Raw genomic sequence first — 112,505 nt, forward strand, 5'->3', positions numbered from 1 at the left:
GAAAATAGAAAAATTATAATTTTTTTTTTTTTTTTTTGAAAGGGAGTAAAAAATTAGAGGAATGGAAAAAATGAGATTATATAAAATTACGCATATATTTTTATTAAAAAATGATGTCCAATTAAAACCAAAAAAAGTGATAAATAACCAAAAAAAATCAACCACCTAAATTTATTAAAAATAAATAAAAAAAATCATGTCCAGGAAAAAAATCACATCTAAACCAAAAAATATAAATAAATAAAACAAACAAACAATATGAGCACTAGTCAAGCTACCCAGTTACGTCTCCGTCTCACAGTCACGGCTCACCCGGCTTTTCCTTCACCATCTATCCTTTTCTTCTTATGTCTTTGTCACTTTCCTCACCTTCATCAAAATTCAGTCTAATCAATTGCAGTTTTTACAAAGTAGTTTGGCAGTGTCAGTCAAGGTACTACTATATTTTTATTTATGTTCTTATGGTATTAATTAATTTTATTGGTTTGGCGTTTGGAAATATCTGGGAGTTTGGAAATATCTGGCATGCTAGCTGTTGCTATATATTTGAACGGGACGCCTTACTTTTATCTTCTTCTTTTTTCTTTTTTTTTGAGAAGGACCTCACTTTTATCTATTATCACACATTTGACACTTTTTATTGACCAATTGCTTTTAATGGCTTGCTAAACTTGCTATAAACATCCTTTTCATAATATCAAATGCAATCATCAAACCAACTAGGCAAATAATATGGTATAAAGCTAGGCAAAATTGTAATCTGATTCAATATTCAATATTCTTGAATATATATATATATATATATATATATATTAGCTCTCTCTCTCTCTCTCTCTCCATATATGCATATACATGAAGAGAAAAAAGAAAAAACTCAGGTTGATTGTGTTTAAACTTTAATTATCAATTAATTTTTATGTACTACCTCCACAAACTCAATCAACTTAAGTAATCTCTTTTTTGTTAATCTCACATTAAAAAAATGAGTGAGTTAAATATGTTTAAATCATATGTTGTGTATCCAAGAGTTACCTTTTTGGATATATACCACTGTCAGTTTTTTTAAAACTTTCTCTCATCTCCTAACGTGTGTGTATTAAAATACTTAGTATTAAAAAAAAAAAAAAAATAAAAAGTAATCTCTTTTTGTCTCATTCTCTTTCATATTTGGTGTATATTCATCTTTTTTTATTAAAAAACTTTCCAAAATCCTTACTTGAAGGCTTGAAGCTAAAAATGGTGAGTCTTTGTGAAAAATGTTGAATCTTTTGTGAGTTTTGGTGAGGACTCATCTTTCTTGACAAAGACCTCTCCAAAATCCTTCCTTGAAGACGAAAAGTGAGAGACAAATATAATTAGTTCGAGTATTCTCTTTTTCTCTCATTCTTTCTAGCATTTGCTCTTTTTCTCTCTCATATTTCTTTCATATGATTTGTAATATATTTATACACGCACACACTTGGAAAACAAAAAAAATACTTATGAAAAATTAAGTACATGTTTCCATGTTCATTGTTAACGTATGAAAAAAAAAAACTCCATTAGCCTTGATAGTATTAAACACACAATATTTGTAACCTACAATTAATATATATATAATTAGATAATTAGATTTTTTTTGTAATTTTCTCTTGTGAAAAATCAATTAATGGACATTGAAAGCTATAAAAAAGATAATATTTTATCTTTCTTGTATGCATTGAAAAAGAGATATTTGTCATCATTTTGTGCATCAACAAGTTTTAGAATACAATTTTTATAATATACTAGTTAATAACCTGCACTTTACATGGTATATTGTTAACAAAATATATGTTTAATTGTTACATGTAAAAATTTTTATATAACTATTTATCCATTATTTACTATTTGAATTAGAAGAAGAACAAAGGGACATATATTAACTAAATATTTACTAAGCTACACATATTCACTTGTAAAGAAAGAAATAGTTCATTGGACAATAATTATATCATAAACCCAATTTATTGTAAAAGTAACACATAACTATAAGTATAAGTGTTTGTGAGGTGTAGGAGACAAAGACCGGGGTTCAAGTCTCCAGGAAAAAGTTTCACACACATACACTTAGATTAGGCTAGAATAGAATTCTATCTCAGTACAAAATAATAATAATAATAATATACATATACATAAACACACATATGTATGTATATACATATATATATATATAAATATATATATATATATATAATAAAGAAATAATACACACACACACACACACACACATATATATATATATATGAAAATTGGAAAACCTCACCCCCCAAAATATTGAAATAATATTTCATCTAAAAAACCTCGGAAAATCATATGGAAATATCAAAATTTTAAAATTTTTATTACATTAAAAAAATTTCACAACCCCAAATACAAAAGGAAAAAAATTTCACAAGAATTAAATAAGAAAACTTGGAAAAAAAAAAGGAACATAAGTAGAAAACTAAAAACTTTTTAAAATTAGAGAATTAGATATTTTTTGTAATTTTCTTTTGTGAAAAATCAATTAATGGACATTGAAAGCAATAAAAAAGATAATATTTTATCATTCTTGTATGCATTGAAAAAGAGATATTTGTCATCATTTTGTGCATCAACAAGTTTTGGAATACAATTTTTATAATATACTAGTTAATAACCTGCACTTTACATGGTATATTGTTAACAAAATATATGTTTAATTGTTACATGTAAAAAATTTTATATAACTATTTATCCATTATTTACTATTTGAATTAGAAGAAGAACAAAGGGACATATATTAACTAAATATTTACTAAGCTACACATATTCACTTGTAAAGAAAGAAATAGTTCATTGGACAATAATTATATCATAAACCCAATTTATTGTAAAAGTAACACATAATTATAAGTTTTTGTGAGGTGTAGGGGGCAAGGACCGAGGTTCAAGTCTTCAGGAAGGAGTTTCACACACATACACTTAGATTAGGCTAGAGTAGAATTCTATCTCAATATAAAATAATAATAATATACATATACATATACATATACACACATATGTATGTATATACATATATATATATATATATATTGTGGGGGGTAAAAAACCAATAGGCCCACGTCGATGTCTACACTAGGCCAGGGGCCCAGCCCAAGAAAAAATCCCTCCCCATGGCATATATATATGTGTGTGTGTATATATATATATATATATATATATATAAATATTGTGGGGGGTAAAAGACCAATAGGCCCACGTCGATGTCTACACTGGGCCAGGGGCCCAACCGAAGAAAAAATCCCTCCTCGGCCATAGGAATAATCCTCCTCGGCATGGATATAGCTGAGGATGAGAGAGGCAACCTGCCATCTGTAGTAACACTCCATATCGTTCCACAGAGCAGGAAAAGCACTAAAGCAGAAAAGGACAACGAAGAAAACGGAAGTGTCTAAGGGAAAGACTGTCATTATTGCATTCAGTGCTTTGTCCCTGACACGGCCATACTTCTCTGTCCTTACAACCACTCCCAACAACTGGAGGGAAGGGTTGATGGGACAAGCACCTACCCTAGGGACCCCATTAAGGAAGAAGGAAACTACTATAAAAAGGAAAGAAAGAGAGACAGAATGGCGGGGGCTGAGACCCCCCATCCCACTAAAGGCACCAGAAAAAACTCCCTGGATTGCGCCGAGGAGCAATCCTCTCTGGTAGACTCGATCCATGAAGAACGCCACGATTATCGTTGTTCATAAACCAAAAGCCTAGCTCTTTGGCCCACTCTCTACAAATTTATTATATCGGGCTCACAGGTCTAAGGTCCCAAGCATCTTGGGCGGGGCCTGAAAAATGTGACCCTACAATTGGCGCCGTCTATGGGAAGAGCTTGTGCATTAGCAAATGCAACGACTAATCACGGTGGGATCAAGCTCCTACCAGTAGGAGTCCATCAGGAAAACCGTTGTGGCGGTGGTACAAGCTACATGAAAGCCTCCCCATTATTTTCTAAAACACACCGTCATTGTCGTAACTCAGCTTCCACTCAGGTCTGCACTTCGAAGCGTTGACTACGCGGGAAGGGTTGCTAAGTGAAGCGTGGCCCTAGGGGCTTCTGACGTCAGATGTGTGCCCCGTGCACTTGACAAGGGGCTAATTCTCGAGGGCCTAGTAGTCCAGTCCGCTGAATCCCCTCTGGAGAAAGAAGCTGATGGCCAAACCAAGAGCCTAAATGCTAGACAGGACCAAGGTCTTGCATGGTCCTCGGACTCAAACCTATGGGGAAACTAGTCACTCCAAGAGCTTAAGTGCTAGACAGAACCAAGGTCTTGGATGGTCCTCAAACTCAAACCTATGGGGAAACTAGTCACTGCAAGAGCCTAAGTGCTAGACAGAACCAAGGTCTTGCATGGTCCTTGGACTCAAACCTATGGGGAAACTAGTCACTCCAAAAACCTAAGTGCTAGACAGAACCAAGGTCTTGCATGGTCCTCAGATTCAAACCTAGGGGGAAACTAGTCACTCCAAGAGCTTAAGTGCTAGACAGAACCAAGATCTTGCATAGTTCTCGGACTCAAACCTATGGGGAAACTAGTCACTCCAACAGCCTAAGTGCTAGACAAAACCAAGATCTTGTATAGTCCTCGGACTCAAACCTATGGGGAAACTAGTCACTCCAAGAGCCTAAATGCTAGACAGAACTAAGGTCTTGCATGGTACTCGGACTCAAACTATGGGGAAACTAGTCACTCCGAAAGCCTAAGTGCTAGACAGAACCAAAGTCTCGCATGGTCCTCAAACTCAAACCTATGGGGAAACTAGTCACTCTAAGAGCCTAAGTGCTAGACAGAACCAAGGTCTTGCTTGGTCCTCAGACTCAAACCTATGGGGAAACTAGTCACTCCAAAAGCCTAAGTGCTAGACAAAACCAAGATCTTGTATGGTCCCCGGACTCAAACCTATGGGGAAACTAGTCACTCCAAGAGCCTAAATGCTAGACAGAACTAAGGTCTTGCATGGTACTCGGACTCAAACCTATGGGGAAACTAGTCACTTCGAAAGCCTAAGTGCTAGACAGAACTAAGGTCTTGCATGGTCCTCAAACTCAAACCTATGGGGAAACTAGTCACTCCAAGAGCCTAAGTGCTAGACAGAACCAAGGTTTTGTATGGTCCTCGGACTCAAACCTATGGGGAAAATAGTCACTCCAAGAGCTTAAGTGCTAGACAAAACCAAGGCCTTGCATGGTCCTCGGACTCAAACCTATGGGGAAACTAGTCACTTTAAAAGCCTAAGTGCTAGACAAAACTAAGGTCTTGCATGGTCCTCGGACTCAAACCTATGGGGAAACTAGTCATTCCAAGAGCCTAAGGGCTAGACAGAACCAAGGCCTTGCATGGTCCTCGGACTCAAACCTATGGGGAAACTAGTCACTCCAAGAGTCTAAGTGCTAGACAGAACCAAGGTCTTGCATGGTCTTGCATGGTCCTCGGACTCAAACCTATGGGGAAACTAGTCACTCCAATAGCTTAAATGCTAGACAGAACCAAGGTCTTGCATGGTCCTCGATCAAACCTACGGGAAACTAGATACTTCAAGAAAGGTCTAAGTCCTAAGCGGAATGGAGGTCCTGCGTGGTCCTCGGACCTCTGGCTTTATGGAAACTAGCACACAATGGCACCTTTCTAAGTGTTTTAAACTAGGTACAGTCATACCTCGGCCCTCGGACCAAACGCCTAAAGCAAGTTAAAACTATGAATATCATCGGAAACGTGGAGAAGAACCCTAGCACCCGTCGACCCCTTCGGACAGTTGATTTTAGATTACACATCCTTGGACGGTCACCCTGCTCGCAGTACAAAACATGTGGCTATCATCCCAGTTAGTCTTATATAGTTAACCTACTTAAAGTCACCATTATTGTGCCCGTCAGTTTTGATAAGTTCAAAGTGATAACTCTTTGCTGACAAGGGCATCGATAAAAGTACTGTTCGAAAGAAAAGATACCAGCACATCCATTCCCAAAATAATTATTGCAGAAAATAAAGGATACACAAAATGAGATAAAATCATCTTTTATTAGATAAAGAAGTAGTACAATATACATAAAAGGGCTTAGACAAGCCTATATCAGAAACTAACTATATATATATATAAAAAAAAAAAAAAAAAAAAAAAAAAAAAAGGGCACACGGGAACATTGAATCCTCAATTTAGCTCCAACAGCAATAGTGCAAGTAGGGATGGCACCGGTAGTGGAAGAGAAGAAGAAGCGGAGGCGCCCGATCCACGACCTTGCTCTAGCAACAACCAAGTAAGTCTGGACGGGACCGGCGGGGGAAGAGAAGAAGAGGCAGGGACGCCAAAATCTCCATACTTGCTCTAGCAGCAATCGAGCAAGTATTGCTCTAGCAGCAAATGAGCAAGTATGGATGGTACCGAAAATGGGAAGCCCAAACCCTCACATGCGTGGCACATGGCACCGGATGAAAATCCCAATGTTGTCGCACCAAAAATCTAATGCGACCTCCTCCTGCTTCGGATTTTGGCTGAAGGAAGAAGAGACTCATTTCTTGTCCTATCGAGGGGAAGAGATATCTTTAGCCTTTGTCTCCCTTGCCCTGATTGGGCCATTCTGAATCTCGAAGATACCCAAGGCTTTTGAAGAGGGTCTGGTTCCTTCACCCTAACCATGACCATTTCACTCCCTAAATCTTAGTCACACTCATAATGGGGACTTTGGGAACCGTTGGAGAGTTAGGAACCCGAAAAGCTCAAGGGTCTGCAAATAAAAGGGAGTGACCTCCCACCGTGCGTCTTATATAGGAGGCAAACCTGGTGGCAATCAATTCACCCAAATCTCCAAGAAGGAATTACAAGCGAAATAAATCTAGCTCAATTTCCAAAGTAGTCTCCAACCGCTGGATTTATGTCGCCTCGTGAAGAGACCCTCATTAAAGCGCGCCTCGTGTATCGAAACGACAGGGACGCGGCTTGGATAGACCAAAAGAATGTCTCACAGAAAGGAATGCGTCTCAGGCAAATGAAGAGGCTCTGGCATTAATGGAGGGCAAGACTTGGCAAGCTGTGACAGAGGCCCGACGTTACCAAAAACCTCCTCTCCGTCCGAGAAGACGGACAGCAGGATTTTGAGGGGCTATTGTGGGGGTAAAAGACCAATAGGCCTACGTCGATGTCTACACTGGGCCAAGGGCCCAACCCAAGAAAAAATCCCTCCTTAGCCATGGGGAAAATCCTCCTCAGCATGGATATAGCCAAGGATGAGAGAGGCAACCTGCCATCGGTAGTAACACTCCATATAGTTCCACAGAGCAGGAAAAGCACTAAAGCAAAAAAGGACAACGGAGAAAACGAAAGTGTCTAAGGAAAAGGCTGTCATTATTGCATTCAGTATCTTGTGCCTGACACGGCCATTCTTCTCTGTCCTTACAACCACTTCCAACAACTGAAGGGAAGGGTTGATGGGACAAGCACCTACCCTAGGGACCCCATTAGGAAGAAGGATACTTCTATAAAAAGGGAAGAAAGAGAGACAGAATGGCGGGGGCTGAGACCCCCCATCCCACCAGAGGCACCGAAAAAAGCTCCCTAGACCGTGCCGAGGAGCAATCCTCTCTAGTAGACTCGATCCATAAAGAATGCCGCGATTATCGTTGTTCATAAACCAAAAGCCTAGCTCTTTGGCCCACTCTCTACAAATTCATTGTACCGGGCTCACAGGTTTAAGGTCCCAAGCATCTTGGGCCGGGCCTGAAAAACGTGACCCTACATATATATATATATATATATATATAAAATAAAGAAATAATACACACACAAACACACACACACACACACACATATATATAGGACCAGAGAATTTGTGATCCCGGCCTACTTTCTATTAGGGCCCAAGGCCCGTGTCAAGGAGAGTTGTTACCGAAAACATGCAGCGAAAGTCCAAATGGCCTAGAGATGCAATCGAGGATGACCCTGTCCTTGGCATCCCAAGGCCTAGAAGGGAAGAACGACACGTCATCAAAGGCAGCCCCCAAAGCGCTCCTAGAAGAAAAGGCGAGTAGAATAGGACTCGCACGTGGGTACAGTGAGGCAGCGGTTCAAGGAAAAAACGTCACCTTCGCATTAAATGCGCCAACAAACGTTCTGGTCACATTGATGGGAAAAGACCCCTAAATAGTGTGACTTCGGTTATTCCAACTAACAGAAAGTGGGGGAAGGCGACTGATGGGACAAGTACTCGAGTAGTCACCTGCCTGATCAACACATGGAAGGTCAGGATCAACTGAAAGGGGCTATATAATGTAAGAATTCATGCGCCAAAAAGAGAGGGCATTACGGATCAACTCTTGAACCATGGTAACCGAAGGTAAAGGGAATAATAAGAACATTAAGCTTATCGGACGAGGTCCAATGACCGGAGCCGCTCAGACCGTGCCAAAGAGAAAGTCTTATTGGACAAACTCAGTTCACCTCTGTGCGATTACCATAAACACCATGACTGACTACTGTCCAATAACCAAGACCTAGTCTTTTATCCCACTCTCTACAAATTTTATTGTTTGGGTCTTTAACGTTCGAACCCAATACCAGTTTGGGATTGTTACAAATTGAGTCCTTACAATATATATATATATATATATATATATATATGAAAATTGGAAAACCCCACCCCCCAAAATATTGAAATAATATTTCACCTAAAAAACCTCGGAAAATCATATGGAAATATCAAACTTTTAAAAATTTTATTACATTAAAAAAATTTCACAACCCCAAATACAAAAGGAAAAAAATTTCACAAGAATTAAATAAGAAAACTTGGAAAAAAAAGGAACATAAGTAGAAAACTAAAAAAATTTTAAAATAATAATAACAAATAAAATAGATACTAATATTATTATTCCATTCCACCAATCTTAACTGAGAAAATAGATTTATTATTCAAGAATTTAGAGAGAGTATTATTCCACCATCTCCTTGAATTGTAGAATTCTCCCAAAAGTTTGAGAGCAATGGAAAAGTGTGGGACATCGCTCAAATACACGTTATATAACATTTAAGTGAGAAGACTATAAACAAGCATTAGATTTGCCAACTTGAACTTGCAAGCTAAAAATATATTAGGCGAAAATACATTTTTAGTCCCTACATTTTGGGCAATTTTTCACTTTGGTCCAAAAAAAATTTGAGCTCTTATTTTGGTTCTTAAAATTCGAAAATGGGGCCATGGATTTAGAGAGAGAATTGGGTTTTAGGCCATGGATTTAGAGAGATAAAGAGTTGGGTTCTCAACCATGGGTTTAGAGAGAGAGAGAGAGAGAGAGAGAGAGAGAGAGTCTAAACCAACCACTCGGTTTGGTTGATTGCAAGAGGGGTTGCAAAAGACAGAGTCACTACTGCTAGCGGTGGTGGCATGATCTTTGAGCCTGGTGCTTAGAGATGATATCATATGTGATTAGATGAATTTATGTTTTAGTAATATAATGATGTATTATGTCCTTATTGGAGGGTGTAAACCAAAATCTTTCTCTCTCTCCATGTCTATATATATATATTATTGTAGATAATTAGATTAGATGGTGCACTGATACTCATATTTGTGATTTAATATTTGTAACTACTTCATTTCAGTTGTACTAATTACAATCAAAATTTCCCACTTTAATTGTATATAAATGTAGATTTAATTATCAATTTGATAATTATATGTGTGTGTATATATATATATATATAAAATATAAAAGCGAAATGTTTGACTTTTTGTTGATCATCTTTATTGCTCCACATGGCTAATAAATTACTGCCACATTTACATTTGAAAACATTGAGCAATTGTGCCTTTTCAGTTTGCCCGTACATAACCTCCAAAACAGCGTAAAGTTGTAAATAGATTTAAACCCAGCATACATTTTTCAAAAGTCATTCAATTCTGGATGTTAGGCGATCTCAAACTCACATGCATGTTCGATTCTCATATTTTCACCTAAATAAACTAAAATAATAAAATTTATACGTGTAACCTCTCCGTTTGGTTCTAGAAACCCAAAAAGAAAGGGCAAGCAGAAAAAAATCATAGAGAAACATTCCCTAGTTTTTTTTTTGGAGAAACCAAACACAAAGCCTAAATACATTTCATTGAGTAATATTTAGGTACTCCCGGAGCACAAAAAATGGTGCTCACTTTTCTCACATTTATGGTGGAGTCCACTCATTAAATTCATGGTGGGGTCCATTATGAATATGAGAAGAAGGAGCACCATTTATTCATGCTCCGGGAGTATCTAAGAATTTTCCCATTTCATAATTCAATTCACTAGATTTATTCCCGTGGAACCAAGAACCTTGTAGAACCCGAAAATAGAAAACAAACTTGAAAACCGTTTTTTTTTTTCTTTTTTTCTTTTTAGGAGAGAATGTAATACCCGGAAAAAATTAAATAAATAAAAGGAGGGATATTTAAGTAAATTTGTTTATGGGGTCAACTTTTATAATTAATATTACTAAGGGGTTTTTTAGAAAATAAGGTTGAAACCCTAGTTTATATAGTCTAATTTTAAGTCAACATATACTGACGGATGCTTTGAGAGAAAAGACTTCTCAAAGGACTGAAGTAGAGAAGACTTGACTACATTCTTGAGGTGATATCTAAGGATTTTAGAAGAAGTGTTAGGGAAAAGTTTCTTTTGGAGATAAGTAACCTTATCCTAATTGGTTTTATCTCTGCGTAATTTAACTACTGAAAATTGTTTATAGTTGTTACTATTTATTTCCATTGTATTACTATTTCAAGTAAAGAATAGAGAAATTCCACAAATAAATATGAGCATTGAATATAAGATTTATTTTATTTAATTGTTTCTTAGCTATATTGATTTAAAGTAAAGAATATAGAAATATCACAAATACATTTGAATACTGAATATATGATTATATATGTATATATATGTACTTGAATAAGATATATTTTTTTTAGAAACGATGATTTCATATATATGATTATGGACAAATTGACTATGAATTGATTCTGATACCCAAACCAATGGGGGTTATTCGTTGGTACTCTAATACCCAGCCAATGGGGGTTATTCATTGGTACTCTGATACCCAGCCAATGGGGGTCGTTCATTGGTACATAATCATAAGATTGTTAATAAATTACGTTTGAATATTTAACTATTTTGAGTCATTAAAACTGCTTATGTATTTTTGGAACCTATTGTAAGTTATAGCTTTTGATAAATGGAAAACTTACTACTTTCTAAACCATCTATGATATAATTGTAAGATTAAAGTATGTGATCTATTTGCAAAGTATTATTTTAAGATCATAAAACTTCTTTAGCTATTTTTGAAATCCCATAGCATATTATAACTTTTGAAGATTCATATTACATCTTATTACTTTATAGATCTATTGTTGGATAGAACTTATTCGGATTTTGGTTACTTATTGAGTTGTCAACTCACCCCCCTCTTTCTCCTTTCAGATTTTGATCAGGAAGAGTAGCATATGTTTGGGCTCTCATTGGGATGTGCGCATGAGTGAAGTTTAGGAAATCAATGGAATAAGATTTGAACTTTTATGTTTTAAGATTACCATTTCTATAATCCTTTAGACTTAAAGGATTTAGATTATTTTTCTTTGATGTTGGAAGATTATTATTTGGAGATCTTTTGAGAATTGCTTTATTGAGGATATTTTTAAATTATTGATGAAATTTTCTTGAGGATAATTCTTTAATTGTTTAAGAGGGCCTTTCACACTTGTGAGGTGTAACTTTATAAGTGTGTGGCTGTTGTCACGTGCCTAGCTCTTACTTGGGTTCGGGGCATGACAATATTTATGGTATCAGAGCTCTAGGTTGGATCCTTAGGCATTGATTTATGAAACTAAATGGTGAGAGGGGTAGAAATTAGGCATTTGGGGATACATTGTATGATATATACTAGATGAGTTTTTGATCTTTTTTTTTTAAGTTTGATAACATGTTAGTTTGTTATGTGCATAATGAACAGAGGTTAGGATGCCACCTCGCAGTAAAAACACTAAGAACACTCCCAACAACTCTGGTAATGATAGGAATCAGCAAGATGGGAACTGAGACTATAGGCACAACCAAGGCCAACCCCCAGAGATGATCCAGATGATGCAGACCTTGGTTGGAGTGGTCCAACAACAGGTCACTACTGGAGATAACTTGGCTAGGATGATGGAGCAACGTCGAGGTCATCATGGTGGGATGATCGAATTCAAGAGGTTGTCTCCTCCAACTTTTGAGGGGACTACTAAGCCTATGAAAGCAGAAAAATGGATCATTGAGATGGAGAAAGTATTTAGAGTTCTTGAATGCTCTAAGGGTGAGAAAGTGGCTTATGCAGCTTATATGTTGTGTGGAGATGCTTATGACTGGTGCCAGCTGGAAGAAGAAAAACGTGGCCAAGAGACTGAGCCTTGGACTTGGGAGCTATTTAAGTCTGTATTCTATGAGAAATATTTTCCTAAAAGCATTCGCTTTCAGAAGGAAAAAGAGTTCATCAAGCTGACACAAGGTAACATGACAGTTGCTCAGTATGAAGCAGAATATTCTAGGTTAGCCAAATTTGCTCCGACAATGGTGGTGGATGAAGAAACTAAGGCTCGAAGGTTTGAAGATGGATTAAGGTTCCGAATTAAGCAAGGAATTGTGCCCTTTGAGTTGACTACCTTTAGGGCAGTGGTGAGTAAGGCTTTACTAGTGGAGATGGGGCTTAATAAGGCTCAAGCAGATAGAGATAATAACCAGAAGAAGAGGCCTAGACAAGGAGAGCAAAGCTCTAGCTTCCAAGCCAAGAAACAAGGAACACAACGTGTTAATACCAAGGCACTGCCAAAGTGCTCTCGATGTGGTAGGCCTCATGCAGATAAGGATTGCCACTGGAATACTAAAGAATGTTTCTCATGTGGACAAAGGGGTCACAGGATTGCTGAGTGTCCTTAACGGAAGGAGGTTCAAACCATCCCAAGACCAACCACAGGACAGAATCAGGGAACAAGCCAAAAACCCAAGATCCAAGGAAGTGTTTATGCACTCACTCAACAGGATGCTAATACTTCTAATGTTGTGGTAACAGGTATTATCCCGGTTTCCACAACTTATGCTTATGCATTGTTTGATCCTAGTTTCACTCACTCTTTCATATCTTCTAATTTTGCAAAGAAACATAATTTTAAATTTAAGCCTATGGAGTCTGAATTATGTGTGGATACCCCAGTTGGGGGTGTAGTAGTTACTGATAGTGTTTGCAAGTCTTGTGTTGTCAAAATAGCAGATAGAGAGTTACTAGCAGATCTAACATTGTTGGAGATGCGGGATTTTGACATAATCTTTGGGATGGATTGGTTGGCTGCCCATTATGCCATAGTTGATTGTCATAGGAAGAAGGTAATTTTCCAAGTACTTGGTGAGATTGAGTTCTGTTTTGTGGGAAGTGGGGCATGTACTTCTCCACAGGTGATTTCAGCTTTACAAGCTAGATGTATGATGAAGAAAGGGTGTAAAGGATATCTGGCCACTGTGAGAGACACACAACAAGGTGAATTGAAGCTGGAGGACATTCCTATAGTGAGAGAGTTTCCAGATGTGTTTCCAGAAGACTTGTCAGGGTTACCACCAGATAGGGAGATAGAGTTTTCTATTAACCTATGGTTCTAGCCCAATTTCTAAAGCCCCATACCGAATGGCACCTGCTGAGTTAAGGGAATTAAAAGCACAGTTGCAAGAGCTACTTGACAAGGGCTTCATCAAGCCTAGTGTTTCCCCTTGGGGTGCACCTGTGTTGTTTGTAAAGAAAAAGGATGGGAGCATGCAACTTTGCATTGATTATAGGGAGCTGAATAGGGTGACAGTACAAACTAAATACCCTTTACGAAGGATAGAGGATTTGTTTGATCAACTCCAAGGAGCACAGGTTTTCTCTAAGATTGATCTTCGTTCCAGTTACCATCAATTGAAGATTAAGACTGCTGATGTGCCCAAGACAGCCTTCCGTACAAGATATGGTCATTATGAATTTTTTGTGATGCCTTTTGGCTTAACCAATGCACCGGCAGCCTTTATGGACTTGATGAATAGGGTGTTTAAACCCTTCTTAGATAAATTTGTTGTGGTTTTTATTGATGATATCTTGATATATTCCAAGAGTGTGGAGGAGCATGAGAATCACTTGAGGCTTGTACTACAACTATTGCAGGAGAAGAAGTTGTATGCAAAGCTTAAAAAAATGTGAATTGACAGTGTTGCATTCCTTGGGCATGTTGTATCTAAAGATGGGATTACTGTTGACCCTAAGAAAGTGGAAGTAGTAGTAGAATGGAATAGACTGAACAGTGTGACAGAGGTTCGTAGCTTTTTGGGACTGGCTGGTTATTACAGGAGGTTTGTTGAAGGATTTTCTCACTTAGCCATGTCTTTGACTTGCTTGACCTAAAAGGGAGCTAAGTTTGAGTGGACCGGAAAGTGAAAAGAAAGCTTCCAGGAATTGAAGAGAAGGTTGGTGTCAGCACCCATCCTCACCATACCTTCAGGCAGTGGAGGTTTCACCATTTATAGTGATGCCTCTAGGAAAGGCTTGCGGTGTGTTCTTATGCAGCATGGGAAGGTAGTGGCTTATGCCTCTAGACAATTGAAGCCTTATGAGCAAAATTATCCCACACATGAATTGGAGTTAGCTGCGGTGGTTTTTGCTCTAAAAATTTGGAGGCACTATTTGTATGGAGAACAGTGTGAGATATTCACTAACCACAAGAGCCTCAAGTACCTCTTTACTCAAAAAGAGTTGAATATGAGACAAAGAAGATGGTTGGAGCTATTAAAGGACTGTGACCTGACCATTAGTTACCATCCTGGAAAAGCCAACGTGGTAGCTGATGCCTTAAGTAGGAAGTCTGCAGGAAATTTGGCAGCATTGTTGACTACACAAAAACACATCCTGGAAGATTTGAGGAAAATGAGGATAGAAGTACGGATTCATGAAGCAGAGGCACATCTAGCAAACCTTAGAGTCCAGCCTACCTTGATTGAAAGGATAAAGATTGCACAAAGTAATGATCCACAGTTGCAGAAAATAAGAGATTTGATAAATCTAGGCTCTCAATCTGAGTTTTGCATTCATGAGGATGGATCCTTGAGGTTTGGTAATCGGCTTTGTGTACCAAATGATGCAGACCTTAAGGCAGAAATTCTAAAGGAGGCTTATAATACGAGTTACACGATACACCTAGGAGGCACTAAGATGTATCGGGATTTAAGGGAGACTTTCTGGTGGAACAACATGAAGAGGGAGATTGCTTAATATGTTGCTCAATGTCTAGTGTGTCAACAAGTCAAGATGGAGCATCAAAGACCAGTTGGATTTTTGCAACCTCTTCCTATTCCAGAACAGAAGTGGGAAGACATTACTATGGACTTTGTGACGGGCTTGCCTAGAACCTCTACTGGTAAAGATGCAATTTGGGTGATTATGGATCGGTTGACAAGATCTGCACACTTTTTGGCCATTAGGGTGGATTTCTCACTCGAAAGGTTAGCTAGATTGTATATTAATGAAATAGTGAGATTGCATGGTGCACCTGCATCCATTATGTCTGATAGAGACCGGAGATTTGTGTCTCAATTTTGGGAGAGCGTGCATAAGGCAATGGGTACTAACTTGAAGTTTAGCACAGCCTTTCACCCTCAAACAGATGGACTTTTAGAAAGAACTATACAAACATTGGAAGATATGCTGAGAGCTTGTGTAATTGATTTCAAAGGTTCATGGGATGAACATCTACCTTTGGTGGAGTTTGCATATAACAATAGCTACCAAGCAAGTATTAAAGCAGCACCATATGAGGCCTTGTATGGTAGGAAGTGTAGGTCTCCTATATGTTGGGATGATGTTGGAGAAAGAAGATTGTTGGGTCTTGAGATTGTACAGCAACCAGTAGATAAAATTCAAGTGATTAAAGAACGGCTCCAAACAGCTCAAAATAGGCAGAAGAGTTATGCAAACGTTAGAAGAAGGAAATTAGAGTTCCAGGTGGGTGATCATGTGTTCTTGAGGATTTCACCTACCAAAGGAATTATGAGATTTGGTTTTCGAGGTAAGTTGAGCCCTCGTTTTGTAGGACCTTTTGAAGTCTTGGAGAGGATGGGTAAAGTTGCTTATAGGCTCGCCTTACCACCTTCTTTATCAGGGGTACATAATGTTTTCCATGTCTCAATGTTAAGGAAATATATTCCAGACCCCAGTCATGTAGTGGATTATGAGCCTCTAAAATTAAGAGATGATTTAACTTATGAAGAGCAACCAGTTAAAATTGTGGACAAGAAGGAGCAAGAGTTGAAGCGTCGTACCATACATTATGTCAAGGTTCAATGGAGGAGCCAATTTGTGAGAGAGGCTACATGGGAGTTAGAAGATGAAATGAAGGAGAAATACCCATATCTTTTTTAGGACTCAGGTATTTCAAGTTTAGAGGACTAAATTTCTTTTAAGAGGGGGAGAATGTAATACCCGGAAAAAAAATTAAATAAATAAAAGGATGGGTATTTAAGTAAATTTGTTTATGGGGTTAACTTTTATAATTAATATTACTAAGGGGTTTTTTTAGAAAATAAGGTTGAAACCCTAGTTTATATAGTCTAATTTTAAGTCAGCGTATACTGACAGATGTTTTGAGAGAGAAGACTTCTCAAAGGACTGAAGTAGAGAAGACTTGACTACACTCTTGAGGTGATATCTAAGGATTTTAGAGGAAGTGTTAGGGAAAAGTTTCTTTTGGAGGTAAGTAACCTTATCCTAATTGGTTTTATCTCTGCGTAATTTAACTACTGAAAATTGTTTATAGTTGTTACTATTTATTTCCATTGTATTACTATTTCAAGTAAAGAATAGAGAAATTCCACAAATAAATATGAGCATTGAATATAGGATTTATTTTATTTAATTGTTTCTTAGCTATATTGATTTAAAGTAAAGAATTTAGAAATATCACCAATATATTTGAATACTGAATATATGATTATATATGTATATATATGTACTTGAATAAGATATTTTTTTTTTAGAAACGATGATTTCATATATATGATTATGGACAAATTGACTACGAATTGATTCTGATACCCAAACCAATGGGGGTTATTCGTTGGTACTCTGATAACCAGCCAATGGGGGTTATTCATTGGTACTCTGATACCTAGTCAATGAGGGTTGTTCATTGGTACTCTGATACGCAAACCAATGGGGGTTGTTCATTGGTACTTTGATGCCCAGTCATGGGGATATAGCGTCACCATAGTCATAAGATTGTTAATAATATGAATTACGTTTAAATATTTAACTATTTTGAGTCATTAAAACTGCTTATGTATTTTTGGAACTTATTGTAAGTTATAACTTTTGATATATGGAAAACTGACTACTTTCTAAACCATCTATGATATAATTGTAAGATTAAAGTATGTGATCTATTTGCAAAGTATTATTTTAAGATCATGAAACTTCTTTAGCTATTTTTGAAATCCCATAGCATATTATAACTTTTGAAGATTCATATTACATCTTATTACTTTACAGATCTATTGTTGGATAGAACTTATTCGGATTTTGGTTACTTATTGAGTTGTCAACTCACCCCCCTCTTTCTCCTTTCAGATTTTGATCAAGAAGAGTAGCATATGTTTAGGCTTTCGCTGGGATGTGCGCATGAGTGAAGTTTAGGAAATCAATGGAATAAGATTTGAACTTTTATGTTTTAAGATTACCATTTCTATAATCCTTTAGACTTAAAGGATTTAGATTATTTTTATTTGATGTTGGAAGATTATTATTTGGAGATCTTTTGAGAATTGCTTTATTGAGGATATTTTTAAATTATTGATGAAATTTTCTTGAGGATAATTCTTTAATTGTTTAAGAGGGCCTTACACACTTGTGGGGTGTAACTTTATAAGTGTGTGGCTGTTGTCACGTGGCTAGCTCTTACTTGGGTTCGGGGCGTGACAGGTAGATTAAATACAAATAGATTAAACAATAAAAACACGTACCAAAAAAAAAAGGCAAAGGCAAGGCAGAAACAAAAGTGATAAGGATGAGAGTTTGGATCTGTGAGAGAGAAAACACTTCAAAAATGGGATTCTTTCATTCAAGTTAGGACTTAGGAGAGAGAGAGAGAGAGAGAGAGAGAGAGAGAGAGAGAGAGAAATTTTGGAGAAGACCCATAAGTTTCTTGTGTTTCTAAGAAAGATGAAAGAGAAGAAGTTACCAATTAATGAATATGAACTATTATTTATACCCAAAGGATTATGACCCTTCAATAGGCATATTTTTGGTTAATAGGTACCATTTTCATTCAATAGTCACATTTCCGGTCAATAGGTATTTTTCATTCAATAGGCATCTTTCCGATCAATAGGCATCATTAATAGATATCCAATATGAAGGGTTATGACCTTTCAATAGTCATCTTTTAGTATATCTAAAATGAAAGGTTATGATATTTCAATAGGCATCTTTTGATATATTCAATTTGAAGGGTTATGACCTTTCAATAGGCAAATTTTGTGTTATTTCTTTCAATATCGTTTTTTTTTTTTTTTTTTTTTTTTTTTTTTTTTATTTTTAATTTCATGCATTTTTGCTTACTATTGCAACTAAAAGATAATCTTGAAACTCATCTAGTAGCTATTCATGTGCATTGCATGGGTTGACGACTAGTTAGTATATATAATTATATACGTGTGTGTAGATTTTTATGTATGACATGACATAAATATGATTTGAAAAATATTATTTGATCACAACAAAATATAAAATAAAAATGACTTAAAAGGCTATTACCTAAAAGAATTAATTAGGAAGAAAATGAATAGACCTTTGTTTTTGGTTGGGAAAATGAAGGACTTAGGCTGTGTTTGGTAAGATGTAAATTATTTTTCGAGTGTAAAATAATTTCAGTTGAAAGTATTTTATGAAAAGGAAAATATTTTCAGATGTTTGTTTTGGGTTCTAGGAAATACACTGGAAAAGTATATTCAGTGTTTGGTCGTGCATGTAAAAGCATTTTTCCAGAAAATATTTTCCTACGTTTGGGCCCCCAATGTAAAACATTTTAGGAAAATGCCAAAAAAATATACCTATAATACAATTGGGCATCTCAAAATACCTATACACATCATACATGCACATCCATTAATTCTAATCACAAAAAAAATGAACATTATACACATCCAAGTTTTACATAACAATGACAGAGGTACCCACATACAAAAATAAACAACCTTAACACAACTTCCATGGTCATTCACCCAAGTTTAGATGTGTCATTTTATTGAGCTCATCATCGGGCAAGACTTGAGATGCCACTGTGTTTAGCATTCTTGCATTTAACTTTGCAATCTTCATTGCATGGTGGCGTTGCTCAATTGCGATATCTAATTGATATTTCAATAAATCATATTTAACATTTTCTATGCTGGAACTCTTTTCAGTTAAAGGAGTTGAAGGAGTACTAGATGAAGAACCTTGTTGCACATTCCCACCATTAATCTGCCAAAACTTCATTAAAGAAATTTATGTATCCAATTTATGCTTAAACGCCTTGTGGTTTGCCCCAGAATATTGATGGACTTGGGCACGAGCTTCTTCCCATGTGTTGTACACTCTAGGCACACGACCAACAAACACGACGTATGTCTTACCCTTTAGGTGGTCAATAGGATAAATTGTTTTAAAACTCAATTTGGCATTATGACATACATATTTTTAGCATACCAAATTATTTGACATACCATTCAATCAAATGTGCAAGCAAGAAGATGATATTTATCAAAACACAACCTGCAATACAAGACAATGTAGACCTATTCAACATCATCTCAGCAAAGTATTGTAACAAGCCCAATTCAAGAACAATGCTAATTTCAGTTTACCAAAATACACAGAAGCTGCCATATACCTTCACAAACACTATTGTAGATAACATTATGCACATATATTTTTTTATACACAAATAAAATCTATAAATACCTATAAATATATATATATATATATATATCAATATCTAAATAAATAAATACAGATATTCATATATATATATATTAATTAAAATACCTTCGGGTTTGGGATGGGTTTGAGGGATCAGAAAAGAAAAGCCTTCGGGTTTGAGGGGTGGGTTTGCGCAAGATGTGTGAGGTCACGTTGTGGATAGAGGGACAGATCAGTGGCTGGGATGGTCAAATCAAGGTGGGTTTAGCTGGGTTCATTGGGGACAGATCGGCGGCTGGGTTCATCGGGGAAATGTAGTTCTCGAAGATGGGTTTGAGCATGACGGAGGAGCTGAGGCGATGTGATTAGGAGAAGAAAAGCCAAGGAAGATAAGGAAATAGTACTTACCGGTGTGTGGAGGGGATTGAACGGCACGATTTGACCGACGATGGGTTTGGGTGGATCGGAGACTAGACTAATCTTACCGCTTCTCTCTCTCTCTTTCTCTATTTTCAGTCCGTAAAATTTTGTTTGAAGGTAATTAGAATGTGTAAAATATTTTACACTTGAGGGGCTCTTATTTTACGATCAAAGGATTTGATTTTCCCTTTGACCGAGTTTTACATGTGCTTCCAAATACACATGAGGGTGTAAAATGTTTTCCAATTTCTATTTTCACCCGAAACAAACATAGTCTTAGATATGAGTTATCACTTTGATAATATTGTATGTATATAAGTATATGTGTGTCTATATATGTATGTATGTATGTATGTATGTATGTATAGATTTTTATGTATGACATGACATAAATATGATTTGGAAAATATTAATTGACCATAACAAATGTGAAATAAAACGGCTTAAAGGCTATTATCTAAAATAATTTTTATTTTAGAAACATCACTTAAAAGAATTAATTAGAAAGAAAATGAAATAGTTTTATTTTTCTTTGCTTGGGAAATGAAGGGATTTTTTTTTTTTTTTTCAATGAGAGAAAAATGATAGGACTTAATGGTACATGAATTATCATTTTAATCAAATTTTATTTATGAATTTTTATATTAATTCAATAAGAAATGACATGTTGTCATCGTAGAATATATTAAGAATGTGTCATTGTTGTATGTATTTACCTGCCAAATAAAATGGGAAATGAGATGAATGATTTGGACAAGTTAGAAGTTCACATAATTTTTGCTAACTTGTCATCTCCATTTTTTGCCATGTGTAAGCTTGGGTCACCCAAGCTAAGGATGGCAAGTGCCATTATTTTGGGTGCATACCTTTCTTTCATTTATGTGCTAAACGTATACTTGCTCTTTAAGCTAAAGCCCCAACCATTAAAATGATTAACTGTGATAGGAGGGAAAAAATTTGTAAATTCATGTGAAAGTGATACAAAATTGCTCACAGTCTATTATATGAAAGTTATGGTACAAAAATTGTTGTCCAAGAAGAACTCGAGATTATTTTGACTTATCCTCAATTTCAAAAGGTGCAGCTGTCGCTTAAGCTTAAGCTTTGTGCACACTCTCTGCCCCATGCAAAGAAAGTATCCTATCACATATCATTAGCAGCATGCACCATCTACCTATTCTCTCTCCTTTCCTAACCTATCCCCCTCTGGCCCTTTGTGTTTTACTTTTAAGCTTTAGAGTTTACAGTGCTAAACTGCTAATCTTATTTTAATATAGGTCTATGTTCGTTAACAATAAAATATGAAAAATTTCCACAATTGAATAAGAAAGTTCCCTACTGCCGAATGAGGAAGATTCCTACCGATAATTAGGACAAAAAGGCCTTATGCCCTTTTCACCCAAATTATATAGCCTTATGCCTTACTTCCCAAACTAATTAGGGAAATGTCCCTTTTTTATAACTCGAATTTCTCAAAATCGAGTTTAAAAAAAAAAAAAAAATTTATAGAGCCCTATAGTGACATTTTTAAGAACCTATAGTGACGTTTTAAGGACCTATATAGTGACGTTTTGTAACTCGATCTCTATAAAATCGAGTTATAGGGAGATCAAGTTATAAAACGCCTCTATATAGGTCCTTAAAACGTCACTATAGGTCTTTAAAAATGTCACTATAGGGCTTAACTCAATTTTGAGAAAGTTGAGTTCAAAAGAGGGGTATTTCCCTAATTAGTTTGGGAAAGAAGGCATAAGGCTATATAATTTGGGTGAAAAGGGCATAAGGCAATTTTGTCCTCGATAATTATATGAAACATTCCTCTTATTGGCTACTAATTTTCCCGTGCTTTACTCACTAACCTTTTTTTTTTTTTAATTATAAGTTTTAATCACTCTTGTTTGTCGACAAATTTAATCTTAAGTGCAATAATTAGGCCAAGAACACCGATAGCAACTTAACTGAGAAGTGTGGACTTGAGTCCCCATCTTGCAATCGGGTGAAAGGCCATTGTCACCAGTGTTTAGGTAAAGAAAACAACCACACATATATAATTATCTGTATTAATTAAATATTAGGAGATAGTCTTCTCTATTCCTTTCAATCACTCTCATAGAAGATCTGTTTGAGATTCGCTTATTTTGTTGAAACTAAAAACTTTTTGTTAAAAGTACTATAGATAAAGGTAAAAATAATCTTTGTCAAACAGACACATAGTATCAAAAAAATTTGACCTCAAGTTTTTAATTTTATCTCAGACCTCAAGTTCTTTCTTAAATGCTAAGAACTTTCACTAATTAATCAATTTACACTATTATTCCATAAAATGATCAATAGTTAAAGCGAGACAAATCAATACAACTATTCTTAAAGGAAAAAAGAGAGAAGAAATCAAGATTACCATATACAAAAATAATGCTCTTTGAGGTGAATATTATGTGTATACCCAAATATGCCTTGCTTAACTCCCAACACGCAAATAAGCATGTCCAAAGCCCAAACCAATGGGCTACATGCATTTTGTTGGTATAGAATGAGAAATAAATAAATAAATAAATAAATAAATAAATAAATAAATAAATAAATAAATAATTAATTAATTAATTAATTTAAGTATTAAATCTATTAAAAAATTAAATGACACGTCATGATTTGATCTCGGTTAAAACTTCGATCCGATCTTAAAAACTTTTTTCTTTTTTAATTCTTTGAATGATTTGAGTTTCAAAGTCAAAACTATGGTTTTGGCTTGTAGCCACACCATGTGCGGACTGTCAGTTTTGTTGAGAAAAGAAAAATTAAATGACATGTAATAATTTGATCTCAGTTAAACTTCGATTCGATCTTAAATATATTTTTTTTAAAATTCTTTAAACGTTTTGAGTTTCAAAACTATGGTTTTGGCTTGTAGCCACACCATGTGCGGACTGTCAATTTTGTTGAGAAAAGTTGAACTAATTATGCCATGAGTTCAGCAAACCTACCCCAACTATCACCTTTTGTTCTATTCGTTATGTAAATAGTGGAAACTGGAAAGTCATACAATTAGCCACTGTTAAATGAGTTGAGTTTACCAAACATGCCGTCGTATGACTTTCTGTTCTACTCGTTATGTAAAAAATTGTGGAAACTGGAAAGTCATTCGATTAGCCACTAGTTATTCGTGTTTGTGGCACTACAGTTTGCATATTGTACAAAGCATTCCTACGTGGTTAAAATTTTCTCTTTTGACTAACTTAATTGACTCACCTCTAAAATGTTTCGCACGTTTTTCTTGAATTCAATATGTCTAAGAAAGATTTACTCAAAAAAAAAAAAAAGTCTAAGAAAGAAATATATATGTTATTTTGGGTAACATCTGAGAGAGAGTTTGCTGTTCTCTATAGTAATTCAGCACCTTTTTTTTTTTTTTGCCTTGTTTGTTAGTATTTGAATCCATGGCATATGTATTTTATTTTATGATCACATTTTATTATAAGGTGAATACATCAATATGTTTGTGGTGTAGCCGTGTAGGGACGATTTGAACTTAAGTCTTTTTAGTGATGATGATAAATTCTATTAGTTAAACTAATTAAAACTGACTAATAATTAATAATTTTGATTAATGCATTCAACTCAATTCTACACTTTAAAGATGTGGGACTGATTTAATACAATTTGAAGTCTAAAGTGACTACTTTAAATGAACATATTTATATTTAAAAATCACTTAAATAATATTTAATCAGTTAATGTTATATATTATAGATTTTTAATAAAATTTTATTAATCTTACTTTCTACTCGTGACTAATTCACTTAATAGTAATTAGGTTTGATTCCTATTAATCCATAATTTTTTTGGGGTCTTTTTAAGATAAACGTAAAAGGTGTATAAATCACATATATTTTTTTAATTAAACAAAATACTTATTCCTTCACATTTAGGGGCATTTCTCAAATGAGAAAGTTTAAAGACACAACTTTTACCACAATTATGATATATGCAATCGTGAGTGGTAGAGAGAAAGTAATGAGTTCATGTAAAAGTGGTTCACAAACTACAATTGCATATTTCATTAAGTTGGGGCAAAATTTGTGAAAAATGATATGATCATTGTTTTAAAAACCAGACCAGAGTTCAACTTGGAATCAAACTTGAAATCAGTTTGGTCAAAACCTAGAAAATCGGAAAAGGGGTCAAAATCGGGAAAAATCGATCAATAACCAGTAAAAACCGAGAACCAGTCTCTTTTTTGGTTTTTTAACAGTTTTAATTTTTAAAACCATGGATATGATCCTACAAAAACTGCTATATTTTAAGAAGCCTATGCCATGGCCTAGGCATAAGGCCGGTGATGTGAAGATGGACTACTCCTTGTGTCACATATAATTTTTAACAAAATTCCAAAATTTAAAGAATTATTTTAGGACCATGTTTTTGGCATATTCTTTTTTCACAACTTGCTTAAATGTCAATTGATGATTGGATTACATAATTTACACAATTTTTTTTGAGGAGAATCCACATCGACTAACTTTTATTAACCTCTAGAAAAATTAGAAACAACAAAATTAGAAATGTTTGGAGGAATATACTCCATATCTAAACTAAGAGCATCCACAGCATGGAATCAAATTTTTAGCTTTTTAGCATCATAAAAAGTCACTTTATCTACTTTACATTCTCACATCTAACAACAGTGGTTTTATTTTAGATTTTAACACTATAAAATAATATAAACACTACAATAAAACAATATTTCATTCAACCACCAAAACACAACCACAACCAAAAGTAGTGTGAACACATGATGGCCATTGGGAGATACATGGAGAGGTAGTGAGGAGAGAGGCAAAAGCAGTGTGAACGCAAAATAAATTTTTTATTTTATTTTTATTTTACCTTTTAGCTACTGTACACAGCCAAAAGTAACCATGCACTGTAGCTATGGAGATAAAAAATATAGTTTTGGCTTCACTATTGCAAAGTACATTTTGATATTTAGTGGTACTAAAAAATAGCTATATAGCTATTTAGCACCACTATTACTAGTACTCTAATAAAAGAAAAGAATGTCTAGCTCTCCTAAATAAAATATGAGTTACAACATTGACCCGTTGCCTAATACAAGAGAAGGAAAAGCCCACTAAAGAGCCAATTATAGACAAAGTGTCTTTTACTAAATGTCCAACGAACGAGAGAGAAGAACCAACATGGTTTAAGTTAATAACAACCTCCGAATCACCATAAAATATAGAGTTATTCAACCCAAGTTCACGAATGAAAGTCACAGCCCTTTGAGCAACCAACATTTCCAGCAAGACAACAGATGCAGGCAAAGAAATGTTTTTTGATAGCGCTGCCATGACCTCATCCCTGCAATTCCAAACCACCACCCCAATCCCAGCTTCATTAGTTTCTGCGAAAACAGCACCATTAAAATTTGTTTTAAAACAATTAATCAGCAGCCAGGGCTTTCCACTTAACCATTCTTGAGCGTTGTCGAGGTACTGTGGGAGGCTTTTTTTTATTTTTTCGCCGAAACTCTTGTAACAAAAGACTAGCTGACTTGACTATTCTTTGAACCGGAAGGCATGACTTGACTTGACTTTTCAACCCAGGTCTTGACACTTTTATTGAATTAATCCAACATGATTTACGCATAGATCAACCACTTAAAAGTTTTTCAATCACTAATTTACACTCAAGTAAATTGTAATATAATTCTGTCTATAGATTTTTTTTTTTTTTGGAAATTTAAATTAGATATATATTATATTTTAATAGTAAACTGCCAAATGTCTCGGTATTGTGAAGAGAAGAAAACAGGAGTATTACTAATTAAGACACATATTAATAAACTATTTTAAAATTTTTTTATATAAAAATGAAAAATTACTGTTGTAACTTTTTTGAAATTTTTTTTAATTTTTTATAAATTATTTTTAAAAATAGATGATTAATATGAATCCGAATTAAAAAAAAAAAAAAAAACAAATATACTGATATTTCCGCAAAACATGTTCCACGTTTTGTATGTAGTCGTTAAAATATTCAGCTCACCACAATAACCCTGTCCACGCAAACTTGGACTGAGGTGGGGATTCTACGGCTAAGTGAAATACCCATAATGCCGTACGGAGTCAAAAGTCTTTCTAAATTCATTATAGTGAACTACCAAATATACCCTTGGGCTTATCCTGCTTTCGTCTCCGCACCGGACACTAATGAACGTTGGATAGAATTTTGCACATGATGATGTGTCAATAATCCAAAAGTCTCAGGGACTCCGTAGTCCGTACCAAGAAGTCAGCAATACAGCTCTGATTAGTAATTATACCTTGACAGGGTTACTCTAGTAATTTCATATAATACGATAAGATTACAAAAGTAGTTCCCTTTTGGAAATTGCAAAAGAGAAATATTCCGCTGCGACAAAGTATTAAAAGTTTCTCTTTCAGAAAAATTTGTGACCAATACTACCTAACCACGTCACATAAATATAAAATGTTATTTTTATCGAAGTAGCAGAGAATTTGCGCACCTTTTCTTTATGCACTAGCACCGCAATTTCGTCGTCGGTCATTTTTGTCTCTACAGTCTCAAACTCAAACTGTACAGTACCGTAATCAAATCTATATATCTCTCTTTCACGCACTCTCTCTTTCTCAGTGTCCGTTGAGTTGGGGACAAAATGACAAATCTCGCAGCTTCTCTTGGAGTTCTGTAGTGAATTGAACTGTGGATGAGACGCTCTCTCTGCAATTCGTCCCCGTAAAATTTCACCATGATGCAATCAGGTATGCTTCATGTGATTTCTTCTTCTATGTCACCCACTCTCTGAATTTTTTTTTTTGGTGAATATTTCTTCCTCCTTTATGTGACGCCTTTGATTCTGAATGTTAAACAAGAAAGAAAATTTTGTAAAAACTCGTAGTGTTTTTTATTTTATTTTTAGATGTTAATGGTTGATTAGGTTCGGTTTGGATCTCGAAAATTTGTGGGATATGACAATATGATTGAGAAGAGAGAAGTTACCATTGAAGGAGAGTTTTTCTTGGAAAACATTTTATACTCTTTAAATAAAACAAAATAAAAGTTTTCCACTCTATTGGGCTTTTTTCTTTGTTGACCAGAAAAAAATTTCCATTGACTTACGTTTTCCGCCATACCAAACACTAGAAATTGCTGGGAAAATCTCTTACGTCAAAACTAATGAAGCTTAACATTGAAAATTTGACTATGGATCAAGGTTACAAACATTTTTTTTAATAGGTATATACAATTCAAACCATGCACCCATATGAAATTAACTGAGACCTCACCTTGGTCACACCATCCACCCTTTTTTTTTTTTTTTTTTTTTTTTTTTTTTTTATGTGGGGAGGAGATGACATTTGGTTTGCCAATTTGTACTCACTCAGTCTGTTTTTACAAGTGTAAATTCCATATTGAAAATTTGGGTTAATCATGTAGTTTGCAATTGTGCATAATACTAGAAAATTCATATTGAAATGTTGAGTCAGATGCACCTATGCTCCTTGTGGTTTAGTGTAGTTTTACTGACATCCCCTGGTTTTATGTTTCTAATTTTCCAATCACACTCTGACTGGTATACAATTGGTCTAATTAATTACTTCCCTCCATTTTCAGTTAACTTTATTTACAGAAATAATTTAGTGACATGAGATTCACCAACTTCATACAGTTAACCATATTACACTCTCTGTAATCACACTTCCTTTGCTATCCAATTATTTTAATGTGACTAATTTTCATTAATGATTTTTGCAATAAGCGGATGAAAATAGTTTATTAGAACAATTGGATAGCACAAGATGTGTGATTGGAATAAACACAATCCAAGGCTATCAATGGAAATACTTCAAGCTACAAAATGAGTATGTCTATTAAATCTTTTTATTTTTCCTATAAATTAAAATTGGAGATTTGACACTTATTAAACATATTATTAAAAGAAGTAATGATTTTTGTTATGAGTTCCTTGCTGAAATTCATATGCTTATATGTTTAAGTTTATTAAAAAAATGTGACAATACAGATCATTATGTATTAGCTCATATTATCAAATGAGCTCTAGCTCAAATGACACCTTGAGAGTAACGTTTTAGACCCCAAATTGATTATGAGGAAAATTTATCAATTTATGTCCAATTAAACTAATTATGTGATCACAATTATATGGATGTAATCAATGAAACCAGCAAGTCACCAAATCTGTAAATCAAGTAGTAAAAGCATTAAAAACAATAAATAGATGACACGGTGATATGGTGACAAAGTGGAAAACTAATGGAGAACTTCTCCAAAGGAAAATCCACTATCAAGCAAGGCAATCCACTATATGAGAAGGAATTTACAATCTTGGACAAACATTTGTAACCTAGACTCTAGAATCCTAGTAGATGAACTCACTATTGAGATTGACAGCAGCTTTAAAACATCTGAATTTATCATACATGGATCTCTTCATGAACGACACACCTGTGTAAATGACCAAAACCTCTGACCAACTCCAAGCACCTCCTCTAAGATTTGATGCCACAGTGAATGTCACTAAGTTGTGGTTTCAAGCTTCGATCACACCAACTCAAAAGAATTTAGCTTTGTGAACTCATGGGTAGACTGGGATGGAAGTTATATTTTCTTCTCTATGTAGAACAGGGTTTTTGCCTCTTTTTACCACTGTCACTGAAATCGTGTTATGAAGGGCCTTATATAGGCAATGCAAGTAGGGTTAAAAACAAATGCATCGACTTCTTTAAAACAGGTGACTGAACAAAGTCTGCGATTTTCTATCATTGATCTAATGATAATTGAAATCTTGACAAAATGTCGTCTTGAGCTGCCTCTTCACAGATTTTTCTTGAAGACCTCAATGTTTGTTGCAGACGCAACAAATATTACATTGTCATGGAACTTGTCAATTTAAAATCTTAACACCTCCTACCCGTCAAAGAGTAAGGTGGAAAGGTTGAGGTTGGAGGTTCAAGGCCCACATGTTCTGTGTAACTAACAATACTATATATTTGTTTTAGGTATTTTATTAATAAAACTAGGGATGCATTAGACACTGTTTCTGCTTTTCTGTAGCTTTTCAAATAGATGATCAATATTAATATATTTCCTTTACATATATTAATATTGAAAATCTATTCGAACCACAGCCACAAAAGTTCCACTTATACACGTCTGACTGCTGTTCTTCGAATAAACACAGGATATGATATCAATGATCTATTTCGAGAAGCTCTAACCCGTTGGCTGAAGCCTGCAGAAGTACTCTTCATTTTACAGAATCATGACAAATACCAGCTCACGGAGGAGCCCCCTCAACAGCCAACTAGTAATGTTTATGCCTATTTAGACATTTTGTCAGGATTCTGACATCTTACTGGCTGTACATATTACTGACTACTGATTCTTTAACAGGTGGATCTTTGTTTCTATTTAACAAGAGGGTGCTTCGGTTCTTTCGTAGGGATGGTCATAATTGGCGTAAAAAGAAGGATGGAAGAACTGTTGGAGAAGCACATGAACGACTTAAGGTATGCCTATGCATTTATGGTTACCGGCCATCCTTTACTAGGAGGAACTCTTCCCTTTATTACTCCGATGCATCATATCTTTTTCTTGCTAATTTTCTGGGGAAGAAATCAATCTGAAATTTTTTTGGTTTACTTTTCGATTTTTGGCATATCACTTGCTAATTCCAATGCATCTTCAAATTTCTCAGTGTGTTTATTTTTGGAGATCAATATTTTTATTTCTTAACATGGTTTTTATGTTCCAGTTTATCATAATTCCATATTTATTCAAGAATACATGTGGCTGACCAGATTAGTTTGTTGAGGATTCATAGTTGACCCCAAGATTTTGGAACTAAGTCTTGGTAGTAGTTGTATTTAATAATACTGTATTTGCATGAAAGAGTGGTCCCCAAACAATTCTAGACAAATCATGGAAAAGACTGGGACACTAGTGTTGTGTTTGGGTGAAGCATTTGTAGGCAGCATTTGGGCACATGAAAAAAATTTAAAATTCTTTCAAATAAAATTCTTGTTTGGGTGCGTCATAAGAAGAAATTCAAATATCGTGGGGGAAATTTTTTCCAGAATTTTGGGGACTTGAAATTCTGTATTCAAATTTCACCTCTAGAGGTGGAATTTCTAAAATTCTTTATATATTCTCTTTTTCTTCATTCAATGAAAAAACCTTTAAGAGCAGTTAGGCAAATGAGTGTTGTTGTGAACAACACCAGTGAACTTAAACGACCCAGTGTAGAACCCAGTTCATTGAGACTGAGTCCATATTTGGAACCAGCCGCTCTGTTAAGCCTAGATTAAACTCTTCACAAGTCTCCCTCCTGGCATCTTGAAATTCTCAACTCGATGCCATTTTGCTTAGCTCCTCACCACATTTTAGCATTTTCACCCAGCTCCCAACCTTTCTGATCTTGCTCCACCTTCATTGCCATCTCTGCCACCATATTCTACTTCATATTTAGATCTCAATTGCACAACTTCTCTGTTGGTGACATTGCCATCAGCAACTTCAATCTAATGATGTTGACGTCGTCTTCATTGGCCCCAATTATGTTGCTAGATAACGTCACTTCAGAACCAAGCATGGGGTTTACTACCAACAATAAAACTTTGTTGGTGGAGGTTTGGGAGTCTTGGCCTTCGTTAGCGTCATCTAGGAGATCATCTCTGAGTGAGGTGCTAAGGAATTTCTTGGTTGGGTTGGATGAAAAGTCCATAAATCCCTCCCCTTCTCAAACAAATAAGATATATAATTACTGGGGTTATAAAAAATGGAATTGTAAATCACGTCATTTGAGATTTTATCTTCAAAACTCAATTTCTTCATCCAAATACAGTGTAGATGTTTTGCTTATAAATTTCAAATATTAGTTTGCACCTAAAATGGTTTAGCTAGAATGTTATGATCCTAACTTCCCACATGGATAAGTGTAAGCTTAACCATGTGTTTATAAGTTTTTGGGCACCCTCCCCTTGCAAGCCGGTTTTCAAGGGTGAGTCTAACGTGGAATAAGTAAAAGTTGTTCAAACGTGTAGCTGGACTAAGTTGTGTGTGGTTGTGTTATGTTCCTCTGTTATCATTATCATACGTAATTTTTGTGTTTACCATTTGTTCTGGCATTAATGGATTTCTATATATTGATTTTTTCTTCAGTTTTGAGTATGACAGTTTATCTGCATGGCTAGGTCGGAAATGTTGAAGCGTTAAATTGCTATTATGCACATGGAGAGCAAAACCCAAGTTTTCAGAGACGTAGTTATTGGATGCTGGATCCGTGAGTGGAATTTTATTTATTAGCAGACTGTATATAATCTTATACCTTTAAGTTTCATGCTATGACCTATGAGTTATGGTTTTACCAGTGAAAAATTGTTTAGACAGATTTATGTTAGGCAGAGTTTAGATGGGCCTTGGAGTTTCAGCATGTGTGCTTGTTCATATTATATTTATAGTGTCATTTTGCAGTTGCTATGTCAATGGATATATATTTCTGAATGTATTGAGTATCATATTTACATGCATGTTATTTTGGTTGGCAGGGCATATGAGCACATCGTTCTTGTACATTACAGAGAGACTAATGAGGTGAGTTTGTAGATCCTGATTATAAGCAAGGCTGATCTCACTGTACTTTTACTTGATTATTATAACCTCTTTGTTGGCCTCTCTTGACCTATTTATAATGGCTTAGACCAATCACATTTCCCAGTTATATGTTCTTAATTTTGTCTGCATAGTTTTTCAATTCTTTTCAGCCACAGGTCGCTTTATCCTATCCTGGTGGGCCTAATTACCTTTGAATGTTTTGTTGACCATTTCTACTAGACCATCAATATCATAGAACTAGTATGAGTTAATAATGCTTTAAAGTTTCTCATTTGTCAGGTGCTTCTGTATCAAGGGTCAACCATGACTATTTACTAGTTATGATCCAAGTGTCCCAAATATGTCCCCTCCTCCCCCCCACCCCACCAAACACTCGTGGGAACTTTTCACTTGCCCATGTAATTTGAAGATTGCATGGATCCTAGATGTAGTTGTTTCTGTAAAACATAATCTGCTACTTCTCTGTTTGTGTGCTATTTAACTTTTTCATTGTTTTCAATAGTGAGATTGATCTTAAAATAAAAATAAAATGGTTGTGTTATTGGTTTCAGGGAAAGGCCACTTCTGCATCTGTTACACTCTTATCTCCAGGATCCTCTTCTACCTTCAGTCAGAGTCCTAGCTCTTATACTAAAAATCCAGGCTCTAACTCCATAATTAGTGATTTCTTTGATCCTTACCAGAGTTTATCTAGTCCAGAAGTGAGTTCTGAGATAGCCATCAAGGATAATGGGATGGATCACCTGGACAGGGTAGATAGAAGAGAACAGAGAGAGAGTTCTCCTGAGCTTGAGGTTACTCAAGCTTTACCTCAAGCTTTACGAAGGCTTGAGGAGCAATTAAGTTTAAATGAAGACAGCGTCAAATATATTAGTACATTCTATAGTCAAGATGAAAATTCTAATGATTCAGATATCCTGCAATACGAAAGGGAGAATGCAAAGCAGGATCAATCTGCAGCTTTACTGCATGGACCAGAACATATTGATCAGTTTTATGGGGGACATGTTGTCATTCAGGACTCAAACAACCTTGAGTTTCTTTCTGCTGCAGGTTCTTTTTTTCCCCCCGTCATCCGGTGCATAGAATTGTTATAATGAACTTGTGTGTCTTTAACAGATCTGGTATATTGTTGAAACTACATTCTTCTTGGCTGTGTTTGGTTTCAGTTTAAATTAGTTCTATATTTTTTGACATCTTGCTCATTATTGATGATATTTGTTGTGGAATCTAATATGATTTTCTATCTTCTTATGTTGTGTTTTATAGTTTCGTCAGCTTGTACAAGTCCTTGGTCATGAATGAGCGGTAGTGTTAATTTTTGATATGATAGTTATCATAACTACTTTGACTCTTTTTTAGATCCATCACAAATCCACATCATGTCATCTGCATCTGGTGTAATGTATCAAAGCCAAAAAAGAAAATACAGATAGGATGTGCCATTGTTTGTGCAAAGAAACCCCAAATTCATACTCAAGCATTAAAAGGGATTTTTTTTTTTTTTTTTTTTTTTTTTTTTTTTTTTTTTTTTTTTCAATATCAGTTTTTGAAACATATGACGTGCTTACTGTGAGTGAAGTTACCACATGAAAGAAGGTTGAAGGTTAAAAAACATCTGTGAGAAAAATGCCTACCTTCCTAGGTACCTAGCTAGGGGTGTCAGCACAAGCTTTAGAAATATGACAAGTACTGCCTGTAGAATTATGTTTTATATAAAAGAACATGTAATTGCAATGCGCTATCAAAGAGTACTTTGGGGGTAGGCTGTAAATGAACGGGGCTATTCAGCTCAGGCTCTACTTGGGAAAAGCTTGTTATGTTCATTTATTTAATAAATGAGCCATGCTCAAGCCAAACGTTAGACTTGACTAAACATGCTGAGCTCAAAGAAAATAATGTGCTCATGAACAAGCTTGTGAATATGAGGCTTAATTTAAGTAATATTATATTATATGTTTATATGCATATATGTATAAATTGATGTTTATGTTTTGAAATGTTGTAAGATATGTTCACCTTTAAAAGGCTGTATTCATTGTACAATGCTCCCCCTTTTATGGGGTTTGGGAAAGGTGGTTGGTAGCTAGCCTTGCCCCCAACTTTGGAGTGTTTGATTTCCAGAACCCACGACACATTGCTTGTGTGAAAGGCACTTGCTATTGCCCAAAGGTTTGACCTCAGGTGTTCACCTTTAAATTTGTTTTTAAATTTAAGAATAGAGAACCTAAATCCTTTAGACGATAAGGCTATTCATTTTCCTTAAATTACTGTAGAAACATGGAGGAAAAAGCAGTCAAAATTGTATGCCTCTGTCCTGTTTAAAAGAAAGTAAACTCTGATACATCAACTTTCAAGAGTTGCTAGGTCAGTCCTTTAGATTTTCTTCAGTTTGATCACTCAAAACATTGATTTGCCTACCTGCTTTCTTTCTCACTTCTTTTGCCTGAGATTTTCTGTGCATCCAATAGTTTCCAGTTTGTAAAATGTTAAATGTCATAATGATCTCAAATTTTCAAGTCTTAAGCTTCTGCTTCGTTTGCTTTCCCTATTACTTCTTTTCTTTGTTATTGTAAAAATAATTACATGGGAAAAGAAAACAAGAAAGAGCTGATGGAGTCATTTTTGTAGGTGACACTGGTAAAAATCACAATCAATCGTTTGGGCATGATTTTACTGATGGAAGTAAAGGATCTTTATCTTGGACAGAGATGTTTGAGTCATATAACACTTCATCAGGTGTTGAGTCCCAGAGTGAAAACTTGTACATATTGGATGGAAATGTGAGTATCACAAAGAATCTCATGGCGTCTTTTATTTCACATCTATGATCTCTCTCATGTTTGATCCAGACTCTGATTTATTCCTGGTAGTATCTGTAATTTTTTATTAAGGGACTCAAAACTTTTTCTACTTATTCTTTACAATACGCCTTAATTCTGTCTGTCCACTGTATGGGTTTTTTTGTGTGTGTGTGAGTCTCTATATAGTATTTGTTAAATAATCCTTTTGAATACCAAAAAAAAAAAAAAGTGTTATTTTTAATTCAGTTTCATCTGTCCAACAGGGAAAACCTCCTTCTTCAGGGAAGGCACCTAAGGAAGAGCAGGAACATGGTCATTGGCTAAATTTCGATGTAGATAATTTTGAAAACAGTATGATTTCCTCTGCTTCTGATAGTAACTAGCTTGTAACTCCCTATTTATGCACATACTCATTTTAAAACAAACACCATTAGATACATATAAAACGTTTCTATCTTAGTTTAACTTTGTTGGTATTCATTTTAGGACTTTTTTTCAATTCTTGAAAAAACTTTGTAAGGATAATGTTTGGTAGAGTATGCTAAGTGGAGGGTGAGGTCATGGGTTCAAAACTCATTGGATGCATGTGTAACTTACCAATAAATAAATAAAAAAGATAATATTTGGTAGAGTATGCAAATTGTTCATTATTAATTGTTTCATTTTACTTCAAGGAAAAAATGGTAGTTTACTAAGCTATTTGTATACTTAGTTTTTACTTCTTAATGTAATTTTTGTTCTTGTAATGTAATAAATTTATTTAGTACTTACATTTTTACAAATAATTTTCATAACTGAGTTTTTATGAAAATATATTGAGAAGGAACAGCAAATTTTTTAGAACTTAAACTTTCTTGAATTAATAATAATTTTTGTAATGCTTTTTATCAATATATCTTATTACTTATCCAAAAAAAAAAAAAAATTTGTAATGAAAAATTGGATTAGTTTAAAATGAGTTGAAAGTAGTTTTAAATAAGCCTCAAGTACAATTAGATAGAAGTGGTTTTAACTGGGCTTGAATAGTAATGGGTTAGAAGTAATTTTAATTGGAGGGACATGGCACAAAATTAGAGCGCGATTAAAATCTAATTTTGATGAAGTAGAAAGCTAAATAAATAGAATTCCCTTTCCTTTTCAAAAAATGTGCCACTTGATGGAATCTTAGACAACTATATATATATATATATATATATTTTTTTTTTCTTTTTCTTTTTTTGATGCTGTTTTAGCCTTAGTGAAATTTTATGAAGTATTGACAACCATCTTGTATTACCAGCTTCTATGTCTCTGGCTGAGGAAGCTGACAGGTTTAAATTTCCTGCGTATTCTTCAGAGATAGAATCTCATGAAACCAATTCCAACTACTACATGACGTTTTTTGACCAAGGCCAAACAGGAATTCCTCTTGAAGCAGACTCAAGTTTGACTCTCGCACAGAAACAGAAATTTACCATTCAGGAAATATCCCCAGAATGGGGTTATGCCAACGAGGCCACAAAGGTATGTATCATGTAAGTCCATGTCTTGGGTGCTATTTCCTAAGATGTATTATGCTTCCTTCGCTGAGATGGCAACATTGTTTCATTGACTGAATACTTGGTTTGTTTACTGGATCTCCTATTGCTCTAGAGCATCTAAAAATCAGGCTGCATATGTTGAGTGATTAACTAAATCCTTATCTGACAACATCATATTCCTGTTTCATGAAAGATAGGTTTATCAACTTTAACTAAATGGTTAGGTACAGCATGATTGGTTTGATTCTTTTACTAGACATGGTTTTATTATAGAAGAAAAACCAGAGTATCTTTATAAAATTCCACTGCTTGTCAACCCAGCTTTGAATGATGTACCTCTTCATGACTGGATGAATTTCAGAATTCATATTTGGAAAACTACTAGTGGTGTGGACATTAGATATAGGCCTCCAATTAAGCTTACTTATGGACACAGATGCCAGAAGACATCCCATTAGGGCTTATGGATGGGGCCTACTATTAGTTGGGCCTAAGGGCTAATCACTTAATGTCTAAGATTAATTTTAGTTACGTAATTTAGTTATTTCTTTTCCTACTTGGTATAGGAATTTTATTCCATTTCTTAAGGTTGGTAGAGTTATTTTCTTTTCGTACTAAATAAGTTTGGAACTGTATGTAAGAACACAATGTTTAACATTCTTTTATAGCTTTCTTTAGGAATAAAATTATTTATAGTTTTCCTTCATAGCATCATGCTAATTCTGGGCAACTCTAGTACTGGATTCCTAGGTTTTGCTTTCTTGCTTGGTACCGATTCCACGTAAGTCTAGGTGTTAATTCTTGGGTTATTTATATTTATATTTTTATCTTCTTTAATTTCAGGGTTGCATCAGTTTTGGTTTTGTCATGCATCTAATTTTGGTATTAGAGCAAACTCTAATCCACACAATTAACTGAGAGCCAAGACTAAAATAATTGGTCAATGTCACACATGTTAATTTACCAAACATCGCAAGCAAAACATTGGTCTTTATACCCCTATTTATGCCAGACTGCCCTTGGCAATATTTGAGCATGGACTTTATGTTAGGACTGTCATATACCTTTAGGAAGCATGATTCAATTCTAGTAATTGTAGACCGTTTCTTTAAGATAGCCAATTTCATCTCATGCTCCAAAACCTTGATGCATCCACAGTTGTAAAGCTTTACTTTGATGAAATTATCAAGTTGTTTGGTCTTCCTAAAACCATAGCGCATGAAAAGGAATTTTGGTTCATGAGTTGCTTTTGGGAAACCCTGTGGCATATGGTAGGCACAAATTAGAAGTTTTTCACAGCATTTCATCTTCAGGTTGGGCAAATTGAGGTTGTTAATAAGAGTCTTGGAATTTCTTGAGTCCTAGGGATGCAAAAATGCCCTGCTTGGCCTGTGTTGCCCCACTTAGGCTTTCCCTGCCCAGAAGAGGTGATGGGATGAGGATGGGCCTTGCTTGCCCCACTCTGTCTTGCTCTGCCCTGTGTACATATATTATTTAATGTAAAATAAATTATTTATGTATATAATATAATCTTCTACATACATATCCAAATTATAATTTGTTTTTTTTTATACATATATTATTACCATCCCAAAACACTTGTCTCTCATTCTCTCTTTGTACTTTCAGAGCCACCCTTCCCCTTTCTATTTTATCTTTTTTTCATTAATGTTGGAGCCAAATCATTAGGGATATTAAAATACCTCTACCTGCCCCATCCATGATCTGTCCTGCTCCTAACCATGCAGGTTCTCCCTGTCCTGCCATATCTTTGGTTTTATTTGCTTGAATTTAATAAAATTCTTTTTTTTTTTTTTTTGAGAATCTTGAATTTAATAAAATTGATTACAAGTTTCTTCCTTTCCTTGGTTAAAAAGTTATTTCCTTTTCTAACTTGGTTTAGAAGTTATTTCCTTTCCTTTTGCAATGTAACCTGGGAAATCTATTTAGATGCCCAAATGTTTAGTATTGTTACATTGACTTGATTATCAAACTTAATATTGAAATTTTTGCCAGTGACTTGGTGTTGACTCAAAGCAACTAGGTGTTGACTCTTAGGTTTTACTTTGTTTTTTGCACTTGGTTTTGATTCCAAGCAACCCTAGATTCTGATTTCTAGGTTTATATTTAAAATTTTTTTTTTTTCTGTTTTATTTGTTTCCCACAAATTCATTGAGAATTTGCTGCTTCATCAACTTCAGTATCAGAACAAATTTTGTGACATTTTTATTTTCCATAATATAGTTGGTTTTCTCTTGAACTAGATAGCATAAGGTTCATGGACTTAGGTTAGGTCCACTTCAGTGAATTCCTGAATGAATGTCCTCTTTAACTTTTTCAAAATGGTAGAATCTCTCTCTGAAACTGAAGATCTACTGGTCATGCCATGTTAAATGGATTTTGATCCACTGGGTCATTAGCCCTGCCCTATTATTTCTTTAATGGGGTTCGTCATTTAATGACAGATAATTGAGGATTTATCTTTTTTAGAATTGGATGAAAAAGATTAAAATGACCGTTCAAGTTTCACCTTCATGCTATATAAGGGTTGGTCCTGATCTAATAATTCAACATGCATTCCCTGGATGGATATGCTGACTTCTGCCATAAATTAATTTGTTGGTGCAGCTGTTATTTTGTGGAGTGTTAAATTACTGATTGTCCCAAACTCTCCCTTTAGTCCCAACACATGGGATTTTTAACATTTTAAATGGGAGGTAGATTGGGGACAAAAATCAATCTCAGGATCTCCCGCTTGATACCATGTCAAAATCAAAATGAAATAGAGAAAATTGGATTGAAGATGGACGCAAGAGAGAGAACACATGAGAGTTATGTGGTTCGGCCTTGTGGCCTACATCCATGGGACAAGAGCCCAAAGGGCTACAGATTTACATACATCTTTCTTGAATATACATTACAATGGGATCCATATTTGTAATGGGATTTACATACACAAGTCTATGATAATTTGAATTTGAACTGCATATTTGTTGCCTCAATCCCACGATTTTATCTAACAATTATTCCCATAATTTTCTCTCAAAATCAATGTCTTGATTTGGTCTTCAATGACATGGAAAGTAAATTATACTTTCCAACATGGAGTTTAAGTTCAAATAATTCTAATTGCAGGTCTTCATTATTGGATCTTTCCTCTGTGATCCATTGGAATCTGCCTGGACTTGTATGTTTGGTGATCTTGAAGCTCCTGTTCAGATCATTCAGGAAGGTGTCATCTGCTGCAAAGCTCCTCCTCACCTTCCTGGAAAGGTGACTCTCTGCATCACTTCTGGCAATCGGGAATCCTGCAGTGAAGTCAGGGAGTTTGAGTATCGGATTAAGACTAGTGCTTGTGCTCACTGTAATTTGCCTAATACAGAAGCTGCCAAAAGTCGTGAAGAGTTGCTGTTACTTGTTAGATTCGTGCAGATGCTTCTTTCTGAATCATTGATGCAGAAAGGAGACACTGTAGAATCTGAAATTCAACTACTTAGAAGATCTAAAGCTGATGAGGATTCATGGGATCATGTCATAGAGGCTCTCTTAGTTGGCAGTGGAACTTCATCCAGCATGATTGATTGGATTCTTCAAGAGCTTCTAAAAGACAAGCTGTGCCAGTGGCTTTCATCCATATCCCAGGAAGGACCTGACCAGACAGGCTGTTCCTTGTCCAAGAAAGAGCAAGGGATAATACACATGGTTGCAGGGTTGGGCTTTGAATGGGCCTTAAACCCAATTCTCAATTATGGTGTCAATATAAACTTTCGTGACATTAATGGGTGGACTGCTCTTCATTGGGCTGCACGCTTTGGAAGGTAATTGAAACTGCTGATATTGCAGCAGAAAAATAAGGATTTTAGCTCTTATATGAAGAAGCATTTGTGTTCCCAAAGTTTTTGGAACTGAGAAATTGGGGTTTTAGGTGGTTTTGACCTTGGGTTATTTGAGAGAGAGAAAGGGGGGGGGGGGTAATTTCTTTTATCACTTATTGAGTCACATGGTGCACTAAAATCTGAACTAATATGTTATTCAAATAATTCTTTATATCAAATTATATTTCAAACTCCATGTTTCAGAAAAGCGTAGAAATATACACCGCTAAACTTCATGTGTAATCTTCTCCCCAGTTTGAAGTTTGAAATCCAATATACATATATTGAAATCAACTATTATATGTTTTAACTTCCTCACTTGTTCATGAAATATTGTTCAAAAGATTATGTTAGACATTTCATAGACTTCCACCCAAAGGGCAGAAAAATACTTGTTTGCAACAACAGTTGAACACATCTATGAATTTCTAGATCATTTTTGATACCTAGCTAAATGTTCCATAGCTCATGTAGCTATGAGAAAGGAATTACAGCTGTGCGTCACTGGTCTATCAGTTCTTTGTATTGCATACCTATGGCCAAAGGGAAGAAAAGATGCAGGATGACTACTAGTGAAGTAGATACAATGCAAAATAGTATGGGTTAAACGTTACCCTCAAAATGTTCTTGGATGTGCTGCACATGATTGAACAGCACCAATTTGTTTATTGTGCTGTGGCTCAGGAGCTGTGGTCTATGATATTTTTTCTGTTTGGTGTTTCTTGGGCGATGCCAAAATTGGTGCAGGAGATGTTTGCGTGCTGGAATGAGTGTTTCAGAAGAAGAGGCAATGGGTGGATATGGCAGGCAGTTCCATTATGTCTCATGTGCTGTCTTTGGAGAGTGGAATGATAGGTGCTTTGAGGGACATGACCTAAATGCAGCAAAGTTGAAGTATCTATTACCAAAGTCATTATTTGATTGGATCTGTCGCAGGGTTCTTGCATTTCCTGGATTCCTTGAGTTTCCACTAGCTCTATATGTTTACTTTTTTTCATCTTGCTTTCTTTTGTTTTCATGTTGTACTATCATTACACATCTCATGTACTTGGATTGAACCTTTATATTTTTCTTCAATAAAATTTTACTTATATAAATAAATAAAAAAGAAGCAAATTCGTATATCACTAAGGTTGGTTTGGTTAGTAGTAAGCCATAGCATATTATTATCATTAAGGTTCATCACTAAGTCAATTTTTCATATGCAATTAATCTTATCTACAAAATTTTTAAGGTTGTTGATCTCTATGCCAAAATTCTTTATCCGCTGAATCTGCTATATTATTTAATGCCTACATGTTATTTGATTAGTTTACCATTTACATATTGCTCTTCTGTAACAGGGAAAAAATGGTCGCTGCACTTATTGCTTCTGGTGCATCAGCTGGGGCAGTGACAGATCCCAATTCACAAGATCCAAGAGGTAAAACGCCAGCATCTATTGCAGCTACAAATGGGCACAAAGGACTGGCTGGCTACCTTTCAGAGGTGGCATTAACTAGCCATCTGTCATCCCTCACACTGGAAGAAAGTGAGCTTTCCAAAGGCTCTGCTGAGGTTGAAGCAGAAATAACTGTGAATAGCATTTCAAAAGGAAGTCTTGCGTCAAGTGAGGATCAAATTTCCCTTAAAGACACCTTAGCTGCTGTCCGGAATGCAGCCCAGGCTGCTGCACGTATACAATCTGCTTTCCGTGCACATTCGTTCCGACAACGACTACATAGACAAGCTTCCTCTGTTGCTAGTATAGATGAATATGGTATCAATTCAGATGACATTTCAGCACTGTCAAGGCTAGCCTTTCGTAACCCGCGTGTTTACAATTCTGCTGCATTATCTATTCAGAAGAAGTATCGAGGTTGGAAAAGTCGCAAGGATTTCCTAGCATTTCGTCAGAAAATTGTTAAGATACAGGTATCACCTTTTTCAATCTGATGACACACTGACTCAAGGAGTATATAAATTTATCCCCTTTCTTTTTTCTATAATAACAAACTCACATCCATATTAAATTAGTTAGTTTAAAAGATTGTTAACTTTTCTTGCTTGGCAGGCTCATGTGAGAGGTTATCAGGTAAGAAAGCATTACAAGGAAATCTGTTGGGCTGTTGGAATTCTAGATAAGGTTGTACTTCGATGGAGACGGAAAGGAGTTGGTTTGCGAGGTTTTCGGAATGACACACAGATCATTGATGAAACTGGAGATGAAGACATTCTCAAGGTGTTTCGCAAACAAAAAGTGGATGTGGCTATTGAAGAGGCTGTCTCACGGGTGCTGTCCATGGTTGACTCTCCAGAGGCCCGTCAACAATATCATCGTGTGCTGGAGATATACCGCCAAGCTAAGGTTAGTAGGCAAGAGATCTTGAATTGATGTTCAACTATAGCTATGTTTGTTGATGATGATCCAACAAGTTAATATGTGATTTCAAATCATTGAATCTCAACCTCAAGTTCATCTTTAAACATTTCTTTAATTTTGCAATTGACAACATATAGGATTAGAAACAACTATATGGAAGGGGGAAGGAACTTAAGAGTTCTGATTTTATTTTTGCTTCTAATTAATGAGAATAAGAATCAGCATTATACTGCATGATATGAAGCAACAGCATCCAAATTTGTGCCTAAGATCAACCCATAGTCATCTATAACCAAGTGTTTTTTTAGTCCCTTCCCTGATCCCAACACCTTTCATTGCAAAATGCTTGGCAATCCTTGCTAGAGCTTATTTATGATGTCATGCCAAACCTGTTAAACAAACAAATTCATGTCTTTTTTTGAAATAGTAAAAGTTTTACCTTACATCTTAGTCACTAGTACCTTTTCATTCTAAGAAGCACAAACACAGTGACACGACAGGGAAACAGCAATTAAGTTATATTATATATATAGGCATAATTTATGATCATCTTAGGTTTAAATTGCAATATATTTTATGTGTCGATATATATTTATTTATCATTCTTTAGTAAATGTAATTTCTCCTTAGAAAAAAAGGGAACCCTATATCATATTATTTTTGTCTGCTTCAATAGAAAAGGCCCTTGTTTAAAAATAAATAAATAAACAAAAATCATCCAAAGGTCCAGTATCTTATGGAGCCAATTGGCCCAATCTGTCTGCTAGTACTCTTTCTCATTTACTCTATTCCTTAATTCCTTCTCACTTTCCTCACTTTTGACCCAAAACAAAAAGAAAAATCTCCTTTTCCTTGAGAGTCATGACACAATATAAGAGAGAGACAGACAGACAGAGACGCAGAGGCAAGATGCCACCAAAGCTCTAAGATTTATGGCCTCCTCGCTAACACTAGATACAAGCTCCTCTGAACTCTGCTGTGTTGCCCTGTGTCTTGAACATGTTGAGACCGCTCCTCTGACCACCACCATGGTCTCTACAACCTCCTCTCCACTGTAGACTCCCTCTTCAAATTGGACCAAGCCACATCTCTTAGTAGGCCATCAAGCATCAATCTCCTCAATTTTAGCCCTTTTTTAACCGTTCAACTTTAAGCTGGAGTGCCTAACAAAAAACCTTTAAGATTGACTGCGTCTTGGACTATGTCCCAGACATATTCAAACTGTCCTTGGGATGTTCGTGCATTTTAGGTTTCATTATCTTGTAATTCCCAAGGTATGATACCTTGCAACTTCATAGTTACAAGTCATTTTCTCGGTACTTTGGGTCTCTCATTTTATGTACTTGTTAGCATTACTATAGTGGGATTTCAAAGAAATGGGCTTCAATTTTTTAAGCTTCTCGTTACCCCCCAGGAGTCCCACTACCAAGTCTGGCTAAAAGTTGTTAACTCCTTAATTGAGCTTTACAAGTTCAGTCAGTTGCAAGTCATGATTTTTTTTATTAATATTTATATATATATATATATATATTTTAATATGGTCAGGATAGACTGGTTCTCTTGATGTTTTGTTTTGTTTTCAGAGTAAATGCACTCTCTCTTGAGAACACTAATTTCTTTTTCTGTCGAAATTTATGAGACAGTTTGCGTGTAGATTTCCAACCATACATTTCATTAGGTTAAATGATGGTTCACATATGTTATATTGGATGCAAATCATATTTTGGAACATTTACAATTTAAGATGTTATTCAAGTTCAATCATGAAGGGTGATTACTTTTGGAGGGTCCCTATTCTATATATTTGGAAGCCAGGTGTATGACTTCTTTGGCCAAACATCCTTAAATTAACCATAAGAATTAAAAAAAGATAACATGGCTCCAATATCCTATATTATTTAGTAGTAGTATTTTTTAAGTTTATCCTAATGGCTGTGGTCTCTCTATGTTGGCATTTTATTCGCCTATATGTATAAGTTACTGAATTTATTCAAACATTCATGCAGGCTGAACTTGTTGGCATGGATAGTGAAGGTGTGGGATCAACTTCTCTAGGTGATGTGTTCGGAATGGAAGACGAAGATTTGTATCAATTCCCATAGCATCTGTTAATCAGTCTAACTAATCATAGGTTGGCCATTTTTTAATCTCTCTAGATGGTTTCTGGATTTAGTTTGTGCATAATGGGTTGGATTTCACTAAATTGTATAGTGATAGATAAGCTCTTGCTCTAATATATTGATTATGTAAATGCTTCATGTAATTGTTGTAAATGGTTTTTTTAGGGGTTTGAATGGGTTTAAGTAGAGAGAGACTCCCTTGCCCTTCCTCTCTTTTAGATATCCTTCTCTTTGCACCAGGTAGGCCAGTAAAAGCCTCAGAATTAAATCAAGTCAAGGAATCCAGATCCTTCTTACAAAGCAATTTTCCCATCTGGCTACGCTGCTGAAACGATTCTGGGGCTTTGGGGGGTTCTATTATTGAAAAGATCTCCATTTGGTGAGAGTCTGAGCCTTAGATAAATCCCTTTATTCTCTGACCAATGGTCCCACGATTACGGAGCCTTTGTGTACCTATTAGTATCCTAGTTTTACCCTAGTGTGCTGCAAGATGGGAGTGAAGAATTTATTATGCTTAGAAGTTGGTTCATGCGCCCAAGACTTGTACCTTATCTTCCTAACGTATTCAACGGAGACATAGAGATAGAGAGAGAGAGAGATTAAAACTATGTTCGATTCAATTGAACATGTTTTTAAGATTAGAGAGATTTTTTTATTGAAGATAAATTTCGGAAGAAGAAAAAAAAGCTGTATTTTGAAAAGGCAAACAGTTTGAAAATGTTATTTCTGATTTGGTGTTTGGTGCAAAATTGGACCATGTTTATTATTATTTAAAAAAAAAAAAAAACATTTTCCCAAGTTTCTAAAAATAATCCGAAAGAAGTGAAAAGCTTAAAACATTTTTTGAAACACTTGTGTCCTCAAACCAACCTTTATTCCGTTATGTAACCAGTCTTTTCCCATCATCACGATTGCTATATCTGCGCCATATCTTCGTTGTCATTGTAACCTCAACACTTACAACATTCTCATTGTAGTTGTTATCATGTATATTGTACAAGTAAAATACTTTGTTTGCACATCAAATATGATTGGGCTTCCCATCGAATATATATATATATATATATATATATAGGATTGGGCTTGGGCCTTAACTTTGATTAAGCTTGTTATCTTTTAACATCTCCTTTCAAATAAAGTGGAAACTTGAAGACAACTTAAGTTTGTAATGTAAACTTGTGAAAATGCTTTCACTATACCTCAAAGATGCCTTCAAGATATTTTGAAGATGCTTTCGAGATGGTGATGAAGAATGGACAATGCATAATGTAAAATGAACAGGTAGTGGAGGAATGTCGGAAAATGGCTACAAGGGCCTAAAAATGGTTACATCAATAACCTAGGGAGCTGTTATGGTCAATGGACTACTATACTAAGTTTGAGGAACATTGGCAAAGTCATGATGATGTATGTACAATGAGTCGACAAATTTTGCATAGGTTGAACGAAAAAAAGAAAAATGAGAAAAGAGTCAATTGGTGTGATTTGGGTGTCTCACATAGAAAAGTATACTCCAAAATCAAAATGTACGTGAAAAACATAATGAAGTACATCTAATTAGAAAAAGTCAACTTAGGTCAATAATCTAGGGAGAGTTTGGTTCAGTTTTTTGAAACTGGACTTTTTGAAAAAGTGAGGTTTTTAAAAAATGCGGTATGAAATTAGGCTGTGGGGTCAGAGAGTTTATGACCCCGGTCCACTTTACATTAGGGTCCAAGGTCCGAGCCGATGACATACAATGAAAGTCCAAATGGCCTAGGGATATAGCCAAGGACGATTTTGTCCTCGGCATCCCAGAGCGCTCCTAAAAGAAAGGGCGAGCACAGTGTAGGAGTGGCCCAAGTAAAAAGCTGCCAGTACTCTGCGCCTGACAGGTCCATGCTCTTCACCATACTCTTCAGCTTTTACAACCACCCCCAACCACTTTGGGTATGGGCTGAAAAGACAAGTACCAACCCTAAAAAGCAAAACCTACACGTGGAAGCATAAGAGAGGGGAAAGGCTAGTATAAAAGAAGGGGGAAGCAACCAAGAAAAAGGGGGGGGCAGATCGTCTCCCAAACCATTGAGCCCTAAAAAAGGAGAATAATAAGAACACAAAACTCTTCGGACGAGGTCTAAGGACCGGAGCCACTCAGGTCGTGTTGGAAAAAAGTCTTATTAGATACGCCAGATTCACCCTCGTGCAACTACCATGAACACCATGACCAACCACTGTTCGGTGACCAAGGCCTAACTTTTCAGCCCACGCTCTACAAATTTTATTGTTTGGGTCTTTAACGTACGAACCCAATACTAGTTTGGGATTGTTACAAATTGAGTCCTTACATGGGCTTTTTGAAAAAGTTGAGTGTTTGGTAAAAACTGTTAAAAAATACTTTTTGAAAAAGCTGAGTGTTTGGCTAGCACTTATAAAAGTGGTGGTTTGTGTGGTAAATTACCACAAAGAACACATGTATATATAAGAGAGTTTATTTCATTTTTAAATCAACTACTTCATAATATTTACTCAAAAAAAAAAAGCTACTTATTAATAATAATAATAATAATAAATATATTATTTTCATAATTATTTGTTATTACTATTACTATTATTGGTATTTGTAAGGTCACAGTTCTTTTGCGGACCAATGATGATGTTGGGCTCGCGCATGAAAGATTCCTCACAATATGATTTGTAGAGAGTGGGCTTGAAAAACTAGCCGTTGGGTACGGGGCGATGTTCCGGTCTTGTTTTTAGAGGAATTCATATAGAAAGAGGAGTAGGGTTTGAACATTTAAGCCCTACAGTGTCGCATCCTATGGGGTTGGACTCCTCGGACTTGATCCGAGGATCATTAAGGTCTTACCCCGATTACCCGACGGTGAGTTTTTCTGTGATGTGCAGGTGTTCTCCTGATGTTTTCCCCCATGGAGTCCCTTTTTTTTTTGAAGGTGGAATGGGCCTCCTCTCCAGATTCACCTACTTTTTCTTTTATAATAGCCTGCGTTAGCTGTCCTTCGTTCACGTGTAGGGTCAATCTTTACAAGACTGATATTTATCCCATCAGTCTAATCCCAGAATTGTTGGGGATGGTTGATAAAGCTGGAGAATACGGCTCTGTTAGGTGCAGAGTCTTATCTGGGAAGGGTAGTAAGGATAACTCTCCCAAGATATTTTAGATCTCCTTCCACATTTGTTCCTTTATCTCTTTTTTACCCCTCCCCTCAATGAAGCTTTGGGTCTGCCGAGGACGAAACTGTCCTCGGCTGCATCTCCGGGCCATTACCTTTTTCGGCTTGGGCCTTTGGACTCCCCATGAGCAAGTGGGCCTGGCCCATAAATTATTGGGCCTCACAGTATTATTTTAATAATGTTAGTTTTTTTTAGCATTAATTATTTGTTATTCTAAAAATTTTGAACCAAGTATTTTATCTGTCTTACTTTAATAATGTTATCTATTTTTAATAATATCAATATCACTATTTTAATAATGTTTTTGTCTTATTGAATATGATGTTATCTGTTCTGGCATGATGGTTTGAAGGGGTTTCAAAAGGTAAAATTGGTGTTGTAATAAAACAAGTGGGCAATTTGGTAATTGAACCAAAAATTTCTGAAAGTTGAAATGGCTTTTCTGAAAAAGTTGGCCGAAGGTCCTTTGGCTTTTAGGAGTCTTGCACTTTTTGAAAAAGCAACTTTCTTGCTAAAGCAGCTTTTTAATATCCACCAAACACCTAGCATTTTGAACTTTGAAGTAAAATGTGTTTTTTGTTATCTAAAAGTGCAAACAAACGGGCACCTAGTTTAATTTAGGCAGTGATTATTGCAAATCCAAGTCAAGATGACTCAGGTAAAACACTTACATGGTAAGTAGGCTAACGTGACAGCTAATGTGGCACATGGGGTGTTGTCATGGTAGAGATGACATGGCACAAAGGTTAAGAATAAATCTAGCGTCACAAATTTTTTACAACTTTACCACAACTTTGTTACGTGGTGACTCATGATTGGTGTAAATAAAATAGATCCATGTGGATCGATGATTTCACCACTCACGAGTCGTCACGTAGCAAAGTTGTGGTAAAGTTGTGAAAAAATTTGTGGTACTACATTTGCTCCAAAGGTTAATGTGACAAAATAGCTAGGCTGACGTGTATTGTTGGTGTGGCCTTAGAGCTGGCGAGGTGCAATATTGTGTTGACATTTGGTGGCATTTTAAGAGGTAGTCTTGTGGCATGTATGGATCGAGGCTTGGCTAGGTGTGTAAGGCACATGGGTCAACAGTCAAATCTTTAGGCAGTGTGTGAAGCACATTTGATCAATGCTAGAAAATTTTAATAGCATGTGTGTTTACTTGGAAGCTTTGATTGACTCGAATTCTTTTGCCGTTGAGAAGATTGGAAGAAGATCTTTTGAATGGTAATGGCGGTTAAGTTGAATGGAGGCTTTCATATGGTTGTTTTGAGGAAGGTAATGGTTTTGTGGCAGTGGGGCGACACTAGAAACTTCTTACGATGATAGAGGGATACTAGAGAATTTGGAAGGTTGAAGAAGTTGAGAGAGACTGGGAGAGAGAGAGAGAACCGAGGACATTTACATCTAAGAAGAAAATAATTTAGTGGCTACATCTTCACAGTACCAAATTGTTCAGTTACAATGAACCCAATTTGAAGTATTAATGACTTTTGTTAATGGATACTGTGGGGGTGATAAACCGGGAAGCCCATACCAATGTATATGTTGGGCCAGGGGCCCAGCCCAAGGAAGAACTCCTCCTCGGACAGGCCAGACCGAGGAGAAAGGGGACAGTTAGCCATCTGAAAGTGATGCATCGGACCACTCCACGAAAGAGGATAAGTATTAAGAAAGAAAAGGACAAAGAGAGGCATGAAAATATCTAAGAGAAAACTACTGCCAATGCATTAAGTGTTATGCAACTAACTAAAGCTTTCCAGCCTTTACAACCACTCCCAACAACTTTGGGGAGGGGCTGATGGGACAAGTATCAGCACCATAAATCTAAATCTACACGTGGACGGTGGAGATTGGAGGAAAATAGTATAAAATAAAGGAGAGGGCGAGAACAAGGGGGCGGACCGGATTGGTAACAAAAGAAGACGAACAACATATTAAGAATCAACCCCCTCCTTGGATTTAATCCGAGGACGACTCTGCCTAGTAAACTGATGTTATCTTTCTTTTTTTATCACTTAGACATGTTGGTCACTCGTCTGATTCGCTAAGGCCCGAGTTTCCAACACATTCTCTACAAATTAATTGTATTGGGCTCATTGGACCAAAACTCCATACATTTTGGACTTGAATCCCAAATTATGACCCTACAAATACATTTCACACTCCTATTAAGGTGGAATTTAATTGGCAATTGGCCCTTATCACATTGGAAAACAGCAAAAACAAATAAACAGATACTTCTTTAACTAATCGATGTGTAATTATACTCAGAAAAACCGATCGATTATTATTAAGAAAGGTTACCTTTAGTACTTTTTTAACTGGATAAAGAGAATTTCAATTAAAAAAAGAACTAAAAGTAAGCCAAATTCTATAAAGAAGTCAATCTTAACCATTGCCTCCAAATACTTGTTAATCCAACCCACCAAAATTTATAGGAGGTTAAACCCTAAATTAATTATATACTTATATTTGTACAAGCAGAATACTATACTTACACAAGTTGGAACAATTAACACTTTCGTTTAAAACAAGAAGCCGTGCAAGTTAGAATGGCAAAGAAGAAATAGCAAAGACAGAAGAGTATCGTAATGAAATGGGACCTTACCGTCACTCTCTTATCATGAATCTTTTGAAAAATGGCTGTGGATAGGTCTCATCTTCGTGCCATTACTACTATGATCAGCAGCAAGATGAAATTGGCCGCAATTAGTACATTTAGCATTCTTTTCCCCTCAATTATTTGGCGTGTTAGGCAGGCCTTCACATCCCTGTCAAATTTGAAAGACCGACCACCCTTACACTCTATACAGGTAAGTGCCCAATTGATGTGGACAACCTCGTCACTTCAGCCGCACAAATAAAGTAATCAGTGCAGTATGGGCCACGATACAGGTTCAAAATGCTACGTGTCTTCCAAATATGGTAAGCTTTATTGGACAGTTGGAAGTTTTGACTTGGTTCTCGAACTCTCAATCACAGTCTTAGTTTTCTCATCAAAGTTGCATTGCATCTCTCAAAAGTCATCGGTGATGGAGTCAAATCAGAAGGTGGAGCTAGAACTCATTAACATGGCAATCCAGAGACTTGTTGAGGAGAAGAAAATCAAAGAAGCCTCTAGTACTGATTGCCTCGATGACCAGCTTCTCCTCTCCAAATTGCTCTCTCAGGTTTATTTGATTACTTCACCTACTTTCTTTATTTCTCTCATTCTCTCTTTTTACTGTCAAATTCATTTAAAAAAAAAAACTTATAATTTCCTCAGTTTCATGTTGGAATTATTATTATTATTATTTTATTTGTGTTAAAAAAAAAAGATCTATATATGTTGTCAGCTCCTCTGTCATCTTTGACTATGTTTACTGCTTTTTTTTTTTGGGATAAATCTAAAAGATCCTTAATTTACCGTTGGATATATGTTTCTTGTAAGGAGAGGCTGGAAATGCACACCGTGGAAATAATATCTTCTTTCATTTTTACTCCTGACTTTGTCCACCTTATTCTTTTTCATATTCTCCCAAATGTTTTCAGTTTCTTCCTGGGCCAATGTCTGTTTGATGCCCCCAGATAATGTCACTGGGAGTCTAGGACTTTTTATCCCAGATAATGTCATTGCTAATTACTAGGCTTTGAGTAGCACGAACAACTACAAAACATTCTTGTTTTATGTAAAATATACTGTACAATTTTGCAAGAAATACTGAATACATGCAATTGACTTAGCAGTACTAATATATCCTTGCTGGAGTTCACTAGATTGCATTCATTGATGTTCAGGAAATTAGCCTTATTTTCTTTTATTACAATGGTAAATAGAAAATTTAAAATCATAGCTTCAAAATCCCAAAAGATACAACAAACTTATGTACCTTTACGCATGTTTAACACAGTTGGAATCATTGAAAGAAGATGGCACAATTAAGGAACCCGAAGCTTCAACTGAAGCTTCAACTGAGATAGACGAGGTATCTCCTACAGCAGTCTGTAATGTTGATAACAAGATGGAGAATGCTGGTCAGCTGAATGGGGGTAGCAACGAAACTGAGAGCGAGATTGTTAAAGAGCTTAAGAAGGTGAAGAGACAGAATTTTGTAACCCACTGTCTTCTTTCTGTCTTGATTGTATTGACTGCTGCTTGGCAAGTATCTGAGGTAAAACTAATTTTGAAAGTCAAAGAGGGATTTAACCACCCATTTCAATCCTTCGGAAGTTTACTCACTGGAATGCTGAAAGGCCCCAATAAAAATGGTGAAGATGCAGAAAAACAGTCCTCACATGCCAAACAACAAATCGAAGCCCCTCCACTCCCGGATCTCAAAATTCCAGAACTCCCCCGTGTGGATTTACCAGATTTGCGTTTGAATGGTGAAAATAAATGAGTGCCGTTTGATATGAAGCAATAGCATGTTTCAAGCAGAACAAATCTGCAATGTTCGAGACTAAATTATCTTTAGCCTAATTTCATTTGTTGATATGTTTGAAAGACATGATGCAATATATTTTGCTTATAGTCTATGAGCTGGTATATTAAAACGAAATATATCCTCAAATTTCATTTCTTTTAACTAATAACATCAAGAGACCGCACATGCAGGCAGACAGTAGTGCTGCTAGTGCTTGTGCACATTTCTGGTTCTTCCTTTTCTCCTTTGGCTGGGCACAATGCTAAATCCTAAGCAGGTACAATCACATAATTCTTGGCATGCGGTTGCCTAATGCCTATTATATTGCTCAAAAGAGCATTAGAGCAGACTTGATTTCAAAGTGCCATGCTGGTCAGGGACAGCCATGGCAGTGCCTGACCTTTCGAAATGGAGAACAAAAGGGCAAGGTTCCAAACAGAAATTCCATCCATCTGAGCAAATGTAAGTCCACATTTGAAATAAGCTGCTAATTTGGGAGGAACCCTATCCTGTAAGATGGACTACAAAGTAGTAAAAATTATTAGGTACAGACTGGATAAGTCAAGTTAATTATTGGCCAGCTTTCAGTGATACTGTGGCATGCTTGGTTGAGATTATTCACCCAAAGTATCAGAAACACTGGCAACCATGCACAAGGGGTAGTTAGACCTTTTGTCTTAGTTGGAAGAGAGGATAAGAAACAAGAAGTAGAGGGCAGGGAAGAAAAGGAGGTGGACTATGGATTGCTGCAGGGGCATATTGTTCACATACCATTCTTCCTTGCCAACAGATTGGGGTCCCTAACCATATTGTTCAGATTGATTTTTTTTTTTTTTTTTTTGATAAGTAAAGTCGATATTTATTAATGTAAATAGGTATTAACAAATAACCAAAAGTAGAGCTGATTGCCCATATGTGGGACTCATCCAAGACTAAAATTATACTTATTTGGTATTAGCCAAACTTTCAGAGCCGATGTAGTAAACCCATTTCATTCAAACAGATATCCATGATAGTATCTTTCATTTAAACAATCACAACTGAGAAACCTCTGAAATATGGGGACAAAAGCATAATGAAACCTTAAACACAACCATTCAAAGAAAACCTTCTTTCCATTTGATATGTCTATAATTAAACAATGATAAACAAACATACAATCCGGGACATTTTGGATGAATACAACTTCCATTTGTTGAATTTGAGTGGTTATCTTGTCTTCATGCATAGTTCAAACGGAATATGTCATTAAACACGTAAAAGCTTCCCTGCGGTGTTGGTATCAAATGGAACATCTGAGTGCAGAAAGCGTGACAAGAAATTACAGTTAGAACAAAGAAACACAAGAATAAAAGAACTATTTCTTTTATTGTTAATTTACACACACAATAAGTGAAGAACCTACAATGTACCATTTGAACTAGAGATCATTCATCAGCACAAGAATAAGTTAATACATGAATACATATAATCATAAAACACGCACAAAGAATCAAAGATACAACATGTCAATTTAGGTTTATAATTATTTCAAGCAATGATTCTTAACCACATCATTCGTATAGTCGGCTCGCACTTCATGCAAACCATTAACTATCAAAACATATAGGTCTAGAGGCCGCAGACATTTAAATGCCATGATTCCTATATAAGAACAGAAATTGAATAAATAAAAGCAAAAGGTTTAAGAATCCAATAATAAGTACACCAAAAAATTCATAAAGGCTAGCATAAATACAAGCATAATCAGAAAATCAAATGAACTCAGACATTGAATGCTCGTCTGCCTATAAAGGAGACCGAGTAATGCTATCGCCATAAACTATTTTACAACATTTTTACAAACCATTGATATGATCAACTTCTTACTCATCTAGGCCCACCAATAACGTCACTTCTTCATTTACCGATAACAAAAAAGTAAGTTTATATCTCTGGCATTACTCTAAAAGACTAGATAGCTTTCATACCAAGAATCTCATTTTTTTTTTTTTTTTTACTTCACCATTAGCGAGTAACACAATCATTCCAATTCCGAAATCTAGAATGTGAACAATTGAGGGAGAAAAACATTGAAATCGGTACATTCAAAAGCAATATATTCATCCAAAAAGCAGACGATAAACCCTAGATTCGACAAAAAAAACCAAAAAAAAAAAAAAAAAAAATTCAAAGCAGATCTGAGGGATCTGGAATCCGATCGATTCGAAATTGTTACCTGGCTGAATTTGAGGGCGTGTTGTTCGCCGGCGAGCTGGAGGTTACCGCTGACGAAGACGAGCATGCCGCCGGCGGGACCAGAAGGCTGGCAATCGACGGTGGTGATGCTGTGTTGGCACTGCTGGAAAGGGAGGCTGGTGAGCTTGGCGACGATGTTTGGGGAGCCTTGGATCTTCTGACCCTCGAAAGTAAGCATGGACTCCTCTTGGTATAGGCTAGCCAATCCGGCACGATTCGCATCGAACGTTGTGTAGTAGTGCTCCACGAATGCTCTAGCCAACTGGTCTGGATCCATCTCTCCGCCGCACCAGATCACTGCCCCTCCTCTGCTTATACCTCACGCTACCAACAGAGAGCTAAGAGACAGAGAAAGAGAGAGAGAGAGAGAGAGAGAGGAAAGTATCCGCGTTTTCTAGAATGGTTGGAAAAATCAAATTTTAATTGTGATAGAGAACGACTTTTTTATATGTGCGTTTACTGTACGCTCGTCGTTAGAGAATTCTCGAGTCTAAACAAACTGTACTTATATTTTAGCTTAATTTTTGTCTATTTTAATGGGCGTAATTTTTAGATATAAATACACGTCTAAATTTTAGTTTACTATTTTAATCATGCTTATCAAGATTGAGATCTTACACAAGATTGATGAAAGGATTCAGGAATCAGTTCGTAAGATCGACATCCTCATAATATATATTAAAGAAACATTGAACAAAAGTAATTTTTAACACAAATTACTAATAAAATGCAAAGTATCAAACTACAAATATATAAACAAAGTTCTAAGATTTAACACCACAAACATACATAATGTCTCACATAAACAAGTCAAAGCAAACAAAAATACCAAGTGTCTCTCACATAATGTCAATGTCAGTGGTCTCTCTCATAGCAGTGCCACCATCAAATTTCTCAGCTTCTCACACTCGTCCTCTATTCTCTAGTTTCTTTTCTTCTCTTATCTTTATGTGATTTTGTTGATTAGGTTAAAGTGATGTCAAACTTAGATTTTTATTTTTGCATTTTGTTGGGTTAAAATGAATTGACCCCTTACAAATTAATTAATTATCCAAGTTAATTAATTAAGTTCAATTACATGCAATGGCGTGGAAGCAAAAACAAATCACTAATTATACTAAATGCAGCGGAAAATAAATTTGACACAGGTGATTTGTTTACGAATGGGGAAAACCATTGAGGCAAAACCTCATCGGGTGAATTTCAGGTCACCACTCCCAAGAATTCACTATTATCAATCACAGACAGTTACAAATATAAGGAATTTTACCAAACCCTTTGGCCTATTCCGAAATATCAACCTACAGTTGAACCCTTACTCCAATACCTAATTGGACTTAGATTGTAGTGGCAATCTTTCAGTTTAATGCATGAATCCCAGTACGTGACTAACCAATGATGCACGGATCCAAGTACGTGACTAACACCAGCAACTTGAAGAAGATGTTGACTGCAAAATTCTTCACTTCATCAATAATAAAGATCAGGAAGCTCCTTGGTCACAAAACCCTTGGCATAAAAACGCAGTAGCTTCTTCAAAGAAAATGATGAACTAGGTCACTTTTTGCATTTGGTCATTCAAAAGATGTGTGACGGCCTTTAAAATAATCTTTATATATATCTAGGGTTGTGAGAAAAGAAACCCTACACAAATATGTAGGAATATGCGTGTAATCAGATCTGAAAAGTTTGATTTCGTAATTCTCGACAGATACAGCTTGTGTTAAGCTTGTGTCGAGCTTCAATATTAAATCTCAATAGAAAGGATTCTGTCGAGACATATGTCGAGCTTTAATGAACAGCACTTCCTTCACTTGTTTTTTGGTTAGATTTGCATGGTTTCAATACTTAACTTAATCACTTGTTTCTTGAAGTACTAAATCCATCCTAAATCTACCAAATTACAAATAAAATGGGTTTAGCTAAAGGATTAGCCAATTTACATAAAATATGTCTCTAACACATTTTTATATTATTTTTATTTATCAATTTGGGCCGGGGCCACTAGGATGATCTTTTTACTACGTTTTTTAATAGTTTAGGGTCTTTGGGCTCCACTTAGAGGCTCAAAATAAGAATTTTTTTTCTTCTTTTAATTTTCCTTCATAGCACAAGATCTTTGATATCACTATGGGATTAGGATCCTATTAAATCCCAATATCCAAATCAGGATCCCATGTAGATTCTACTTTGGTACATATCCTAGTAAGATCAATGATATTGTAGGATCTTAAGATCTGGAGGATCCAGATCGGGATACTAATAACCATGTGTTGAGGACCAAAATTTGACAAGAAAGCCCGTTCCATGAAAAGTAAGGAAAGACCATAGGCCTTAACAAAAGAAAGTTCAATTCATGAAGTTAAGAAGGACCATGAAAGCTCAAAGTCCCAAAAAGAAGGAAAAAGAAAGAAATAATAATAATAATAATAATAATAATAATAAAGAGGACCCCGACTTGGTCAGGCTAGAGGACATGCAGTAGGAAGAAGGATCTCAGTCAAGCCAAAGAACATGCAGTAAGAAGAATCAACATTAAGGCCCTAGGACCTTGATGTGTCCTTTTGAAGCCTTGAAAAGAGAACCTTGGCTGACACATGGGAAAGCCAAGGTGTATATTCAGATTTCCAGCAAAAGCCATTAAAAAATCCAGCAAAACTAGGAATTATCTGTGTAACCCATGGTCCAAGCCCATGGGATCCCAAGTTGGTAGTAAGAGAGAAGTGTTTTGGTCAGTAGGGGATTGATTGCTGGTGAAAGGAGGATCCCAAAAGTTTCCCTTGGTTCATATATTTTCTTGGAATGCATGAACTAATGGAAAACTCTGTTCCTCCATATGCATGACATCTCCCCACAATTTCATCTTAATTGTCATTTTCAATCAAAATTGTCATCCATTGCATTGAGCAGCCCATCCACTCCTTTAACTTTCCAAGAAGAAATCTTCCATTTGTTGCTAAAGCCAAACACCCCTTTTGAGTTATAATTGCCTAATTAAGTTAAACATCTGCCTAATGCACTTTTTTAGGCTCTAGATGACATGATTGTACCTAGCAGGCAAAGGAAGTCCTTGCCCGGGGTACCAGACCATGTCTACTATAAAAGGAATACTAAAGCATAGCAGAAGGGGGGGGGGGGGGGAGGGAAATGGGGATTCAGATGGAGGAAAAATGGGAGAGTTCAAAAGTTAAAAAAGATAATTCTTTGAGCTTTAAGAGCTCAGCAAGGGAGAGAAGAGAGCCAAGGGGGAGGAATTCACCCCACATCCTTGAGATCATTCAAAATATCACTTAGCCTCCAAAGAAACATAGGCCAAAACATGCACACATCAGATATAACTCTCTCTCACAAAATCCTCCTCACTTGACTATCTTGGAAGACAATGCCCAAGCAAAGCTACTTGGACTTGAGTTCCAAATCTCATAACTCTTGTGCAAATGCACTAAGTTTGTGAGAATCAGGGCCAGGATCCTCGTGGCTGACTCATTCTTTTGAAATTTATTTACATACATGTATATGTATCAGAATGTATATCCTAATTTGAAAAAGACTAACAATTATTTGAAGATATGTGTATTGTATAGTTATTCTTGTGTAGGACCTATAGAGGTAAAGAGAATGGACAAAACTCCATTGCATATTAAGCTTGGAGAAAGATCCTATAGTTCAAGGAACCAGAGATTCTAGGTTCCATGGATTACAGTACCCTTGGGAGCCATGACATCATGTTCGGGGTACCACGACATCATGTTCGGGGTACCACGACATCACGCTCGGGGAACCAAGTGAAGGAACTCTTTTAAATGTTCACACAATAAAAGATAAGTCTTAAATATTCTATTTCAATCTCCTTCTCATTGTGAATATTATGAATAATTATTTTACTTATTTCGTAATTGTAAATGGTCATTTTATGACATTAAAACACTTATAATGATATTTTATTACTTAGGAGGAAATTACATTTTTGCCTTGAGGAGTTTTATGTAACTTGTGCACAAATCGGTTCATATAATGACCCCAATAGGTGGTGGAGAACTAGACCCGGTTCAACCATTCATCCTTGGAGACCTAAGATCCCTTGTCATTAATGGACTTGGGTACTTTCCAAGAAAGGAACCACACCATATGTTTAAGAGTATTCACATCAGCGTTTCTTAAAAAATCCCCATTTTACACTTGGAAAAACAATTTTATCCATTTTAGCATATCATTTCACAACTCACCTTACATCTCATCTCTTATTTTTCACATCACATCCAACACTATTTATTTCTCTCTCTCTCTCTCAAACCCACATCAACCAAGAATAAACCAAACCTATTGTGACCAAACCCATATTAACCCATCATGCTGACCATGACCCACCCACAACCCACCACAACAACCCATTGGTGTCGATCAACCCAACAACACACCAAATCAAACCACCCAAAATCATTAACGCACAAAAAACCTTATTGGCGTCAATCCAAAAAGCCAATTCAAACCACTCGTAGGCAAATTGATGTTCCCAACAACACATTGAAGCAACCCAGCAAGTTTGAACTAGAAATTTTGAACTAGCAAGTTTGAATCGGAGGTTAGAGAGAGAGAGAGAATAAAAAAGCAATAGAAGCTACAGTTCATTGTATTTGACTTCTAAATTCTTTTAGGTATAGAGCCTTGAATGTAGAGGATTTTTTTTATTTTTATTTGGTTTATATAGATTATAGGGTTTGGGACTCAAAAGTTAAACTTTGAGACTTGGTTGGTGTCATGCTACTATTTGGCTTTACCTAAACAATTCATTTTGATTTATCTTGCTGATATCTGTCAAAACTATTTGGGTAAGATCACACATGTTTGAATTGGAAAACGAAATAAAATGAGATCCTCATTGTTCTGAAGCTAAAATGGCTCTTCTTGCTATTAACGGTGCTTTGTTTGCTAGTATGGATTACATCATCATTAAGGGTGACTCTCTTAATGTTATTGACCCCATTCAAAATTCTACCATTGCTCCTCATTGGACAATATCAAACATCATAAAGGACATTAATGCAGTTTGCTAAATCATGTTCTTGTATTTCTTTTTTGCATGTTATTAGATCTTCAAACTGCTTAACTCATTCCCTTGCTGCTTAGGCCCTCTTTTGTAGTTGTCATAGTGCTAATGCCATCTCCTCTCTCCCCTCCGTCGTTATGCAGGCAAAGAAGGTAGATGGCTGCAGCCTTGGATCTTTTCCTTAATAAAATTGTATTACTTAGCAAAAAGAAGAAAAAGAAAAACTTAGATTATATAGTTTCGAACTTTTGTGTGCGTTTAAGAGGTTTTTTTTAGTTAATAAGACCAACTATATTTTTGTTAAATGGATTTTTGACCTCTCTCTCTCTCTCTCTCTCTCTCTATATATATATATATACACTATATATATAAGAGGATTCCCCTCTTTCAATTGGACTTTTGTGATTTAAAAATGCCCTCATTAATGAAGGGTAATTTCATTTAGAAATACAGTCATAAATGTCAAATAATAAATTTCATTTTAAATTCAAAAAAAGAATTCCTAAAATTTAGGATTTTTTTCCCTTCACATTTAAAAAGAAATTATAGTTACTACTTATCTTTAAAATTTATCCTTTTTATTTGTTTGAAATTTTTTTTTTTTTAAATTATAATAGATACAAATTATTAACCTTTATTCAAAAAAATAGAAAGAGCCTTTGAGCATGCGCATGAGTGTGTGCTCAGAGGCTAGTATATATATATATATATATATATATATATTATTTTGATACAAACCTTGATATTATATAAACAACAAACAATCAAACACTGCATATAAAACTCAGGTATAATATTTTACTATTTTAATCATGATTCATGAATATCATTCTCTTTTTTTTTTTTTTTTTTTTTTTTTTTGAGAGAATTTCAATTTATGGCGTTTGTTCCTGATGATAGCTCTTTATCATTAAACCAATACACCAATCAGTTTTTGGTATAGGTGGGGATTAAACCTTATATCTCTTATATATCATTCTCATATATATGTTATTGTCCCAGGACCACCTTGACTTGGGAAAAAGAAATAGTATATATAAATTTCAAAAAATCTATGATTTTTTATCTTAAAAAAATTTGTGACCACCCTAAATTCTTTTGGGCTTAACATAATTAAATTTTGAACAAAATTTGGCAACAAACTTGATTATAGTCTTGTAGACTAAGTTTACAACTTCAATCAACATTTTTTTTTATTGAATGTGAATTTTGACAAATTCATTATTGGATTACATTTTTTTTCTTACATCCTCCATAATTGCAAGATTTCAAAAAGATCAAAAATCAATAGCTATGTCATCAATCAAATTTTTAAATTTTGAGTTTTTGTAGTATAAAATTATACATAAAAAATAAGTTTATGAACTAAATAATAAGTAATATCTGATTGACATCAAATTTGACATGTGTTTTAAGATCATAAAGAACATGCAATTCAATGGTTAGATTTTCAAAATATATAGTCATATTAATTTTTTTAATGAGAGTTGTAGCATTAGCTTGCAACTAAATTTGTAGCCAAATTTTGTCCTTAAACCTTAGTCCCTTTAACAATATATAAGGTCTTTACAAACAAAAAGAAAAGGCCAAAGAAAATTTTTATTTAACTAAAATTTTGAAAGAGATTTAGCTTGCAGTATGGATAATGAGACTATCATACAACGATTTTAAAATAAGAAAATTCGTAGAAGGAAATTGTAAAACTTTATGTATTTGCGTGTTTTTTTTTTTTTGGTCAATATATGAAGTTCTCTTTTTATAAGATTTTTTTATAATTTAAGTTTCTTAATCGCCATCCTTAAAAAAATTCCTAAAGCCGCCACTAGAACTAATAACAACTTTCTACATTGGTTTTGTTGTGAAACTGTTGTACTCGCAATACTACTCTTTTATACATGGTTTGTATAGTAAAAGGGAAATTGTTATAAAATTTAATTTAGTGTAAATCATAGATGATTTTCAAGATTAAAAAAATGTTGACATCAAATTACAAGATTTCAAAAAGATAAAAAAAACCAATAGCTATGCCATCAATCAAATGTTTAAATTTTGAGTTTTTATAGTCTAAAAATATACATAAAAAATAAGTTTATGGATCAAATAATGAATAACATTTGATTGACATCAAATTTGACATGTGTTTTAAGAACATAAAGAACATGCAATTTAATAATATGTAGTCATATTAATTTGTTTAATGAAAGTTGTAGCCTTAGTCTACAATTAAATTTGTAGCCAAAGTTTGTTCTTAAACTTTGGTCCCTTTAACAATATATAAGGTCACAAACAAAAATAAAAGGCCAAAGAACAATCATTGAGTTATTGGTTGTAGGGAAGTCTAGACGGACCATGCATTTGATCTTATCTCCTTCTAGGCTATGGAGAATTACGCCAGCTCTGCCTGCTTGCTTATTAGAGGATCCGTCTGTGTGGATGCTCCATTGTGGGACCTCTTTTGACCCCTGGCCTTCTTCGTTAGTGAATTCCGCAATGAAGTTGGCGACTGCCTGTCCCTTAATGGCCGTACGTGGGCAATACTAAACGTCAAACTCACTCAGTTCTATTGCCCATAGTGTCATTCGTCCAGCAGCTTCGGGACTGTTCATTGCTCGTCATAGAGGCTTGTTAGTTAATATGATGATAGTGTGGGCTTAGAAATATGGCTTTAGTTTATGGGCTGCTATAACCAAAGCGAAGGCAAGTTTCTTTATTGGTGCGTATCTTTCTTTCGCACCTCTGAGCGCTCGACTTGTGTAATATACGGGCTTCTGTACCCTGTCTTCTTTCCTGACTAAGGCTGCGTTGACGGCTGCCGAGGATACTGCCAAGTAGAGAAATAGTTCTTCCTCGGGCTGGGAAGGACTTAGCAGCGAAGGGGACATAAGGTAGGTCTTTAGATCCTCGAATGCCTATTGACACTCGGCCGTCCATTCAAAAGATTTCTTTAGCGCGTGGAAGAAAGGTAGGCATTTATCCCTTGCCCTTGGCACAAATCTGTTCAGCGCTGCTACTTTACCGTTGAGGCTTTGTATTTCTTTTACGTTCCTTGGGGGTGTCATCTCTATTATGGCCTAGATTTTGCCTGAATTGGCCTCGATACCCCTCTGAGACACCATGAACCCTAGGAATTTTATTGCCATCACTCCGGAGGCACACTTGCCTAGGTTGAGCTTCATGTTGTAAGAATGAAGGGTGTTGAATGTTTCCCTAAGGTCGTGCAAGTTATCTTCCTCTCTTTGGCTTTTCACTAGCATGTCGTCAACATAGACCTGGACATTTCTCCCAATCTATTGTGCAATTATCTTATTCATGAGCCTCTGATATGTCGTGCCTACATTTTTTAGGCCAAATGGCATTACTTTATAACAGAAGAGGCCTTGGCTAGTAATGAACGAAGTCTTCTCCTAATCTGCTTCGTCCATCCTGATCTGGTTGTAGCCCGAAAAAGCATCCATGAATCTTAATAACTAATGTTGAGCCGTAGAGTCAACCAGAACGTCAATCCGTGGGAGGGGGTAACTATTTTTCGGGCATGCCTTATTCAAGTTGGTGAAGTCTACGCACATCCTCCATTTATTGCTGGCTTTTTTGACCATCACCATGTTTGCCAGCAAGTTGGGATAGTAAACCTCCCTAATGAAATTCGCCTCTTGTAGCTTGTGAACTTCTTCCGCTATAGCTTGATCTCATTTCGGGGCGAATACCCGCTTCTTCTAACGGATGGGTGTAAAGAAGGGTGACACGTTCAGTTTGTGCACCATGACCGAAGGGTTTATTCCCAACATGTCTTTATGGCTCCAAGCAAATACATCCCAATTATCCTTTAGAAAAGTTGTTAGTGCTTGGCGGACCGTTGGGCTGGCGAGGGTACCAATCCTTGTTATTCGATCATTCCTGGAGTCGCAGAGAAATATCTCTTCAAACCTTTCAACAGGCTCTGTCACTGTTTGATGTTCTTCTATGTTCATGGCCTGGAGGTGGTCGTCCATCTCCATTATAGCTATGTAGCATTTGCGCGCAACTACCTGATTTACGCGTAGCTCTCCTACTCCATAATCTGTAGGGAACTTGATCATTAAGTGGTAGGTTAAGGTTACGGCCTTCCATGAATTGAGGGTAGGTCATCCCAAGATGGCATTATAAGCAAACGAGCAGTCGACCACAAGGAATGTTACGTTCTTAGTGATCTGCTGGGGATAGTCGCCCACCGTTATAGATAATGTGACTGCATCAAGAGGGAACACCCTCGTTCTTCCAAAACTAACGAACAGAGTGTTCGTCGGAACTAGTCGGCTCTTTGTTAATCCTCATCTGTTGGAATGCTGGGTAGTAAAGGATGTTCGCCAAGTTGCCATTGTCAACCAGAACCCGGTGCGTGTTGTAATCCCCTACTCGTATGCTAACGACAAGTGCATTGTCATGTGGGTGGTGAAGACGCCGGACTTCTTCTTTCGAGAATCTGATGATGGGGTTATCTATCTGCGCCATTTTAGGTACAGAACTCGTCAGCTGGATATTCTGAACAATCCTGAGATAAGTTTTACGGGCCTTTTTGAAGGACCCGGTAATCATCGTGCCCCCTACAATCATTCTTATATCTCCTATGGGTGGCCTAGGGTGCTCATTCTCCCGTCAAGGAGCCTGCTCTTAAGGTGGGCTCGTCCTATCTTTGTTGATGAACCTCTGCAGCTTTCCTTGTCTGATAAGGGTTTCAATTTGTTGTTTTAAGTCGTAACAGTCAGCTGTGTCATGGCTGTGATCATGGTGGAAGCAGCAACACTTGTCTCTAGACCTCTTATTTGGATCTCCTTTTAGCTTGCCGAGGAAGGTCAAGGCTCTTTCGTCCTTAATTTGCATCAAGACTTGGTCGATCGAGGCAGTCAGCGGTGTGAAACTTACAAATTTTCCCGTAGGGGGCTTGGAACTCCTGTCCTCTCGCCGTTCTTCGGTCCTAGCCATCATCCAACATAGTTTTTGGGTTGTTTTTGTATAGGGAGAACAGGAACTTACTCTTCTGTAGTCTGTTCATGAAGGCAGCCACGAGTATCGTATCGTCTGCTTCATCGATCAAGAAAGCCTCTTTGTTAAAGCGGGTGATGTAGGACCTCAGTATCTTGTCCTCCCGCTGCTTAATGTTCATCAGGCATGCAGTTGACTTCTTATACCTATGCCCCTTGATGAAGTGTGAGTCGAATTGGGCATTTAACTCCTTGAAAGTACTAATGGAGTTAAGCATCAGCCTGCTGAACCAGATCCTTGCAGATCCCTTCAACGTGGTGGGGAAGGCTCAGTACATGATCTCATCTGGCACCCCTTGAAGGTGCATTAGGGTCTTAAAAGACTCCAAGTGAACTAAGGGGCTCTTGGATCCGTCATAATTTTCCACCTGTGGCATATGAAACTTTGATGGGAGGGGGATGTAGTGATAGACGCTGTGAATGGTGAGTCAGTCCAATGGACCAAATCATTAAGGTCACTAGACACCCGTCCTCTAAGTGCATTCATCATAAAGTCCATCCGTTCCTTCATCATTTGCATCTTGGCGACTATATGAGGTGGAACCGTATTTGTGACGGATGGATGACTCATGTCCTGTCACTCTGGCCTGCTCGGGGCATTGCTTCCTTCCGACCCTTCTTGGTTCCTTCTCTTAACGCTGGTACCTTCTTTTGTCTTCCTTTTAGGTATCCATCGCTATGTTCTTCTGGCACAGTTGTTCCTCTAGGTCATGATTTTTCTTGATGAGATGTTCCATTGTTGTTGTGAGGGTTTGGACTTGCCTCTCCAGGGCAGTGGGTCGCAGTTTGTCGCCCTGATTGTTGGTTGTGGTTGCCATCGAACGAGTAAGTATCATGCAACTTTTTGTCCGGGAAGCGATGAATGTAGCTTATTTCCCGATCACCGGTTCCCACAGACGGCGCCAACTGATGATACTAGAAATTGTTAGTAAGCCACACGATACTCACGTGCTTGAAATGATGCCTCCAAAACAACATTAGAGAAAACCCTAAAAAAGTACCGGTGTAGTACCGGCCAAAGACTCTCTAAAGATTAAGTCAGAAAACCTTTCTACAACTCTAAAGTGCCAGAGCTGGGGTGAATTATGTGTATCTTATTTTCTAAGAGTCTTTGGGTTTTTATAGTAGTGTAAAACCGACCTTCCTTTCTTGCGTGGGAAGGCTTTTCCTTATGGAGAAGATCATCATTAATGGGCGTATATTGCGGGATCCTTCCTATACTAAGATTCTATTCATATTGGGACTCTATTGACTAAGTTCAATCGTAGGACGCAAGTTATTTCCATCTAGGGTTACTTGGAGGTTACTTAAACCATGCCATGTGGCCTTGAGATCCATCCACCTTGAGATCCGTCCACCTCACATCCGTTCATCCTGGGCCCGTACGCTATTGGACCATTGGTCTAGCATCGTCAGGTTTATTTAAACGGACCCGTCGACTACTATTTTACCCTCTTCACTTCTATTACACCATGTAAATTTTGGAGCATTAAAACCCAAGTCTAATAGAGAACAATCATCCACCGCTCTAGTAAACTCAGCAATCTGGTTTGGAAGCTTAAAACCATTAACCCAATATTGATCAGGGTGTAGTAGTTCACTCAAGTCACCAAGGAGAAGTCATGGAAGAGTGTAGGAAGCTTGTAAATGACGTAATAACTCCCAAGATTCACCTATCTTCAAAGTTTCCAGATGCCCATAGAAACCAATAAGGCGCCAAATGACACCCTAACCTCTTGATTTACAAAAGCATCAATGTGATGTGGAAAAGAGGTTCCAACATCCCTTTTGTCAAATCTAATTTCCTTTTTAATCCGGCAAAACCATTCATATCCAGCTAAGTTTCAGAAAGAAATAAGACCCTAGGACCTTCTTCATTAGCCAAACAGCAAAATTCCTGCACTATCTTTGAGATCCCAAGCCCTTGGCAATTAAGGCTTAAGATTTTCATTTTGGAAGAGAGGGCTGAAGGTTAACCCCAGCAATGGGATGAGGAGTTAAACTTGCTTGTTTTGTATGGATTGGAATATCCAAAGGTGAAAAGATATTATCAACAAAGGATCAGTAATAAAATCCAAAATATCTATGGAAATATTATCCGATAGAGAAACTTTTTAATTTGAATGCAAGATAGAGTTATTGAATAGATTGGATATTTGAGGAATAGCATCTCACCCAAGAAGAGTAACCTATTGAGGGAAGGAAAATTTGAATTTTCTCGCTTAAATTAATTACCAACCTGAGGAAGAGTTTCCAATGGATGGTGGGTTTGAGATGACTCACCACCTTCTTCCTTAGAGGCATGAACTTCAACATCCTCTACTTCTCTTTCCCTAGAATAAGAATTGTTCTTCTTCTAACCAAACTTTTGGGCCATAGCACGTAGCTATGGATCTAATTGAAAATCCCCATCATCTGTTGAATAATACCCCTTTTTATTATTATTGATTTTTGACATTCACAATCTTGATGGCCAAGTATACCACATCAATAATAGAATATAGGTAGCCTCTCATATTTGAAGAAAACCCACCCTTTCTCTACATTAGCTTTATGTACCTTTTTCCCTCTCTTTAAAAGTTTTGTGATATCGATGTCTACCTTAATCTGAAGAAAGGGACTCCAAGCCAAACCACTCTTAGGAGCATCAACTATAAGGGAATTACCAATTGCATTAGCTATACGAGTACTAACAATCTTGTTCATACTTTTGAGAGGAATACTAAAAACACGAATCCAAAAAGGAGAGTGTTGAAAAGTAACATTACCAAGGCTAAGATGTTTATTGAAATGCTTCAATAAAATAAGTCTTTTATCAAAAGACAAAGGGCTTTTGTCTTAAACTTCAACCATGTTCTCCTCCTTGACAAAGATAGCCAAGAATAAATTATTCCCCACTTTTTTTATGGTCACACCATGAGAGCAACACCAAAGTTGTTGAATAGTAGATTTAAAAGTCTCCTTATTGAAATCTTTATTGGTTTGTAACTTGAACAAGAGATTGAATTGGGCTTCTTGTTTAGAGAGAGCCACTTCTTGAGAACTAACAACCATCACACCTTTTTCTTCATTAGATAAGTGAAATTTTTTCCATAATTCCTCCATAGAAGCATCATGATGGAGTAGGAAAAAATTAGTACAGGGTAGAGAGGAACAAAGAAAAGACAAAGAGGATAGGAATGGGAAAAAAAATTTGGGAGAAGGATAAATAGATTAAGAGAAGACTAAGAAAAAACTAAATCCCCTACTAAATCTGAGATAGATTAGAGAGGTTTGAAGCTCACTTAGGCAACATATGACTTGGTTTCTTTTACTTTTCGAAGACTACAGAGATCTGTAGAGAGAAAAGTATCGCCTTGCGTGACATGTCTAATATCAGGACACATTAGTCAGAATATGTCTAAAAAACTTAAATAATTGGTTAAAATAAGTAAAATAATAGATTCAAATACTTAAAATTTAGAGAGGTAGTATGTCCACAATATTTTCACAACAAATCATATGTGATTAGTTGTTATTAGTTCTAATTTGAACCTACTCCTAAAATTACTTTTCTACACCACCAATAACAAATGGTAACAACTTGCCACATAAAATTTGTTGTGAAAATATTGTGGACATCAAATTTCTCTAAAATTTATGTCACATTTAAAGTTTAAAATAGATTCTCCATGTTCCCCACTTTTGAGGCTAAGATAACTACTTATTAGTACAAAGGAAAAAAAAAATACTGATTCGAGTAGTCTACCACGATACACATTAATCATAATAAGTCTAAAAAACTTAAATAATTGGTTAAAATAAGTAAAATAATAATTAAAAAAAAAAAAAAAGACTATGTCATGAGTAATACTACAGGCATAAACTATTGATATCACAGATTCTTATTAGTCACTAGCATCACTTTTTTACTTGCTAATAAACACCCACCACAACAGCGGTTTGTGAAAAAAGTTTGCAAAATAGTTTGTACCTTTAGCAATTTACTTATATTACATTTAAAATTTAAAATAGTTTCTCCATATTCTTAACATTTATGTCACATTTAAAATTTAAAATAGATTCTTCATATTCCCTACTTTTGGGGCTAAGAATCCTAAGATAACTACTTATTCTTATTACTACAGAGGTAAAAAAAAAAAATTACTGATTTTGAGTTGTCTTCCGCAATACCCGGGGAAAAAAATAAACGTCGACAGCAGGGTTCGAACCTGCGCGGGCGAAGCCCAACAGATTTCAAGTCTGTCTCCTTAACCACTCGGACATATCGACGAACTTGAAAGTGTGATATTAACTATTTAATATAATTACGCAAATAAAGAATATGCAGCATCATCCATGAACCATGATCGACGCCCTGTAGTATGTATTTTTATTTTTATTTTTTTTCGTTTCCATATATAAAGTTAACAGCATGGACCCAAAAAAAAAAAAAAAAATCCCATTTCATATAATTAATGTTGGAGATTATAAGTTAGAAATTAGAAAAAGCTTGTCACTTACTAGCATTATCCGGTTCCTATAGTATAAATATAGAACCTGGGCATTGAATCTCCCTCCAATTTTTGTAAGTTAAAAAGAAAAAAAAGGGGGAAGAATAAGAAGAAAAAAGAAAGAAAGGAAATTATAGATTACAACATCAAAGGAAAGAGTTGATTTCGCAAGAACATCATAGGAGATTACATGCAAAAACGTTCACACACACACACCCAAGGGCCCAGATACAAACCTTTTACGAATATAATCAGTTGAGCTAGCAGGTAATTTATCAAAATAAAAGGTCATTTTTCGTAAATAAAATGGAGAGCTGGAAGGGCCAATTTGCAGTTATCAAGCATGGTGGTACCAGTAACAATTTGCTGTCAAGTTTGTTTAGCCTGTTCTATTAAATTCCTGTTTTGAAGTGCCTATTTTGATCAATAAAATCCATTTCCAATATCGAAAGAAAATTTTCTGAACTTGCTTCTAGAACAAATAAAGATAAGTATTACTACTTGTATTCAATTACTTAGGGAAATGATTTAGATTTCCAGTAAATACAATAATTTACACACGACACTCAACAGTATAACTTGGTTGTATGCCAAGGGTTTCAAGAAGTATGTTTGCATTGATACCATACTGAAAATCATAATCAGCCGAAGTGGTTCAAGAAATGTACAAATCAGGCAAGAATGGTGATATTACTCAAATGTCTAGTGTCTTAGTTACATCAATTCTCTGTTGGACAAACTTTTCGCATTGTTAGGAAAAAAAAAAGGGGGTTACTATATAAGTACACATCAAACTTCTTTATAGAAGTTGTAGGTAATATGCACAATGCATTCTCTCCTGTTGCCGAGAAGTTATATTTCATTCCTTCAACTGAATCAATGACTATAATACAAAAATTGACATTCAGAGAAAGGGTGAGATCTCTTCAAGGAGTGCAATCTTTATTATTGCACTGTGAGAAGGATGCAACCTCAGAGCTTCTATGATACATCCAAGTCCAGGGATTTTTCTTGGCCCAGTTAAGGTCCCATCAAAGAACCTTTACTTGCAGAGATACCTCAAATAACTAACCCCTGGTGAAAGGCTTGGAAATTAGATGAACTTTACACGTGAAAAAATGAACTGTCTTCTACATCTGGCTCATCAGAAAAATCAACAAAAACTCAATCCGAACCAATCATGCATGGCTATTATATACACTGCCACAATCAGCAAATATCTTCCTGTATATATAACAAGTACAAAATAAGTCAACAGACTAGCAGTTTTAACTATACCAATTTTAATTCAGAAGAATGATTAAGAAACAAGTTTTTGATGTGAGCTCTTGACACCATTCAAATGAATTAAGTAAACTTTCGAAAGAACATAGTCACCCCTTAGCAACTATAAAATCACAAATCAAGTTTTGGTTCAGAAGAACTTACTCTTGGAAAGAATTTGAACCCATTTAAGCATTCCTAAGCATCCACGAGAACAGCTAGTCATGCTTGTATCATTGGCAAACCATTAGAACAGAAGTCGTCTCTATAGAATCCCATTTGGAACTGATTGGAAAAACCGTGAAACCTCCCTATAAAGTTGTTCAGCTTCAAATGGTTTTGAAACATATCCATCCATTCCACATTTTAGGCATTCCTCGTGTGTAGCCTGGATTACATCTGCTGTCATGGCCAAAATGGGAACATGCCAGTTTGAAACATTATCATAGGCCTCCACAGATGTTTCTCCATGTTTCTCCATTTCCCGAATTAGTTTTGTAGCTTCAAACCTGTGCCAAGAGGAGATTCAATGGTTCTCAGATCTCGTGATTGATCTACCAATCACGTCTTTAAATTAGTAAAAATGAAAAAAAGATCATCAATGGAAAGAGCAAAGCATTCAATCCAAAGAGAGTTACTATCAATAATAAATGACAACAAACTTGATAAAATAAAAAAATAAAAAACTTGATAAAAACAGATGCCACAGTGCACAAGGCAGCCTACAATTACCCAAATGGTTAACTTGACAACTACGAGTACAGATTTTAGACTTAGATCATTAGAATAATATTTTATTTATTTCTTGTTTTCTAAAGAAAAGCCTCTCTGAAATCATTAGGCAATCAAGCATCACATACCCATCCATTTCCGGCATTTGGATATCCATGAAACAGGCATCAAAGCAGTGAGGTGGCTTAAGCAATGAGACTGCCTTTCTTCCACTGTCTGCACATTCTACTTCAGCCCCATACTTCTTCAAAGCACCAGCAGCTACTTTCAGATTCACATTATTGTCATCTATGATAAGGATTTTTCTCCCAAGAAGAAGATTGCGGAGAGCAGGGAGCTCCCTATTGCGGGCAATCCCCTTGCTCCCAATACCCATGGCTCGCTGTAATGAGGCAGCAAGCATGCTTGATCTTAGGGGCTTCATGATGATAGATGGGGTATTATCACCTGAAGTTGTGGCACTTGTTCTGGATGTACTGATAAAATTAGCTAGAAGGAACAACTTAGGAGGAGTCCGATGGTCAATTTTCTTTAAGTTATTAATGAAAAGAGATGAAAGGTGTGAATCCCTATCCCAAACCTCCTGTTCAACAAGGACAATATCAATATCCCCATTGCCACTGCTTATGTTAGACCAACCTTGATTCAAATCAGAGACTACTTCAACACTAATTCCAAGCCGTTGGATATGATATCTTGAGACCTTAGCCCGTACAGGTCTAGGGTCTACAACTAACGCTGTCATGCCCTGAAATTCTGTGGATGCAGAATTGGATTGGTTGTTAATTTTATGGCTTTTATACTCATCGGGATTGGAGCAGCCATTGGTGAAGACAGCAGTAAATGTAAAGGTGGAACCAGTCTTTGGAATGCTCACAAAACCAATTTCCCCGTTCATGAGGCCAACTAAACACTTGCTAATGCTCAGGCCAATACCTGTGCCCCCATGTATTCGGGAGATTGATGGTCCAACCTGCATAAAAGGAGTGAAAACACGAGATTGCGCCTCCGGAGGGATCCCTGCTCCTGTATCCTCAACAGATACAATTAGGTTGATTGAGTCAGAGGGCAGTGAGAGAGGAAAAGTGGATCCCTCTTGACTGAAAGCCTTAAATCCTTTCCAACTACAACATCTATCAGTGACAGGGAATCCACTCAAGGTGTTCTCTGATGATGTCTCAACTTCTGTTGAACCAATCACCTCCTCGACAAGATGAACAGTGACAAATATGTGTCCTTTCTCTGTAAACTGCAACATAATTATCAGTTTTTGTCATTACTTTAGATTTCATTAACATTAATCGCTTTCACATTCTAAGATTCCTATGTAATATACCATTATGCCTATAGCACAATTCAAAACAATTTTATTTATTTATTATTTTTTTGGATGAGAAAAAAAAATTAATTCTTTAAATCCATTAAATTTCATCATTCTAATCTTTTTCCCCAAGATGAAAATGAAGACACTTTCACCTACAAGCCCTCATTTTTTAATATCAAACCAAGCTTGCTTTGCACAGAGTAATGACAGAATAGATTCTCATGATTGTTCATTCCCTTCTCCTCCCCCCCCTTTTTTTTCTATATATCTTTTAAGTAATGGTAAACACAACTTTTTTTTTTTCCCCATAAAGTTTTTCCACTTAAAAGGTAATGATTTTATAACCTACAGTGTACTTACTTTGATCGAGTTACCCATAAGATTGGTAATGATTTGGCGAAACCTTCCTGGATCACCAATTAGCATTTCAGGAACCCGGTCTGAAATATAAACTGCCAGCTGCTCCACGAGTTTGGCCATGCAAAAGTCCATCAATTCAGTTCATTGACAGCGAAAAGCAGCATGCAATGAGTGATAATGCAAAACTAGAAAGACTTATTACCTCCACTCCCTTTTCCTGGGACTTTCCAGAAAAGAGTGACAGAACATCATCTAAAATTGCTCGCAGATCAAATTGCACTGCATCAAGCTCAAGCCTGCCAGATTCAATCTTTGCCTGGTCTAAAACCTCATTTATGAGTGAGACTAGAGCTTTTCCACTGCCCTGTGCAGTTCTGACATAATCTTGTTGAGTAACATCAAGATCTGTGTCCATGAGCATATGCAACATTCCTGAAAAATTAACAGAATTGCAGTGTCATGGCTCAACAGTTTCTACCTTGAACATCATGCAATATCAAGAACTAACTTAAATTAATATGCAACAGTTTGAAAGACTCACCAAGAACACCATTCATTGGAGTTCTGATCTCATGGGAGACAGTAGCAAGGAACTACAGAAGGTTATAATTTGATTAGGGCCACATGTGCATGATAAGAGCAAGCTAAATAGTGTGATTAAGTAATTAAAGCATCAAGCACCTGAGATTTGGCAACATCAGCAGCCTCGGCTTTTTTTTTTAGCTCCATCATCTTATTGTAATCATCCTCCACTTTAGCAATTCGATTCACAGTTGCATGAAATATATATCCAACAAGATATGCAATCACAAGGATGCCAATTGAAGTTGTTATAGCCAACCATGGCCATGGTGGTTTTTGTTTGAATCTGTGTCAAGAATGAACTTAGTTTTGCACACGCTTCAAGTCTTCAACTCTTAAATTTCAATTATTGCTACAACTTTCCTCTCAAGATACAGGAGACTGGCTCTTTGGGAACCAGTAACAGTACAGTCACCTCAAGTTATATAGAGGTGGACTAGTCATACGACAGGAGCAACTTATTATAAAGCTTTCAAAATGACAAAATTTTTTCCAGAATCTTGATGTGACGCCTCAATTGGTTACAAAATAACCAAAGAGGTCTATATGACTCATAAGCAGAACCCATAATAATCAGCACAGAGAAGAGCTTAATGATTACCTGCAACGCATCTCATGCTTCCTGAAGGGATCTCCAAAATTAAGAGTGCTAACATGCTGCAAACCATCAGCTGATACATTTGAACCATACATGCTGATTGGATGTGAGCGATTAGTAGTGTCATAAACATTCACAAGGATGGTCTGTTTACTAGCAAGCTGTTGAAGCAACTTCTCCACAAGTGACTCGACATCAAAGACACCACCAATGTACCTGCTTGGCAGAAGTGGAAATGGTGAAAGTCTTATTAGTTTTTTTATTTATTTGATATGCCGTAGTTGAAATTAGTAAGCCTTTTCATTATAGTCATCCAATCAAAATCCCCTTTAGTACCACATATGAGTAACAGTAATCCATTATTCACCACAAGATGTATAAGTGCAAACCTTAATCTTTCCAGAATGAGTTGTGTACAATAAATTTGAGTTTTATTAAGATTCGACATTTTTTCTTCTACACTACCTCAATGTGACATGAGCATGAGAGGGGTTCAAGAATTGCAAATTCATCAAACATCCTGGATCAAGTAAAGACTTAGGGATTCCAACAAACCACTGCTACATCTATTTCAATTAGAGTTGTCTTATGGTAATTAGATTACATACATCTAGTTCAGATTCCCCTCCCCTAACAACCCCATTTATAAAAATTATAAAATAAAAAGCTAAAATTAGTTTTTTGCCTGAAATCAATATTGGCTGCATCTTTTGGTTTGGTGTGACTGGTTATTCCCTACCTCAGAACCAAATTGGTTATTAGGCAATCCCCTTTTGCCCAAATCTTTGATCTTAAGAATTCTAGTTTTAAGAAAGACTTCTCTGACTCTTACTACCCATTGTTTTGGTGTATTTAGCTTTCCTGGAAGTATGACATGGGTTACTTTAACTTTGTAGTGCCTATTACTGGAACATTGGCTTGAGGCATCCCAAACCAAAATACCACAAAAACCGCCTCTTTGACGACATGGGAGTAGGAAAGGGCAATATTAAGCTGTTTTAAATTTAAAATGTATCAGTCAACCTGTCTATGAATCGATTCTACTCATCAATGAATTCCTAGAATTTTAGGTGGGATGAGGATTGTTATTCTTCCAACTTCTGAGGATACAATGCTATAGGTATAATCCCCCCAACAACAACTTTCTTTCAGACTTTTCAACCAATTGATATGATGTTGGAGAGTAGCTTCAAAATCAAGTAACAGATAAGAATGTTGGCCATCTGTAGTTGGAATTTTGTTAGTAGGAATATATGCCGAAACATCTCTCAAAAAGGTCTCAACTATTGGTAAAGTCATCATACTTCAATCATAAAAATGAGAGTATGCGTTGTCTCAACATCTTATGGGGGTAAACAGATTTGGTCAAACCTTGAACATGTGAGTCTTGAAACCAAACTCCCTTCTACTTTTGGACTCAATGGCCATTCTTTGTCTGGCATGAAGAAACTTTTGCACACCTCACCGGTGGAGAAATCTTGTGTTATGTACAGTAAGCTCTATTCTTTTTTCAATTGGAAATTCAGTATCATTATAAATATCAACAATATCTCTATTATCCTTTCATTAAGAATTCTTTGGCTGGGGTTTTATGAAAAAAGCCAAAGCCCCTTAATGGATTTAAACCAATGACTCACACCTTAACATGGCATCAGACTCCTTGCATATGGAAAATTTACTAGATTAGTCAGTTTGAATTTGAATGAAATGTCAAGCCATCCATAATTTCTTAGTCAGAAAAAAAAATTTATTTTGATTGAACCACATAGTTTTGCTCATTGAAATTTTATTAACTTAAAGAAACTAACCTAAATGATAAATGAAGTGACATCTACTAAAGTATTACCACAGAATAATCAGATGAATTTATTCAGCCATATATATATATATATATATATATATATATATATAAGGCTTTACAGCCCTCTTTTCTTTGTGGGGGCCCAATCAGGGGACAGGGGTTGAGGGTTCAAGAAACCATAACAAAATGTTGCTAATCGGTATCTATCTAAGAGAACATACCCATCAGTTGCTTGAATCCTCTCATTTGGGGTAGCATTTGAGGGGAGATCCCTCTTGTAGACGGCATATGTCAATATAACTCCAAGACGGTTTGATTTCAGTAGCCTGAAAGGAGCAGTTAGAACTCCCTTTCCAGAAGCTCTTGCACGCAATATATTTTCACGATCTTCCTGTTAGTCCATAATTGGTTGAAAATTTTCATTTGAATATCATATATGAAATCAAATACTTACAAATTTAAAATATTCAGAATGTTAAGACTTATAAGAAGAGCTTTCTGAGTCATAACCAAATTCTGTTTCAATGTAAATGGTTTGAACTTCAATTCAATAATTCAATCTGGTCAATTGCCTACAAATAATGACTAGAGAATATGCAGAAGATAGAAAAGAAACTTACCGTCCCCGACAGCAAATCGATCGAAACCACATGAGAAATGATATCCTGTGCAAAGATGACAGGAGCATATTCTTCTTTAATTGGGGATGGCTCTAAAGCTTCTGGGGCATAGTCGTCCTTATGGACAGGGTTTTTTTCGAGAGTATCCATCCTCTTAATTGTCCAACCTTGTTGCTCCTCAAATTGTGCCCTTTCAGAGTGGAGAACCCTTACAGCATATGCCACGCCACTTGTGAGGGGCCTTTCAAAAGCGGTTCTTTCTGTGTATCTCGCGAAAGTCCTCTACAAGTTTTGAAAGTTAGATTGATTTGTTGACTAAATACAGTGATCATAGTCAAAAGCACTCAGATCTAGTTTTAGATTAAGCTAAATTGACCAAATTAACAACCGGAACTGAGACCTTGAACTAATCCCTCCAAATGAAGAAGGCATATCACAAAGTGCAATAGTGTAATGAAATTGTAGCATAATGGAAAGCTAAAGGATTAAGAACAGTGCAATTGATCAAAATAAAGGAGGTCACTGGACAAATAGCTCAAGGGTGCTTGTGAATTAAGCCATTTGCATAATTGACATTATTGACCAAAAAAATTTAATGAAAATTTAATGAAAGAAACAAGGGTGATATCAAGGGAAATTAAAGCACTTTCATAATGGAGTGTTTGTCCTAAATTGTCCAAATAAGAAAGGAGATCAGGTTACCTGATCAATAGCAGAGGGTTTCTTGCCATGGTGGAAGGTTGAGATCAGAATGGACATGGCTTGAATATGATTCATACTTACATTAAACTGGTCCTGCAACATCCTAGCCCTCTCATCACACATACTTTGAAGGGTCTCTTTCCTCTTCTCAGTAGCTTGTAACTTCATGTACCAGAAGATCGATAAAGACACTATGAGCCAACCAACTACCCATGTCATCAAAAGCTTCTTCCACCATGTTTTGGGGACTCTCTTGGACCCAATATACTGGTAGTAGTGATGGTGGATCATACAGCTGTTCCCTGAAATCTTTTCCCACCATTTGAGCCACATCTTGCCACTATCACAAAACATTCCAGACTTGGTGTCCATAATCCCACCATTAACGAACCAATTCATGGAAATTACAGACACAATCCAGCAGCATAGCATCAAAAGCAGATGCCCCACTTTTAGACCAAACCCAACTACGTGAAGCAAACTCATCAACAGCAGTAACCAACAACACAACTTAACAACAAGAAACAGTAGCAATATGAAGTGGGTTTGACTTCTTGCTACTTCCAGCGAAATAGATATAGAGATAGAAAGAGAGAGACCCACTATCAAATCCACAGAACCTGTCTAGTTAAACCCAACATCAAAAAAGAAAAATTCAAACTTGCAAGAAGTTCAAGAAGAACAAGAAAGAAGAAGAAACGAAAAGCTCAGCTAGCCTCAAGCTCACCTTCCAACTCCCAACTCCAAATTCACTAGAAACAGGAAAGGTTGATAGTGATGTGTGGAAGTGGGAAGATGCTATCTTATCCAACCAAATAGCTTCGAGTTGGGAAATGCAAGTGAAAGCCGGAGAGAAAAGAATTTCACTTCACTTCACACACCCATAAAAAGGAATCAAAGAATCCCAAGATTCTGAGTTTCTAATCCCAAACAAATTTTTGTGATTTTATCCTGTTAACTACCAACCAAAACCCAGAACCAGAAAAATGGGCAAACTAACCAACAAAGATTCTAAATTTAGTTAAACAAATCAGAAAACAAAACCCCCCAACAACAAAAAAAGAATCTAGTTTGTAACTTTCCTAAACTTCCTTAAATAAAACAAGGAGGAGTTCAAGTGTTTGAGTTCTGAAGTTTACTCTTCGAGTAAACCAACCTGAACAACAGTACTCTTAACACAGAAGCAGCTCTATGATAAGGACCAAGAATGGTTGTAGAAGAAGCAGTTGCAGTTGCAGTTGCAGTAGCAGTAGAAGAAAAAGAAGCTGAGCAGAGTGACTTCTTCATGGGCATTTAGAATCTATCAAAAACAAAAGATAGAGAGAAGAGTATCAAAATATGGTGGTAGAAAGAAATGTCTGCTAGCAAAGGCCATTACCCATTATCTCTATCCATAGTCCATACCATCCACCCCAAAAAAAAAAGAAAAAAAAAAAAGTAGAATATAATAATTAATTTAATATAATTATATTTTTTTATAAAAAAAAAAAAAAAGAGATATATAGTGTAAAATAATGGAATAAAAGTTTATAAGGGCAGAAAAGGTATACTGACACTCATCAAAAATCACTGCTTTTTCCAACTTTCCATTTGTGTTCACTGTTCACATCCCTATCCATCCAATACCAGTAGACAACTCCTACACGCTAAGTCGTTAACTCTATGCGTTTGTATGGCTGTAATTTTCTATGGCAAAAGTACCCTTGCATGGAAACAGAATTTCAACCATCAAACATTTTTAACTTTCTTGCCTCAATCGCATTAGATACCTTGTACTTTTCCTTAATTGCCATTTGCCCATGAATGACGCCAAGAGTCAAAAAGATTAGGTAAAGAGCTAACCAGCACTCACACTAAAACTGCAAGGAACCTCTCAAGGTGTTATTATCATCTTCTTTATTATGTTCTGTAATCCAAATCAATTTACAGGTATACAGCTCTAAAATTTATTCGAAGCATCATTTTTTTTTTCTCAGCTTAAAATAGTATGTTACCTACCTTTAAGAATTGAATAATTTGATAAGAATGTGATTGATGATTTGAGATTAGTCTTTAAATAAATCTTTTCTACTTATAGTAATTAGTAAATACTAAATAGCGTAGCTTTCTTTTGAAGTTAGACGTTACCTTATTTTATACCGTTTGATGTACATTAATAAAGGAAGCTAAAAAACATTATTATTGAGTGTGTTTTTATTTTAGAGGTCTAGATTTTGGACTCCCAAAGCATAAAATAATATACGATTCTCTCGAATCAACCAACAAACTAATTGGATCCATAATTTTTTTTTCAAAATAGGATACATGAAGTTTTGAGAATTTGAAGCTACATAGCGATGGTAATAGCATAGCATTCAAAACGAGGGAGTAATATTTTTTTGTTTAATGATATTGACATCTTAGCTGATTTTACTCCAACAAGTTTAAAAGGGAGTAAAAGCCCCCACCACACCAATGATAAAATAACACCTTTGTTTTTTTTATAGTACAAAAATGTAGTTGTAACCAACCCCCCCAAACCTAAGAGTAATAGGGTGGGTACCTTTTTAGCTTTTTATATAATTTGTTAACCGTATAGGAAGCAACAAGAAGCAATGGGTGGACAAGGAATTAGGCAGATGAAGAAAATAGGTCGCGTACTGGAGGGTAAAATGGTAATTTGGAAGATAGAGAGAGGAGTAAATAGGGAAAAGCGGTTAGAGCGACAGAAATGACAAAAGAGTAAATAAGTGTGAAAAGTAGGGGCAAAGGTATAAGGGCACTTCAATCAAGGCTTGTCACGAAGTGATTAGGCCATCACTACTACCCACTTCTCTTTGGTGTCCTCTGGGTCTGGGGAGCTCTTTCTGACAGCGATGACCCACGTCAGCGCACCGGTTCTCTGCCCCTGCCCAATGGCGTTGCGCAACGTGTAATGCCCATAATAGCTTTGTCTTGCTACGTGTCATCTGTGGGGGAGGGATAAAATTAAAAGCATCTACCTCTCTCACGTGTACAAAGAGGGCTTCCCTCTTCTCCTCTTTGGACTATCCATGTCGCCTGTTGGCTTCTAAGTGTGCGTGCCTGGCCAACAATAAGTTTAAGGCTTGGGTCGTGCATCGGAGCCAACACAATCCCAACGCGTTATAGAAATTGGACACTGCATTTGTTTTTTTTTTTTTTTTTTTTTTTTTGAGTAGAATGCTTCGGTACATTGAATATAAACTATGTCTTGGAATTAATATATTAATGATAATTTTTGTTTATTTATTTTTGTTATTTACAATACAATAGAGTCCATTAAATTCTTAATTAACGGGTGCGATAATGCACTTGTTAACAAAAGTCTTTTTTTGAAAATAAGTTAATTTTTAGGTTTTTAGTCCTAACAAATATTAGGACGTGTTTGGTCTTATTTTCAAAAAACTATTTTCATAAAATGTTTTTTAGGTTTTTGAGGAATTTTACTAAGAACAATTAAAATTTTTTTTTTTTTAACTTACAAAATTGACTATTGTTTTCTATTTTTATTTCTCTTTAATTAAAAAAAAATAAAAACAAAATACACAACCTAGTTGAACCCAAAACAACCTAACAACATAATGTTACAATTAAAGCCCAATTGACAAATCCAAAATAATTGAACTTAGTGGTTTTGGATTGTGCACCACAAAGTTGAATCAAATTAATCAAACCCACGCTTGGTGTATCAAATTTGCCAACAGCTCAGCTTCTTAATCGTGGTGGTTTTCATGCTTGTGAGAGTCAAATGATGAGGTGGTCAAAATCAGAGAGTAAGAGAATGGATTTAAAAAATAAAGTAACAAATTATTTTTAATGAATAATGACTTTGAAAACTAAAACTAAAAATAAATAAATAAAACACCTCCATGAGTTGTGCCTTCTAGATCTACATTACTTAGTATTCTATATATATATATATATATATATATATATATATATACAGTTCTCTAGAGTGAATTTTGGTGAACAATTTTCTAGAAACTGTTTTCAAAATTCATGTGCCAAACACATCTATTATTGGTGTGACCCACCATTTTATGTATTTAAATTCAGAGAACAATCTTCAAATTTAGATACCAAACAATGCCTTAAGTTGCCCACATTTTTAGGTTGATATTTTTATTTAGATTAAGTCATAAATTACGTTCTCTAACTTTGATCTAATTTCAAAATTTTTTTTTGGGAGAATCAATCCCAAGCCTGCAAAGATACTTTATTAAGAACTTTGGTAATCTGCCAAAACAATAGATTCAATATCCAATGGAACATCCTCCATCCAAATGAGTAAAAGGAAAAAATAAACGAGTTCTCTAGGCTAAGGTATGTGCCACGGCATTGCCTTTATCTTACAATATGAAAGAAAGAAAAACTCGAAAATGAGTTAACGATAGTTAAAGTGTCTCTAGCTAAAGTGTTTCAATTTAGTTGATCTAATCCTTTCATTTAGTTCCGTTCTTTTGCAATTGCTCAACAATGTCATTTGAGTGCATTTAATGGTATAAATTAAATAGAGGTGGACAAATAGACTACATTAAAAATATGAATGGAAGTTAAGTAATTGAAATGAACAATAAAAATTAGAGAACTAAATTGAAAGCATGGCTGAGACTATTTATGTACGTAATTTATTATTTAATTTTTTTTCCTTTTTATTCTTACACTAGTATGTAGTCCCGTGCTACTGCACGGGAATGGATATATTATTAATCATGAGTTTATTCATGTTTAAAAAGCTTAGTTAAGTCTAAATTTATATTATTAACCAGAAAATTTCATTAACAAAACTTAGCAGTATATATATTTTACTCAAAAAGATGAACCTTGGTGACGATATTTATCCAAAAGATCCATTCACACTTTTGAACCTTCAATCTCTATTGGTGATTGAAATTTTTGCAGCTTAAAAAATTTAAAATTAAAAAAAAAACCCTCAAAGTTGTACTCATTTTGTAGTTTTACGATCGGTTATTTTGTAACATGATGGGCATTTGTGTGAAGAAAAAACCTTTGAAGTTCCATGGCTGATAAAAAAAATTCTCTCCAATCTCTTTTTATAGAGAGAGAGGTTTGTGCGTGTTTTTATTCATCCTTCATAGTTGTATTATCACGAAGCAGGTCCAATGGATTTAGATTGGTACTACCGATTTCCAAAGCATGAGTGTTTAATGTGTTATTAATTTCATCTCATTGGCTTCTGCACATTACAGCAAAATTAAAAATAATTAGATTGTACACGTGTATAGTAAAATTGGACTCCAATTTCAGATTCTAATTGAACAATTGGAATGATAATATATAATAGTAACAACAATAGGAAAATTCAAATAAAATTTCAAATTAAATTGTAACAATCTGAATAAAAAATTCCAGTAGAAAGACAGGGTGGAGTGATCCACTCCAAGAAGGCGACCAAACTTGCGTAAATATAGAATAATAAATCTCTCTCCGGAAAATTTTCATTGTTCATAACCTTTACCTTCACTGAACATTTTAAAAACATAGTGACTCACATCTGCCATCCAGACATCTACAGCCGAGTCCTCTCCAATTCGCGTGAGATTCCATTGATTACTAATTTCCTTTGCAGCTTGCAAAAAGTATCATCCAACTGTCCAAACCAGTGCTCTCTTCATTTTATAGGTGCCAAACCTGAACAGAAAGCCAAATATAAGGATAGTGAATTTTAGGCATAATGTGCATCTAATCACATATTAGTAATTTATAACAAATGTAAAGATGCAAACTTTGTAAGTGAATAGTAAACAAAACTCAATGTCAAAACCAAGAAGAAAGCATTTTAATCCGAAACTCAGTGCAAATGTAAAGATGCAAACTTTGTAAGCAATTTATAACAAATATGCAAACTCTAGCTTTGCTATCTTTTTGGAAATTATGCAATGTACTCAAACTAAGTTCTTATCACCGATATTAATCTCTTTGGTTTTCGTGTTTGACTACAAAATCAAGAAAAAACTTAATTAGCACAGTAACTCATTTGACCCGATACATAGAAGTGGTTTTAATGAGAATGAGCTCACATACATTTAGTCACATGATGCAAAATTCAATTTCAATTTCAGATTCTAGACACATGGCACAAAATTAGAGTTCTAATTTGGAATTCAATTTCACACTCTCTCTGCTTCACCTATTATTTTATATATAGATTATGCTCAACTAGCATGTAACTCATGCAAACGTATAGATGCATTTAAAAATAAGAAAATTTTTTATTATAAAAATATAAATAATTAGTCAATTTTTTTTTAAAGTAAATGTAATTAGTCACATATTAAGATTCTTACCTAAATTTAATACCATTTATGATCATTTTTTTTTAATAATTTTTAATAAGATAGAACATGTTGTGATTTTTATTAAGTATATGTGATTTTTTTTTTTTTTATAAAATTTTTAGAGTTTATTAATATTAGATTTTTAGTATTTTGGACTCATTAACTCACTTAGTATAAAGATTAAAAAACTTAAGTGGATAATTATAGTGTGATCTCCATATAAATTTAGACACACGACACAAAATTAGATTATAATTTAACTTTTTTAGTTGAACTTTCTCTGAGCTTTATATATATAGATTGGGTTATTGCTTTGATCTACATGCACTTCAGCTTTTAAAAACCAAAAAGAAAAAAAGGAAAAAAAAAAAAAAAAAAAAAAAAAAAAAGAAAAAAAAAAAAAAAAACAAAACAAAAAAAAGAGAGAGAGATAAAGAATAGATTGTTATTATGTAATAAATAAATAAATAAAATGAGAGTATACAAATATCACTAAACTACGAAGCTTTTTACTTAAAAAGGTTGGTAAAATCAATTATGGCAAAGAAATATAAAATTAAATCCTATAATATTCATTAATTTGCTTGTTATATACTTCTGGATCCAACTGTGACAATTCATACACCATTTATAAAATTAATCTGAAACATGAAATTTACTAATTGTACACAGAATTTAAAATGGATTTAATTTCTCCATGGAAGGGTGACAAACAAAACACCTCCAAGTTTTTGCGTGAACCTAGGCACGGCCAATATTCTTCGCGCGCAACTCAATTCATTTAAAATCAACTTAACAACTCAACAAGCGGCAGAAGCCAAGTCACTTTCTTCTTATTAGTTATTACATTTATGATTTATGCATCTAGCAAGTCTGTTTTAACATAATTCTGCCAAGCGACAGAACTGTGTGCCATTTTATTTGGGGCACTATTTATGGCCATCAAAGAAAGTACAAAGTTAAACCAAAAAAAAAAAAAAAAATCATGTGATTAATACCGTATAAAGTTTTACTAATAAACCCGATTTAAAATACTAATATTATTATTTTCATGTGTATTCTAATAAATATTACTGTTTACTCAAAAAAAAAAAAATTAACGTATAATATTATTTGCATGTTTTCTCTCTTATACACAATTATTTGTGTCCCTATATATATCTTATATAGGGTTGGCAATGGGGTGGGGTGGAGCGGGCCCCAAGGATGGGGTCTTCGCCTCGGTCTCGCATAGTTTTGTCATACTCCATCCCCGTCCCGTATGATGGAGAATTTTTTTTTGCCCCATCCCTATCCCTTGGGGCCCTGCAAAACCCCGCGCCACCCCGTAAAACTCTACTTCTTGTTGATTTGTCCACAATTATTACTTTTTTTTAATAAAACTTATTTTATTAATAAAAATATACTTGAAATTACAAATAAATTCATCCTATCAAATCAAACTAATCTTTAACAAAAACTAAATAATATTATCCAAGTGTTTAATAAGATAATATCACAATAAAAACAAAAATCTCATAGTACAAAATTAATGATTCAATGGAATATAAATTTGTTTCTAATAAAGATAAAAGAAAACATTAAAATTGGTACCTTATTTCCAACTTTGCTAGAGAGAAAAAAGAGGCATAGAACCATGTTAGTTAGAATTAAATAAGTTGATAATATGTTTGTTTAAATACTAGGGTTTTAGAGTATGAAAATTTTATAATTCAATCCTTATCAATGTGGGGTGGGGCAGGGCAGGTCAGGGTGAGTCTAAAAAGTCTAAACTCATCCTTACCTCGCCCCATGATGTGGGGCTAAAATCTCGCACCTTCCCTGCCCTACCACCTTTGCAAGGCAGGAAAAATCCACGTGGGGCGAAGTGAGAAAGGGCGGGTAAAGCAAGGCGAGGTAAAATTGCCATCCATAATCTAATAGTATCATTTTCATTAGATCATAGAAGTGTATACAGTAGATTCCAATTAATTCAATTATAGTAAAGTATTTGATGGTTGAATAAGAAAACAAAAGTTTAATTTCTGCGAACATTCTCATTAGCTCTCTCATAAAAAATGTCATTTTGACACATCAAAAACCTACTTTATCATTTTAGCATATCATTTTACAATTCACCAGTTATCACATTTTCTATTTTTCAATTCTATATATTAAAATAATATATTCCAATATTAAAATAACATTAAAAAAACCAACAATATATAAAAATACAAAATAAAAAAACCAACCACCCCCACACAACCCACAGCCCACCCCCGCTGCCAGCAACCATCAACGCCCCACCCACATCCCACCCACCACCGTCTCACACCAGAAATAACATAGCAAAACACCAAAACCACCACCACAGAAAAACAAAAACAACAAAAAACACAACCCAACCGCATCCTACACACCCACCCATTGTCGTCGCTAACCCACCCATCGCCGACCCACCCACCCATCAACACCCCACATCCCACCCCACCACCGTCTCACACTAGAACCACCACAGCAGAACACCAAAACCACCACCACAGAAAAACAAAAACAACAACAAAAAATACAAAGATTAGCTTTAGAGATTGGCATCAGGTGGCATGGCAAGGCTGAACGGAAGAGAAAAAAGCCACCCATTGCCAAACCCACCCATCAAATCACTACCAAAAAAAAAAAAAAAAAACCCACAACAACAGAGATTGACATCAAGTGGCCCAAGGCTGAATGGAAGAGAGAAAAGCCACCCATTGCCGAACCCACCCATCAAATCACTGCCAAAAAAAAAAAAACCCAGATCATCAGGTGGCAAGGCTGAACGGAAGAGAGAAAAGCCCCACTGCCGAACCCATCTATCAAATCACAGCAAAAAAAAAAAAAAAAAACCCACAGCAACAGAGATCGGCATCAGGTGGCGCGACATGGTTGAACAGAAGAGAGAAAAGCATCAATAATGAGAAGAAAAAAGAGTGAAAGAAGAGATGGGTTGATAGGAATGTCTAAGGAAGAATGAGAGAGGAGAGAAAAAAAAAAGTGATGAGAGAGGAGAGAGAAATATGAATAAAAATAATAAACGAAAATGGCATTTTCATCCATACGCTCTCAAAAATGAGAGCGTACTGTAGCATGTTTCATAATTTTAGCATATTTAGCACACCTCATAATGCTCTATTTTTGGTGTTTGATGTGCCAAATGCCAAATATTTGGCATTTGGTACACCTGATGAGAATGCTCTTATACAAAAAACCGATTAGTGTTTCAGTCTTTTTATATATATATATATTTTTTATTATTTATTTTTTATTTTATGCAAGAAGTGAATACGTGTACGCATTTTATATTTATTACAGTATATATGAGTTTTAACTTTTTTGCCTTCAGACCTATCTTTTTCACATCGTCAAGAAAAGACAATCCATGCAAGAACGGACCATAAACTAGCGGCCCCAGGTAGTTTGTTTTTAGGTTGCTCATTTATTGTTTCAATACATTTGTTTGGCAGTATTATGTTGCTCATTTGTTATTTCACTTGATTGCTTGGCTTTCTTTCTTTCTCTTTCCTTTTCTATTTTATTTATTTATTTTTTTTTTTCATATATTAACATTTTAATGGGGGACAATTCTTCTGGAGATTACTTTCGAAGTCTTCCCTAAGGGAGAGTCAGTACCACTTGAGTTAAGAGCATCCATTGTTTGGAAGCTAATTTTAAATACTTGAGTACCCTAGGTACCTTGCTATTATGCCATAGTACCTGGTGTTTTTATATGAGCAAATATGATCAATGCCTTCTTAATTCTTATCGTAATGGAAAGAGGAGTATGAGTCAATGCCTTCCTAATTCTTATCGTAATGGAAAGAGGAGGGGAGTGGGTTTAGAAATTATGGGAACTGAAAAAATTTTAAATACTTGAGTACCCTACGTACCTTGCTTTTATGCCATAGTACTTGGTGTTTTTTATATGAACAAATATGAGTCAATGCCTTCATATCGTAATGGAAAGAGGGGGGTGGGGTGGGTGGGGGGGAGTGGGTTTAGAAATTATGGGAACTGAAAAATGAATAAGACAATGACCATAAAGTCATCTGGCAACCTAAAAGGGACTTTGTACGTAATTCTCAGAAGGCATATGAGTCTTAATTAAACCAGACTATGGTACATGTCGAAGTAAATAATTAACATGCATTATTTGATTTATTATTGTATTCAGTAATCCTATAGATTACTCAACCAAAAAAGAAGTAGGCCTAAAAGAAATGATATTATGCTCAACTAGTGATTAGCAACAGCCAACATGGGCAGCTTTGGGTCCCCAAGCAGGCATTATTGCCTAGCTTACATCATATGCTACTATTGTTGAAGCTCATTCGTTTTCAAGGACTGGGCTCCATCACGAGAAGCTGTACATGTTGAATATATATATATATATATATATATATGGTTTGATGCCATTGGTTGAAAAGACCATTGCAGTCCATCTTCTTCCCCACTCCACTCCAATACGATGGCTAAAGTGATTATTTGAAAGACATTGGGAAGTTTACCACTTCGTGTATATGATATTATTTTTTTTTTCTTTTATCTTTTTGTGAGAAACAATTTCTTGAGCAATATAAGAATAGGAGCTTTCATGTGTAACTTTTTAAAATTTAGCTAAATTTCAGTTAGTAAAACTAAAATGTAGAGTTAATGTCAAGTTAAAAGTTTTGAGTAATATTTTACAGTCTAAGGCTTTCAATTAAGTACCACTAAAACAATTCATCAAAACAAAAATATGACTAAATAGATTATATGGAATATAAATTTAGTAAAATATAACAAAAATAAAGGAGTTGTAAGACTAAATGGTCAGGAAATACTAAAGAGCAAGAGTTTTCAACATATTTGATTGATAAACCATAAATTGAGAGGGTGTGAATGACATGGTAGATGATGTGGAAAAGATTATCAAAAGTATTGTATGACCATAGAATACTTATTAATGAAGCTGAAGGGGAAAAAAAAAAAAGAATAACGTGGTGTTAAGAATACTTTTTTGAAATCTATGAGCTCGTGAATTGAAATACTGATTCAAACAAAAAAAAAAAAAAAACCAGATGTAGCTTTTTATGGTAGATACAGTAGTTTTGATTTGAATGGCATTTTGACAATCCTCTTTGGGCTCCATGAGTAGACTTGTAAATATGCTTAGAATGCTTGCAAGCTCATGAGAGCTTATAAGAAATTAATACGCAGTGCATAAGCTGGGTTTATACAAAAGATCTTACCAACTTTTTGACAAAAGAGATTTAATTTTCTCATCTATCCTAGTTACTTTAGTTTTATTTTTTATTGGAAATCTTGCAATGGGCTTGGAGGATTTGTGATACCTATAAGCGTATGAATAATACAATGTATAGTAACTAAAAAGACGCATAAAACTTGTTTGCATTTGCTGTGATTTTCTTTCAATCAAATTGCAAACCTTCCAAAATATACTAGCTCGATCACAAATAATGCTTATTTTCTTGATCCCTCAAATTTAGTTAAATCAAAAGTTGTTCCTCTTAAAGCATATCCAAACGCTAAACATAAAATACTCTCTATTGTAGAGAGTGAAACCTTAAAACACTGATCCAATTGTCTCTCCAAATCTCAAAAAGTGTTTTGTTCATCAACAGTACCTCTCTAGGCAAGGTGAATTACTGTAGATTAGGAATCTCTCTCTCTGAGAACAAAGGAAAGGAGGCAAAACTCCTCCTTCTCTTAGGTCAATGTCTAAGACGTTCCGTGGCTTGCAATCGGATTTCACCTCAACCACCTATGAGAACATCGACTCAACCCAAAAAATCAAATAACTTAATAAAAGAAATAAATTTTTTTTCTCCTCTTGTACTTTTTTTTGCCTTAAAAGGTGTAGAGCTAAAGTTCTCTAGTCTACAAATGATCGTAGAGTTGAAATCAAATGGGTATGCCAACATCAATGATTTGAGATCATTTTTTTATTGGCTCTTTTCGAGTTTAGAAAAATGGAGTTATGGGTATGATGGGTTTGCGTTCTGTTAAATGTTCTTGATTTGAATTTTTGGGGTTTTAAGGAATAGTGGTTGATTGGTTATTTTCAGGCTGGGTTTGGGATTGAGTTCAAAATAGGTTCAAATTAGGTTAGAAGGGAATTTGGATGTGGGTTTGAGGTATGTGGGTTTGCAAAATATATGTGAATGTGTTTGTGTGTGAAATTTGTGTTCAATCATTACCATGTTCATATTAGAGTAAATACAATGAATAGAACTTGTTACATATGAGGATAATGCCCAGCTGTCAGCAGATAAAGCTTAACCAAATTTAAAGACTCAAAGATTAGTATCAAATTAAAATTTAAATAGAAGAGATAACTCAAAGGTAATTGAAGCTAGAACTTAAGAGATATTATCTTTGTTTGATTTTTATTTTGAATTCGAATTCAACTTAGATTAGCTGTACAATGGCTATCCATATTGTACAGAAAAGCCTTCACCCATTGGTTGGCAAGGCAAAATAATATTTCCCATGCCTTTATTAAGTCTTAAAGAACTCATAGATGATATTCTTTATTGTTGGATGCTCTTGTTTGTTGAAGTTTCTTGTAGCTGTTGTTTTTTGTTGTGATGTGGTTTCGGGTGAGTGAAAAATGAGGGTTTTGTTTTTGGGTTTTTGGTTATTTTATTTTATTTTATTTATTTATTTTTATTTTTTATTGTATTGTTGGTGGGATTTTGGTTTTTTTTTTTTTTGGGATTTCTTTGGTTGCTTAAATGATGGTTGTTAATAGCTAGTGAAGGGCTTACAGGTAAGTGGAAAAGGGAAGATTTTCTGGTGATTAGTGTTGCTGTGTGGTTATAGTTTTAGGGAAAATTTAGACTATGTTTTTTTTTAGTTTAGTTTGAGCCTAAACTTAGTGGATGACGTTTGAAAATTATTTGGAAAAACATATTCAAAGCAACCATATTGTTAATGTGACCAAAACAATGAAGCAGCTAAAACGTGTAGCTGGTAATAGAATCAATCTTTTGGTCTATTTCTAGAATGCTTTATTTTTTAATTAGACTTTCATATAATAAGAATTTTTTTTTTCTCTTATTTAACTTCATAGTTTTGTTACATTAAACCTTTTGGTGGTTGTGTAGAATTTATGTACTGATTTCATTGTAGTTGATCAAGTTGTAGGACTGCTATAGAAGATAGATTAACCTTTTTATGGTATATGCTCTCTTGATTATATGTTAATGAAAAAAAAAAAAAATTTGTTTAATGTAGTTATTGACCTGCATATCCTGTAATCTTAAAGAGTCTAAATGATTGTTAGTAATATTATGACCTACTTGTGAGTTACTTATGTTTGGGTTTATACTATTTCTAAAATTTGTTGTCTCCATCTTAGTTTTGAATTAAAATTTTCTTGGTTGAGTAAATCTTTTTAAGAAACTAGTATTATCTTTGTGCGATGTATGTATCATGATTGCTTCCTTAAGGCTTGCATTGCTTGTTCTGATATAAAGATTGTTAACACTACATTATATTTGTGTTTCCATCCTTGTTACTAATGAGCTATTGTTTTACTTTGTAATAATAGAATAGATGTTGAAAGCTCGATAATGTGTTAAAAATACAAGAGCTGTTTAAACCCCCAAGTTAAAAAAAAACTACGGCTCGATAGATTTTACTCTAACTTATATTAAGTGTGGAATAGAATAATGCGAGCGGATAAACAAACAAACTACTCTAAGCCATATTCAATATAACACAGCAATAAAATGAAAGCTAAAAGAGTAGGGACACAAGATAACACGCCGATGTGTTATCGAAGAGAAAACCGAAGTACTCGACATAAAACCTCTCCACCGCCCTCCAAGCGGTAATCGATCCACTAGACAATTAGTTGGGATACATGGGTTAGCAAGAGACCCTCCAAGCCTAATCTACCCGATGCACCTAAGCCCTCCAAGCTCCTACTCCAACAAGACTTCTCAGAACCATGTCTTGTCTAGCTTTCCGGATTTCGTAATACACTCAATTGCATCTGCTAAAGCCTAGCTTCTTCCAATGCTTCCCAGTAGCACCAAAACCTTACTAAACATTCTGAAAGGGTGTGGTACCCGATGCACCTAAGCCCTCCAAGCTCCTACTCCAACAAGGCTTCTCGGAACCGTGTCTTGTCTAACTTTCCGGATCTCGTAATACGCTCAATCGCATCTGCCAAAGTCTAGCTTCTTCCATTGCTTCCCAATAGCACCAAAACCTCACTGAACATTCTGAAAGGGTGTGGTAAGAGTTTGGGCAATCAATCTCTCAAATGGTATGGAAATGGAGAGGTAGGAGTTGAGGAAAATTCATAAACAATTATGTAGAGAATTGTGGGTATAACAATCTCTAACTCTCAAGATTTGTGGCTAGGGTTTTCTCTCAGAAGCACTCCTCAACATATATGGGTAATGGGGGTATATATAGTGTGAGTACAAATAGTGTGTATCAGAAATGACAGTTCAGCAAAACAGAATGTTTCGTAGGTGTCTTGCGGGAAGGCCTTACCCGCAAAACACTCGCGAAAACCAGCTGTCTCTATCCTGTCTTGACTCTTCGAATTCCAGTCATGTGCAGGGCACATGCATTACTTCGCAGGATGCTTACTCGCGAGCTACCCATGAAAACACTTCAGTCTTCAATTTGCCTTGAGTCTTCACACACTCTCTCTCTCACACACAACCCTTACAAATAAAACCCACATGAAATATAGGGTACAAAAGATTGAACATAATTACAATCAAATTTGGCATGGAATTAAAGCCAACAAAAACATAGTTGTAAATTACAACTTTACAATCTCCCTTTTTGGCTATTTCATGACAAAACCCCTAAATTTGCTTCCTTAAGGCTTGCATTGCTTGTTCTGATATAAAGATTGTTAACACTACATTATATTTGTGTTTCCATCCTTTTTACTAATGAGCTATTGTTTTACTTTGTAATAATAGAATAGATGTTGAAAGCTCAAAAACGTGTTAAAAACACAAGAGCTGTTTAGACCCTCAAGTTAAAAAAAAAATTACAGCTCGATAGATTTTACTCTAACTTATATTAAGTGCGGAATAGAGTAAATGCGAGTGGATAAACAAACAAACTACTCTAAGCCATATTCAATATAGCACAGAAGTAAAATGAAAGCTAAAAGAGTAGGGAAGAAGAATGCAAATACAAAATAACATGTCGATATGTTATTGAAGAGGAAACCAAAGTACTCAGTTTAAAACCTCTTCGCTACCCTTAAAGCGGTAATCGATCCACTAGACAATTAGTTGGAATACATGGGTTAGCAAGAGATCCTCCAAGCCTAATCTACCCGATGCACCTAAGCCCTCCAAGCTCCTACTCCAACAAGGCTTCTCAGAACCGTGTATTGTCTAGCTCTCTAGATCCCGTAATACACTCGATTGCACCTGCTAAAGCCTAGCTTCTTCCAATGCTTCCCAGCAGCACCAAAACCTCACTGAACACTCTGAAAGGGTGTAGTAAGAGTTTGGGCAATCAATCTCTCAATGGTATGGAAATGGAGAGGTAGGAGTTGAGGAAAATCCATAAGCAATTGTTTAGAGAATTATGGGTATAACAATCTCTAACTCTCAAGGTTTGTGGTTAGGGTTTTCTCTAAGAAGTACTCCTCAACATATGTGGGTAATGGGGGTATATATAGTGTGAGTACAAATAGTGTGTATCAGAAATGACAGTTCAGCAAAATAGAATGTTTCACAGGTGTCTCGCGGGAAGGCCTTACCCGCGAAACACTCGCGAAAACCAGCTGTCTCCATCCTATCCTAACTCTTTGCATTCCAGTCATATGCAGGGCGCATGCATCTCTTCGCGGGATGCTTACTCGCGAACTACCCGCGAAAACACTTCAGTCTTCAATTTGCCTTGAGTCTTCACAAACTCTCTCTCTCACACACAACCCTTACAAATAAAACCCATATGAAATACAGGGTACAAAAGATTGAACATAATTACAATCAAATTTGGCACGGAGTTAAAGCCAACAAAAACACAATTGTAAATTACAACTTTACAATCTCCCTCTTTGGCCATTTCGTGACAAAACCCCTAAAACAAACTCTAGACTTAAAAGTGAGTTTAGGAACAATGACAAAACTTAGTCACACCTAATCTAAAAGCTGTGAAGCACTTGCACGTATATACCTATAACCTAAAACACTCGCACACAAACAAAACTTTCATTAAGCTCATGACAAGTTGAATACATGGTACATACATGAGTAAGTAAAGTGCAATCAAGTTTGTAAATACTATAAAACATGTAAGCATATCTTGATCAAACAAGGTCAATCTTTAAAGAATGACTACAATGAACATTTAACTAGTAAATGCTTGTCCGGACATGCAAAGCAATAAAGACCAATCACAATGATCAATTGTATGTCCAACACACAACCAGTGCAAAATATACGAAGTATATGCATCTAGGATACAAGATCCTACAAGGGTACAAGTGTGAGGTACTTAAGACATATTAGCAATATCTTAAAAGTACAAAAAAATTGTTACAACGCAATGAAGAGGATACAAGTACTGAATAATAAACTGAAATATAAATTCAAAGTACTTAAGCTTTAAAAGAAAGCAATAAAAACAGTTATCCAGGAGTTATAAAAACTAAAATATTTTAAACTAAACAGAAATAATGCTAAATCGCTTGAAATGAACCAAAATCTATGGTCTAAGCTATGCCCCCGCTCAACTGTGCAAGCTCCCCCTCAAACTTTTCTCCCTTTTTTTTTACTGGAATGGCCAAAGAGGCTAGAATTGATCTGACTCTAAATCGGATCCTTGTGCCATCGACATGTCGTCAATCTGTGAGGATAATGCGGTAATCTGACCCTGGATGTATGCAAACTGGTCCCGGTGTGCTGCACATGGGAGTCTAGCATAGTATACATTTGCTCTACTCTAGCAAGGAGGCGATCAAGTCTATCGGGTCCCCGTGCTGGTGTTGAAGATGATGGTTGAGCAGAAGTCTCTGGTGCTGAGGTTAATCTCTCAATCTCCTCCTCTGTATCTCCACCCTTTTCCTCAACTCGATCCCTTGGTATTTGAGACACACCGGTTTTGGATCCTCTAATGTGAGCTGTGCTATGAGTCACTATGTGTGCTCCAATAGGGTAATCTCTATGTTCCACGATGAGACCACTCGAAAGTTTGAGCCTCTTCTTTTCAATGAGGCCCATAATAAGAGTGGGAAATGGCATGATTGTCCTTGTGTTCCTTTTAGTGATGCTCTTGGTCAGGAGGTGGAAGATGTGTCCACAAATATCAATCTCCTTGTGAGTGAAGAGATCGTACAAGAAGATTGTCCTTGGGGCGGACAATGTCATTAGGTTGGTGACTGGATACAAGTTATGGATCATTATATAAGCAAGAGCCCTCATCTCTGAATTGAATGGAATTATGTTCATGGACTTCTTGTTTAGTGTACCACCAAGAAGCCTTACCATTTCCTCAATGGATTCCAAACAATCATCGTATTGCATGGTAATCGGCTGAGAAGGAGAACGAACTTCCAAGAACTCTTGTATGCTTTCCCTTGTGATAACAAACTCTTTGTATCTCACCCAGTAGTTTATATGATCTCCTTCCACACTAGCATTCGAGAAGAATTCTTTAATGATTTCCCAGTACACAACTCCAGTCAGATTTAGCAACTTCGTCCACGTCCTTTCCTTGAACAGTTCAGGTATGCAAGTGTCCTAAAGGGTATCCAATTTAACAACCCTTTCCATAATTATCGTGGCTCGCTTGTAGTAGTCGTTATAGGCCATGTCTGCTTCAACAGACTTGAAGTTGTCAGAATCCGTTCAAGCACACTTGGAGGATTTCTTAGACGCTGAATGCTCGGTGGGAGACATCTGCACATGTACACAGAGAATAGAGAAAGGGAACAGGTGCACAAACACAAAAACAAAGCACAAACATGATTAGTTTCATGTTAGTCCAAAACAAAAGTAAAAATACTCAAAACAGAACACAACAAAGGTAAAACAACATGCTATAAGTGCTAAACTATGTAAACATTACCAAAATGCAAGAAATTAGCAACTGTGCATGTGTGTGCATCTAGTATGCATGTGTGCGCATGAGGTGATGCATGGTGTGTGCCTAGTGTGTGCCTAGGTGATGCATGGCATGGCATTGTGAGGCACAAATTGGGCAAAGTGTGTAAAACACACACCTAATGATCAAAACATGGTAACCAAGTTCAATCAAGGATATTCCCAAAAATTGGAACTCATTTGAGTCCAAAACAATACAAAAATGTCACTTGAACATTTTGACAAACACTTGGCATGCAACACTACACTACATGAATGGAAAATGTATGAAAAGATAGAAATATGCCTCAATACAAGTTTAAAATGCCACAAGGGACCAACATAGATACATACAAGTGAAATGGGACACAGGCCAATAAAAATTTTGAAAAATTTTTGCTTAAAAATCATGAACCCAACCCCTTTTTCAAAAATCCCCAATTTAAAAAACCTAAGTTAATTTCTGCATAATCTTAGAAAAACAATGAAAAGAATGTTAAGAAAACATACCTTTAAGTTGATTTTACAAAAATCAAGCTTGAAAATGATGGGGTTTTGAGAGAAAAATAGATTTGGGTTGAGAGAGGTTCGAGAGAGGCAGTGCGAGGGAAATAGAGAATGTTTAAAAAAACTGTCACGTCAACCTTATAAAACTAAAAACACGCGTTTTTCGCGGGTTAGATAGTTGCGAAATTAGTCGCAAAAAACACCACTGAAGCACAGAAGCTTTCGCAAGAAGCTTTTAGTTGCGAAAAAGTCGTGAGACAGTCGCAATAGTCTCTGTATGAAACTTGTGTTTTCCAAATTTTGCCTAAAAATCATTTCGTGGAAAGTGCTTGGTCGTGAGTTACCCGTGAAAACACTTCAGTCTTCAATTTGCCTTGAGTCTTCACACACTCTCTCTCTCACACACAACTCTTACAAATAAAACCCACATGAAATATAAGGTATAAAAGATTGAACATAATTACAATCAAATTTGGCATGGAATTAAAGCCAATAAAAACATAGTTGTAAGTTACAACTTTACAGATGTACTAGGGATGGATCTGCAAATTCTAGGAGACATAACTTTCACTAATCTTTTAGAAGATCCCAATATTGAATATGTGACAGGTTCTTCACATATAAGTGGTGAAGATAATATTCCACAAGCTCAGAGCCTATTTGGTTACTGCTTTTAAACATCACTGTTTAGCGTTTAAACACTGAAAATTGTTGTTCAAAAAAAAAAAAAAAAAACACACATGTTTGGTAGGGGCATCTTTGTTCAGTGTTGTTTGAACAATGTTGTTCAAAATATTTTTTTTAAACAATGCTTTTTGAAATCACCTGAGACCTATTTTTAAACAAAAAACAACACTTTCCAATTGCACTACTAAAAATACCTTCAAACCCGTAGGTCCAACTTGATGTGACAAAACCCTTCCCTCTCTTCTCTTATTCTCATCAGACCTGCCTCAGCCCTTATCTTTAACACGCCAAAGGAAGCAATAGTAGAACATTAATTAAAAAAATCTCAACCACCCATCAACACCATAACTCACCAACCCATCTCACAAAACTCAACGAATCTCTCTCCCTCACAACGAATCAAAAGTCATCTTAAACCCAACCACCCATTAGTGCCATAACTCATCAACCCATCAACACCTTCTTGTAGAAGCTCTCTCCCTCACAACGCATCAACAAAATAAGTCAAACTCAGTTAAACCCTGGCTTAGAAATATGATTCTTCGCCCAACTGCGCCTCATAAAAATCCCCAATGGTTACCGACCCAATCTAAGACCGTCATCTTGTACAGATTTGACTCCACCCACAGCTACTCTGCTCTGAGCTTTTGCCACACAATCATCTAGGGCTTGGTAAGGTAAGAGTTTTAAATTTCCCCAAATTTTCTCATAGCTTTCTTTCACATCTAACCTACCTCATCTCAAATCACATCAACTCACATTAGTTGCGTATTTTTACTCTCAGTCCTTCATTCAAATGGAATCAGACACTGCATCCTCCACCTCAATAGTGCCATACAGAACATCAGTACCCTTAAGTTGTTCCTACCCTGACTGTGTTCCTTTATTGGCAAGTAGCCTGCATCTATGTAATGAAAGTGTGATTTTACCGTGTTCCCTTTTATTGGATATTTTTTTTATAAAAAACATCATATTTATTTTAATACTTATTTATGTGAATTGAGGAAATCAATTATCCCTTAATGTCAGATAAGTTGATTGCTAAATTTTGAAAATTCAAATATAATTCAAAATTTGAATAGCTATTGTCAATAGTTTTAATTAGGAAATCTCTGAAAAATTAATGTGAATTTTAATACCATATATTGCTAGCTTTTAGTATACTTTCCTTTATAAACTTTTTCTTTAAAATATTTCTTTTAATATATTTAATACGTTATAGATAGAAAGTATCATATATTGTACAACTATATATTTATATAATTTACCGTTGATGGTTTATAGCATTACATATTGCTTTCCATTCTTGGTTGTAATTATTGTGTATAGTCAAAATTTCAAAGGAAAATATTATTTGATATCTAAAGTTCAACCACATTAGGGGCTGTTTTGTTTTTAATGGCATTATGACACTAAAAGACAAACTTGATTTTGTCTATTAACTTACCTCAACGTATATACATTGGCAAAAAGTTTTGACCGATTTATATATAATATATATAAAAAGAAAGCTATTGATCACATATTGATTTCAACAACTTTATGACCATTTAAAGTTAGCAAACGTTTTTCTTTTTTGGCTAAGGACAAGCTACATGTCCGGCTCTATATATATGGAAAGAAATAAAAGTTTCTAAACACACATTATTTTTGAATTACAAAGTTACAGACTTTCAAAAAACAATTTTTATTGTTCTAAACACTTACCATCTATTACTTCTTACTATTCACAAAAATATTTTACCTTTACTAAATTCTTTGGGAAAAAGAAAGTACTATAAAGAACTTATATCCTACGAGTAATGTAGGCTCGCAAGGGTAATCAGCAAAGGTGGCTGAGTTGTTGTGTCCTGGGGACAACGTGTAGAAACTATTTGTCTAACTACATGAGATATACTGTAGACGACATGATTTGTCTCAAGACAGTGACTTGGTCCACATCTCATCTCTGCCACCTTTTTTGGTAAAATCAAATTATGTAATTTTCAAGGAAAATTCAGGTATCATCTCTCCTTTATTTCCAACACCTTCAATTCCTCATATATGTGATTTTAATTTGTTGTCATTTTTGTGCTTGTTTTGTTATAATTTCATAGCTAGTTAATCATTTTGTACCTAGTTCTGATATAATTTGTCTTCATTTTGTGGCCTTTGTGTTGTGTTTTTCCCTGTGATGCAAAATTTGTATACAAAATCCTTTTGCTTTGTAAATGTAACTGTAAACCTGTTGAGTAATCAGCAATCTATGCTTTGGATATTTTTTCATGAAGCTATCATTGGTGTATGATGTCCACTTTAATTTGTTCAGTGTATTGTGAGAAAAACAAGATTATAATTAGTTTGCTTGTTATACAACAATTATAATAGATCAATCTATGGTTGTGATACCTTATCTACTTGTGTCATACAATTTAAAACGAGGAGTACTTCTTTTTCAATTTTTTGGACTGTTGTTGTTGCCTTTAACTCTTAAAGATCAACATCTGCCTTTAACTCTATTATGACATTTTCATTTTTTTGTCCTTATAATTTTTATGAAGCACATGCTATTTTTCTAAAGTTGAATTGACTCTTACATTAAGTTTGATTTATACTCTTATTATATCCAGTAGCATATCTCTTTCTGATTAACCTATCTTGGTAGATCTTCATAGTAAACTCGAATTTCTAAACCGTCACAACCTATAATTTAGTCTAAGATTTATAGTATATGCCTGTTGCTTGGTAGTTTACTGAGTAGGAAGTTCATGTTTGATTATTTTTATCTTAAAATTTCAAATGAGGAGTATATATGTGTATGTCAAACTTTATTTAGATGGCAAATGCCACAAGTGACGCTGAGGATGGAAAGTTGTGGCCTCCCCCAGTGGAGAAGCATTTCATAGATGTGTTGGTAGAGGAGGAAGTTAGAGGGAATACGCCCCAAGGGCAGTTTAAGAAAGGACTTTGGGGATCCAATCAGTGTGAGTTTAACCTACGTGCAAATAAAAATGATAAAAAAGAATAACTTAGGCAAAAATATCAAAGATTGAAGGTTCGGCACTAGGTTTTTTCCGAGCTCCTTGGACGTATGAGAATGGGATGGGACCTCGTTGTTAAAACGGTTGTAGGAAGTGATGTGACATGAGCAAATGCAATTGTGGTAAGTGCTGAACATAATCTTAACATAATAATTAGCAAAGTCATTTGTATTGGTTTTTATATAAATAAATCGTTTAACCTCATATATATGATTGTTAATGGGCCAACTATCGATGCAAGGAGTTTCGAAAAAAGGAGCTAGAACACTATGAGTTGTTGGGCCAACTTTTCAATGCCAACACTGTCATGGGCTTGCTACAAATTTCATTTGCCAACCAGCTCCAAACAATTCCAAAGAGCGAGAGCTGGATGCGGCCTTCCTATCAACGGGGGTACATGTGAATGTCGACATTGATAGTGGGGACAACGTGGAGGAGCTGCCCACACTAGGTGAAGGGCAAAGTAGGAGGCGAACTGAAAATTGGGCAGTTGAACCAGTTCATTTAGATGGAAAAAAGAAGAAATGAGGCTCCCTTGATCAGATGATTAAGGCTATTTTGGGGTTCACTAAGAAGAGGAATCGGAGGCTTAATAGGCCAATCATCAATGCAAGAAGACAATTTTCTTGTGTTTACTCAATGTTATCCAAGATGTAGTGCAAAGTATTAAATACAAAAAGGAACTTGTATAGAATTTGGGAGTACTAGTATTGTACTACAAGTGGAAGACCTTTGAGTCTAAGCATACTTTGACTTCTCTAATGAACTGGTGGTCAACAATTCATCCAAGCAACAATAAGTTCTGTGGGTATTTGTCGCAAATTGAATCAATGAATGAAAGTAGTATGATTGAGGAAACCAAGGTACATCTTACAAAGAAATTTATGTTAGTTTGCTAATTTGTTCCAACTATTTGAAGATACTAATTATAATGCATTTGTTAATTTTTCAGCTTCATAAGGCAAGACAAAAATATCAAGAATTCCATGGTTTCACATTTCCATATGAACATTGTTGGAATGTTTTGAAGCACTCACCAAAATAGTTGTGTATTATTCACAATTATAGGCCAAAAATATGGAGATTTGAGACAACATCTTCATCTTTTAATCTAGAGTCAATAAATTTAGAGGATGAAAATATCCCCCATGTTCCCAATGTAGACTTAGAGAGACCATTAGGAAAGAAGAAAAAAAAAAAGAAAAAAAAAAAAGAGATTGAAGAAACAAAAGAGCAAAGAATGTACAACTTCAAATATGGAAGACTTATTAAATGTCATGATGGAAGAAAGAAGAAAATTGAATGAGATGAGAATGACCACTATTGAGAAAGGACATCTTGCAGACCATGGGCAAGAGATAATGCAAATTCAACTTGAGGATAAAAAATGCAGCGATACAAATGAAAATGGAATTGGAAATGGAAAAACTAAAAGAGGACAGGGTAATGGAAAATTTGGGATTGGAATAGATGAAGGAGGAAAAGGAGATTATGATGATGGATGCAAGTGTGTTGCCTCTAATGCAACAAGAATATGTTTCTCAACATCAAATGGAAATCCTTGAAAAACAAAGAATTAGCTTGACATAGGGTGCTCTTATTTTGTGTGATTAAGAGAACACTTTAAACTTGTTTTGCTACAATGTGATCCAACTAACTAGAATACATTAGGTCACTCATCTCGTTTTGCTGCAATGTGATCCCACTAACTAAAAATAGTAGTTGTTATCTACTATCATTTGATACATTACAATATTTGCATCTTTCATTACAAGTAGTTGATAGGTTTGATGCTATTGTCATTTAAACTTGCCATTAGAACATTATATTTATCAATTAATCTTAAAGATATTGTTTAGTCTTAGGGTGACATCAGTCTTATTTATACTAAAAATGCGTGATCGTTTTAAAAATATGATCATTGTTAAACATGACCATTTAAAAAATATGATTGTTAAATTTTTTATTAAAAAAAAAAAAAAGACTGTTGGGAAATATAATCTTTGGAAAATTTGAAAATGTTGTTGTTATGAGATTTAAAAAATATAGATGTTGGGAATTTGAAAAATATAGTGTTGGAAATTAATAGAGGAAGACTAAAAAAAGAATAGAGAAAGAGTGAAGAAATAATATTTAAATGAAATAGACAAATGATAGAGAGTTTATTAAAAAATGTATTTGTAAAAGTAAGTAAAAGATAAAAGTTAATGTTTACTCTCCAAATATATAGAGAGTCTACTAGAGATGCTCTTATAGAAACAAACCAAAAACAAATCAACCAAATTACCTTGTCCAATGCAAAACCAAATCTAGCTATTGAATGTCCAAAAATCTAATCAAGTTGCCTACAAAATTCACTACCCAAAACCTAATCAAGTTGCCAAGTGCAAAGAAAAAAAAAAAAAAAAAACCTTTAAAATCTATTGCCTAAAACTTGGGTTGTGGTGAAACCCACACTTACAAGCTAGCCTATTCTTACATATTACTTTTGGGATGCATTTTTTGGCCAAAAAACAAAGTACACAAAGGGGGTGGCTAGACATAAAGGGGATGCGAGGCTAAGAGGAAAAAGAGGAGGAGTTGAGCACCTTGTAACTCCTACAGTAAGGAAAACATCAAAGTTGCTTTATAAAATCTCTCATGTTAATTTTACTTAGATTTTTCCAACTTATTCTCTTAAATCAGTAGGTCTAAAAATAATTCTACTTCATTTAGTAGCACTCTTCAAGTGTCTTTTCTCTCCTCTCTCACCAATCTCATATCATCTTCCTTATTTAAGTTAATATCTCACAATAAAAAATTTCATATTTATTATCTCCCTTATATTTTATTTCTCTTGTACTTCACTAAAGTGATAGGGTACTAAAATCCATTTGTAACAATTGAAATTCACACTTTTTGGTGTAAATCTTTGGGCTTGACCTTCTTGCCTATGCCTCATATTTGTTTCAACAAAAGGATAAAGATTTAACCAAATCTTTATGAGAGCATGTGACTATCTCATAGTATCTCTCCCTTTCTATTCCACTCTCCTCATTTATTCCTAGATATCTTTATATGATATTGCTAAATATATTTATTGGCTTTGAATTATTGTTGAATATGCTAATTTGGGCATTGATGAACATATTTATAATTATATATTCAATTATAAATGGCTAAAAATTCCCCAAAACCATTGATTAAACTAGCCTAAAATACCTGATACCTTGTAAATAACCAAAAGTTTTTGGGGGTAATTTTGGTCATTTAGAGGTTTCATGGTATTTTGGTCATTTTAGCGACTTTTAGGGTATCTTAGTCATTTTAGAGGTTTCAGAGAGTTTTTTTTTCTTCTTTTTTTTAGAGGATTTGAAGGCATTTGGTCATTTTAGCAATTTCAGGAGTATTTTAATCGTTTTAGAGTTTTGGGAGGTATTTTGGTCATTTTAAAGGTTTTAAGGTAATTTTGCTAATTCTAGTAGTTTCAAGGGTATTTTGGTCTATTTTGGTAATTTTAGAGATTTTAGGGTATTTTGGTCATTTTAGAGGTTTCGAGGGTATTTTAATAATTCTAGTGGTTTCGGGTGTATTTGGGCAATTCTGGTGGTTTCAAAAGTATTTTGGTCATTTTAGAGGTTTTGAATTATTTTGGTAATTTTGAGGTTTAGGAGTATTTTTGTCATTCTAGTGGTTTTTGAGTGTATTTTAGGCATTTTAGTGTATTCAAGAGTATTTTGGTTATTTTAGAGGTTTCAGAGTATTTTCTATCATTTTAGTGATTCAATGTATTTTTGCTCATTTTAGAGGTTTTAGGGGTATTTTGTTCATTTTAAAGGTTTTAAGATTAATTTGATAATTTTTAGGTTTAGGGGTATTTTAGTCATTTTAGATATTTTGGGTCATTTTATAGACTTTTGGGGTATTTTCATCATTTTAGAGGTTTTGGGTTTTTTTTTTTTTGGTCATTTTAAAGGTTTTGGGAGTATTGTGGACATTTTGGAGGTTTTAGGGACATTTTGGTCATTTAAAATATTTTTGGGATATTTTAGACATTCGTAGTGCATTTTAGTTATTTTGGTGATTCTAAGGATATTTTGGTTATTTTTGAAGTTTTGGGGTACTTTAGAGGTTTGTTAGCATTTTAGTCATTCTCATGAGTAAAATAAAATTTATTAGTGCAGAAAATTTTGTCAATTATATAAATTATTATGTCTCCCACCAAAAGTAATGTAGAATATCCATATTTAATAAGGTAATAAAATTATGATGATATGATATATTTTATAATTTTAAATTACCGTAATCTTGGAAACAATGAAGTGAACCAAAGACCTTAATATTCATAATGTGACCTTGATGTGGCACACATCACAATGAACCAAATGACCCTTAGAAAATATTCCTACCAACAAACTAACCTGATGCAATGTATTTTTGGGTGGGTGGGTTAGATACATTTTGACTAAAAAAAACCCCAATTGACTATATTTTGATGTTAAGTGCTATAAACTGTGATTTGATTAACCCCTTGTCATTTCAAATTCTCTGTCCTTTAGCCCTTTACTGTCATAGGCACTTTTACAGGATTGTGGTCAGCGAATTTGAACTTGGAAGAGCAGATAATATGGAACAAATCTTATGCATCTAACAAACTATTTTTTTTCATAAGGTCTTCAACCACTAACCATACTAACCTTGTTGTTAATTAGTTGTTTCAGAGAAAAGTATAATGTTCCTTTCTTTTTCACCCAAAAAATTATGGGATGGCTTCCCAAGTTGAGCTATTTTTCTAAAGAAGTTGACATTAGCGGAGGGGCATTAAAATTTAGAACATTCAAAATGTCAAAGAGCCTGGTGAATGAAACACTACCAAAAAGCCTTTATGACTTTCGAAATACTAATTTCTAATGATAAAATTAACGACAAATGAGACCTAAATTACTGATTTTCAGGTATGTCTTGCATAAACTAATAGTTATTTGTCTTACATTGACAACAACTTTGCATCTAAAGTAAGAGTTTGAACAGGTTTATTAGTCCAGTTTAGAATATGCGTACGATACATTGAGTATTGACGTATTTTTGTTCCTTCAGTGGGACACTTCTTTTAGGAGTTAGGCATCGGCCGGCTTATTCTTGTGCGAGATTTTTATTTTATTAATTCATCCATCCTCCTATTCCTATCAACGCTTATCCATTCCGCAAAGGTTTACTTTTTCCTTTTTTTTTTGGTTCTTTGTGTGCGAGTGTTAGTTCAACTTCAATCTTCAATGACTTGAGAGGGCAGCTTACAAATATAATATAAGCAAGGAAAAATTAAAATACCAAGAAAACTAGTGTACTAATCTAAACAAGGAAAACTGCCTTAGGTATTCACTTCCGACAAGCTATTCCTACTCTTAGCAAAAACATGGGGAACGCTTGGCTTGACCCAAATATTCAAAGAAGAAATAGTTTAACTTGGGACATGGAGGAGAAAAAAAAATGATGCACTTGAAACTTTCAAAATATTTATTTGAGGTTCAACTAGAGTGAGAGAGAGACAAAGAAGACTTCCTAGGAATTAATTTAATTTATAAAGCCTGAGGAAGCTTTGTCCAAACTGCTAAGTAAAAGAATTGATAGGGTCTTTCAACATACAATACAAAAAAGAAACAAAAAATCATTTTAATCCATAATAATTGTTTTTCGAGTCAAAAGCCAGCTATAGAAAAATGAATCCAAAACATTTAGCCCTAGCTAAAGAAGAGTTATCACACTCCTCACAGAAGACCTTATTAAACATATTATATTGTTTAAAACACGGTAGTAGTTTAGTCATTTAATAGTAAAACTATTTTGACACAATACTAATGATAAAAACTAAACTAAAACATATAAAACTATAGAAACCACTTTGATACATAGAACTAAGATGATAATTAAATAAACGACAAGAACTAAAATGATAATTAAACAAAAGAAAATTACATGTTTGTTTTGATATCTTACCGAAGCAAAAAATAAATAAACGTACTTGGATCACTCTCATAAGTTTCATACCCGGTTTCATTAAGAAACAAACCAGATGTCAGAGATTACGGCATCTCACCCACCACGACGAAAACGGCTGACAAGATGCTTTCGTCAACAAAGAGAATAAAGGGTTAAAGTTTCTCAAACAAAAGTAGTAAAGTACTCTCATTGCTCATTTAGGCTCTTTCTTTTAATCTGATAAACTACTTTAATGTTTAATTATTTATATGTTATTATATTATATTATAGTATTGTTTTTTTGTTCTTTGTAATACACGTTGAAAAGCCGGCTGATGTCACGTGGCATTTTTGGAACCGTTGGATGGATGCTTACGTTTGGAGGAAGTGATGTGAGAAAGCAAGGAACGTGAGGATAAATGTGTTAAATTAATTCAACTTAAAAAGTTCTATTCACTTGTATTAAAATAATTGAGATTTTTATTCAGAAGAACATTTCCGTGGTGGACCAACAAGCCCATTAAGAGTTTGTGTGATAGCGATACGTCCACATGAGCTATATGGTGATAATTCGCCAAACCTTATTCCTTTTCCAACCTCCTCCAAACCCCCCTTCCCCCAAAAAAAACTTTTATAAAAAAATTCTTTCTTAACCTAACAACCTATCAGCACAACATTATATAAATTATGAATACACTCTAAACCTAGAGTTCAATTAGCTAGTAGAAAAGTCTTTTATCATCAAATAAAAAATTTGAAGTTTAAGCTCTGTTTACACTAAAAATCGATTAGTGTATTAACTTCTTATGAAAAGATATGGGATTCGAGCTCTACTTACACAAAAAAATAATTGATATTTTAGTATTTTATAATAAGATCTAAGGTTTGAACTTCATTTATATCAAAAACTGATTGACATCTTAGCTTCTTATGATAAAAACCAATCATGACAGAGCATAAGCATATATTGAAATATTTTTTTTTTATCTATCAAAATGAATACACTTTAAATAATTGAATAAAATAATAATTAACTTGTGGGTTTTAACTAGTTTAATTGATTCCCCAAAAAAAATAGTTTAATTGATAAAACTGATAAAATCTCTGATTTCGATATGTAACAAAATAATAATAATTTAATTTAATTTTTTTTTTTGAGAAACAATAATTTACTTTAATTAGGAGCAGAACTGAAAACAACGAGTTTGTCATGATAAGCATGCCAATCTAAGCGCCGCATGCACGATCAAATCATAATGAATTATAGCTGTTTATATCCTCCTCTTGGGTGACTCATACCGCAATAACCCCAACCAATGATAATGCATTACTATAATTTAACATTTAAAGGAACTGGAAACCCGATACTGCAAGAGAAGAGTTTTAACACCTTTATTTATTTTTATTTTTTTTGAGTTGATGGATACAAGATAAGGAAAAGAACAATTCTTGTAACTTTACAAATAGTATAGCAATACAGCCACTTTAATTTTGACATTGATTGTTAAGGCCAAAGAGAAACACTGTGGCTTGGTATAAGATACCTCCAGCCACCAAATATGCTAGTGTAAGGACCTGATGCGCATTGAATACTGGTTAATAACTCCCATGAACAGATTAGATTGTAAGGCCTGAAACAAATTTAATTTTAGTCAATTATTGATCCATTTGGTCCTCCCATCTTCTGAATTCTCCAACATAGTGAATAAATCTCCAACAAGAAGTATTATGATTTATGACTGGCATAAGTGTCGCACAGTAAAATTTGTCCTTGCCTATAGGCCCTATACCATAAAACCATGTCACCTGTAAACTGTATCAATCATTTCAACCCCGAAAATGAACAAACAGTTGATATACAAGAAGTACACCACTATTTTCAGTGCTAAATTTCAAGCCCAAACAGGATTGCATGTTAAATACATAGCAATAACTTGACAAAATTCAAGAAGGCTATCCCAATTTTGTTATTGAGCTTTTTCCAGATATGTTTAATACATAGTTTCTGAAAAATATCCCAATTTATTTAGTCTGTCTATTCCAAGTCCAATTAAAAGACCTTGCCACACCTTGGTTGGTTTAGAACATAAAGTTGAAAGTCTCACCTGTTTTCCCACAATAAAAGAAGGTCAAGGTGAAATGCATCTCAAACAATCACTGTCTTGGTAAGTTAGGTAGACCCACCATATGCAATGAGGTGAAGGGAAAAAGCACCTGAATTGAATAGTTCCAGGAAAACTACATTCATATTAACCATTTAATTCCACATGGGCAATTTTTTGTTTCTAACAAGAGACTGCTAAATGAAGAATAGAATTAAAAAGCTGGATAGCAATTTCTTCCACCCAGAAGTAGTGAAAAGGAGAGTGGTTTGATCATAAGAAGCGCCACGTGGCACCAGTCAGCAAACACACAAATGATGAAGCCTTTTTTTTTCTTTTCTTTTTACACGTGTCGCAGTTGACGATAAGCGCAGTGGCTGGCGTAGGAAGCACTTCCACTTGTGAACCCCTCAACTAGATGATAAAAGAATCCATCAACAAAGCCTTTTGAAAAATTTTCAACCAAATGGGTCCGCCAAGCTAGTCACAATCTGCAAGCCAGGCAAATGGTTGGTTCAATCATTGTTGTTTCAGTAAAAGAAAAAGAAATAACACCCAATTGGAGAAGAAAAAAACAAAGCACTTCACAAATCATTATCATGGTTCATGACATGCAACATCAAATGGATAAAAAGCCAAACAACCAAGGAATGTGAAAATTTTGACGGTAGAGAATTAACCAAGTGGTCAAGTTCATTTACGAGGACAAACTTTAAGTGGAATGGGTCCTTAATTTCTAGTATTGGAAAAACAATGAAGAAACACTTCATCTTCCAACCAAGAAGTCTCATCATGACAATGCTAGGTTTCAGATCCAGCAAAATTCTCAACTACTGAAAGAGCCAGACCACTTCCAAAAAAAAAAAAAATGTAATCGCCTTTTGCATTGCAGATAGGACAAACTGAATTCGATAATTCAACATTATTGATGGGGCAGATGTGGTACACATTTGATCCAGGTGCTCATGTTGGAAAATCATGGGGTCATAACTTTCGCCTAACTTTTCCTTTTTCTGTTAAAAAGATATCTGTAAACATAACATCAAATACAGGGCCAAAGAATTATGACAATCAATGATGAAGACCGAAAGTGCAGGAGAGTTTTCCGAACTACATCTACACATGATATTCTTACCAAATGGAATTAAGGTCCTTGCCTCATTATTGCAGACAATATGGTAGCAATAAGCACAACATGTCCTTGGCAATAAGCTTCTTGCACTGCCTTTTGTGCAGGTGCTGTGTTGAGAACCGATCAATGGGCATCAACCCCATATTCTCAATTGCATCCATAATCTGCATCGAGTAAATAAATCTTCCTATAAATTGAACGGTACCTATGAACTTTATGAATGCATATATCCATTGAGGCAAAAGAAATTTTAAAGCAAACAGAGCATATAAATTTAGCATTTAGTCTGTCCACTGAAATTTCATAAAAAGACCAAGGAAGGATTCTATATGTTGGTTTCAACAATAGTTTCAGTATATATCTGAAAGAACTTGCAATATATTAAATAGAAATCAACGTCTATTACATTTAATTGAAAGTAGTCTTTCTTGTGCAATCACTTAGCTGGAATGTTTTCAAATGTCCTCAACTGCAGGATATTAATTTGGTTTTGCAAAGGATCAAAGCTCATCTATAACAGTGTCATAATAACTGCAATATATCCTACCATTTAAATGAAAGCAATTTGTCCTCTAAATATACAAAAGCCATAAAGAAATGGGATACCCAGGAAACCTCCAAAGCAAGCACATAAGAAATATCATTCATGCCTATACCATCAACAGCAAACCTTCTAAACTCGAAAGGACATCACTTATTTCAGTTCACTAATTTTCCTCCCTCCATTATGTACCCAAATTCTTCCTTTTTAGCATAATTAAACGTCTCAGAACTTCGACAAAAATCTTCAGCATATTGAAATAGTAATATGCTGTTAACTAGAAGGTTGATAACAGTACCACTCCCCTGAAAAAAACGAATCTCCATTCTAAGAAACCAAAAAGGTTTACTCACTCCAGAAGCCAAAAGAATAACTACCATAACAAAGCTCCACATATTTGAAGAACACTAAATAAAAGGCCAATTAGCCAAGGAATTAATATTAAAAGGTGCTGTATCCCATCCTAAGCAACATTAATACGAACCAAAGAACACAATCACAAGCAGAGCTAAAATTGGATCAATCTATCATCTTTCACTCTCAAATAGGTAATATCAATAGACTTCATGCAGAAACCTCAGTATTATCTTCGCCTATGGTAGTAAAACTCAAAAAGGATTGGTGTTTAATGTTGAACACGATGAGAGTAACCACAACCAAAGTGAGAAGGGATTGGAGATAGATTTCCAAAAAGAACTTCTAGCAATCTTATCGTAAAGACCTCAATAACCCACAGAACAATGCATTTCTACAGTACAAGATATATTTCACACCAAAAACCTTCTTCTCCATCATACAGGACAAAAAGATTACAATCAACATGATCATGGGCCTATTAAAAGTACAATGGCAAGTTGGCAACAACGATGCCTTCCATGTGATCACCTGTGCAATCTTCAACCGATTTTATATCCGCATTAGATGATAGAACAGAATCAAATAAATAGATTTCTCGTGCCTAGACAGGATATTTATAAGCTTTATTGTATTCCTCATGTTGTCAGCTACATTGTTGAGATAATCAAATGCATTTACCTCAAATTGAACTTACATTGTTACACTCACAGACACGCCGCACACATTTTCTTTTCTTTTGTTTTTTTTTTGGGTACATAAACATTTTTCGCAACTACTAACATGTCCTGCTTGGTTGAAGCAACATCACCATCCACCCTTGTAGGCGGGATGATACCTCCCCATACACGAAGTGCTTACATCACTCTCACCTAGGTCCACCACGGATACCACTTTTATTATGCACCAATTGCAACAGGCCATGTCAGCAGTAGCCTCATAACAGAAATGCCAGTGTATCTACTACCTGAAAATGCATAATCAGAAGTGGGTAGTAAAATGATTTCATCCAAGTGAAGAGAGTTTTCAGGCCAGAGGAAGTTAGAACTATTACCTAAGACACGAATTCACAAAACCCAATTATGAAAATAAGAAACTAAAGAATTGTGCGTCTATGCAGCACCAAAACTAATCATATTGGGCAAACAGTTGTGTTTGAAAAACGTCATTAAGTATTTAATTCTTCGGAAATTTATATTTATTTTATTAGAATTAAAAAAAAAAAGAAAAAAGAAAAAAGACGCTGATCGAACCTTAAGGACGGTTGTGATTATTTGGAACGATACAGGGAACGGTTCACAAATATAAACAAAGGAAGATAATGTCTAGGCCGAGACCTTTTGGGCATAAAGCCCATGAATTTAGATTTGAAGTGTAAAAATAGGTCGGCCTAGCTTGAGCTCCAAGACCATGATCAGGAACTTTGTATTGTATTGACCCAAAAGAAAAATGAGAGCTAAGGTTCTTTGTAAGGTCGTGACTCGTGATGAAATGAGTATGTTCTAGTTCAGTTGTGCCTGGTTGACGGTTATTTAAGATGAGAATTTACTGTCGTACAGGTGTGATGGTCACTCCACAAGTATAAGTGTTTGTGGGGTGTGAAGGATAACTGATAAGAGCCAGAGTTCAAGTCCCTAAGAGGAATTTCACACACAAATATTAGGGATGACAATGGGGTGGAGTGGGGCCAAAGGATAGGGTTTTCGTCCTCGCCCTACATGGTTTTGTTTTGCCCCATCCCCGTCCTGCCCCGTATGATGGGGAAAACTTTCTCACCCCATCTCCGCCCCTTAAGGCCCTGCGAAGCCCCACCCCACCCCACCCCACCCCACCCCGCAAAACTCTACTTTCTGTTAATTTGCTTTACAACTAGTACAATTTTTTTAATGAAACCTATTTCATTAATAAAAATATACTTGAAATTACAACTAAATTTATCCCATCAAATCAAATCAATTTTTAGAAAAAATTGATTTATATATCAAAGTGTTTTAACAAGACAATTACAAAATAAAAATCTCATAGTATAACACAACAAAATAAAGGCAGAGAACCACATTAAGTAGAATAAAATAAGTTAATATTGATATGTTTGTTTAAATAGTAGGTTTTTAGGGTATGAAAAATTTACAATTATAACCTTTAGCAATATGGGGCAGGGTGGGGACGGGGAGGAGCAGGGTGGGGTGGGTCTAAAAAGTCTAAACCTATCCCCGCCCTACCACCTTTGCGAGGTAGGGAAAACTCATGTAGGAATGGGCGGGTTAAGCGGGGCAGGGCAAAATTGCCATCCCTAATAAATTCACTTAAATTGAGCTAGAGTAGAATTTTTATTTTGTATATATATATATAAAGATGAGAATTTAAAATTTTGGAGAGTAATCAAAATTATGGGTATTTTATTTTAAAAAAAAAATTATGGGTATTTAGTTTTCAAAAAAAATACTATGGGAGAGTTTGAAAATTTTTGGATATCTCAATTCCTACCATTTATAGGATTCTAGAATCTCACTTAAAGAGAAATTTTAATTTCACTCATTTTGTACTTCATTTTTTTTATGAGAAACAAACACACATACACACATAATAGAAAGGGATTGGTGCTCTAATACAAAGACACGACATAAACTTCACTCAAAAGTTATGATAACTTTCAAGGCAGGGGAAGGACAAATTATACTACACACAGCAG

The 112,505-nt window shown here is 35.3% G+C and overlaps 4 protein-coding genes and 1 non-coding gene across 7 annotated transcripts; 2 read left to right on the forward strand and 3 right to left on the reverse strand.

The window, feature by feature from the left end:
* Nucleotides 1-26,970: 26,970 nt before the first annotated feature.
* Nucleotides 26,971-44,952, forward strand: LOC115982149 (calmodulin-binding transcription activator 4). Its single transcript, XM_031104672.1, has 13 exons — nt 26,971-27,212; nt 29,654-29,779; nt 29,866-29,981; nt 31,665-31,753; nt 32,019-32,064; nt 32,637-33,138; nt 34,717-34,868; nt 35,153-35,240; nt 36,169-36,392; nt 39,545-40,227; nt 41,628-42,198; nt 42,338-42,631; nt 44,653-44,952. The coding sequence occupies exons 1-13, from the start codon at nt 27,200-27,202 to the stop codon at nt 44,746-44,748; spliced, it is 3,000 nt and encodes a 999-aa protein (XP_030960532.1). The 5' UTR covers nt 26,971-27,199; the 3' UTR covers nt 44,749-44,952.
* A 5,884-nt stretch (nt 44,953-50,836) lies between these two features.
* Nucleotides 50,837-52,577, forward strand: LOC115982151. Its single transcript, XM_031104674.1, has 2 exons — nt 50,837-51,113; nt 51,834-52,577. The coding sequence occupies exons 1-2, from the start codon at nt 50,976-50,978 to the stop codon at nt 52,320-52,322; spliced, it is 627 nt and encodes a 208-aa protein (XP_030960534.1). The 5' UTR covers nt 50,837-50,975; the 3' UTR covers nt 52,323-52,577.
* Nucleotides 52,578-53,315: 738 nt separating this feature from the next.
* Nucleotides 53,316-55,098, reverse strand: LOC115982152 (nuclear transport factor 2B). The gene is made up of 2 exons (XM_031104675.1): nt 54,565-55,098; nt 53,316-53,641 (listed from the first exon to the last, which is right to left on the reverse strand). The coding sequence occupies exons 1-2, from the start codon at nt 54,859-54,861 to the stop codon at nt 53,567-53,569; spliced, it is 372 nt and encodes a 123-aa protein (XP_030960535.1). The 5' UTR covers nt 54,862-55,098; the 3' UTR covers nt 53,316-53,566.
* A 13,741-nt stretch (nt 55,099-68,839) lies between these two features.
* Nucleotides 68,840-68,921, reverse strand: TRNAS-UGA. Its single transcript has one exon. It is a non-coding gene; the product is annotated as a tRNA-Ser (tRNA).
* A 799-nt stretch (nt 68,922-69,720) lies between these two features.
* LOC115982153 (histidine kinase 3) lies at nt 69,721-78,533 on the reverse strand. Of its 3 annotated transcripts, none has more exons than XM_031104678.1 (12): nt 77,852-78,533; nt 77,125-77,744; nt 76,423-76,704; nt 76,024-76,193; nt 74,005-74,217; nt 73,503-73,689; nt 73,363-73,414; nt 73,024-73,253; nt 72,822-72,920; nt 71,266-72,386; nt 70,571-70,914; nt 69,721-70,366 (listed from the first exon to the last, which is right to left on the reverse strand). In XM_031104678.1, exons 2-11 carry the CDS (start codon nt 77,608-77,610, stop codon nt 70,671-70,673), a joined length of 3,084 nt encoding a protein of 1,027 aa, XP_030960538.1. In that variant the 5' UTR covers nt 77,611-77,744; nt 77,852-78,533; the 3' UTR covers nt 69,721-70,366; nt 70,571-70,670. The 3 variants fall into 3 exon arrangements, with proteins under 3 accessions (XP_030960538.1, XP_030960537.1, XP_030960536.1); XM_031104677.1 differs by having other exon boundaries at nt 77,125-77,748; XM_031104676.1 differs by having other exon boundaries at nt 77,125-78,533.
* Nucleotides 78,534-112,505: the final 33,972 nt, after the last annotated feature.

The sequence above is a fragment of the Quercus lobata genome, chromosome 3 (genome assembly GCF_001633185.2).
Source record: "Quercus lobata isolate SW786 chromosome 3, ValleyOak3.0 Primary Assembly, whole genome shotgun sequence".
NCBI lineage: Eukaryota > Viridiplantae > Streptophyta > Magnoliopsida > Fagales > Fagaceae > Quercus > Quercus lobata.

Bases quoted from the DNA above. Each gene is read 5' to 3' on its own strand.
- LOC115982149 (XM_031104672.1), top strand. The intron at 31,754-32,018 runs GTGAGTGGAATT...TTTGGTTGGCAG, and splicing joins AGTTATTGGATGCTGGATCC to GGCATATGAGCACATCGTTC. The intron at 34,869-35,152 runs GTGAGTATCACA...TCTGTCCAACAG, and splicing joins TGTACATATTGGATGGAAAT to GGAAAACCTCCTTCTTCAGG.
- LOC115982153 (XM_031104678.1), bottom strand. From the start codon at position 77,610: ATGAGTTTGCTTCACGTAGTTGGGTTTGGTCTAAAAGTGGGGCATCTG. The intron at 73,254-73,362 runs GTGAGTCTTTCA...TTAATTTTTCAG, and splicing joins TCCAATGAATGGTGTTCTTG to GAATGTTGCATATGCTCATG. The intron at 72,387-72,821 runs GTAAGTACACTG...ATTATGTTGCAG, and splicing joins TTATGGGTAACTCGATCAAA to TTTACAGAGAAAGGACACAT.
- LOC115982152 (XM_031104675.1), bottom strand. From the start codon at position 54,861: ATGGATCCAGACCAGTTGGCTAGAGCATTCGTGGAGCACTACTACACA. The intron at 53,642-54,564 runs GTAACAATTTCG...TTCTGCACTCAG, and splicing joins ACGCCCTCAAATTCAGCCAG to ATGTTCCATTTGATACCAAC.
- LOC115982151 (XM_031104674.1), top strand. From the start codon at position 50,976: ATGGAGTCAAATCAGAAGGTGGAGCTAGAACTCATTAACATGGCAATC. The intron at 51,114-51,833 runs GTTTATTTGATT...TGTTTAACACAG, and splicing joins TCTCCAAATTGCTCTCTCAG to TTGGAATCATTGAAAGAAGA.